This window comes from Microplitis demolitor, chromosome 8 (genome assembly GCF_026212275.2).
Source record: "Microplitis demolitor isolate Queensland-Clemson2020A chromosome 8, iyMicDemo2.1a, whole genome shotgun sequence".
NCBI lineage: Eukaryota > Metazoa > Arthropoda > Insecta > Hymenoptera > Braconidae > Microplitis > Microplitis demolitor.
This window is the reverse complement of record NC_068552.1, coordinates 17,044,375-17,181,462: the sequence shown is the minus strand read 5'-3', so window position 1 is coordinate 17,181,462 and position 137,088 is coordinate 17,044,375. Positions and strand designations below refer to the sequence as shown.

At 34.0% G+C, this 137,088-nt stretch overlaps 2 protein-coding genes across 2 annotated transcripts; both read right to left on the bottom strand.

Moving 5' to 3' along the window:
- Nucleotides 1-77,430: 77,430 nt before the first annotated feature.
- On the bottom strand, nt 77,431-86,510 carry LOC103578839 (uncharacterized). Its single transcript, XM_008560046.1, has 7 exons — nt 86,450-86,510; nt 79,615-79,922; nt 79,279-79,536; nt 78,922-79,116; nt 78,279-78,509; nt 78,178-78,216; nt 77,431-77,756 (listed from the first exon to the last, which is right to left on the bottom strand). The coding sequence occupies exons 1-7, from the start codon at nt 86,489-86,491 to the stop codon at nt 77,585-77,587; spliced, it is 1,245 nt and encodes a 414-aa protein (XP_008558268.1). The 5' UTR covers nt 86,492-86,510; the 3' UTR covers nt 77,431-77,584.
- A 6,575-nt stretch (nt 86,511-93,085) lies between these two features.
- On the bottom strand, nt 93,086-136,683 carry LOC103578840 (chondroitin sulfate N-acetylgalactosaminyltransferase 1). Its single transcript, XM_053741226.1, has 9 exons — nt 136,141-136,683; nt 122,346-122,403; nt 112,802-112,851; nt 109,562-109,710; nt 100,899-101,018; nt 98,024-98,885; nt 97,245-97,427; nt 96,981-97,128; nt 93,086-93,477 (listed from the first exon to the last, which is right to left on the bottom strand). The coding sequence occupies exons 3-9, from the start codon at nt 112,834-112,836 to the stop codon at nt 93,181-93,183; spliced, it is 1,794 nt and encodes a 597-aa protein (XP_053597201.1). The 5' UTR covers nt 112,837-112,851; nt 122,346-122,403; nt 136,141-136,683; the 3' UTR covers nt 93,086-93,180.
- Nucleotides 136,684-137,088: the final 405 nt, after the last annotated feature.

Genomic DNA, 137,088 nt, shown 5'->3' with positions numbered 1-137,088 from the left:
CCCTCAGTATTACCTCGATGGCATTCCTCTGGGATTGATATCCTTCGATGGGAATTCTCGGTGGCGGGCGTCCTCCCATCTGGCCGCTTTGTGATCAGAAGCGGATCGCAGGAAGGCTTCGACATGACGTTGGATCGTGCCTCCTCAATGCCGTCGAGGCATTGGGAGCAACTTAGGAATTTCATTGTTACGTCAAACTTTATACATTCAAACTATTGTTAAACTACTTATCATCACACCCCACACTAGCTTTTAAAATAACTCTCCGTTCTTCGAAATATTTAATTATTAACGTGGCTATTCTTCATTCTTGAAACAATATTAATTTTTAAATACTCGAAAGTGACACTCGAATTGACGTTACGTAACAAACTTCTTGGGGTTTCATTAGCTATTAATCGCGTCCTACATCGCTCGATCGATCCCAATTGACCTCATACCACCCAAGGAACTGCTTCTCCTTTAATCTCAATCCAAACTCGGTTTTGTTCACTCTACTATTGTCTTCTCAGTTTTATTATTAAAGTTACGAGACACTTGGCGCGTACTGCGTGGCGACCACTCGAGAACTAAGAGGTCCCGAAAAGGCTAAAGACCCGTTGCTCCCTCATAGAAGACGCATCGGAGAGCTTAAGTGGCCGAGGGTGCGGCTCCAGCTCGTCAGAGCCTTTGACTGCTATTACTTCCAAGTATATATGTTTATAAATAACGTCTTGCTGTCTTGCGTACGAAATAATCACTAGTGGGCGTGTACCTGTGCCCGTAAACCTGTGCGTCCTGTAGTACCGCTTCACTGGATCCCTATGTGTCTTTAATCCTTACTTTCCTCGTATAATTTTCTTCTACGTGTTTGATTGTCTACTTTATTACTAGGTATCGATGCATAACAATAAGACAAGACCACTTTGATATCATATACATCAATATCATCATCGGCATAGTTATAGTTATTGTTGTTGTTGTTGTTTAATAGTCGGCATAATTCCGGGAATCGAAATAACTGAACAGGATCAATTTATTTGCATAGAGCTTCTCAAGATTGCTAAACTTGTTGGCTGAGCGCAATGAAACAATGGCTTTGGAGGAGTAATTGATTACGGTGCGGTGACAGAAATTCGTATTAAGTAGTACATAACAACAGCCACAGTAGCACTAGGGACTAGAGAAGGGAGCAGAGTAAGAAGGAACAGCTTTGAGCTGAGACAGAAGCCAGAGCGGGGTTATTGGTTCACGTAAACTCCTCTTAAGAAAGTTCTCGAGGGTTGCTAGAGCAATATGGCTTGAGACGTTATGTTGTGTAGTGGGTATTGAGATAGAGAGGATGATGGGGGTTAGTAGATTGTCGAGAAAATGGTCAAGAGGATTGCGGGCATCTTCACCAAGTAATTTCATAATCTTCGACGTGATGGCAGTCAGCCCGAAGCTAACGGCGCGGACGACTCGTTAAACTGGACCTCCGTTGATTAATCGAGTGGGCTGTAACCACTGCTCAAAGTATAGTAAAGAAAAAAAGCTAAGTGGCGCAAAGGGAAAAAAATAAGCTAGAGAACTAATTCTTTGTGGACTTTTGGGTTTACAGATGTACGAGGGGTGGTTTCAGATAGATAGATAGATAGATATATAAGAGATTGCTTGGACGATTTTTCACGACGTCGTTGTGAATTTTACACAAACCACTTACCAGTTCCGTTTCGCTTTGTCTCGGACGTTACGATACGAGTTCCCGATGTTTTTGTTGTCGTAGTCGTTGTTTTTGTTGTTTCTGTAATGAAAAATAAAAGAAACAAGACTTTTACGAGTTTTGTTTTTAATTTAGGATTATCGGAATCCCTGTTTTTGCCTCACTTTTTAGTCATACTCTTTTATTTATCATACTTACTTTGTAATGTTTCGATCGATGTGTTTTCTTGTAGACTGCTTCTGTATATTCGTCTTTTTGGCGATTCTACTTGTTCCCTATTAAACAAAAATATACACATATATATTTACACCTTTTCAATAATCGTCCACTTATTGCTACATTCAAATCTACCTATTTAGTTCAAATTTCAGTCTGCTTTCCTGCATGAAAATACTATATATGATAAGTAAATATGGAAAAATATATGATCAATATGGGACCATATAAGTGGCCAAGAACGATATATATACTCTTATATATAGTATAGTAAGTTTTAATATAATTATATTAATTATATATGTAAGTTTATGAATTAATACATGTATTATGTATATTTATAATCATATACATAAAATTATAAGTTAGCACATATATGTATTACATATATTGATAATTATATATGTAAATTTCTAAGCTAGTACATATATATTCTGAACACAATGTTTGAATCTTATACCGGAGAGAGAAAGACAGAAAAGAATAGATTTTATTCATTCTTATATATATAGGGAGACTTATATGGTTCTATATATCGAAAAATATATAAAAATTTATAAAGTTGAATACATAGTACATATAATGATGAATTATATATGTATTCTTATTTGTTTCCATATATAAATAACATTTATGTTTGAATATATTGAAATTATGAGTTTTTAAATATATGAATAATATATTGAAGTTATACGGAAATATATGAAATCATATAAGAGAAAACATGTATAAAAATATAATAAAATCAGCCAAAATCTATATACAATTCTATGTAAGATTTCATGTATTGTCACATATATATATTTATATCTGTAACATATATTTTTTAATAAATGTTTACCATATATGATATTTTCATGCGGGTTTAAGGAAAATCAAAGTCACTACAATAGTTGATCAGAAAGCCTTTGTAATATGGGGCCCAAGTGCTCTGGATTCTGATTGGTCGCAAAAAGTAATAATAGAGACGTGAACCAATCAGACTTACGCAACAGCGACATCTACGTAACGCGGCGATCGAGGTTCAGTATCGTGGTAACCTCACTCTAAATCGGATGCGGACTGAAAAGACCGAATTCATCTCCGGAAATCAAGTAAGTAAATTCAATATATTGTAAATATTTCTGATGCGTGACGTAACAGAATATATCGATTTCGCTTCGACAAAAATAAATTAACAAAGGATCCAATATTTGTTATGAAATCGGCTCTACAGTCGGATTACGTCCACTTTATTGTAACAAATATTTAAATCATGAATACTGTACTCTGTTATTACGAATTAACATATTTTTTCGCGCTAATTAAACAACATTTCTATAAAATATTAAACTACAAAATTACATAACCTGATTACAAATATGTTTACGTTATTTATAACACAATTATGAATGTTTTCATAACATCCGTAACTCGATTACAAATATGTCTATATAATTCGTAACTTTATTATAAATTCAATTATGGTACAATATGTTAATTGAATATCCGGTCTACATTTAAATATGGTCAGAATAAATTTCGGTATTTATATTAATGATAAAACATATATATTTTAATAATTGTTTGAATATTTTTTAATCGCCCGAAGTATTTATAAAAATTAATATTAACATTTCGAGAGATTAAAGAGGATTTAATTCGCAGATTATTTATGTGAAATTTAAATTAAAAATTAATTCCGACGGAAATCTCGGGTAAAAATTATAAAAAATCTGTAAAAATGTAATTATGCTGAAGCATCTTAAATAATAAATTAAATTACCGTGGAGGTTTTGCCCAATAAAATGAAGTTAATTAATGAAAAGTACTTCCGTTCACGAAAGTACATAAGTAGCGTTAGAACAAAATGATAATTCGAGTGTAGTTGAGTACACGGTACATTAACGAGTGGCTATTTGTCATGGATTCCTGGAGATCCGATACACGGTTACGTCTGGGTGCACACATTTTTATTTTTTATTTTAACCCCCATACTGCTACGATTTACTACATATCCATTTATACACATATCAGTGTACCCACGTATATTTAAAACCAAACAATTGATCTGAGTTGGTAGGAAATATATATAAATATATAAACGTCGGCGCTCCCTCGCCACATGACCCTTTACCTCCCGAACGCTTTGCCTCCATCCGTTGCCCGTAATTCCTGTCCCAATCAGCACACAAAACTAAATCAAATATTTTTATCTCATTATATATAGCTACCACAGTCGAACTCTTTTAATAAACGTCGTTTTCATTATTTATCATATTAAATTTTCAGATTAAACATCCGTTCGAAACATTCTTCTTAATTTCATTTCTGATTGCAATTAATATAGTGTTACCACGACATATTTGCAAATATATTAATTATTACTCTTCTCCATATTTATATTTTTAAAAATAACTAATAATATTACGGTAGTAAATTTTAATTAAGAGAAATAAGTGAAATTTAAAATTAACTGAAAAATTTAAGGTTAAAAGAACCAACGAGATTTTTTTGAATTTTTAATAAATTTTTTCAGGTTGGAAAAATTTTCAAATGTAAGGACACTTCAAAATACTAAGGTAAAAAAAAAAGTCTGGAATTAAATGAGAGATTTTTAAACTTTCAGAAATATTTTAGAAAATTAAAAAATTCTTGTCTGAAATGCTATGGTGGCATAGTAAAGCCGGACCATGTTGCCCACCTTATGGACATCAAAGTAAACCCATGCAAAAATTACTATGGCCATAGTAACTTTTTCATGTGTTTACTGCAATTTCCGCCAGGTGGCCAACACACTGCAAAAAATCGTGTGATTACGAATTTTATTTAATTCCAAATTCACTCCGTCGTTCAAAGTTCTGTTAGACAAACTGATGTGTTAAGTTTACCGTAAACTCGGGCGGCAACATTCGATAAGTCGTTTATTGTTACGGCAGTTAGAGTGTGGAATCAATTACCGGAAAAGATTGTCACAATTATTGATTACAATGAACTTCGATTTAAATGTTACATGTTTTTTATAAATAAAGATTATCAAAGATTGTAATTATTGTACATTCAAGTTTTTGAGCTACAGCCATTTGTACTCAGCAAATTATAATACACTTCGCTTTCAGACAACGTAACTTATTATTGTCATTGTTATTATTATTTCAATTTATTCGTTATCGATATCATTATAGAAACTTATTTTTTTTTTTTTGCGCCTCTATATATATTTATCGTTTTGTATTCGTTGCAAGGCCCTTAGGGAGCTAAGGCTTCAGGGCCTAAAAATTATACTAAATAAATAAATAAGTTCCGGAGTTTTAAAAAAAATCACTCAGCATACGGAGTAAATGAGTTTCGTTTTTCAGCGGAGTGATGTTGGAGTTTTCTGGATTTTATTCAAACCCGCATTTACTCCGATTCACAGTAAGTATTAAAATAAACTTCCCTTTGAATTTCACTCCGAAGGGAATAAATAAATAAACAGTCATCCACTTTACATTTACTCCGCATTCACTCCAGGCTTAATCAACTTTCACCACAAATTTGTCACAGTCCATGCATGGTCCGGCTTTGCTATGACACTATAGCATTTCAAGCGAAAATAATTTCTCTATGAACTATTAATAAAAATAATAATAATAATGATTATCAGTGATAATAATAATAATAAATTTTGAAAATCAATCTTCTAAATGATATTGATAATTAGCAAACCGACAGTAAAAAAGTGTATCAGTGCACAAGTTTATCGATCGAAAGCAATCTCGCTAATGTTTCTGCCAATATCACTTAGCACACAAGTTGATGCCATCGGTGTATCATCTATTAACCAGAACTAGTGAATATAACGCACACGCGGATGCGCACCCATCGTTATTCAACCAGATATAATCTTTATGACTGGTTCAGAGATATCATATGTTATGTGCAGCGGATGCTTTTTTACTTCATCATTTTATTTACACTTTTTAGTTTATATTTTTCCTCTCACAGGTTTAATGTTTCAATGAGCATGCCCCTCACTATACATATATATCGACAGCTGACAGCTGGGTACGCGAATAACGAACCTAATATCAGATATGAGGGAAAAATAAATACATAATATAAACTCACTGGTTGAGTCCTAGATTCAGCTGATCGCCGACATTCCGCAAAAGCGTGTGAGCTTCCCCGTTAGTTAGCTCGGAGGTGTTTCTTCCGTTGATGCTGCTAATGAGGTCTCCTTCTCGGACTCCTTGTTGAGCAGCTTTCGAACCCGGATTTACCTGTAACACAAAACGACGTATACATATATATATATATACACATACTCTATGTCTTATTTTAAAGTAAACCTCAATTGTTACAGCAAACAATGGGAAATTTTCCAGTCTATTTCTACCAACTTCTCTTATCACTTTAAATTATTTATTTATTCTATATAAATGTAAACATTTCTTAAAATCACTCCATCAATGAATGAATAAATAAATAAATTATTTTACGGGTCAGAAATTTTTCAACTTCAAAGTCAACTACACTGAAAAAATCTACGGAGTGGATGACTGTTTATTTATTTAATGCCCTTCGGAGTCAAATTTACTCCGAAGAAAAATTTATTTCAACATCAAAACTTCGAATCGTAGTGGATGTGAATTTAAATAAAATCCGTAATCGCTTCAAATCCACTCAGTATTTTTTACAGCGTAGCATTATCGAATTGTCAATTAAACTTTTACTATCATCCAGCCGATAGCACAAGCCGTGATTGGACAAACATAACAGCGATGAGCTAATACATATAAATTTGTGTTTGATGTTCTCACCATAGTGCTACGCCTTCGTTGACTCGGTGAACAAAATTTCAGCATGTTTTTAAAGTAACTGTCAATATTTTTCTTAACTTAATTAAATTTATTCAAACTTGTTCACTGTCACCCGTCAACTTTATCGGTCTGGGCTAAAATAATTCGTAAATAAAATATAACCTGTAAAAATATAACAAGACAGTGAGTAAATCAATAAAGAAAATGAAACGAGCGAGCAGGTTGGCTACTAAATTATTAGTCCTCAGACTCAGACATTGTTTTGATTATTACAAGACACTCGGGTTTCATATCGACAGAATCGATCCTAGTGACATGTATACATATATCTGTATCTATATATATATATATATATATATATATATATATATATATATATATATATATATATATGTCACAGAGTTGAGAGTCGAGAGTACTCTGACTGGTTCACTAAATTAATTATACAGCCTTTAAGACGACCCAGATCGAGAGGTGGCGTGTCCAGAAGGGATTTATGTGGCGCTAAATCTTGTACGGGGGTTGTTACATTGAACTGTGCGTTGTAAACTTAATGGAGATTGATTCAAACAACTTCACGTGTTCTATACCCATTCTGTACTATTTTACTCCAACTGACCTGGCCGTCAAACCGAACTCTAAATTAACAATCTATGACAATGTGATCGTACAGGTGGAAAATTTTTATCGACCGGCTGTCAATAAACTATTAATTGCCCGGCAAATTCAATTATTTAACAGCTAATTAGTTTATTAATTCATTAATCGATAATTTGATGACCGATATGGATTTGAATGAGCACATAAATAATAATCACTATTACAAATTAAGCTAGGAAATAAATTATTTATGGGATTGAGGGGATTACGTGTGATGCTCGAGGTGATTAATAATTCAGTTAAATTATATCAATTAATGACAAAGGGTTTTTAAGCCCTACTAAAACATTATTACCAGAACATTTACGGTTATTGCTGCTTTTACCTCAAATTAGTCGGATGACATTAAGAAACGAGAACCGCGAAGAATTAAAAAATAATATAAACACTGTAAGTCAGAATGTCTGTTGATAATAAATGCGCTCGCGAATCGGAACAATGGAAGCACTGAGGGTTTAATGAAAAAATTGTTTTTGTTGAGAATGCAAAGGAAGCAGTGGGGGAGTAAAAATAAGAAGAAAACTTTAAATAGAAATAAAATTTAAAGGAAGTAAAATATAAATGAATGCAAAAATGAGATAGGAAGGTGCACGATGCTAGACAGTGTGTCGCTGAGGCTGGAGGGAGGAAACACCACACAGCTGGACTCGGTCTCTCGGATCGCACGAGACTGCGGTGGGGTGCATCTCCAGCACGGTTGCATCGGGACACTGGCGCCAGTGGGTGAGCAAGCGGGGGTGCCGTCCCGACACAACACGCAAGTCTTTTCTACTCGCGCGCAAACAGAGCTTCTATGTGTCTACCTTTTTTGGAGCTGGTTTCCTCTGTTTTTGCTTTTTGTTTTTTTATTATTTTCTCCAAGGAATTGTGACGACGGAAGACAAGCGTCGCCAGTGGCTCGAAAAATCGCCACAACGCTCTTTATTTACGGGTTATATTTTTTTGGGTCAGACGTGATATGTAAGAGTTGCTGCAAATAGGTCATGGATTTTATTTATTATTGTTTTTTTTCGTGAAAGAAGATAGAGATGGAAAGAGAGAGAGAAAGAGATTTTCTCGTTTTAATATTATTCAAGGTGAGTACGACAATGGGCATTCAATTGACACCCGGATGTGGGATTGCGGGACTAAAAGATGGAATGAAAAAATAACTATAGGCAGGTGGGGGCGAGGATAGAGATGCAGAAGAGATAAAATAGAATGGAATAGAGTGTAGAAGATTTTTCGGGTGATTTTCGGATGAAAATCACGTCGCGCGGAAGTGAACGGGCGAACGAATAGCGGTACGTGGTGTACAATGTACAGGTGGCACGTATGGTCTCGGGCTCTCTGGAATTGTAATAGCTCCGATGTCGTTCTGGGAGTTTAAAAAGGCTCCGCTGGTTGCCAGCCTGTCGTGCGACCAAACGAGTCACTAGTTCACTATTTTCACAAAACTGTCGTTACTCTCATTGGTTACTACGCTGAGTAGTTGCTCTGAACAGTACGCACCGTTCTGTCGGTAGGAAAACCTCCAAAGAGTCTCTCGCCAGATGGTGATCGTTCAGCGACGATAATTTTACTTCCGCTTGAAAACTCCCAAGAAGGCGGAATAAAAATTTGCATTTTCCATTTACCTTTTACCAATAAATTTTATTTATTTATATTTATATATATATATATTTTATTTCATATTCTTTCCCCTTGTGCTTTACCACTTTTTTACTTTACTTTTAAACATTTTCTTCTAACGTTTCTTTTAAGTTCATAAATGCCTTTTTTTTATCTCGCTCTTCGCTTGATTCTTTTTTCGCGCTCCTCTCTCTTTGGTCTCCTACTCCGCTTGTCCCGTGTAAAAGGGATTTAAAATGAATGATTTAATACGGGTATATTTGCAGAGTGAATAAATTCGCACAAGACCTCAAGTAGTATAAGTGGTAGTAGTAGCAGTCTTGGGGTTTTCCTGAAATTATTTTCACACGGTGTGTAGTCAGCAAAAATAAATGAGGCAATCATGATGAACAACTACTTTTACTCTTTTTTTATTTTTATTAAATTTTTTATCATCATTTTTGGTCCCATACCCGACTCCGTCAAACGTAAAACGTCTTAAGAATAAGTACATGTATATAGATAATAAGCTGGTAATATGAAATTGCCAAAGTAAGATCAAGACCAAGACCAAGACCAAGACTAAGACCAAGACTGAAAGTAAAAATAAGCAATACAGTGCTTGTACATACAAGATATAGAAAAGAAAAATCGTATATTTAGTGGGTGTATAATATATAATGCAGTAGCGTGAGAATTTAAAAGCAGCTCAGCGGATGACAGAAGATCGTAAACACTCGGCTTGGGCTGTCAGAGTTGTCATGTAAGAGTATAACAACTAGATAACAGGATAGTAAAAGGCACACACATAACGATTTGCCATCCCGAGATCTACCGGCGCTGCTTTATAGCATTGCCAGGTACTCTGAAGTTGAGAGAAAGGATGCTTGCAATGCATTATGCATCGCGCCTGAGGCATTCAAAGAGACTAGATCGAGCTCTTGTCGACGGGAGCCCAATTTTTCTGGTCCAGATCCGTGTTTTTGTGAGCATGAGAGTGCGAAACAGCCGTAGGAGAGTAGCATGTGGAGCCATTTTTCACCGGAATCCTGGCGCGCTGTATGACGGGTCTCCTCATGAGACCGGAACCTTTACAGCATCTTCTTTGGCTGGGAACGCGGAACGCTCTCACTTGGACAAAGTCGAGTAGCACATTCGTCATTCGCTGGCTTCTGTGTGCTGGTAGGTACCAAGTTTTGAATTTCTTGGAGCGTAAAACACGTCGGAGCGACCCAGCACTACCTTCACTTCTTCTTCCTCTCACTTCCTCTCCGCGGCGGCGGCACTCTGATGCTTCTATCCCCGCTTCTCGGCATCCTATTCAACACTCTCAACGATTACGTGACCGGAATGATTCTCAAGTACCGGGATTACGTTGGAGCGTAATACACACCTGGGAGCCACTGTGTCCGGAATCGGCGTGCGCTCGATCTTTATATTGACGCCTCTATACATAACTCGTTTTTTCGTTCCTTCGTTCATTCATTCATTCATTCATTCAATCAATTTTATGTCTTCTTAAATATACCCCGGGTTTATTACCCTATTAGTATTATTGAGACGAACGACCCTAATGCCTCAATTCAACTGAAGGAAGTTATAAAAAAAAAAACTAATTATTATTTTTTGTTACAGTTTGTGTTTTCGCTTCGTGAAACTATTTTTTAATATAAACTTTTTTCACCCTAGTCTTCCTGAAGTATCGCAATTATAATTGAAAATAAAAAAAAAAATCTACTTTTAATTTTAATTAGAAAATTTTTGAGTTATTAATTAGAAGGTAAGTAAATGAAGAATGTCTGTAATAAAATAATAATAATTAATAATATCACAGCAACAACAACAACAACAACAAACACCATAAATAATTTTTCTATAGTTTATTTAGAATAATAAGGGCCTTTGTGTTATATTATAAATGTATGAGGAAAAGAGGAGAATAAAAGGGTTTTGTTTAGTAGAATCGCAAAGATGATCGAAAGGCTCATTTTTAATTCAGCAAAGACCACAAACACCTGGGAACAACGGGCGTGAATTCGTCTGTCGTAGTGTGGAGAAAACACGCCGTGGCCGTTGTTGTTGTAGGAAAGAAAATAATAGAAAATAAAATAAGAGAAGAGAATAGACGAGACGAGACGTGGAGGTAAATAAAGAAAGAAGTAGGAGGAAAGAAGGCGAACGAAATGCAAGGGGCGATGGTGCGATTGTCGTGGAGACGGCCCGCGTCGTCGTAGTCCCGGAGAATGAGTAACGGAATAGTAGGCCGTGGGTGTTGCTGGCGGTTGCTGATGAGACTTGGAACTCTGGGGGTTGGTGAATGCCAGCTCGTGCCACGCGAAATGCATTATGCATTCGCGCACTTCCTTTTACCTAGGACCTCCTATACTTCTATTACAACAACTACTACTACTACTACTACTTCTTCTACTATTACTAGAATTATATGCTATGCACTCCAAGTCAGTTTTACTCTCTGGCACACCACTACCACCGCAGCCATCAACTACTTCTACTTCTACTACAACTACTGGCGCACTACCACTCGGCCCTTTAATTAGACGCGAATGAAAAGAGAGAAGAAGCAATTACCCATGCCTTGTGTACGATCTCAAACTCTACTCCAATTCTCTACTACTAAGACAATTTGTATGAGTTATCCTCCACGGAGCTAATTCATATCTCAAACTAATTAATTGTCGTGATGCGCTGTCCCAAAGAATAACACGCGGTTTTATTAGTTACTCGTTTTTCTTTTTCAGCCTTTCTTTTTCCTTTTTTTTCTTCTGGAACTTTATTTTTTACCTCCTTGGTAATTCTTTTTTGGTTTGCTCTAACCACGAGATAAGAACCAGAGTGCGCGGGTCTTGGTCTATAGTCTATGGTCTTTTATTAATGGCTCTTTTCGCGGTGGTTTAGTTACCCCGCGGCTAAGCTGAAATGAGCATGTCTGAAGTAACTCGTGGATGGATTCATTCGTTTTTCTTTAGCTGAAGGAAATTGAGGATCTTCTAAGTGTGAGAAATAGTCCAATCGCGAAATGTCGATTCCGTTTGGCAAATGGTCAGTTATATGGCAAGCTATTGCTCTCGGGGAAAGAGCTCTATATATATATATATGTATATATATATATATATATAAACATAAGTATATATATTGTGCTGTCCGTATGTATTTGGAAAAGTAAAAAGAGTAGAAACTTGCAGAGTGGTCAAGCCGTAAGTCCTAATCCGTTAATGGTTTCCGGCCACACTTTGAATCGGTATAAAATACCGTACATCAGGATAAACCGCTCTAGACATCATTTCAAAAAACTTTCGAGGGCTTTTACGTTAATTAAGTGCCACGCCGCCGCAATGCCCGATAACGAATGGTTTTATTTAAATTGATTCCTATAGAAAAATTGACTTCTATGCTAAACCTAATAAAGGCACTAACCAAACAATCGAATGTTAACTAATGATACCGTTACAAATCAATAGATTAATCACTATAATTGCTTCGAAAATAATAATTGTTTCACTGTTAATGAATTTATAACATAACAACACACTGTCAGCTGTTTCCGACTCTCTGGTGTCTACTGAAGAGACTCAATATCGTCGCGATTCAATTCCAGCCGCCAAACCGAAACCAGTTGCCAGAAACCCAATACTCACGCCCACCTATTTATCATCCAAGCAACGACAAATAACAAAATAACTGAAAAAAAAAAACATAAAATAATCATAAAACACAAAACAAAGTTTAAATGTCAGTGATAAATAGCGTTTATTTGTTTGAATCGCATAATCTGTTTTATTTATTTTTTGTTTTTGTTTTTGTTAGCTTTAACCGCAGGTTTTTTTATTTATAACTCAACTGATTCCCAACTCGTGCCCCCACCATTGCTACGATATCTCTCTGCATGCTTGAGGGAAGATATTGAATGCAGCCCCCGAGGGACATTATATTCTGTGCTGGGCAACTTTAACAGAAACACCAAAGTAACTCGTGCTTGCAGAGAAAGTTGCCCGAGAATTTCGGACGAAATGCTTGAGAGCCAGCCCCAGTCCCAGCCACGGTGCCAACGGAGGGGAATAAAGATGAGAAGCTGGAGAAGCTGAGAGAGAACTTAAGCTGGAAGAGGTGGAAATGAAAGAAAAAGATACTGAAAGGCCTCCAGTTGGCTCAAACTAAAGTTCACTTGCCTAGGCATTGAGAAAAGTATAAATTATTCCATTTTCACTAGCAGTCTGAGAGCTATTCGAATAATTTATCAAGTGCAAGCGAAAGAGATCGCGGAGGAAACAGAATCACGCGATAAGATTCACAAGCGGATAAAAACACAACAAACCCAACTACAAACACTTTAGTTTTTTTTATCTCGACTCGCGGGCGTTGTATTATTTTATTACACGAGCAGATACTGACAAAAGTAGATTACTTACTGAAAAATGTGTTCGGGCAGGATTTACTGAGCTTCAGAATTAATAAACAACACCGGGGACAATACAAGTGACAATACCGGGCCAGTATTTCAAATATTTTCATCACCAGTTCATACTGCATTTCTCGTTTATTTATTTTAGTTGTTGTTGTCAAAGACTGCCCATAAATTCGCATAGGACACTACTGTTGAGATGTCGAAAGTACGGGCTAGATATCTTCCAACTTTTCAAAGTATTATGTAGTAAATAGTAATAGTAGTAGTAGTAGTAGTAGTAGTAGTAGTAGTAGTAGTAGTAGTAGTAGCAGAGTATACTATTCTATAGACTGTACAACGCAATACATTTTCAGTGCTCTTGAATCCAAATAAATGTCCCCAGTAGGAAAAGCCGGCGTATCAATTTCTCTTGGTTTTCTGTTTTACTCCAGAGACTTGTCTTCTTTTCTATCCTGTGCGAGTGTTAGTGAAATAAAGTCCGTTGTTTCGTAACTAGAAAAAATATGTCACCATACCCGTGCGACTTAGATTTCAGATATATATGCTGGGTGCAATATCCACCGCGATGGGATTTCCGTATAAGATACTGCCGAGATATATAGATGTATATATTTATAGAAGAAAGATTTTCCTCGTGCTCTAATAGATGAGCTTGAACTAGCAGCACCGAGCGCAGAGATTTGACTTTGGAATGGTATAAAGTGTAGAGTTCGGGATAAATGTGTATATATAATATAGATAGACGAAGAGCTAAATCTAACACTGCGTTATTGCGGTAATGTTACTAAAATAAACGTCGCCCTCTCGCGGAAATTGCTCGCAGCCGAAGCGTGTCGGCATTTACTTACTCCAATACTCATCTCAAGACTCACTTGACGAAGATGATGATCAACACCGGGTACGAAATTAGGATCGACGTAGCGTATACGTATTTTATATATAAATAAACCTCTTAATTCGCGAGGCGGAATTTTTTTTTTCACACAAGAGCGAAAACATTTCTTTTTTTTTTTTGTCTTATCTCTAATAATAAAGTTTAAACTTTAGAGTTTGGACTTAATATCTCTCGTTTTTTGCCCACACGGCATTACTCGAATATTACTATCATTACTTATCTCGGTTGAACACAAGAAACCGTGGACTTTCCCTCCCGCTGGACATATTTTCTCATAGAAAATCATGAAAGTATTACAGAGGGAAAGACTCGAGTAGCGAACATTAATTCGTGTACGGTTGGGCGTAAAACTAAGTCCATAATTCCAAAGGCATTTCCACTCATGGCTCGTAAACATTTGCCGGCCGGGAATTACAAATGGTACATTCGCGTGGATCTATAACGCACTTGCACGTGCGGCATATCCACACACGGCCATTACATTACACTAAAATTAAAGTGTGTATAAGTGTGGATGTACATTCAGATGTTAGTTAGCATTCATGTGAATGAAAATGTTCTTGGGTGAACCCAAGACCCAACAAACTAATCACGCTTTTACTTCCCGAGGGCGAAATAACGTTACGACTGTTATTTCCACATTCAACACACCCCATACTCAACTAGCATATACATATATATATATATATATATATATATATATATATATATATACATATATACACTAGAATTCTGTACACCGACTGCACACTCTATCTTCTCCAGATATGCAATCGAGAAATCTATATCCGCGTATTCATACGGTCAGTGTACCCAACTATGCCGGCTATTTCCGACAACTATTTTGACGCTTGAATTTTTACTCATACTCATACACTAGCATACACACACAATATGCTATCTTTTATTTAACAGTCTTGATTCTTTTTGGTTGGTTTTCCAGGCGGTCATTGCCAGCCAGACAATTCTCTACGTGCTATACTCACCGATGGAATTCCTCTTCGGGGGTGAATCCGTTGAGAGCGCTATTTCGATGAGTGATGTCCTACTCCCGCAGTCGAGTCGTCCCCCTGCCATCACCATCCCCATCAACAGTCCACCCGTGAAAATTCCATCAAACTTTGTCGAGCTTTTTTTTATTCAACAGTCACCATACCAAACTCTCCAGAGACTCGCGCGCCAGAAATAGTCGCGGGACAAACGTGTTTTATAATTTTTTATATTTTCACTTTTTCACAATTGGAAAAAAAAAAATTACACGGAAATTGACGTAGTTATATAGTTTACAGCGAGAGAAAAATAAAATCGGTTGGAATATTCTAGCGACACATACGTTGAGCAGATTCAGAGCCGGTGGGAGATAGACTGGGAGCTCTAGCAGATTCTCGACTGCCACTGGCTATAATATACTTGAGACAATATTAGAATCGTCCGCCGGCCATCATCACCAACCAGTCACGTGTCTCATCTGTATATAAACATCTGAGTGATGTATTTTGTCTTCTCTTATCGAAATTGTGCCGCTAGATGTCTATGTCTACGTCTATGTTTGTCTATATAAAGCGTAATATCTTTCATTATTATTATTATTTTGCGCGAGCTTTTTGTCCAAATGGAATTCTTCTTTAAGAGCTGGCGCGGTGACTGACAATTGGATTGCTAATGGTGTCGCTCGATAAGATCTTGAGATGGTGATGGAGCTTTTACTCAGTTCCATATACTCAGCTATTGAATTATATATATATATATATTGAAAACTAAATAGCAATGGCGTGTTATGGGTCAAGAATCCATTACGTGACGCGGTAAGACTACTGCATCGCCTTCGGTGCTAACTACCAAAGCAAACCGATTCTCTGCACGTTCGCACCGTGATGGAATTTTGATCGTATCCTTAAGTCACGCGACTTGGCCTTGTCGAACAACCAGTCTAACGTGATGTACACACGTGACTGTAATTACTCATTATTTTTATTCTAATCTCTAATACACTTTTGCAACCATGTCCAATCGGTCCTTCATCCTGATCATCATCATCATCATCATCTTAATCCTTTCCTCAATTATAGAGCTCATTTAGCGACTCCCCAGTCAACTCGTTAATTAATTAGTTAATTCACCGTAACTAATTAAAGATCAATAGCCGAATTAAAAACAATGAAATTTTATGTAACAATGTTAAGTGTGTAGCAACGTGATAATAATTTATCAGTAGAAAATAAAAAGTTGATCGACATTGATAAATGAGCGGCGCATGATTTAAATAAATGGTTTTCTGTATAAAATGCCTGAATAATAATAATAAAATGAGTAGTACGCAATTGAGCCGGCGGATTGTAAATCATAACGTCTGTCCCCTTTACCGCAAAATCGACATTGAAACAGAGCGCTCGCAACCGTTGCACGTGTCACGTTTGTACCAAACAGTACGACAGATTATCGTGCAACGGTATTATTATTCGCCTTGACGTACGAGGCGAGAAATTGGGTGCAGCACGTACTGGACGCTGGGCGTGTCACAGTATGCATTAACCTTAATAATCTAATCTGACGAAAATAAGACTCGTGAGGTTAAATCTGATAAAATCATCTCATTATCCCGATAGCACGATATTATCCAATAACAATAAATAAACACACAGTATTAGTTATTGGTTATTAAATATTAAGTCTATTTAATCTAGATTATGGATCTCTAAAATGTTAAACAGAACTAGTTAAATAATATCCGTTAAATATCGCAATAGCTTATTAAGTCAAACGTGTAATTCGTGGAAAGTAGTTTAAAAGCTAAATTGCCGGCGCACAGAAGCTGCATCATCACCAGCAGTAGCAGAACGCCGGATAAAATTATAGCATTTTCCTGAGTGGATTTTTCTCATTGCACAGCAGCGCACTGCGGCCTCGGTTCTCCGGCTGACGGTGTACGGAAAAATATGTATTTTTATGGTTCAGAATACTTATTAGCTCTCCAGTTTCATTCCAGCTTCACCACCGCACCTATCGTCATTATCATCATCAGCAGAGCCCCAGCAACTCAAACCGTTCCTCGTTATTCGTTTAAAATTCTTACTGACAGCGTATATACTGCTGAGAGATATGACTGTGTGTTGTTGATTAGAATAGGAAACGAGCTCACGCCGGTAGCTATTTCTCTGCTGCTACTGTTACTGTTACTGGAACTACTGCTGCTGGTGCCCGTTGTTATTGTTGTTATAATTGTAATCTCGCGGGCGTACGCACTCCGTGGGTTGTTCGTGCGGTAGTTCGCGACTGGAATTAATTAGCGATGATTGCGACCCGCCTGGGCGACGTTAATTCAAACGGCAGTGTCCCGATATGCTTCCTACGCGTTCTCGTGCTCTGACAATGTACAACACACTGCTCACCGATCCTACTACTAATGTGCTCCACAATAATGAATTCATAGCGTCGAGTGTCGAGCGAGACAATAAAACATCGTGACAACACATTCAACATTATACGGCACTTTAATATACGCTATTTATTAAGCAAACTTGCTCTTTTTGCTTATATATACTTAGCTATTTGCTAGCTGTCATACAAAATGCAGCTGATTGTTTGGGGCAAATTGAATGTAATTTCGGCGATGATTAAAATTTGAGGAGTAGCTCAAAGGACGGCAATAAACGCGGGGCTGTCCATTAAATTTAAGAGATAATAGATAATGGATATTAAAGCGGGATTTCATGGAGCGCGTTGAGTCGCCGGATGGATTATATTAGTGGCAGTCCCTCTGTTGGATGTTGGAATTCGTGATTCGGACGTTCTGTTTTATAGTGAGCCACTTTATTTATCCATATGACTAGAGATAATGGACGAGTGTGACGCTCGTATACGCGACAAACATTTACCGTAGTAAATCAATGCCGGGGTCAGAGGGGCCGCGATTGTCACGAATACCCCGGGCGCATTTATGACCGAGTGCGCTGGACTGTGTGCTCTCTCTACTGGTGTTGGGTGTATGACTCGTGTTGTGTAGGCGATGGTAATTGAGGCGTCGCGTTCGCATGGATACCCTGGGCACAGATCTCATGACAGATTTCCCTGAATTCGAACCGTCAGATTGAGCGTTTCATGTCATGCGAAACCTGTGCGCCCATCAGATCACTGTAGTTTTTAAAATGAAATAAAACTAAAAATTATTAATGTCAATCACATGAAAAACTTTTTTATTTTTTTAATAAATCTATTGATGTATGTGGATGCAAACATCCTCCATGTGGATGCTAATTGACAAGTTTTGACTGCTGATTGATAAGTCTATTATCGATATTTTCCTCATGTTATAGTCCGGCAGGTATGGGTGTACATAGATGTGTTTGCATTTGGTCAGCTGTAAATAGATCAACAGCTTTAACGAGTAAAATTAATTAAACTGATGATATATCTGCATTAACTCATTGCCAGAGAACTCTGCCCGCAGAATCCCCGCGAGACACCTTTATGGTTATACAATTATAAATTACGATTCCACGGTGTTTTGCGTAAACACTGTATCACACTGCATTCAGTTATAAACACATATATATTTATATATTTGTATACACATCTATTGCAACCCCGTATACTCGGGCCAAAAATCGAATTAATATAACAACGTTATATGTAGAATTTAATATTAAAATACCATAATGCGGTATTAATAATAATAATAATAATAATAATAATAATAATAATAATAATAATAATAATAATAATAATAATAATAATAATGGAGATAGAATACGGTATATTTGAATGGATGGATCAGTTTGAATACTGAGTATATATATATTTAATAAAATTGACGTCTGATAAAACGTGAATCCAAGACCGGATATAACAAGCCGGAGGTTGCTAGAGAAAAAGAAGAAGCCGAGAGAGTAGAAATCGGCATATATATTTGCAGCAATCATGCAAGAATTCGCTTCTCTCCAGGATTATCGAGAATCTCTGCGTGATCGCAACTCGTTATAAGGAAATACGCTCTAGGTAATCAGCTCGGTGGGTGCGGATATGCTAAAAAAATAAAGCGCTCAGTAAATAATATAAAAATTTATATATCTCTTTCACAGAGCGATGGATTGAAATGATAAGCTGGCAGTAAAAAACATTAACTGATTTACTTGCAATACAAAGGTTCGTTCTGGGTAACGTATGTTTAACTATATAAATTACATTATAATAGACAAAGAGTTGAAAGGCCATTTGGACTATGATTCATGATAATGCTATTTGTATTCGGAGATCTTTCACCAGAGACGTGGACCGGTTGTGATGACGGTAGAGTAATATGTAATAATATCTGTCTGTCTATATATATATATATATATATATATAAATGTTAAGATGCTGGTAAATCCCATGAGTGGATTGCACGAGCAAGTATAATATAATATTATATAGTTTGTTGGGAAATCCGCGTGGCTACAAAAGCCCCTGGCGGGCAAAAGGATACTATTGGCCATAATCACAGTGGAATCGTGCAAGCCTCAGTAAAGTATCACGAGTGTGTGGATAACAAGTATTGAGTAGTATAGTGAGAATGTGTCTACTATACGTCTGAAGCATGCCTAAGGATTATCGAGTTCTCTCACGGTGAGAAAATCACCGAACCGTGTGGTGTCTATCGTCAGTGACTACGACTATCGTTACACTACAACTATGACTGGGACTAAACTAGATACTGGTTGCTGGTAGCTGTTACAGTGTACACATACTGTAATATAGCGTTTCGTATATAGAACAAGATATCCAGAGAGGATGCAAATGTACTGAGGGACAGTATTGGCCACCTGGTGAGAGGGAAACGGAAGTATTGAACGATGACATTTTGTATGTATGTACTAGGATGTGTGTTTGTGTATTTGTGTGTGTGTTTGTGTGTGGCTGAGTGCATGTGAGCGAAGGTTTATGCTATCGACGTACCTTCTTCCTGTAAGTACTGGGCAGACAGGCCCATTGCGCGTAACTCATGTGAACCATGTTTCACCAGCTAGTCTATGTGCCTCTACCGGTACTCCCAAATCCTCTTACGAGTTGTTGAATCTTTCATCCACATCCGTCGATATATTCTCCAGTGCTTTACTGCTGCTCGGCTTTATCGTTAAAATTTTCTATGTGGAAATTCACACGCGCTAATGCACTCATTAATTCATTCGATCCACTGTGCATGTACATTTACTTGTATAGGTATAGCTATATATACTACACAATGTGGAGTAATTAATGTTCACTCAAGCACTTTCGTTTCGTTTAATTTCTTTTTTTTTTATGAAAATCGACGTATTTACATTTTTTTATTATTTACAATAAATTGAAATATTTTTGAGTACAATAAATTTTATACGTTCTCGGAAAATATTTACGTAAAAATGTTGATTCGGAGGAAGATAAAACATGAATAAATTTATGTGAGTATTGTTGGAAAGAATGGACGGTTTGAATAGCCGATTTTTATTTGTTCAGTATTTATAAACTGTTTGTTAAATAGCTCGTTATGAAGCCCGTCGAACGACGATATATATATACTTTCACAAAAGATAACGTAATGAAATGGGATAGTTTGAATACCGAGCCAATACGACTGTCATTGACAACCGGAGTTATCTGACTGCAAGGAGTCGGCAAGTCTACGGCGAACGCTACCTCGGGTGTTGCCTATACTACTCTTACTCCTCAATGCGTGACGCACATTTACACTATGTGTACTTCCCACTTGCGACACCAAACACTTTTCACATTCTTCAAAGCATACACTCATCACCTGGCCAACTAAATTACCGTAATCTCTTGTTACGTATACTAAATTCATACTTTTATATTTTATTACCTCACATATAACATTTTTTACGAGTTATTTTTTTACGATAGACTGCATTCGGAATTTATTTAACTTGATTCCATTTCATCAGCAATTTAAAAAAAACAATATTGAATTTTGTCCAATACCTTTCTGTCAAAGGTGATCTTTTTTTTTTTTTTTTTTTTTTGTATTGGATAAAAACAAACCGTGAATTTACCGAATGAAAGTGATCCAGAGATCCAGAGTACGCGTCCGAGCGATTGCTACCACTAACCTGAGAAACGGTGCCGAGTTCTATGCAGTCCAAGATCCGAGACCTGTATGGAAACTTCAGGGCCGTAACCAAAACAAAACCGCGATAAAACAAAGTCAATAATTCCCGGCATCAAATACAAATTGAATTTTAAATAAAAAAAAAAAAAAAAATGAAATTAAATGAAGCAATGGATAAAAAAAAAACGCGATCAAAAATACATTTGCGCCCAGCAATGGGAGTACTTTTGCGTAATGGGCTTGATAGAAAAACGATATACATTTGATACTTCTGCGAGCCTTAAACGAACTTTCATGTTTCTCTGATAAGCTGATACTCTCTACACTATAAAACTCATTTTATTTCTCTTACTCCCTATCACTGCGGATAAGACCGATGAACCAATCCAACAGATTTTCCCACTAAGATAGAAGACAGAGCTTCTCATAGTTGAGATATATCATCAATAACTCAGCAAACTATTCCACCGATTTATCATCGTAATCTTATTTCTTAATTTATTTTATATAATATATAACATCCGCTAAAACTTAGTATTTAATCTTATTCTTGCCTTTTCACAACTCAGCAAAACTTTCCTCCATTTTAGCTGAACATTATACTAATTAAATCCACTTTAACGTGTATTATTAATAACGCTTAATGTCCGAACCCGTTAGTTTCTTTCTCCCCGAGGATTTAATTGTTGAAACAAAATATTATAAATTGCAACAACAAAACTTTAAAGTACTGGGCTCTGGAGTGAATAGTTCCCGTGCTGTCGCGGCGGTTGTCTATGTCCTCCAGTAGGTTAAACATAAATGTTTTTCTCTTTCTTTCTCCTTCTGATCCTCGATCCCTTCTTGAAAGAGAGTTCATGTCTGAACCGTCCACTTACACATTAAACTAAACCATTACTACATATATCTGAGTATTAGTATTAGTATGAGTATGAGTATTAGTTACGGGTGTTGTGTGATGATGCAGCAGCTTTATGCGGGCGTAAGTGATCTCGGGAGCAATAAAAGGGAGACCAACACACAAGAGCTACAGAATTGATGGAAGTAAAGAGGCTAAGTTAAGACCGTAACACTTGGTGATATGATATAGAGAGCTCATATGCAGGAATAGCTTGACCAGCTAGCTCTTGTCCTCTTGTCGCATGACTCATCGAGTACCCGACTCGGCGTATGACCAGTCAGCCGAATGAGCCCGCAGTAACTCGTTATTCTCTGCGCTGCCTTTGACCCTCTACGCTGTACCTATACTACTAAACGCTACACTGTTCTGCGGATATAGAGTCCATATATACATATATATGTACATGATACTTGCAGAAACTCTGACTCGTACGGTAGGCGTCGGTAGTCGACACGGAATGCAGACTACACGATTAGATGAATAGAACGGGTAGAAACACGAGTGGATATGAGGACGAATATAGTATACGGTGTGGATGCTAAGGCTGAGTTGAGTGAGTCGAGGATGGTCGTATAGAGGTAGAGGCTTAAACTCGCCACCGATGAATCTACATGTCGGTGAGCGTCGCTTAATATCCTACGGTCCATCAATTACGTCAATAATCCTTTGACGACTTGCTCATAAATCCCAAGTAAACATTTGTTGGCCTCGAATTCTATTGCTTTCCCTCTGGATATTATGTGTCCATGCTCACTCTAACCCGTTTATTGTTCCATATCCCATATTATCGTCGATTGTTTCGTGACCTTGTCGTTGTTGGGTATAGTTATATATTTGCATTATATTTGATACTATTCCGCTCTCCGATCTCCAAGACCGGGTCTCCTTTCCCTCCTGCGCTGCTCACTACTCCCTTTCGCTCGTTCGCGGTATAATACCTGTATTGTGTCGGAGATTATAGTTTATGCATATCGTCTTGCATTGATACGTCACGACAATACAGTAATTTTACAACCTCAAAAAAAAAAATAATGTGAAATAATTTAATTTCTTGGTGATAATTATGAGTTCTTATTTTTTTACGATTTTTGTGAAACTGAGAAGTAAAAGCTGAAAATTGTCAAGCCGTGGAAAAAGTCTTAATTGCTGAAACTTTTATTTTCCCAGTGAAATAAAATGTAAACGTTAAAATAGTAAAAATGAAAAATATTACAGTCTTTGAAAAAATACTTCACTCGTATGTTTTCATGCAGTGATAGAGATTTAAGCTTAGGATAAAAAAAAATTCCCGCTCATACTTTTCAATATTTTCACGAGTTCTTATTTTAAAATTATTTTCAGCTTGGCCGGTTTTTACGCTCGATCACCGAGAACTGAGAAGTTTTAAAAGAAACGCAATAACACTTTTACAATTTAAAATAGTATAATATTTATTTTGAATATTTAATTAAATATATTTTTTCTCAAAGTCCTGTAGCATTTTCATGGCGATCTTGTGGCTCGTCTAGCTCGTTACACGCGTCCACTTTGAAGTGCAGTAAAAAGAACCTTTATTAAATTCCGTCTGCGTTTGACCAGCTCTTTCATGGTCGCACCGCGTACGAGTTGGACTGCAGCCAGATGTACACCTCTGCCAGGAATATTAGTTGCAAGTAGCGTCATGACGGTTGTGGAGTTTTGCAACCTACTCCAACTCTAACACACATTTCGCCTTGTCCTCGCTGTCGTATCAACTCAATCATTAGCATTTAATACCTTGCCCAAAATATACTCAGTACCGTTGCAGACATACCCATGCCCTTGATACTTTACTTTCTATGTAAATAATGCATCACCTCCCATCTCAGCTCGACTCATCTTCCGTTCCTTTTATTATCACTATCATTATTTTTATTTTTCTCCGTCACTCTATCCTAACTCTTTTACTTTGTGCATTTTTTTTATGCCGAGATAAGTGCACTTTGGCCACGTAAACTGTATTTTGAAAGTCTAATTCTTCATCTCATGTCCATGGAAAAAATTTCAATATATTTGCATCGAGTGAAACGATTCTCTATTTAATTATGCACATTTTTTTGTTACATTACAATACTAAATGTATTTAGATTTATATTTTAAGCAAAGCTATGTGTCGTAAATAAATTTAACATTCGTAAATAATTGCATCTCAATGTAAAATAAACATCCGATAGTTGGATTTATATTTATTTGTATATATTATGTTATTTTTTTATTGAAAATTATTTTCTATAAAAGTAACTTGTGAGTAACCGCAGTTTTAATCGCGCACCGGGGACCTGCTGGCTATTGGAATTCCTCGGGGATTTATCTGCAAGCGACTCGGGAGCACATATGCGCGAATAGAGCGTGGCCGCCGGTTTACTCCACCGTCACACCGGCTCACGGGATTGATTCGTTCGGGGATCACGCGCATTCATTGTTCTCTCCCGTGTCCTGCGGAATATTGAGTACCCAGAGATAAAAAAAAGGCATCAACAACCCCAAGATACCCGTCCGTATGTACCCGAGCCTCTATCTACACACGACACAGTTATACATCCGCCGGAATTTTAATTCTGGCTTTTTGAATATAAAACCAACTAAAAATAAAATACGACAATTTGTGGGATTTTATCGCGATTGACTGGTCTGCCGTATGCACACTAATTGGCTTTACGTTTTCGCTTCTTTCCATCCAAATTAATTATTTTTTATTCCTCCTGTATGTCATATCCTTTATCCTTTATCCTATATCCCATATCTGGCTTTCAATAATCCCCTTTCCCCTCCTCACCCATTCTGAACTCTACATAAATCAAATATACTCAAAACTAAACTAAAATTACCATACGAACACAAATATTTTGCATTGCTCTAGAGTAACATGCTGGCAAGCACCAGTGAGTGGATGGGATTATTAAACCAAAGTGATCTTCATTATCCACACAATGTAATTGTCTATTCAGTGGCATTACGCATTTTCACGCACCATCGACTCTCGGGGTTCCAGTGTAATCGTGGCACGCGAATTGAGGTGTCCCAGTTCTACATACCGGGGCTAGAAGCAGTTGACTGGTCGCATGGAATTTTGGGTAGCCTGCGCCCACGTTCTGTCGTTGAAATTTCAATATGGAATTAAATGCCAACACACTCACCCACACATACTCTCCGGCATTAGATATACATTCAGTAACAGGAGCAAGAGCTGAAGTATAACTCGGAGCGGGAATCTGAACGTGTATCACGGTACATCGCTCGGCAAGTGCTTTGGGGATGAGTGTCGCATAATTAACAGCGTTAACCCTCCCGTCAACGTTATGGGTTATACATGATGAGGATGAGGAAGAGAGGTTATAAGAGGAGCTGCTGGTTATAGTCCTCGTTATAGCGGCAGTAGAACCCGGCATACCTATATGTGTATACGAAGAGAGGAGTAGCGTAGACGTCCCCGTGAAATTCTGCCAGATATAATTTGATGCCACCCAGGAGGATGAAAGTTTGACTTGGCTCCAGTACAGGAAGAAATGATGATGGTGTTGCTCGTGGGGTGAGAGCATCCAAGTCGCTTGGGCACACAATTTTTAGCTCATCAGATGCCTGGCTTCTTACGTGGATGACAGAATGAGCGAATGAAAGATGGATTAAAGTACCTTATCGTTGGTTCCCATAGAAACTTTCTCACTTGTTCTTTTTATTTTTCTTCTTACACCCTTTTTAGTCAACTTGTTTGCCCTCTTTTTTTTTTATTTCATTTGACAAAGTAGTTTCGGTTTTGTTTTTATAAGAGATCCTGGCTGCTGGGGTGAAATAAAACAGAAACAAAGCCGTCCGATCAAGAAAGATCGGTATCTAAATCGGAAGTCATGAGACTGGCGGATAATGACGCTTGACAACACTGAATTTCTGACCTCATCGAAGTCGCGATGAAAGAGAGCGAGAGAGAAAGATAGAAAAAGGGATAGTCAGTGCACATTATCTCTATGCCCCATTGTCTCATGATCACGTTCTCCGGACGTAATCCCCAGGATATTCGAGAGCTTTACCCGTGAGCGAAATACTCTTGTGCTCGAGTACTCGGCTACTCGGCCGCCAACGCCATCGCCGATCCTCGATGGGTATTCGACTGGAATTTACTGATATCGCGTGTGCGCTAACAGTTACGGAGTTTCGCTCTGGGACGTGAGATGGTAAATTGCTAATTTTGATAACTAAATACTTAGATATCTTATTATTATCAACAACATTATTATGTCCCTATATAACTAGAAAAAGGTCAAAATAAATCAATTTCTTTATTGGCCTCAGTCGAACTTTTTCAGCTCAAAAGAATAACTTGACTTTGACTTTTTGACTTACGTTTCGACGTTGTGATTAGCAAATTGTCTAACTCCATTTCAGAAAATCCTCCATTTGTGCGAAAAAAAAAAAAAATAAAAATTTTTTTTCATCTAAAAATCAATTCACTACCTTGTATATGTATAGTATTTTTGTCAAGGTTACTCAAATGATATTTTCTCTAACTGTTAGTATCTGAAAATTGCACAGAATTACCTACGAAAATTAATCGGTTAGACAATTTGCTAACTAGAACGTCGATTTGACTTAGTTATGAATTTTTAAATTTAAAAATTCAAGTCAACTGTCAAATCCAAGACAATGGGACTTTAATTTGACATTGTTGGCATAAATCGGGACTAAGTATCACAACTAAGTCAACCGCAAATGTGTTTCCATATCTTGAAATATGTTTTTCATTTATTAAAAAAAAAAAAAAAATTAAATTGCTTTATTTTCAATTTTCAAAATTAAAATAAATTTTTTTGACCTGGGTTATGTTCACTCAACTACAAGCAATCACTTAATTAGAAAAATTTTCGAAAATTTATTTCAAATGCTGGTTAGTTTAATAATCTCTACTCACGCTAATTTAAAATTTATTGCAATGTCTTGTGTATATTTTATATATATTTTATCTAGTAAAAATAAAACTTATCCTTATCCTTATCAGTGAAAAAAGAGATGGCAAATATCAGGGTCACGTACATATGATGCGGATTGTATAAATAGATACTCGAATAAAAAATAATTCTTAAGGGAAAAAATTTTAAAATTAAAATAAAATTTAACCCCGTAGGCGAGTCCTGAAATTTTCCGAGGTATTCGAGCTTAAAAAGTTACTAAAAAATTCCTCTCTATGAGAAATAGTGCAAATATATTTTGGAATAAATTTTAATTGGGAAATAATTAATTTATATTTTTTTAAACACTTTATAAATAGTAATTTTATTTTTATTTTTACGTGACGTGAAATCTAAATGTGATAAAATATAAATTTATTGAAATAAAAATAGTTTGTTGAGTTGTCAATTAAAGTAGTTTTTTTTGCTATTAAAAGCCCGACGGGTCAGTGAAAATAACCGAGTATTAAATGAAACTACAAATACATACATATATATATATATATATATATATATATATATATATATATATATATATATATGCATACAAACTATTTTATTTTATTTTGATCGTTAGTGTGCGAGAACAAGAGACTGAGTGATGGGATCGCTTTTGTTACGCGCAGTTCAGACCGATGAAAAATGACAGCTGACATAAAAGCCTTGTAAATTATCAGTAAAAAATTAATTCAATATTAAATTATTTTAATTAATAAATTTCAGTGTATGAAAAAAAAAATTTCTTTCAAATTTCAAGTAAAATATTAAATAATAATAAAAATATATAAAATGGGAATTAATAATCGCAGTGGAAGAAAAATATCACGACCGGCTCGGAATGTTAATCTTGTGATGAATGCAATGAGAAATCTGAGGGATGAAAACGGCAGTACTGTTGCTAATATTATGGAATATATTTCGGATACCGTTGAATACCCAGCCACAAAACGCCAAGTAATTATTACACAAAATATAAAATAAATTTTAAACTATTATTTAAATATTAATAAAAAAAAAAAAAAAAAATTAAATTAGGTAGTGGCGGCTCTGAAACGTGGGGTAGAATTTGGTATAATGGATCGTAAACGCGGTCGGTATTTTCTACCAGGAGAAAAACCTCGTATAAATTTATCACACGCCAATCACGATCACACTGGCGATAGCGAGGACGATAGCGACGGTGATGGTGACAGCAACCCTGGAGATGCCGGAGCTACCAGAAAATCCCAAGTGTTCGAAGATCGTGGACATCGTTTTAAATCCCGAAATACCGATAAAACAAAGCGAGAAAACATCAGCAGCAAATCCAAGGATTCTTCTCGTCGTAAAAGAAAACCCAGTAGAAAATCCACCGGACGTAGATCCGTCAAGCGAACAAGATTTGCACGGTCATTAAAGTCTTACGATCTATCCGATTACTACAAAAATCCGTCCTACCGTGCATCTGGGGTGTCTTCTATTGATTCAATGGAGTATTGGCAAGGCGAAGACTACAGACGCAGCTACATCAATTAGTCATTTTTCCATTACCCATTAAATCCTCTTCCCATCGCCGTTGCACACTACCACTGTTATTATTATCATTATTATTATTACCATTACCATTATTATATTTGAACTATCTTCATTATCATTCAACTGTTAAATTAATTGTTCAATAAAATATTATTACTGTCTCATAAAATGATTAGTCCATTGTAATAAGCGAAAAGCAATTAACCAGCAATTTGTCAAGATATTTTAAACGGCAACAAATGCCTGCTAGTTAAACTAAACTCAATATAACTTAAAAGTCATCAGCTAATGCAATGTAAGTCACTATTTCTCAGTCTCACTACTAGTATTAGTATGAGTGTGAGTATGAGTGTGAGTGTGAGTGTTTATGTTAGTCTTATTGGTTGTTTAAACGAGTACTCAGTAGCAACGGGTAAAATAAACGGCGTTTACTGTTTAGCGATCGATAATAGTTAGTTGGAAAAGGCAATTTACCATTTATCATCCGGTGTGTAGTGTAGTGTAGTGCACACCAGCAGCTCTCAAGAGACTCAAGAAACACACGAGAAAGTCGAGAGACAAGAATGCAATAGGAAATATCAAGGACCGTGAAGAACGAGTTCACGGGGACGTGACGACGACACCCGCACGCCTCATTGACACTCACATACATTCAGCAGCTATACATTTGTACACCTACAACTACCGCTATCACTGCTATCATTATTATTATTGTTATTGTTACATGTAGGTCATACAGAGTATCAGCAGTAACAGAAGGGAAATCTCGACTCACACTTGGGCCTTTACGCGAGCTTATGATGACGTTACAAAGCCCGCATGTCCTCTCGGTTTAATGAGCCTCCGCATTGGAGAATAATCGCCAGCGTAATCGGACCAGAGGCATCCTTTAAATTTTCATATTTATACCTCTGCCTTTACTTCCGCCTCTGCCTCTGCCTCTGTATGTGCATCTGCATCTGGTTGAAGCTTTAGCTCTGGTTTTAGTTTGATTTAATACTCACAATATATTACAGAGATAGAAGTAGTGAAGCGTAAAGTTAATTAAATAAATAATAAAAGTTAATTAATTCAGTAGTCAAAGGATAATGCCGGGAAAATAAAAAAAAAGCTGGCAAACAATTGAAAGGTAATCAAAGTCCGATTGTCTGGATGTAAAAGGGAACTAATAGCAGTGGAAGACTTTATTGAAGACTCAATGACATGGACATTCGGACGCGAGTTTCAGTTTATACACACTACAATCGATCGATTCATCCTGCATTCGAGTCTGGTACTGCCCCGAGCATTTACAACCTGGTCAATTGCTTCACTACACACCGAGTTCGCTATTAGCTGTTGCAGTATATGCATTCGTCGGCTAAAAAGTATCAAAAGACCACTCGTCCCAGACTCTTGGGCTAAAACATTTAAAAGTTTTAAGAAACAGCAAGTATGCAATCAGTTTGTAGACTCAGCAAATAAACTGGAGTTTGTTCAATTTTTATAAATTAACAGACCCGTTGCTTTAAACTTTTTGTTTTATAGAAATATTAATAATAAATTACTGCTTCACAGATTCTGAGAAAACTTTTTTAATTATAAAATTTCACAGTCTGTCAATTTATTAATTTATTAATTAATTTAAGCGCATAATAGTTGGGATATTTATTTATTAATATTTAAGTAACAAGTCGGTGAGATGGATTTTGAAATAAACGTCACACTTGATTGTTATTTATAAGCATCAAAAGTTGGCCAACGTTTACATTTTAAATAAATTTTCGCTCTGTCACTTTGGTTGTTTCCGCTGTGTGAGGTTTATTTTCGTATGCATCATACGCATTACGTGATGCATCGTCATCAACTAATATAAGTATTAACGACAGTAAGCGGATTGTGTAACAGCGATTTCGAGTTCAACAACATGCGCTTAAAACGAAACAAAAAAAAAAGTAAATGCACTAACAAAAAAGATAAAACGGAAAACATGTTTAAATGTTTAAATTCCTGACTCGTTATCCGTAGGGTGGATTTTTTAAAACGTCATAAATAACGTTAAAAAATGAAATGGAAAATAAACATAAAAAACGTGAAGATATGAACAGAGGTTAGAGTGCATTGTACCGAGAGTACTTTTTCCTACACCCGTTTCCACTGATGTATGTCCCCGCAATCTACATAACAAAGAACAAAAAAGGTAAACAAAGAAATGAAATAATAAGAATTTGTTGGTGAATTTTCTCCACACGCAGTTTAGAACAGTCATGTTTTAAACATTCTGTTAAAAAGTTAAGGCTTATCTCGAATTTCGTATCGATAGGGTTGGAAACGCTAGCACGAGAAAATGTTTTGCTGTGTAGAGTGGAGTGTTGATTGTAGAAGCAGGAGCAGAAGCCGATGCAGAGCTTGAGGTAAAGGTAAAGGTAAGAATAAAAAACACGCTTTAATTCAAATGCGACCTTTAGCTCGACAAACTGATCAAGTGATTAGCGACCTAGACCCAGCATTACAATGGATTATGTAACCAACCGTATCACGCCTCGTTGAGATCGTAAAAATGAATCGTTAAGATTTAAAAGCCGATAGAGGAGTGGATTATTGCTGGATCATTTAATTATACAGCTTCATTTAAACACTTGGCAGATTGTCAACAAAATTATGCTGTAATAATACTCTGATTAGACATAAATAATAATAATAATAATGATGGGGAAAGTAAATAAAATATTCCGTGAATAAATTAATTATATTTTTATTCCCGTGACATCGTAAATAAAAATCTCAAGGTGTCTAATCATCTATCGCGTAGCATAAATACGTGGCTTTATTACAATCTCACGCGATTATTAAAATATATTTTTTGTTAAGAAAAAATGTATTAGTGGTCATTTATAATGCTTGGTTCGCATGCAACTTTAACCACATGAGGAAATATGTTTTAACTCAACAGATTATGCGATAGGCCAGTTATCGACCTTTTTACTTTATATTCTTTTAACTTAATATTAACACCAAATTTGTAAGTCTAAACAAGAAAGTAATTATTTAAGTGTTTATTACTACAATGTGGAGCGGATGACTGTTAATCCCCGGAGTCAAATTTACTTCGAAGGGGAGTTTATTCTGATATTAAAACGACGAATTGGAGTAAATGACGATTTAAATAAAATCTAGATCACTCCGAAATCACTTCCCTGGAAAAAACCCCATATTCATTTCGTAGGCGGAGTGATTTTTTTTAAAAACATTTTCCAAAACTCCGAGAAGTAAATTTAGATTTGAATAAAATCCGCAATAACTTTTAATTTACTCCCGATTTTTTAGTGTAGTCCGTACACTGTAAAAAATAACCGGGGTAAGTCTAAGTGGTGTAGGTATTAAAGTCCTCGGTGTTAAATTTCATTACCGAAAGAGTCCCGGGTCACAATATCTAGCCTCATCGAACCCAAGTAAGCCTCAATCCAGCCTCACTCAGTAAAAATAGCATTTTGAGCCTCAAATGAATCAAATCTCAACTATGTAATTTAAATTCGATTCGTATTATTTGAAGCTCTTTGATCACCATTAGAGGCTTATTGAGGCTCTTTGAACGTTATTTGAGGCTCAAAATGCTTTTTTTACTCCGTGAGGTTGGATTGAGGATTACTTGGGTTCGATGAGGCCAGACATTGTGACCCGGGCGGTGTGAAAACAACGCTGCCGCCGATGTCTTATGATTTTCTAAAATAAATACTCTGAACCGACGTAGTTTACCCCGCTTTTACACTGATATAACTCCACCTTTACACCAATTTAACACCGCCAAATTACGCCGCCTACACCAGCGCTATTTCATTTTAACACCGCGCGGAGTTAAATCGAATCCATTTCCAACACCGCTCTCTTTACAGTGTACTAAAAATCCACTAAATTTTATCCCCCAATTATTATAAACAATATGCGCATGCGACTAAAATATGTATTGAAACTGCAAAGATGCCCACTTCGATCTCATCCTTTTAAGACCATTATTTCGAAATATTTTCCTTTTTTATGATGTTATTTTTCCATACTCCCTTTTTATACCCGATCGATTCCGTCCCATTTTCATCCCCAGTTTCCAAGATTTATCATTTGGAGGAAAGTCTTAAACACGTACGTGACTCTGCGTGATTTGAAATATCCGTTACACCAGTGTAGATATACGCCGTGTTCCATCTATGTAAATCTAGTCATGTCTTCTCCCTCTATTATATTGCTCTCCATACGATGTTTACATATTTGTACTTCCAGCAAATAAGTTCTAGTAGTTTGCCGGGTAATAATACCACGTTAAATAGTTACCAGTTATTTCTAGAACTACCAGCTACCAATTGCCAGTTTCAATGTCAATAGAATTTTCATTCATTTATATATAGATATATACATTAAATTGAATACATGTATATTTATTGGAAACATATATTTATTGATGTTCTCATCCTCTTTATGGTTTCTCCAGCTACACACACATCTCATCAACTCCAGTAAGCAGAATATGTATTTGCTGGATTCCGGTTGCGGGCGAGAGCACTACCGGGCACTACCATTGCACGAAGTAAATACCAGTTGAGAATACATTGCGTTTGCACAACAATTTGTCTATATTTATATTTATATTTGACTTGGCCAGTTTTAAATTTTATTAAATTTAAAAAGTAATATTTGCATTCATATATGCACACATTTTTTACCGATAGGATTTCATACAATTTTGACGGAGATAGAAAATGGACCACTCGTATTTCAATTAAATATTGAAAACGAGTCAAGGAAGTACGTGTCTGTTATTGTATTTTTATTTTGTTTACTCTTATAAAAAATAAAAAATAACAAAAGGGAGAAAAAAAAAAATTTGGTGGCCATCAAATACAGAAGCTGGGCAGTGCAGTCGATTCGACTTGTGTAAAATAATAGCTTCAGGTACAGTATCGATTTCTCAGCATTTTTAAATGTTCACTTTTCATTTATTATTTTATGTAGTATCAAATTCAATGGACTAAAAATTAAAAAAAAAAAATTTATCAAATATAAAGAATGATTAAAATTGAATATGTGAATCAATGGACAAGATCAATTTGAACGAAAAAAAATAAAAGCCTGTTTTACGATGCTAAACTGTTGAAAGAGTGATAAAATGTAAATTTTTTACGCTACCCATGAATGGAAATAATTGAAAATTGATTTCCCGACATCCTCGTTTATAGATTTTGGTATTCAAAAATGAATACACTCCGAAAACTATTATTGAGCAATAATATTCGGGTATGGCATAACGAAATTATTTTCAGCATAAATCTAAACTGAGAATCACTTTCAGTTTACAACAAATTCAACTTGCTACAATTCATTTACCGTAGTCTGAATCCAAACTAGTTCCCTCTCCCTCTGCATGAGCTATATAAATGTACCTTTAGAGTGCGATACCAGCACAGCCAAAGGGTAAGTGCATGTGCACTCACTAGGATTGTTGTCCATGCAATTGGAATTTTGCTACCATCGTTAACAAACTTCGGTGCTTTCAATTATTCCCAGTGAACTGAATAGAGCTGCACGCGTTCTGTTAGAGACTAAACCCCACACCCAATAATACTATACTATCCAATCACCGGTTTCATTATTTATTAATAACACCAGCACAAATTAAGACATTGTCAAACTTGTCTCAAATAACTAATTCATTAAACTCGGAAAACATTTACTGAATTATCGACTCTCCGACCAAGTTGTTTATAAAACCACTAAATATTCACCAACTCACCGGTTCAATTAATTTTACAATTTCGTAAACTTTTAACTGACGCGTATTTATTGAAATATTAAACAGTCAAAGCCATGAGTCAAAATGGAAATTTCCCAGGGTAAATTCAACTTTCCTTTTTTTTTTAAAATAACAATAGATTGTATTGGAGCGAGATTTAGTACAAAATATAATCGACATGGCATTTAGCAAAGCTAGGGATCAAAGGATACTGTGGATAAAGAAAAGTTTGAGGCTTTTCGGCTCGGTGATGTCACGGAAAATGAGACCGTCCGTCGGTCATTACTAACACTGAGAAAAATATCTTTCCCTGGAGACTAGGGACGATACAGTGGCAAGCATTCACGTGATAAATCGTGTGTGTTGCGTGAAAGCCCTCTTTGTACTCGGGTCTTTAGCTTGCGGCGATTGCGGAGTTGAGGATTCGCTTCGGAGTTCAGAGCTCTCTAAGTCATCTCTACATGTATAAACTATGGCTCTATATATTTATAGACATGTGGATGTGTGGATTTAGTTGCATATGGGCGTGTACATGCGGGTGTAACGTGTGTAGGGTGCAGGATGAACAGAAGCTGGGGTTGCTCGGTGAACTCGTCGAAAAAGCTGTGAGCTCGTGGGCAATAAATGGAGACACAGGTACGTGTAAAAAGAGAGAATGGAAAAAATAATAAAAATAATAACCTCAACAAAATGTCACTGAAACTCATCTAACCGAGCTCAGCGGTCTTTCATGATAGCGTGCAGATGTGTGATATAACTGTTTGTGTATAGAGCCTTCTGGCGCTGATAAAATTTCATCGTAGGCAATCATTTTTTTTTTTTTTTTTACTTTTTTAAACTTTTTTTAGTGAATAAAATATTTCAACACTTTTCATTTCTACGCTCTTTTTACGCTTATTATTTTTAACTGATTTTATATCGAGTTTTTGTAGCTGGACTTATGATGCTGCGAATACAAAGCTTTGGCGGGAGTTATGAAATACTTTTTATCTTCACTTATTGTCTATTAATTTTTTACTCTTACTTTTATATGTTTTAATTATTATATCACATACCTGTTTTTATATTTATTTTATTTATATTTATATTTATATTTGGTTTTCATGACGAAATAAAAGTTGGTTAAATTTAGCATGATAAAAAAAAATAATTAAAAATTTAATCTCACTTAATTAATTTTTCAGAGACTGGCATACAAATTAAACCATAGAAATAGAAATAGAGGACATAAATATCTTACGAAATATAAAATATAAAAATGAGGTTAATTGATGGTGATAAAATATTTATAAATTAATATAAAAAACAAGATATTTTGTTGCTGTGAAAATACCTTAGATTAAAATATCAAATTTACCAGCACTTGAGTTTTTTATGCATGAAAATAAAGCAAAACTTTTAAAAAATATGTAACTCCTTCTTTTAACATTGTTAATTTTTAAATTAATTCCTTTTTTAGTTTTTTTTTTTTTTTTTTTTTTTTTTTCAGAATTACTTTTATGTAATTACAGTTTTTAAGTCCGTGTAGATCTTGGCCATGTGTGTCACCGCACACTAACCGCTTACACATATTAATCACGTGAAGAGGATCTGTGGTCGTCTTTTTAAAAATTTATCTACCGATAAGATAAAACTAAATAAATTTAAACTCAATAAAAAATTATAATAATAATTATAATTATAAAATAAAAAGAAAAATATAAGCCTGTATCAATGACACGAATCATTCAATCATTCACAGATAACATAATTAAATGTCATTAAGTCCCGGATGATGTCACTCATTACGCAACAAGAAATAAAAATATCCATGAAAAAAAAATTATTTAAAAAAAAAAAAAAATTCGCTACTTTTATTTTATTGTCTATTTGTTATCCTTGTTCACGCCGATTTCCGGTGGTGGGTGCGTGGCTATTATCACTATTAAGATCAATTTGTCAGACAATTACTCTCAAGACAAAACAAGAAGCTGCTGGTTAATGAATGACATCAACTCAGAAAAAATCACCCAGCGGATTAAATAAAAATACTCAAACGACGTAATTAGCGAGTCGACTAGTTACGCCATCCGACCTTGAATGAATTAAAAAAAAAAACAAACATAAACATAATACACAGTAGTCTTTATTGAAAGACGTGCCGGCGCAAAAGTTGAGTCGACTGTTTAACTCGATTTAAGTTTTAATCTTTTCAGTTTAGTCTGGGCTAGGTCTCATCGGTGTGCTGCAGCATCAGGCTATCTTCTTTAAACGGCTCATTTCCATAACCGTTAGATACCACACACTGGGTATATAGAAGCATAGGCGTGCGTAATCTCCGTTGGAAAACGTCATCGTAACGATCCGGCGTTAGCATATCGCACGAGCCATATTCCAACTTGCATTACTGGGACATGCACACTAGTCTGGGGCCCTTGTCTGGCGCATATACAGAATTAGACCCTGCCTCCATATCACCTCCATCACGTACTTCACCTCTAACCTCTCCCATTCAGAGTAACACTCATCGATCATCGCGGTGATGGATCGTTCCGTATAATATCTATCCACGGGTAAAGTGTCGCCTCCGAAGGGATTTCGCGTCCGCGTGTTTCAATGATAATTAATCACCTATTCATTGATTATTGTCACGTATTAATTCCTCCTTATGAGTACATTTGTAACAAAACGTTCGCCTGCAATATGTCACCCATTGAAAGACAGTGAAAAAAATTTTAATTATAATTAATTAAATTAAAAGAAAAAAAAAACTGTTATTAAAAATGATATCTGGAAAAAAAATTAAAACATGTTTGCATGTAACATGAGTTTAAACTTACTCTGGATACCCGAAGAGGTTGATGCAGGTCACGGCCGCCGTGCATTCGAAAACCCCAGGGAGACCCGCCGACGAGGGTGACTTCTCTTGCGGTCATTTTTCTTGGCTCTTGTTCACTTACAGCCTTCACACACTTTTATTTATTATTATTATTATTATTATTTACTTACTATGACTTCATATATATGTATATTTGTTTTTAGTCGAACACGTTTTTTTTTATTTTCTTTTCTCTCTGTCCTAGAGCTTCCTTATATCTAAACACTTGTGAGAACTGTAAATATTATTATCGCGCGCACGTTTTGCCGGCATCTATTGAAAGCAGTATCAGTATTAGTGGTAGTATTTGTAGTAAAAGTTTAACACGCGAGTAAGTGTATTTACTATGTAAAAAACTAAACGTAGTGATGTGTAGAATCGTAGAGAAGAGCTCGAGGACCGCTCTCGGCCGCGGCTCGCGCAATACTAAACTCCGAATCCCCCGCCGCCCCCAGCCCCCCGGCGACGACGACGATCTTGTACGGCAACCACCGGCGACGCGAGCATCCACGTCGACGTCAACGCAATGTCCAAACAATTCTACAATTACAAGTACTTATGTCTCGTTATTTACCTCAAGACAATTATCCAATTGTGTTCTTTATACCCGTTTGTATTTATTTATTCATTTATAAATTTATTAATTATAATTTATTGTTATTGTATATGTCTATTGCAAGGACTTGTCATCACACTGCAGTCACTTTACCTTTTGCACTTATATTAATGTTTCTTCTCTGACCCGTTAATACGTGTGTAATCAGCTGGTCGATCACGTCCCTGTATTCCATCACTCAGACATTAGACACACTGTCATTTATAAATTTCATTTTGTCTGCTTCGTATCTCGTCACTAAGCCAGTGTCACTTTACACTGAAACAAATTTAATAATGCAAATATTAAGTAATGTTATATAATATTTTATTATTATTATTATTATTATTTTTGATGGTGGATCTACTTAGCGGGCAGACTTTTTTATATTTGTGATTAAAGGAATTACGGCTTTACTGATCTATTTAATTGACTGTAATACACGCAGAGAATTTATGAATAAAAATGTGCATCGGAAAAGTTTAGATATTTTCCACATGTCCTCAAGGGGAGGAGGGGGAAAAGTGGGCCCCTTGAAATTTTCTATACGTCAATAAATTCCAAAGAGACCACCAAAACTGTTCATTAAATATAATTTAATAAGAAAATTAAAGATAATAAAGTTACGTTTTAAAGTTATCGCAGCAGACTATTAAAAAGATTTTTTATAATAATAAAATACAATTGCTTTATAGTTATTTGCAATTATGGCATGTGTAAAGAAAAAAAAATATCAAATCCAAAATTTTTTGGAGGACCTACTTTGCCCCTAATTTTCGATTGGGTTTATTATAATTATTATTATTAAATACAATCCGTTATTCGTCAATAAAAAATGTAAATTGAAATTTCATAAAGATAAAATTAAATTACAAAATATGTTGTTTTAAAAGCTTGATATGAAATAAATGTTTTTAAATAAAAATGTTGATTATTGTTTACGTAAATAAATATTTTTTTTTTTAGTTTATTATTAATATCCCCCAATCAATTGTATCAACAGACGAATTATTATTGTGTCTAGTGTGAATCAATAAATTCAATCAGAGGCATCGACCCACGGCAAACGCCGTTATTATTATATATACCAACAAAAACACTGTAATATATAATATATATGACACAAATACGTACAAGAGAGAGGAGACTAGATCTGAATAAAAATTCAAGTAAGTGTTTCCTATCGATTTATCGCAAAAAGACCCTGAGTAAATAAAACCAATAATATTTTTTCGAGACAATATAATAAAAATAGGATATAAATATAAAAGTATTACACCAAGACGTGTCTATATATATATGTATGCATGTATGTGGCAAGTGAGTTTGTATATAATATCGTGATAGTGGTCAACGAAAAGTTGAGTCGAGCGAGAGCTTGAGGGAGCAGAAAATTTTATTGAAAATGCAAAGGAGCTTTGCGATGGCGGTAAAATAAATTAAAGCTTTGTCCCAGCAGCGATATAGCTGGGGGCTTACTGGTAGATTTTCCAGTAGTTGTCTGTGTTATACATTAGTGTATATTGTATAGAAGATAGCGTAAACGTTGCTCGTGTTACACTGATTGGTACTCCAACGACGTAATTACTCGTCCAACGCAGTACGAAGGGACATCAGCTACTCTACTCTGTATCTGACGCGATCCTCTACTCAGGCTGTTGTCGCTTTTCTGAGTTACTGAGTAGCATAGAATACCGGAGCTCAGCACAGTTGAGTGGAATGGCCGACATTCACCTCGATTAAACAACACAACGCTCGTTACATTTAACTCGATGCCTAGAGACGGATGTCATGAGATTTCAAAGCTGTCGGCTGTTGGATGTTTTGGTTCGCAATTCGTCATTTCAATTTTTAACTTCCCGCTAAAAAATTTGAAAATTTAAAAAAAAAAAGGTCCGATTTTCGGAAACCGAGTTTTCAACAGATATCTATGTTTTGAGATCCTAGGAAACTTTTCTGACTTTTTTCAAAATATCCGTGTATTTGACTTGACTTTTTTAGGTGGCATTTGAAGTGGGTCATTAATTCCAACAATTTGGGAGAAATTGAACAAAATTTTTTTTTTTCGGGTAACTTGTAATGAACTCGATGGGTTCATTCCTACATCTAATCAGCTTTAAAACTTTATAAGCCATGTTGAATGCTACCTCAACTATCAATATCGGTTCATTCGAAGTAATTGATGACAATTTTTTTAATGTTAGAAGGTGCGACATTACTATTTTTGAGCTTGAAAATTTGAAAAATGTATTAACAATAGTATCTTCGGGCTCTTGAGGTTTTCAGGTGGTTTTCAAAATTTTTCAATAGAGTAATTATTGATGAAAAATGATTGCACGGTAGATCGGAGAAATGGAAGCGATGAAATAAAAAGTAAATAAAGGAAAATATCAAAAAGCTCTGCACGTAAAAGACACTTAAGATAATAAAAGTCTTTTAATATATAAGAGTCTGTGTCTGTGGGTCAGCGAGGCGTCTTTAGCGGTAAGCCGATTGGTTTTGTCCAATAAAATATAGAGTAAACCTCGGCTATAAAAGATCTGCCGATATATAAACTCTTTTCTTCCTTTTTAAATTTTTGTTTCCTTTTTTGAGGCCAACGAGGTAAAGGAAGACACTACCGCACAGTTGCGGGTGTGGGTAAATTATTAACGGAAATTAAAACGCTCGGAGGCGAACTTCTGCCGTGATTTACGACTTGGATAATTCTGTCCTTACGATCTTGCCTTGTCGTTAATTTCGTTTCGATCGGCGAAATAAAAGCATTATCGTTTCAAAATAAAAATAATAATTATCATGATAATAATAATAATAAGAATGAAAACTGCGATAATTGGATAAAGCATCTGGAAATTCAGTTTATAATTAGTGCTTCCACTTGTGGTTGCAATTGTTTTACCGATTCATAATCGTGGTATGCGGTTTTATATATGATGCTTTTATATTTATAATTCAATGATAAATAGAGGAGACTGAGGCATAAAAAGATGCTCTATACATTTCAAAAAAAAATTTTTTAAATGCATCGTCGAAATTTTGCAAAATTCATTCCATGTATACTTGAAAATTTCGAGCGATACTAAGTATCTGCTGCACTTCAGAAATTTTCTGGAGAACATTATATATTTTGTACCTATCATGAATTTCAGAGTGATACAGTCCCCGGGTAAAATGAGCCATTTGAAATATTTAAGAAAATGGAAAAATGCCAGATTTTTCTAAAATAAATTGTATTTGCTCAATAAATTACCAGAATTAATTACTTGCTTAGAAATTCTGTCTTATCCCGATATCCTCTAATCTCCTTATCTGTCACCGTCTATTTTACGATGGATAAACCGGTTATTTGTTTTCACATTTTCGTTCCTGCATGCGCTGCGAAAAATCAAACAGGAATACTTTGAATAAAAACGATTATTTTGTTCCTTTAAAAACCGCCAGTAGGCAAATGCGATAGAGTTGGAATAGAGGAAGAGAGAATGTGATATCGCTCTAATTGCATTTCAAGTACTCATAAGCACGTGAGTGTGCAGTGAAACAAGGACGTGGCGATTAGCTGCGGAACTTTAATAATCAATTTATAACTTGCTGATAACTTTATTCTCTGTGGTAATTTTATTTTAAATTAACGACTTGTCTTTATTATTAACATGTATTTTATATTACTTTTTATTACATATGTCATTGGTTGTGTTCCGGTTTTAAAACAATGAATATTAAATGTCGTTTTTCTGATGTGTAGAGAATAATAAAAACACATTAGGTAAGCATATCATTGTTTACGAACATGAAATTTGCACGACCGAAAAGAGATACATGTCGTGTTATAATAATGAAAATAGCAATTCTTTAAAAATGAAACTGTTTTGTTATGGACGTATGCATCAACTAAAATTTCATATGTCAGATAAGAAATTTTAAAAATAACATGTCGTAATAAATGACACGAGATAATTTAAATTTACAAATTTAGCGCATATATTTTATTATAATTTAACTATTAATTATCATTATTATTATTGATATTTTATAATCACAAAAATAATGTTTTATTTATGATTAAATTTCCTGTTTTGCTTTATTTATCAAGGCCACGAAGAGCAAATACCGTTAATGTTTTTTTTTAACCGCCGGAGATGGTATCAACCTTCACTTTTATGTCTCAAGTCGAGTAATTATGTAATACCCGGTTTTTATTTAATGCAATAAATAATGTTTAAGTGTTTGAGAAGGAGTATTAAATACAATAAAATAAAAAACAGCGAAATCACATAAGCGCATTACACATTATATTAAATTTGTGGGCGAAGAGACGATCAGAAATGCTCCGAAATGGTTATTCACGCTCGGGTATGACAAATTCGACGTCTTCTCGCGTATCGCGTCTCGCGAAAATAGTGGGAGTGTGTTAGTAAGTAGTATAATGTAAGATATAAAGGAAACTAGATATCTTACCGGTTTCGCTGACACAGTGAACTTTAGTAGTGGGACGAGGACTGTTAGTCTTTCGTTCAGTCGACGGCTTTCCTACTTCTCCTATACTTACTTCGGATTCTACAACTATAGTCAAACTTTCAAACATATATAGGTGGTGATATATACATATATATGTCTGTATCAATATATGTATGTATGTATGTATGTATGGATTTATCGTAGATGTTGTTATTCCTATTCGTTAAACTGATACGATAGACGGTGAAGGTCTAGGCGAGTGTAGGCCGTGAATGTTTACTTTGTTCAACGACACACTAAGATCTTTAACAACTAAACCTATTGTATATTATTTCCTCTTGTTAAGTTGTAGTTTTATTTTTTTTTTTTTAAGTACATACTTGTAGACACTTAAAATTTTTTTCAAACACAAGGCTTCTATTCAAAAATATGTTAAATTATTTTTTTATGCTGAGTAAGAGTTCGAATTATGAAAATCAACTGATTTAAATTAAGTCGCTGGTTTGAATGGAATTTAGAGTCGACAGTTGAAAATTTATTTCAAGTCACTGGAAAATGTCATTAGTGCGATGCAAATTTTTTTTCAAGATCAAGGTTCAGATGATAATCCACCGTGAACTGCATTATGAACCCTGGAGACTGCAGCTCATGAAAGTAGAAACTTTATTTTTCAGTCTTTGAAAATGGTGATTTTTGAATGGACTATCTTCTGTGAAAGGAAGTTTCTTTTTTATTAAAAGTTGGAAACATCGAGCTTACCAGCGGCTGAAAACGTTAGAGCGCAAGCTCCCGGTATGGACGGGAATCGGTACAGATGTTATCAGAGGATAAACAAAAGACAAATTGATTTTTATAAATTTTTTTCTTTATTTATTTTTTAATAAAATACACGCGATGTTCACTCAATGTAAAATAGCTTGTCTATTCTAAAATCTTATCTATCATTAATCCTACGTCATAATTATAATTAATAATTAATTCACCGTGAAAAGTATGAATACTTAACTAAAAAAGGCACTTGCGGTGAGCTGATTTCCTTAAGATTATTTTTAAAATTTAAACATAAGCATTCTGTCGATTACAATTTTAAATTTTTTTCAGAGCTGGATGTATGAGGATCGAATTCATCAGTAATAACAAAGACAATAACAATAACAATAACAATAACAGTTTTCAATAATTAACGATTCTCATACATCCATTACAATTTTATACGCCGGAAAATTTTAATTATCAAATTTGTTATTTAATATGTTGTTTAATTAATCCAGGCTGGTTTTTAGTGGAATGAAATAATAATACATATTTTTTAGTGCCTGAGGTAACAAAGGTAACTGCAACTTAACAATTAACAGATATCTCAACAATAAACAGGGATTTCAATAACAAATTATCAACAAAACGGTTTCAAATTTAATAACCATTAATTATATAAAATAATAATAATAGCAATAATAATAAAACAAACGATAGCCGAGATAACAATAACAACATGATAAAACAATATTGATTTCCATCGTCTATTTTGAACAACAGACATATTTTGATGTTTATTTAATTAAATTTTTTTCCAATTTTCCAGTTTATTATTAATGTAATTATGTTTCTATTTACGTTATTGTAAAGTTTTATTATTTTTGACAGCTAAATTATTTCGTCGATCAATTATAAGTTTATAACTGCGTTTGAGTGTTAATTTATACCATGAATTCAGAGTGTACGAAAATTTGACAAATTTCAAATGGGATTTCGTATGAATTTAATTAATTTCAGCTACTCAACAACAAATGTAATTAAAACTTAATAAAACAAGTAAAATAGGGAAAATGGAAAAATATAACAGATAAGGAAAACGATAACGATAACAGATAATTCAACTTTAGATTAACAGTTAACGGTTAACAATTTCAACTTAACAGTAACAATATAACAGAAACAGGTTTTTTTTTTTTTCAACAAACAAATGGTAACGTAGACACGCTGGACAAAAGTCATGATTGAAAAAAAAACATGGAATAAAAACTTCAACCTCAAAAAAAATGTCATGGAATAGAAAATAATAGCAAACTTAAAAACTGACCGATCATGTCACGGATAACGAAAATCAAAAACTTAATTAATAATATATATTTTTTTTAATTCTTGAAAACGTAACGAATTTAACCGGCATTAATTTAAAATAAAACGGAATAACAGATCGTCCGCAATTGATGAAAAAAAAAAAAAAATAATATATAGTAATATCAATGAAAAACGCGGGAAAATAATTTGAATGTAATCAAAACAGACCAATGTCAACTTAATTGATTAAACGAACGAAAAAAATGTTAATCGAATAATAATTAAACACGAAACTTAATAGAACGTAAAAGGAAAATAATGATAATGATTAAAAAGAAAAAAATTAACAATTAAAAATAACAAGCGAAGTTCATTACTTTTCACGATCGAATTAAAAACTAAGAATGAAATAGATTATATAGGACACACGAATTTGAAGCGATTATATATATGTTTAAATAAACTGGCCTCTAGACCGATATACCGTACTAATGACATAAGGCTGGAAAACAGTGGATTATTTTGAACGTATGTTCAAAAATAAAACGCGAAAAAATTAAATATAAATCGAAACAAAATAAAAACACACGAAAAAAACGCACGAACACTTGAGTATATTTAGTCGCGATAATTATAATTATACTAACGCAAATATTTATTCATTTAAGCACACGAACACGAAAAACTAAAAGTCTAAATACACGCGTTTAATTAAACCGAAATTTATAAGACTAAATTTAAAACTTATCTAAGTTTGTTCACGTTGAAGTTTCGGTCCTCGAAAAATTTCAAGGTTTCGACTTCAAGTATCATAACTTTTTCACCGGGGTTTGTCCTCTTCGCGGCATCGCGTAAAATAATAATAATAATAATAATAATAATAAAATAAAAAAATAAAAAGGATTTATGAAACGTGACGCGAAAGATATAGAGTTGCATTTAACGGCATATAACTCGCTCGAATTGAAATTTCGAGTTTTTAAAATTGTTTACTGAAAAAATTTGTTTCACTGTCAATATTTAGGGAACGGATTTAGCTGCCCGCAGCATTTAATTCTCGACTTTTAATTTTTTTATCGAGTACGAAGTGATTAAAGAAATTTTGTTTGAGAACTCTGTTTATCTTTCGACGTCTCGTTTATTAACGCGGAGTAACGAAAAAATAAGACCAAGGAACAACACGCCATTTTACGAATGAACGGAGTAAACAACAAAAGTATGAAATAATAATAATAAAAAAAAATAAAAATAATAAATAAAACATAACAACAAATTAAAAATAAGTTAACGTGAATTATGGGAACGCACGAATTGTGAGATAGCACAAAATATCTCGTAAAAATGTGTTAAGTTTTTTTATCACATTTTCATAAGACGTGATGCGCATTCTGTAGATCTCGCAACTCGTGCGGGCATAAATCAATGATTTTCTGTTTACTAAACTAAATAACAATAACTTTATCTTTTCTTTTGTTGAAAAAAAAAAATAATAATAAAAAAAAAAACTTAAAATCTAAATAAACATTAAAAATTTATCAACAACCGGCATAATGTTACGATACTTCTTATTTACATATTATTTCTCAAACTTTAGTGACTCGGAATAAAATTTCCGAGCCACTCGTATTTTAAGATTTTAAATTCTGATGTTATGCTCTTTCGCCTTTTTTGTTTCCTTAGTTTTCTTTTTTTTTTTTTTTGATTTTTTATTTTGTATTTTTTTTTTGGATAAAAAAATAAAATTAAAACTTAAAAAAAAGGAACTCAAAATTAATAATAAAACAAAAATTAACCAAAAATAATAATAAAATAAAATAATAATAAATAATAATAACCGCTTTGATCACCGACGTCTAATTTCGTTTTAATGTAAATCCGGAAACGATCAAACTTATTTTGTAAATTTAATATGGAGAAAGTTTATCTAGATATTTATGTTACCAGATTATTGTAGAACGTAGATGTTGATTCCAGATGAAGTAATAAAGTAGCAAGACGATGCAATAGTGTAGTTCTTGTTGTACTTGCCGTTCGAATTGCCGTAGAATGTTTACTTTGTAAAATAATGTTTTACTTGTTTAGAATTTCAAAGTAAGGTGTCTTGATTAAAATAGTCTATTATAACTTGACTGTTAATTTTCTTCGACCATATTTCCGGTGTGATCACAGCTGTCTTCCGTTTGCGAGAGTGTAACGTCTCGCAAGAATGCCCAAAACAGATAATTCTTGATGGATGTCCATTATTTATTTTTTTCTTCAGAATTTAAAATTCCCTGATTCAATATAACAGTGGCACAACTTTTGGAGATGCAAGCTGTTGTTTTTCGGTAGCGGTATTGAAAGACGTTGGTTGGCTGACCAAATCTTGAACCCACGGATTTTTCTATTTTCCAAGAAAGTTGCCACCAAATGGATTGAATCTATTTTTGGAACCATCAGTTAAAAACCAAAGACTTCCTTCTATTGTTATTCGTTGTTCTTTGAAAACTGCATTTTCTGGTTGATATTTTTTTGTGCTCCCAAGAGAGGATGAAATTTCAGCAACCGTTAATTTGGATTGAACTGAAGATGACGGTGGCTTGGATCTGCTTCGCCGAAGTTGTCGAGTACCTAGAAAAGTGTGAGCGTTAGCTACAAAGCACTAATAATGAACAATAGGCGGTAACAACTGTATATGCCAGCATAAAACACAAAATATACTTTTTTACATAACAAGAAACAATTTATAATTTTCTTTTCTTTTTTATATTTTTTTTTCTTTCTTTTTTTTGGTGTTGATAAAATACAAAGGCTGAGTGATGATGAATGAGTAATAGAATTGTACGACTAATGTAAGCTGAAGACGACAAACGATTTGAGAAAAAGAGAGTCAATGAAAGCCGAGAAATACGAGTCGAGTAGAGGCGTACTATTATTGTGTGCCTGAATAAATAGCATTTGGTTTTCTTGCACGTACATTTATATGTATAATATACTTCTCAGATGCTTAAATTACTCGTGGGTCATTCGTATGTAATAACAGCGGATGCGTAATTGTGAACAAGAAGGGTGAGAGCACCGTGCATGAGCTGGAGTGCCGATAAAGCCGGGTCTTATGTTCCTTTGGGCTTGAATTACCGTGGGGTCAACGAAAGTTACTTGAACGTCGTGTACCAACCGTTTTATAAATACCTATAGGTATGAATGTGTGTGTAAGTGAAGGAGAAAAAAATATTTTTCCAAAGGGCCAGTGAAACGAAAGACTCCTGCGGTCCGATTCCAACGTCTTTTGTTGTGATTTCCAGTCCCCGAGGACTCGAGGGGCTAAAATCACCCTCGGGGGTTATTAACGCCGTTATTCGAGAGTCTGACTACTACTGTTATGAATTTCCGGTCTCTTTTTCTTGACGTATTTTTAATTTGGCTTATCCGTTTTCATTCTTTTGTGACGTCCAAGCAGGTTTTTTTTTTTTTTATTATTTTTTTAGCTAATGAACTATTTTTTACGTTTTATTTTATTCTTTCTATTTGGCTATTGAAATTTTATGTTCCCGTTTTTTTATCTAAGCTGGATTTAGTTTATTTCACTTCTTTTGTTGGAACTTTAATCGATTTTTTTGCAGACCAAAATATCATGTCAGATAGTATTACAAAAAATTTATTGTTTGATTTTAGATATGAATAGATGATTCATTTTTATTAACAAGTGATGGTATTATTAGTTTTTTTTTATTCAGATTGGAGAATTTTCATTAATTTTTTTCTGGTGGAAATGGAATATATAATTTTAGAACTGTCTAGATTTTGAATTTACGAGTAATATAATTTTTAATGAGATAAAATATAATTTTGAAGTAATCAAGATTTGGAATTTTTGGAAATGGAATTTCGCTATTTTGTTTTTTGGAGGGATTTTGAAATGAATTTTGTTTATTTGTGGGATGCGATGTAATGTAGTTAAAATTTTGATATTATTCGATTTTGAATTTTGATGTTTAAATTTTGAAACTGTATTTTGAGGCTGAATAAATAATTTTGTATATTTCGGATTTGAGAGTATGGTTTTGAATTTTATGATCAAGATTATGAAAAATTTAGATGTATCCAGATTCGTAATTTTGAGTTATTTAATTTTGGAAACTGCTTCGTTGAAGGGAATGAGATTATTTTTAATATTTACAGGCTTATGTTTCAAATAGAGAAATTTTGAAAAATTACTTTTTTGTTGAGTTCAAATTCTATCCATATTTTGCTTTGGAATTTTAGTAGATAAAATTTTGGAGCCTATCGTTTTTTGACATAGATTCAGTTTTATATCTGTGAAATTCCTATATGTTCTCGTCGATGAGTTAAATTTAGGACAGTAAAAAATAAAATTTAGAAATACTAGATTTGTAATTTTGCGATACATAATTCTTCAAACTGCTATTTTTTGAAATTGATCTGATTGAATTTAGCTTATTTTCAGATTCGAAATTTAAATATTTTTGAGGCCGCCATTCTTTGGGTTGAACGTGTTAAATTTTATTATTATTTAAAATTAGCATTTTGAGTAATCAAATTTTTAAAACTGTTATTTTTTCATTCTGTATTGTCGTGATAATCTTTTAGTTTATGTTCGTAATTTTCGTGGTTTTTTTGAAATCAGTTATTTTTAATTCATTTACTGTGATTTTTTTTTTTTCTGTCAAGACTTGTAATTTTACAAATAAAATTTGAATTATGATTATCTTCTTGTAAAGTAAATTGAATTTTCAAATTTTATGATTTGTAATTAAAGTTATTAATTAAGTAATTCAATTTTGAAAGTACGAGATGTAGAATTTTTATTAAAAAATACTCAGAAGGATGGTTAAAAAAAAAATAAAATTTAATGGTTATCCAGCTTTGAAGTTCCGATAAATAAAATTTTTGAAGCTGCTATTTGTATAATTTTTCGTGGTCTAATTTTACTGTCATTCAGGTTTGTAATTTTTTTTTCGTAACTTTCAATTTCGATTTTTGAAAAAAACGTAAACCACAACCGATAATTTATAAAATTTATAATTTTTGTGAGCAAATTTGAAAAACTGCTATTTCCATTTGAATTTTTTCTTCGAACAATTTTTTTGTATATCGGAAGGAAAATTTGAAAACTATTTTTGGTTGTGACAAAATGAAATTTTGTTATTATCCAGATCAGAAATTTTAATAATTCAAAAAATAATTTTTCTGCTCATTGAAATAAAATTTTGCTATTAATCAGACTTTCATATTTTGGTAACAGAAAATTTAAACCTGTTTTACGTATATTGTAAGTTAACAGCTGTCCATGTTTGTAATTTTCCAGATCAAAATGTTTTTTATTCAAACAAGAGTCCATTAATATTCCGATTTGGAATTTCGATACATGAAATTTTTAAACCTGTTATGTTTATATTTATACTGACTGTGATGGTACTGCTATCAAAGTTTGAAAATTTTGCAAATAAAATTTCAAGTGAAATATATTTTATTTATGTGAAATTTTAAGATTACTTGGATATTAAATTTTGATCATTATAATTTTGAAGCCCGTTATTTTGTTATCATATATAGAGTTCATTTACTGCTGTCCCAGTTTGTGATTTTGATATATAAAATTGGAATTCTATTATTTGAAATCAAAAAATAAATTTCTTGGTAATTTGAGAATCAAATAGTCGAAATAACTTTTTTATTCGAATGATATGAAAAATAATTTAATTGCAATCCAGATCTGTAATTTTGATGCGTATAATTTTGCAACTATTTGCTTTATTTGGAACATGTTATTAATTTTATTATTATCCAGATTTGTAATTTATGGTTTTAGTGGTAAAAACTATTTCAAAATTTCTCTTTTGTATTGAAATTTGATTTTATTTTTATCTAAATTAGTGATTTTTATAAGTAATTTTATTTCAGACAGCTATTTTTAAAATCACAGCTTAATTCTTTTCATATCCTGACTCGTGATTATATAAAATACAATTTGAAAGCTGTTATTTCTTGAGGAAATTGAATTTTTATTGTTATTATTGCAAATAAATTTCTAGCCAGATTGAAGAAATGAAAATTTTAAAAAACAAGAAATATTCGAACTGTGATATTAATTTATCATTCCAGCAAATAAAAATTTTATTTTGAAAAAAATCGTTTCAGAAAATGGATAAGTTGATTTTGAAAAAACAGTATTGCAGATTATTATTAATTGAGTTTGATAAACTGTTCCGGAAAATAAACAATTTAATGTTGAAAAGTCGTTTTAGAATTTGAATAGTATCGTTTGCAAAACCTGTTTTAGAAAAATAATAATTTGGTTTTGAAAAAACTGTTTTAGTAAAGAAATAAGTTAATTTTGAAAAGCTGTTTGAGATTTGAATATTTATTTGCAAGAACTTTTTTAGAAAAATAATAAGTTAGTTTTGAAAAATCTGTTTCGAAAAGTAAATAATTTAATTTTGAATATCTGTTTTCGAATTTCACTGTTTTTGTTTGTAAAAAATATTTTAGAAAAGTAATAATTTGGTTTTAAAAAATAATTAATTTAATTTTGAAAAACCGTTTCGGTATATAGATATTTTTGTTTGCTCAAACTGTTTTAGAAAAACAATAATTTGGTTTTGAAAAATCTGTTTCAGAAAATAAATAATTTAATTTCGAAAAACTGCTTTAAAATTTTAATATTTCAGTTTGCACCAAATTTTTTAGAAAAACAATAATCTGGTTTGAAAAAAACTGTTTTAGAAAATTAATAATTTAATTTCGAAAAACTGCTTTAGAATTTCAATATTTCTGTTTGTAACAAATGTTTCGGAAAAACAATAATCTGGTTTTGAAAAAACTGTTTCAGAAAATTAATAATTTAATTTCGAAAAACTGTTTTAGAATTTCAATATTTCAGTTTGCAACAAATTTTTTAGAAAAACAATAATCTGGTTTTGAAAAAACTGTTTTAGAAAATTAATAATTTAATTTCGAAAAACTGCTTTAGAATTTCAATATTTCTGTTTGTAACAAATGTTTCGGAAAAACAATAATCTGGTTTTGAAAAAACTGTTTCAGAAAATTAATAATTTAATTTCGAAAAACTGTTTTAGAATTTCAATATTTCAGTTTGCAACAAATTTTTTAGAAAAACAATAATCTGGTTTTGAAAAAACTGTTTTAGAAAATTAATAATTTAATTTCGAAAAACTGCTTTAGAATTTCAATATTTCTGTTTGTAACAAATGTTTCGGAAAAACAATAATCTGGTTTTGAAAAAACTGTTTCAGAAAACTAATAATTTAATTTCGAAAAACTGTTTTAGAATTTCAATATTTCGGTTTGCAACAAATGTTTTGGAAAAATAACAATTTAGTTTTGGAAAAACTATTTTACGAAAGTACATGATTTAATTTTGAAAAACTCTTTTGAAAAATGAAATTTTTGTATGCAAAAACTGTTTTTGAAAAATAATAATTTGATTTTGGAAAACTGTTTCAGGAAAATAATAATTTGGTTTTGAAAAAGTATTTTAGAAAAATCAGAATTTCCTTTTTAAAAGACTGTTTTAAAAATACATGATTTAATTTTGAAAAACTCCTTTGAGATTTGAATAGTTTTTTTTTACAACAGCTGTTTTAGAAAAATAACGATTTGGTTTTGAAAAAACTGTTTCAAAAATAAATAATTTAATTTTGAAAAACCGTTTCGGAATATAAATATTTTTGTTTGCTCAAACTGTTTTAGAAAAACAATAATTTGGTTTTGAAAAAATTGCTTCAGAAAATTGATAATTTTATTTTTAAAAACTGTTTTAGAATTTTAATATTTCTGTTTTAAAAAACTGTTTCAAAAAGTAAATAGTTTGATTTTGTAAAACTGTTTCAGAAAATGAATAATTTGATTTCAGAAACTGTTTCAGCAAGTAAACAATTTGATTTTGCAAAAACTGTTTCAAAAAGTGAATAATTTGATTTGAAAAAAAGTTTGATCATGTTCTATCATATTTCGTTTTTGTTTTGTTTTTAATATTTAAGAAATTTAAAGTTACTATTTTCGTTATGTCCGGGTGGATTTTTATAAATAAAAAAAATGTTATATCTGTAAATAAAATCTGGTTCACGGATTTAAAAATTTTGATCAATTTTTTATTCGTATTGGAAGTACTAAAAGATTGTCTGCTGTTAATTTTTAGCATGAATTGGTACTGGTAAGATCTGAAGAGTAGTCAAAGTGTGTGATGATATTATGTTCGGCTGAATTGATTTACAGGACACTGAATAAAGTATTGTTGGTCATGTGGCCGTATAACTGATGCGATTAGAACCAGATTCGGAACTTGTTGCTTTGTGTTTGTTTGGTCGACTGGTTTTATGTCAACGAAGGGTGCATATTATTGACACCGTGTTTTCATGGTAGTTGATATTTTTATATAGGAGGGAAGCAGTTTCCGGTTTCGGGGTAGTCAGTAGGAACCAAACGAGGCACTTGTCAGACACTATTGAAAAACTATCATTACCAAACGGAAACGGTATAATGAGGGGAGTCAACTTTCAAATTAGTCCGGTTTTCAAATTTAAATATCTCTCTCAATAATTTGCCATTTCTATTATTTTTTTTTTTTTAGCTATTTTTATGATTTGGTTGATCAAAAAATCAATAAAAAATTAATAAACGACCATTTTTGAATCACGGATTAGATCAATTTTGTGTATGCAAAATATAAAAATGAATTTTTGAATAGCCAAATTGAAATCTTTTAATTTGTGGAAAAAGTTCAAATGATCTGAAAAAATTTCTAACAGACAGATCAAAATCTAATAAAAAAAATTTCAAAACTTCAAAAACGTGCCTAGATTCTACGACTAAAAAAAACATTTAATTAGAAAAGATCCTGTGATATCTAAATATATAAATAAAAATAAAATTTCCAGTTTTTTTTTCTTTTATGTGAATTTGGATAATTAAAACCTTTATCGGATAATGCCCTTTTATTGTTAAATATTTTATGGTAAAAATTTAAAAAATTTAGTCAGGACCTTTTCTAATCTACACAGTTATTGTACGCATGCACACACAAATTGAGCGTATTTTTAAAAACAAACTAAATTATATAATGTGACTACTGGTGCCTTATTTTTTAGCATATGCTTCAGTGAATACAAACAATGAACATCAAAAAATAAAACATATTTTTTTTTTAAACAGTCAAGTTCATGTTAGTATTGTTAATTCTTCAATTAATAAACGGCAACCATTATTTTAGTTATTTTCACAACAGAGCTTTTAACTTTTAATAACAGAACAAATCACACTGATTTAATTGTTTTTTTTTTGCTCAATACTATTGAATTTTTTTATTTCGTCTTCGAAATTTGAATTTGGTGGTTTTAAAAAAATTCAGTATATTTTTTTAGCAATAATAGTACGATTTAACAATCAATAAATATAGACGAGCAGATAGCAAAATAATAAACTATTTACAAATAAAATAATTAAATTTCTGTTGTATATACAAATTTACAGATTTTCAATAAATAAACAATGAATTTGTTAGTGATACTATATGTAATAAAATTTTACAAGACATCTAACAAATTTAGTTTCCAAACAGCATGAAAAACAATTTTTAAAATTTCAAATTTATATACAGTATCAAAAAAATAATAACTTTCCAAACACTGCACACAAAATTCTATATAAAAAAGGATTTTAGTGCCTGGATAGAGTGGTCCGAATATTAAAAAAAAAAATAATAGATTCAAAAAACAATTTTGACAAAAAGTGCAATAAATCGGAACGCGTTGAATGCCAGCGATTTATAGCCTTCAATTAGTTGTACAATTAGAATTGAATTTTTTCTTGATGAACAAAAAATTATAGCCGTTTGCATTAATAAAAACATGACCGTCGAAATGTCCCCGTGCGATTTCAAACTCGATTTAAATAGTATTGAGCCACGCGAAATTTGCTCGATACCGTGCTTTCAAGTCGAAACAAAATGGTAATTTATCATGTACATAGATATATAGAAACATATAAAACGTAATACAGTATACCAGTGCATCGGAAATCAAAGTGGACTTTACATTTTTTTTTGTTTTTTTCATCTATGGCTAGAATGGAAGCTGCATATCCGAATATGCCCAATAAAAATATTTTTTTGAACATTATGGCAAAACCGATAGAATACTTGTTCACTTGTTTGATATTTTTGATTTTTACTGATATTATAGTCGCGAATCCGATATATTGCTGCACACCGAAATATTTAAGTGATTTTTGTCAATTTAAATAGTCTATCGAAGCACCAAAACCGTTTAAATTTAGAAAAGCCAAAAATACTCACGTTTTTTATCAGTAGCTCGATGATTGTGGTGTTGCTCTCTGCGATAAGGGCCGTGTCTGATCCAGATGTCATCATTGGTTGAAAAATCTCCATTTTGGTTGAAAGATGTCTAGTTTCGGATCTGCGGAAGTCCATCATTGGCTGGTAGATGTCCATTGTTAATTGATTGACGTCATCAGTAGTTGGAAGATGTCGATTATTGATTGATCGTTGTCCGTCGATGGTTCCAAGATGTAATCAGCAATTGGAAAATGGCAATCACTGGTTCCCAGATGTCTTGATGCCAAATAACTGATGCGCTCTTGATGACTGATGACGTGGTTGATAATCAGTGGATCCAAAGAGTTGTAAATCGAATCCAATGTATAGATGTTAAAATAATTTTAACCACGTGATGATGATGGTAAACAAACGTCCTCACCGGACCTGCCGGTGAGGCGTACCACGAGCACGATGTTAACTCGATGGTTGTCTGTTTGCTTCTGTGCCTTGATCAACGATATGCGGGCCTTTTATACGAACTGGGACTTGATTTGCCTAGCCCCCACTTCTGCTCGAGCCACCAGTTTAAAAGCAGGCCCTTACGTAGACCGAGGGGAGATCATGGGAAAATATCTCACACAAAGACGAGTGTATCGGAACTCGCCCCACAACTTTATTCAACCTTATACCTTTCGCCCTTCTTCTTCGTCAAAGACGGATAACGTATATGTGCAGCTAGCATAGCAGTGTGCCGTTAAAAAGAGGGTCCCAAAAGATATCTCATGGGGACAAGACAGTGCAATCATACGTTACCTGTTATGTATATGTGTCGCCGCCGTTGTGTAATGTTATTGTGCTTGGGATAAGCAGAAAGAACGTTACCATCCGATTCACTATTCAGGAGGGTTCTTACTTGTTTGTGTAAGCTTGAGAAATCCAGGTATACTGGTGCTCTGTGTATGGGAATCTCTACCAGGTGCAAGGCCAAAATCTCGCCCACTTCTTGCTTTGGTTAATAAATAATCTGTCTCAGCTCGACGCTGTTTACCATATGAATTTAGACCGATTTTTTTTATTTATTTAACAACCGACAATATTATTTTAGTATTAAAAAAAATTATAAATATTATTTATCATATAAAAATTATTTACTACCTTGAAATACTTTTATTGACTAGACTCTTAAAAGTAATTTTAAATGAAATTGGATAGTTTTTTTTTTCTTTTTTATAATAAAATTTATTTCTCTTTGGTGGTTAAATTAAATTTTTATTTTTCACTGTGAAAAAAATTTATGTATCATAAAAGTAAGGAAGAATGCTGGTTAAAAAAAAATTTAAAAGCTAAAGGAATTCCCAAGCCGAGCAACAAAAAAGAGGCGGTGACGAAGAAAATATCCGACAAGCCTATCATTTCTTTTATCGGATTTGAGGTAACGGTTTTCCGAGTGGGTTGTATGTCAGTGACTACCCTCCGCTTCGATGATTTATCGTCTTGAGAAAACCTGCGTCTTCTACACAGAACCTCATAAAAAAAATTAACCTGCTGAGAAATAAAAAGTTTAAATAGTAAACGTAGTAAATAATCGTAATAAAACTTTGGAAAAACATTTAAAAAAAAAAAGTTGGTTCTTCTTTATGTCAGGGGTTTTTCCAAACAAGTGTATCTCTGCCGCGATGTTATGATTTAGTTGCATTTGTTTCGAAACAAAATGTTATGTGGAAAAGTTTTCCGTATGTACATACTGAAAATGGTTTAGAAGTGTAAAAACAGGGGTAATTGAGTCAGTATATAATGTGATATTATGTACTAGTTGGTCGAGTTAAACGAAATCTCAACGGACTTTGGCTCGCCAGTTACTCCAGGGACCGTTATAAGAAAAGACAAGTTTTCTTCATAGTTATATGCCTGCATATATCAACTGCAATATATTTTACGGATGAATCAGTATGCAGAATAGAAATTGCATATTTACCAGTAGAATACGAGATCCTTTTTCATTTTCCTACCAACCAACTTCTTACACCTGGCGAGCTAGAATTATCTACAAAGATCTAATATATAAGACTGTTATTACGATAAATTTTCCAGTTCGCTGGAAAAAAATTTAATTGAAATAAAAAAAAAAGCAGATAAGTTTATTTTTATAAAAGCTGAATTATTTTTACGAGCTCTGAAGTGACGATGGCGTCACGTGGCGGTTAATCGAAATTGATTTTTCGATAAGACGACAATTGCTATGAATCACTTTATTGTTTGAAGGGTTCATAAGTCTTATTTTACCATGCGGGTGCTAGGGGAGATAATTATTTGATGACAGTTGTTAATATGCTGGCTTTCTTGCTTATAAACTTAATTGCTAAATAACCGTACAAAATTAGCGAAAGTGCGAGTCATTAATCTGCAGCATTAATTTTAATTAAGCAAAATTAAAATTAAATAGTCCATAGTTTTTTATTAACGGCACGAAGAATAGTCTTTAAAAAAATTACATGGTAAATTGTTGTAGAGTGAAAAAATTCTTTGTTCCATCAAGTTTTCATGGGTCGAGTCCAACTTTGGTTTCTTCAGTTACGCTAGGGTTCAACCTCCCCTAAAAAGTTTGAACTCGACCCTACCTACCGATCTTCCTAACTCCCTCCCTTCCTAAGCTAACCAAGTACACTCGTTGTCCTTAACTTACCCCATGCTCATACACACGTATCCCCAAGCCAACGAAAAGTATTCTCGATGTACGCCTTGCGGTATTTTTGGCTCGGTCTCTACATCTGCCCGCGTTCTCACGCTCTTCGCCTTCAACTTGGCACCGGGCCTGAGTATGTATAATCTTTACGTGGGTCCATCGGCATCCACATATTCACACACGTCAGTTTAAACCCGTACCCATACTCATACCTCTGCACACATTTAAAAACATGCATTACGAGAAATCAGAGCATTGTACTCACGAGTATCCCCTTGCACTCTGCTAACAATTTCTACTCCGAAATCAAACCATGATTTATTTATATTTGAAAAAAAAATTTTTTTTAAATTCGCGCCAATTTAAATAAAAAGTAACCAAAGAGACTAACGCCAAAGTAACGCGACAAGTGCCAAGTTTAAGTGTACAAAGTAAAGCGGTATATGATTATGCATGAACTTGCTAAATATTTCGTGCGATCAAAACAACTTTTCACTTCAGACAGTCAGGCTGTCTCAGAGAGTGCACCAGCGAGTATGAGGGTACTCTCGCCATCAGACATCTAAACTTTGTCCAAGTTTAGTATCCACTTAGTCAATCCGATTACGTCCGAGCCTTTTAACATAATAATTTAAAATGGAAACACTAATTATCATTTCCACGATGAATTATCATCAAAGTACCAAATCAATTTCCTTTTAGATTCAATTTGCCCTCAAACAATTTTCCTAAACTAAAATTTAATCCCATTGCATTATGATAAATTAATTAATAGCTTTTCAATTAACAGATCCGCAGAGGTATTAATAATTAAAAGGCTATTTATTATGTAGAGTAGACATGCGTGTAGAGTAACTGTACGTTGAGAACCTCTGAGCGGTCTTCAGTGTAGAAAATAGGTGTCCCATGTAACAAGTGCATCAACCCTCTTCACTTTATCCCTTCTCCTGTTCACCCCTCATTCTATTCACCGGCTCGGGTACAACAGTCCTTGACATCCAGGGAACAGGTACCTACATAACGGAGTTGAGTCCTCGTCTTCACTTCCTCTGTCTCCTTTTTAGTTCCATCACCCGCCTGTTCAAACGGTCAAACTCTTGTTAGCTAAGCACACTTTAAATATTCAATGGACATTTAAATTTTCTTATCATCCTTTCAAAGGATCGCTCCGGACACAAACTCTAAGAGAACCATCGAATTTTCTCTAGCAGCTTCGTCCGTCTTGAAAGACTTTAAAGTATTTATCAGCGATTTTAACCTCCGATAACACGAGATTCGTTTCAACCATCGACTTTAAATGACATTAAAAAATATTATACTGATTATTATCACGGATTTAAATAAAATATTAAATTTCTCACATTTTAAAAAAGCCGCTTTATTTGATCCCAGTTAAATGACACGCTTCATGGTTCAATTTACTACATAACTTTTTTTATTGTCACGTTCACATCCTTCTACACTCACCCTCGTATTACCCGCGTCGTTCCGCGTCGTTGTTTTCATTTCGTTACACAATCAACCCCCTATATCCTACGTGATTTCATAGTCCACATTCAACGGTGTTATTTTGACTCTATTATAATGTTTATCAATCTCTGAATAAATATATATGCATATACATATATATTAATGTAGAAATCTCAGTTCTCATAATATCAAGCCACTCGTAATATTAAATAAACCCTCTACTTTTACTGCTATCTCCACAAGTATCATATATATTCAGATATGATTTATAAAAAAAATTATATTCAAATTTTATCGCGGGAATATTAAAATTGTTAGTTTGCGGAGGGATATCCTCTCCTGCGGTCAATATTTATTTAAATTAATCCTTTATAACAAATAAACTCAATTAACAAGTTCATGAAAGTAATTATTGCAGAGGGGATCCATGATGAAATTTTATTAAACTTTTAATGAGAATATCAAAGAGTAGAATGCGTTATTTATTTATACCTGGACATTTAATTTTTATGATTTTTATTTTTAAGTGAAAATTATTTTTTTTTTTTTTTTTTTTTGGACTGATGAAACAGCTGATTAATTTTATGGGGGATGATGATGGTCGCGATACGGGCATGAGAATCTGAAGCTAAGTCAGAGCCGTTTAAATGGACACACAAACTCTTGCTGACAACATATGCCGCATACATGTGGGCACATTAAACTTTAGTTTAGTGGTCGCGTGGCTGATACGACAATGTGCTGACAAGTATCATACAATTTAAAGTGACTATTGTATGCGATCTCAAGACATAAAAGTGATACTCGATTGAGTACTTTATGAACGTGAGAATATATATGAGCACTTATTTACTTTATAGATCACCGAGTTTACTGGAGGTAAATTGACAATCCTGAGAAATACATTTTTTCAGAGAAAAAAAATTTATTTCTGCTGAAAAATCTTTTATTACAATGTATAGAAGGGTGTGGATAAGTCGGACACCTGGGACTAAATCTCCTGGCCTAATTTTTGAGTTGGAACAAAAATTCTTTCTCATAAAATCAGGAATTTTTCTCTGTTATTTATTTTTTTTTTTCCTTAAATGAGGAGGAGCTTCATTAACAAGGTAAAATTGTGATTTAAAACCATCAAATAAATATTAAACTTCATATTTATTTGAGTAAAACAGAAATTAATGAAAATATACGAATATATTTTTATAATCATTTATTTTAAATTTACATCAAAGGCTTCACAATCACGAGAGCTTACTGCCTTGTAAATTTATTTCATAATTTTCATGGTTAGCTATACAAAAAAAAAATTTACTACTTAGTAGTATATATATTTATTTATTAATGCTGTAAATTTGCAGTAATTAATTAATCAAAATCGACGTTTACCTCATAAACATGAGAATAAATAATTTAGATCAGCAGAGATGAAATTACCGTGACGTGCCTGTGGCAGTTTTCGACATTCCCATGTCCCACAAATTTACATCTCCAGCTATCATCGTGATATCATAGCAGTTACCTCTACTTCCACACCGCGAATTCTCATTCACGTATATTACCGTGTTTATTCAGCTCAAAAACCCCAGCTATTATACTGCGTTACTGAAATATACCTTTGTAATGACCGTGCTCTGAATTTTAAAAAAAATAGGACATTTTTTTTTGTTAATTAAATAAAAAATGTAAAATAGTTATTTTTAAAACCACATAGTCGCGTATGAACAGAAGATATTCTGGAAGCGTACAGCTGGAAGGGGATTTATGTTCACATCTAATTAGCAACGAGAAAATCACATTAACCGTCTGATGTTGAACAGCATTTATCACTCCGCCAGCATATTTCATTTTAGATACTCGCTCATGTTCGTTCATCTCCTATTCACATGCAGCCGTATACAGAAATAGGTATTTTAAATATATAATATTAAGGAATTAAAATAATTTCCTGTGAACCAAAAACAATCGCAGTCGATCCCGCAGTATTCGCGAGCATGAGGATTTGATGTATAGATAGATAGATATAGATATAGATTTATAAGTATGGATATGATGGGAAAGCGACACGGGTGGATACAGAAACGCTCACACATATCCGGATATCAAACTCATGGCTCGCTGAATAATTCATTGAATCCGGAACGCGTCCAATGCTTATTTACATAGCCAAGCTCATGCAACTATTTGAAATCGTCACGGGAGACTTGCGAGCTCACGGTCAATCCTCGTCGTACACCACCCCCTGGTTTATTATAATATACGCAACCGGAAACTTTATTCAAGTCTATATCGCAACCTCTTCCACTCCATTCGGTTATTGTCGGTAGTCGGTAAGCTTGCTACAATAATAATAATACCAGTAATATTCAAATCCCTTTACAATTGAACTCTTGTATTCTAATTGAAATACCTTTCAAAAAAGTTCTTTGTCAACTTACGCCCGAAATTTGTGCCTACTTCAAAGACGAGATAATATTTTATAAATATTCCGACGCTTCTCTGTCTATTCTAGACAGGAAATGCAGATATGAAAATTTAAGGGATCTCCAAATAGATCGTACTTACAAATGGTTTGTGGCGAGTTGACTATTAATATTTTATTGGAAATTCAAATCGAGTGATTTTAATTATTAGTATTAGTTAAAAATTAGCGGTGTGATGCAGAGTAAACCCAGAGTAAATGCACAGCAGATGACTGTCTATTTAATCCCCTTGGAGTAAAATTCACTTCGAAGGAAGTTCAAGTAGATATTAAAATTTTAGTTCAGAGTGAAATTCCCTCCTAAAAGTTTATTTTAATATTAAAACGAATCAGAGTGAATGCGGATTGAAATAAAATCTGTAATCACTCGGAATTTTTCACAGAGTAATAAAAAAATTCACAATTTTTTCACCCTCAGAAATATTAAAATGAAAAATTAATTCCATGTACGTAGAAGCCAACGTCATTCGGAGAACGACATTGAGATAACAGTAATGAGTGTAATATAATTTAGTACATGTATGGTTTCCGCCGAGTGCCGTATAGTGAATATTCGCGTCTATCAGTCAGAAACATGCTTCGAAATCCACACAAACAGACAATTTATCAAATCACTGAACAATAGAGACAGTTTAAATTAACCAAAAAAAAAAAAACAGAAAAGGTGTTAATTTATGTAAGTAATTATTTATCTGATTTATGATGATTTTGAGTCGAGGAACTGGGAAAATGTACACACTATTAGTATTAATGCTGTCGTGCATCATTTATCAAGTTTATCAGTTTGAAGTGAACCCGGAGGAATACTCAGTGTCTCGCAGTCTGAGGATTGACGCGAATCCTTCTGCATTATTTGGCTTTGTCACTCAAACCCACATACTGGAAAAGGTTTTATAAATTTATTCTATTATTCACTTTTAATATAGATTGCTTTTAGAGCGTAAAACATATTAATAACATCGATTCATGGTAAACTTGATTAGCATCACATTAAATTTTGATTGCATTATTATTACAATAGATTGATTACGTACCCGAAGCGTTAACTTATTGACTATCATGTCTCTATAGAATGATTGACGTTCATGATACAAAAATATGCAAATAAACATCAGCTCAGTATGACGACATACGCGCGATCTAAATTTATTCCATTAAATATACATTGAATATTTTCGTCCATTGAACGTTCTCTCGATTTGAATAAGTGCAGTTGCGGTCGAGTGAATTTGTTACATATAAATATACACACATACATAAAATATGTGGATATTTGTTTATATATTTAATCCCTTGTTTCTGATGGGAGATTAGAGTCGTTAAATGAGGCCACGTTCTCGTCAAAAAAAAGTTTTAAATAAATGACCATAGTTTTAAAGCTATTGAACCGCCTCTTTACATAAATATATATACATATATATATTTGGTGGCATTGTATGCGCCTATCTAAACTTTATTGCAGCAACGATGCCAATGATAACATTATTGCGTTATTTTATCGCGGTTGCGACATTCAATGTCGGCAATTAGTTACACGAGCTTTTGGGATTTCCGTGCTCAACTATATATACACTGACAAATTTACTCTATCATGCTACATCGATACACTGTTATTTTCGATACAAGTTTACCAACCAAAAAATTGACGTACGTTAAACAAATAAAAAAAATTTATATTTATATAAATAGAAATAAATAAACAGGTAAACAAACAGGGTAGTAAAGAAAAAAACAAATTGAATGGCTTTCGATGACAATAAAATTTTATTTCAAAATAAATAGACTCAAATTTTTATGTACTCATCAAAAACAAATCAGTGGAAATCACTATTTTGTATTGAATAGTCATTTATTGCTAAAAATGAACACTGCAAAAAATTTTTCGAGTGAACGAGAATTGAAATTTACTCCTAAGAGATTATTTTAGTATTAAAACTTTGAATCAGAGTGAATGCAGACTTATATACGATCTGGGTCACTCCGAAATAATTCTGCTGAAAAACTCCTTATTTCGGTATGCGGAGTATTTTTTTTTAAAACTCCAGAACGAGTGACGGAGTGAATTGGAATTTAAATAAAACCCGTAAATACTCCGAATTTTTTACAGTGTACCATTATTTGAATTTGTGATATATTTTTCACTACACCGTAGAAAATTGAGAGTAATGACAGATTTTACTTAAATCCGCATTCGATTCGGAGTTTCAATACTGTAATAACCTCCTCTTTGGAGTAAATTTAACTCCGAGGGGGTAAAATAACTCGGTATTTACTCCGGACAATCCGCGTTCACTCCGTAAATTTTTTAAAGTACACGGAAAAAAATGATGCTCAAAATTCTAATAGATTGTAGTTTATTATCGACTTAAAATTAGTATATTCGATACTAATATCAAAAAAGGATCATTATATATATTACAAAATAGCTATTATTTATATGAAAATTTGAAACACATAGAAGAGCAAAATTTGTAATTTCGTATACTAAAATTAATATGAACAAGAATCGATAAATTGGTATCTACAGCTATTACTATTCAAATAAACAGAAAAATTTAAAAAATGAGGAACCGAAAAATTAATAAACGTACATATTAATATATAAAGATCTAGTATACGAATTTTTCATTTTATCGTTTATCACTTATCCGATATACGTACATAATAAATTAATCTAATAACGAATAAATAGCATTTTATATTAATTATTAGTCAATGGGATAGAATTTATCAAATAACAGTTAAAAATTTTTGGTATTTTTATGAGCGAAAAATCAGTGTCTAGTATAATAATTTTTCATTTTATTATTTACCACTTACTCGATTTATGTATATTGTAAATTAATTTATAATAATGAGTAAATGATATTTTAAGTAATATCGAATTCATAAAATAAAAAATTAAGAGTACACGCAGCGAAACAATTAAAATAAAAATACTTGGTATTATTTATTATTCTCTCTGACTCTCTTTGTTTCATCAATAACAACTGGAATTTTATTATTATTTTCAAATTTTAGGAAAACACAAATGCTGTCGGTTATTTCGCGCATGGGAAGGCGAAACCTTTCATAAACTCGACTGCTCAACGATCAATCGTGTCAGTTGGATATGTATATATATGTACATGTATATCTATATCTGCGGATAATACGGGCTTGATTCACTCTTGGGTAAAATACGGGTAGATCATTATGGCTAGCGAGCCCTGTAGCCGGCGTGAAGCTTCGCATTTCCAATTATAGGTACGAGTGCTTCGCTTCAGATCACACCAGCATTGTTACTAGATCTCTCCTCATTCCGACTTGATCAATTCCCTATTTCTCTAATTGTCCAGCACGATTGTTCAAATATTAACGCTGCTGCACCATTATTTAATATTCTACATCCTCATTGTATTACACATTATAAAAATTTACTCGTTAAAATAAAAGTACATATTTATTTTCAGCTGCTGCCCTGGCTAACGAGACTCACGGACGCGGATGCCAGAAATGTTGGCGTTGGAAAATTTTACCGAGCATTTTCAAAAGCTGTGCTTGGTAATACGGGGTATCAAATTTATAAAAATATTTTTTTCTGATAATAATAAAAAAAAAAAAATAATAATGATATTTTTTTTTTAGGCGAAGAGAAAATTCATTTGATGATAACAGAATACAAAGTAGGAAAATATTTAGCTTTAGAGACTGAAGATCAATCTTATAGACAACGGATTGAAATACAAACGAAATGTTATCACGATCGAACAATTCTTTCGACTACGGTATACTCTCGTCGAACTTCACTACTCTTTCATGTAAGTTATATTATTTGAGCTGTTCTTTAACTTTTCCTTTTGCTTAAAACTTTTTTTATACTCCATTTTCCTTTATCTTTTTCTCTATTTTTATTATATATTTCTTTTTGTTCGTCCTCTGGTGCTGAGGAAAGAGAATCCCCGGGTGACGCAAGCGTAACAATGCTCCAGAGCCTGTTTGCCGAGCGTATGTAGACTAGGCTTTGCGCCCTACCTAAAGATTTGCTCGAGCGTACTAAAATTAAGGAACATTATGTAAGGCTTCAGACAGCAAGGACGCTCTTCTGCTCCTCACTCGAGAATCTTCCCGACCGTTATTCTTAAAAAAAAATAAGTAACGGATCATCCGAACAAGCAAACGGTCCTGTCCTATTCTCAGTGGCACGTGCCCTAAGTCGATCACCACAAAGCCGAATCTCAACCCTCGGTCATATATTTTTCTTGCTTGCTCAGTCCTGCCGGTTAACTAACTGTTACTTCACATAAAGAAAAGAGATCCATCTGCTTACTTTTTCGCGGGAATCTCTGATCTCCAAAGCCCATTTTTTAAATAAGCTAATAACTACATACACTGTAAAAAATTTCGGTGTAAAAATTAATCCGGAGAATTTTACACGGCTGTGTAGTGAGAAATAACGATATTGAATTCTCTCGGTGTAAATTTTACGGTGGAATCTATTTTTTTATACCATTCCATTTTATTTGTTATAATTTTGATTAACGAGCAACGAATGGTCACTTAACATCTTCAATTACTTAATCAGTAACTCTATTAATATTATTTAAATATTGAGTAATATTTTTGACATTTAATTATTTTTATGACTATTTTTTCTTAATGCAAAATTGAGATAAATTACACATTAACACGCTTGACGGTTTAAAAATTTTTATTTCACACCGCATAAATCTAACACGATCTTTAGTGTAATTTTCCTACCGAAATTTTGACACCGGGTTCAGAAAATTTATTTACAGTGTAGAAAAACATGGAAAGATTATTCTTATTTATCTTTATTTATCGTGATATGGGTCTAGATTCGAAAAATAAACTTTTCTCAGGACTTTTTTCGGTTTTCGTTACTAGAGGACATCATAATCAACGAAAAACGTTTATGTTGTGATAAGCTATTCCTAACAGGAGCAAAGTTACGGGCTACTCTTCATAGAAAATCATCTCCACCCATCACCACCCAATCCTAATATGGCTCTCAACTTGAAAAAAAAATATTTCTAGGACTTTTTATGGCTTTTCCTACTAGAGGACATCACAATGAACAAAAAACGTTTATGTTGTGATGGGTTATTCCCAACAAGAGCAAAGTTACGGACTACTCTTCATAGAAAATCATCTCCACCCATCACCACCCAATCCTAATATAGCTCTCAACTTGAAAAAAAAAATTTTTCTAGGACTTTTTATGGCTCTTCCTACTAGAGGACATCATAATCAACAAAAAACGTTCATGTTGTGATAAACTATTCCTAACAGGAGCAAAGTTACGGGCCAGTCTTCATAGAAAGACATGAATCTTGTCATCTTGATCCTCATTTATCTTCATATGGATCGAAATGGTGGTGATAAACCAAAATCTAGTGGCTGAAGGCGAATGAGAAAAATTTTATTTTTTCACCGTGAAATACTTTTAAAAAATATATTTTTTGATAAGTAAATAAAGATTTTTATGAAAATAAACAATTGAGTGAATATTGTGCGGTAATCCATGACCTGCGAACCGCACAAAGTATTTTTTTGTTAACAAAAATAGAATCGCTTTATAGCCAACAGCTGTTACCAGCACGATAACTGCTCGTGAAAGAAATCATTGTCGTTTGACACGTGTCACCACACCACTTTTAAACTTTTTCTTTCTCCTATCCCGTTACTGCGATTTTTTACCTAAAACTATTTCCAGAAACTAGAACTAAAACTAAAAAAAAATCTCACATGTTTTTTTCTCCTGTTGTAACAGAGTACCATCGGACAAGTACTCCAAAGCAAAGTGAAAAAGCATCTCGACAAATCGCTCCAGCACGTATCACAAATTTACAAGTCCCTGCAAAATGAATTACAAATCCTTCCATCACTCTCTTGTACAAATAAACCAAACTAAAATAAAATGAAAATTTTAAAATCAAATGCGCACTAAATATTTGTCGATGACCGTAATTATGCTTCAAATTAGTACCACATACCCAGCATATTGACAAAACCTTATAGGTACAATTTACAGCGGAAACGCAAAGTGAGTGCATACAGTCTAGAGCACATAGCTGAGGCACTTGCGTGTCTGCTGCTCATGACATTGATTGATGTTGCCATTTGGTTTAGTGCGAATGTTCGGCAATTATCCAGCATGTACCTGCTCCTACAGGCTTCCTGTTTCACCAAAACATGATAGAAAAAAAAAGTTTTGAAACATTTTGATGTTTTTATGAAACTGATGATTCAATAAAGCGTATCCGCTTATATATGTATATATACATATATTTTGGCTCGTTGATAATGTTCTCTATTGATTAAAACAAATACGAATGTTGTGCTGAACATTGGCTATCAACTGGGGAAATGATGTAGATGGAGTAAAACGATGGATAAATGAACAAAGCTTCACACAGAATACACGATTTGTGATTATGAATTATTAGTGATAATTGGAGCTGACTGCTGTTGATGTCCTAGTTCTGGTACTGGTACTGGTACTGGTACTGGTACTAGTGCTGGTACTGGTACTGGTAGCAGTGCTCGTGCTTTCTCTGTACGAATTCTGATGACCGGCATAGTAATCGCCATTAACGATCGAGTTTGTCGAGTCTACGAACAGAACAGAGCAGAGCAGAGAACAGTCGGCAAATAGCTCCAACTAATTTATGCGGGTAGTGTCCAGTGGACACTGCTATCACCACCAATGTTGTACTGCGGTGCATTCCGTGTCGACAATTCGGTCCTTGATATTAGATGAGATAATTAAAATTACCCGGTCTACAATATATATGTAGTTACATCGGTTATTAATTTTATTGCTAATGGTTTAATTATTTCCCTCTGACAATACGATAAAGGTGCAAGTGTCGTTGACACTAATTTATTTATTTCTCTATGGTAAATAATATTGATAAATATTTAAATTAACTGGTAATGAAAATGGTTGCTTTGAATATTCTTGACTTACATTCACGATTGAGATTGAGCGGAGAAGGTAAGAAGTTGACTATTGTATCGACAGGTGGAAGAATTTTGTCTTGTTATTTTTTAGGATGAAAAAATGTGTAGATTTGTAGGAGAGATTTCAAGAGAGAGTTGTCATAAATTTATAGGAATTATTGGCGAAGACAGAGTTGATCCACTTCTGGAGATGTAATTTATTAGGGTATTGTAGGTGAGACATATGGATGAGTCGTAATAAGCTCTGCGAATTGATGACTCTTGATCCATGAAAATTATACTTTACTGCGGGCAACTGCACCTGCGAAATAAGAAAATTTTAATAGTTTTCCTATTGCCACTTTAATTAAAGGGTTTAATGGAGTACGAAGTTAAGATAACGGAGGAATCGCTGGCTCACTCGGCTTATAACGTTTACGTATATATATATATGAAGATATAAAATGTATGAGTGTAGGTATATGTGGGATACGTAGACAGAAAGAGAGAGGAGATCCCACGTGTAGTTCGCTCGTTTAATTCACGAACGTCAGCACTCGTTTATTTTATAGCTAGTCAGCAGCTAAATTTCGTAGCTGCTGATCTGTCTCTCGTTAATATTCTCCAGTGCTTATTTTTTTTTAAATATGAGAAATCTATTCTCTAAATTTCACACTAAAATGTCTTAGGATAATTTTTTTTTTATAATAAATTTGTTATTTATTTATTTATTTATTTATTATTTATTAGGGGATGATTTTTAAATTACGCGCAGAGGGGAGCACGCATGCGCGTGGACTTAGCAAAGTAGGTCGAGGTTGTGATTCATATAGACAATAAGCTCTCGAACTCTCAGCTGGGAGTGTGGCGGCTCCTGTAATCCGGCTACTCGGAGGCTAGTTGTTGTGGAGGATCTGAGGTCGGGGGTCACTGTGGGTGCGGGATCCACGTTGACTGGGCGTCCGCACTAAGCTCGCCATCAATATGGGCACCCTGGAGGAGTCCGGGGTGGCCAGGTTAGCTAAGGAGAGGCGAACCGGGCCAGAGGGGAAACCCAGCAGCCAAAAGTCTCCGTGGCGGGCAGTAGTGGGATCGCGCCCGGGAGTGGGACCGCATCCGCAGCCTGGTCGATATGATTCGACCAATAACTTTTTGCTTTTTTTTTTTTATTTTTCCATAATCTGGGGATTTTTTTATTAATTTTAACACTAAATTCATAATTTTTAATTAATATTTAAATTTCCTTAATTTTAGATTTTTTATTTTATTTCTCGCGCTCGCAGCGCCGCCATCGCGCTGGTACTGAACTTAAGAAATTTTAAAAACTTGAATGGATTTTTTTAATAACATAAGGAATTGATTAAACGAAAGTACATAAGTAAGAATTTTTTTTCTTAAAAATTTGTAAAAAATTTTTTTTCTACGAACCGAGTAAAAAAAAAAATTGTTTATTAGTTTTAAATAAAACATTTACACTTATTATGACATGGACACGTATAACAGGTAAATAATTAAAAAAATAGAATTTTATTATTTAAAAAATAATTTTTTGCATAATAAATTTTAATTTGACGTTTGTGTGACGCATAAAAAAAGTGAAAAATTAAAAACAAAAAAAAAAAAAAATAACAATAAAAAGAGCATTAAAATAGAAATACCGACTGGAGTTGAATGCCGTCGATTAATAACAGAGCTGGCAGAAAGATGGCGGGGTGCGAATTGTCCATCGCACATTGATGGTTCATAAATCCGCGGTTTTCTTTTATGACGCAGTGTGCAGAGTATGAATACACATGGAGGAATGCAATTTGCGCTACAGCAAAAAAACCAATTGGCCCATCCAATGTGAATGAAACCTTGTTTTATTAACGCGATAAACGCCAGAAAAAATAGACGAGTGAAAACTCAATTCTGCAAACAAAAAATTCGTCAAATTGGACGACTGAAAAATAAGAATAAAAAAGTACATGTTCCATAAAACATTTTCAATCACACAAGCCATAGTATAAAACGAAAAAAGTAAATTGAAAACTCGTCAAAGCTCAAGATTTTCCGTGTCTCCATTGACAGCCACCGAAACAAGTCTCTCCCTATTTCTATTAAATCTACAAGTCTCGCAGCCTCAGCTTGCCTGTCATATGTCATCCATACTCATCTTATCTTCCAGAAATTACTTACTGCATTGCCGGAAAGAGCATGACCAGTCGCAAACTCAGTCACGGAAATTGCCCAAGTTATACTAAAGTAGAATCTGGTTCTGCTTCTCCCTCTGCTCCAGCTTCCTCAGCGTCAACTTCTGGCTGTAAACTCGGACTTTGATTGCTGTACCCCCCACCACGGCCTCAACACTACTTCTTGACAACTTATGTCAAGTTTAAATTCAACCAAATACTCCACCGAATATGTTAAGTTCTATTCCTCTTCTCAAACGATCGAAACTATTTTACATATCTACGAACTATTTCATTATTTACGGCAACCTCATCATCATCAAAAACTTGGCTGTCCCTCGACCCTAGGACCGCGTAATTATTTTAATCAACTATGCTTAACTCCATAAATATATTATTATTTATTTTTAATTAATTTTCACATCAGTGTCAATAATTCTCAATTACTTGTCTTTTGACATCGCAGCGATAATTAAAGTTGTTGTTTGAATTTAAATTACTCCCAGCAATCTACCGTCACTACGTGACTCGCTGAATATATAAATACTGCCTTCATTTAATAGCTTGTAAATTCACTTTTTTTTTTTTTTTAATAATTTATTTAATTTGTATTAATTATTTATACTTCACAGAACATTTACCAAAAAAACTAATTATAGTCTGATTTTATCAGTGGTATAAAATTAAATTTCATTAATAATTGCAAAGTGCATACTAATTACTCTTGCGTATTTTTAATTAGGTCTGTTTAGATTTAAATAAATTATTCCAGAGGAAAAAAAAATTTTTTTTACTCTTCATTAAATAACAATTGAAATTATAAAAAGCAAAAAAATCAAACCGAGATCATGCCAAATAAACATCAGCGTTTATTATTTTTTTGTCGAAAAATATTATATATGTTAATCTCATTTCACAATTCATACATTTTATTCCCAAATATATATATATATGTATGCATGCATAATTTAATTATATTCGAACCGGACAGTCGGACATATGAACCTGTTGCCTTTTATCGCGACCGCCCCCAGCATCCAAACCGGAAGAAAGTAATTGAGTAATTACTAAAAACTTATTAATGAAAATTTTCTCAATACAGTTTCGAAGCTGTAACGTGAATTTTTAAGTTCGGCAGCTCGGAGCGTCATGAACTCAGAGCCCAAGTTAGTTCGCAACCTTGGAGCTTTAGCAAGTAGAGAGTGTAGAGCCAGTAGATATCCATTGGAATATTAAGCTTAAAGTTGCCGTACAAGTAGTTGGTTTGAATTTATAGCAGCAACTCGACCGCACCCGTGTATAGCCAGGGTTTGCGGTCAAACTGTACGCAGGTGTCCGCTCGCGAGTTGCGCTCTATGGACCACCGGCTAACCAGCCGCAATGAATCATTAAAACGATCGTGCGGCTCGTGTTATGTACGTACCGCCCTAACACTACCCCATTCTATTCTGTCTTCTTCTCCCCATTCTCATTCTCCCCCACTTCCACCCCCTGCTGTCGCGGGCGCTCACATTCACGGCGAGCGCATATAAGAATCTTCGATTATAAATTGCTCGGGTTAAAAATACTTACCTGTAAATTACTTTTTTCGATTTAAATTTAATTAAAAACAATATTTATTGATAAGTGATTAACGAGACGTTACTTTAATAATTATTTATAATTTTAACGTATAAGAGAAGAAACAAATCAAGAGAACGACAGTCAAGACTTTTAGACGTAAGTGAGGACCAGGGGGATGAGGAAGATGAAGATGAAAATCGAGACAAGGAAGTACCTGAGTGTTCTCAGTGCGGTGATGTCACTTACGAGAAACACGAAATGTTGCCGTCGGCGGTGACGGCGAGCGATGAATTTAACGATCGCTGAGAATCCTACAATAAGAGCCTGATATTTGGGTGAGTGGCATGAGCCGTTCAAGATTATCGATAACATCGTTTTCTTGTTCGTGTTGAGAGACTAAGATGTTCCAGCAAGACTTAGACGAAGACAAAGACCCGGATGATGAGCACCCGCGATGAACGACGGCTTGTTAAATTCAACGGCGACGAGCGAGTGCTGATGGCACAAATAGATCGTCGATGTCTGACGCTACACACTACTTCCAGTATACTTTTTATCCTTGTCAAGAACAAATAACTTCATCTTTATCATTGCAATCCTGTATGATCCGATATAAGAAGAAAATTCGATGGATAAAAATAACAATTGCTAGGAAACTGACATACTTTCAACGATCGGATCTTATAATAGTCTCTTTATCATTTTGAATCCTGCTTTCAATCGAAACTTTTTCCTCGCGTGACCTACCAATTTATTCTCACAGCATAAATTTTTTTAGTTTTTTTATAAATAAATATTATTCCATTATCAAGAGCGTAAACTCCAGGCAATTTCGTTCCTTGAAGATGATCGTGACTCCCAGGAGCCAGAGCAGGGACGAGAACTCGTTTTGCTCCGTCGAAAACGTTTGCCATGTGCTTTGTGCCCCATGACTAGCCAGACATAATTCTTATAGCTCCCCGTGGAATCAACTCGGCTGCTCCTTCTGCTCCAAGTGGAGCCAACAGGAGTTGAGAATTTCATCATCCTGCTACAGATTCTCAGCCCGTTCTTGCGCCTCCATTATCTTGGATAACTTTTCGCCATTTTTCATTTTAATTGTTCAACTGGCAGAGTTTATGTATTACTTCAACATTTAATTACCAGCAAACTCAGAGATTCTACTGCGCATTTTTAATAATTAAATGAACACCATTTTTTTTTTCATCATTTTTTTTATTTGTATTTTTTTTTTTCTCTCAAGTATAGTTATAAGGAGGGAAGGAAAATTTCAAATGTCCCAAAAGACACAGGCGGTCACGACTCGTGTGTCGTCATAAAGAAAAAATAGAATAAGAGGAACTAAAATGGTAACGGAGACGGAGAATCAGAGGCGGAAGCAAAGGAGAGAATAGAACGAGTTTGAGCTTTTAGTGAGAAACCAAACGCAATATCTTCTACTCACCGTCAGTCTTATCTCGAAACCTCTCAAAAGTAGACGTTATTGCCTCTTAGGAAATAAAGTACGTAAAAAGAAGAGAACTCTTCTTTATCACCCATACGTTGTATTTTCGCTTTATTGTACGGCTTTCACTATACAATATAATTTTTATCAGCCAAAATAAATATACTGAAAATATTAATCAATAAATTCATATTCATAATTTATAATGTTGACAGGCGGGCAATATAGGATATTTTTTTTTTTTAATGATCCTTAATCTTCATTTATTACTTTTAAAATTATTTTTAGGTATCTTCGGCCATTTATTTCGTCGAGCTGCTCTAAGCTTTAATTTGGTGTGAATAATTAGAGCGCCTAAAGGCTTGGAAAGTAGAAAATTCACCAGAGATGAACAAGTGGATGACATCATTTATCTCGATGCAACCTGATCACGTCCAGGGAACTGGGGGTCGTTTCCAAGCCCACTTTGACGTCTCTTTATTTCCTGAGATGGTAGCAGTGTTTGGCCCAAGAGAGGTATGAACTCGTGGTGGCTGTGATTTGATACTACGCGCAATGAGGATTTTTTATTATACTTCCGGTTGACATCTACCTTAATCGATTATATTTGTCTATCCATAAATAGTCAGAATAGCTTTCTAGGACTTCAAAATGTCGACATCTGATGAAAGCTAAATTTTCGGAAATCGAACCGAAATCAATAATTTTCCTTTTTTGAAAATTTGCAATTTTTGTAGCGGGAAGTTAAAAATAATTTTTTCCTCAGGGTCTGCATTTTGTTCGCCTCTAAATCAATTATACTCACAACAATAAAAAAAAAAAAACTAAAATAAAATAATACCCATTGAAATGCTCATCAATAGTGGCTGAAATAATTAAATTAACATCAGACCGTTAAATCTGCATTACTCAATAGTTTTATTCATTCTCATTCCTTTAAATTTTCCAACCTCGTTTTCTTCATCTCCATTCTTACGACTCTCGTCCATTAACAATCTTCCTTACAATGTTACAATCCCATTTCTGCTCAATAGTCGAGGACACTAGACTGCAAGAAAATCCACAAAAAGAAATAACAAAATAATATAATACAAAAATAAACTAAAGATGACAACGGAAAGAGTTTAAAAAAAAAATTCCTCATGAGAATCGACACAAGAGAGCGAAGCTTCATATTTTCCGTCCAAGTTGCCCGATACGAGCAAGTTTCATTCCCACTCGTGTTATATACGTCTATAGTAGTTCTCAGCAGCGTGCCCGGATGAGCGAGTTTCACAAGTGAAATACGAAAAGCGTGGGTGAGTTGGTGTGCTACAAAAGCGGCTACAGCTTCAACTAGGGGATGTAGGTGTAGGTGTAGTCCGGGATAAAGGATGGAGGTAAAGCAGTCGCGTTCCCCCGAGGTCTCGGTTCTCGCCGCTACGTCGCAGGGCGACGATCTTATCGGCGACGAATGCGCCGACCATTCGTACAAAGAACAAACTATTCTCTCTCACGTTACTCCCACTGAAATTCTATTCGGTTTTCCGCAACTCTCTTGCTCGCTAAGTCTTATACGACTGCATCTCACAACTTATCTCTTTCCCATCACCTCTATATATATATAGAAATATAATAATACACTCTAACGTACATTGTATCCGTCTCCACACCAGTGCTATGTCATGAATGCCTTGAGACTTGTGATGTACTTTATGAAATAACATGTCTCCTTTGTTGTGCTTTCTTACGAGCTTTTGATTGCTCTTTATACTTAAAAACTTATTCAATATTACTCTTATATATTGAGCTTAACTGCCTCAGGCATTTAATATATTTATATCTGAGACGAAATTAATAAATGCGTTTAGTCAAAGTTATTTTCCTCATAATGTTGCATTAAAAAATCTCAATATCTATTGTTTACACTGTAAAAAAAAACGGGGTAATTCCAGGCGGTGTAGGTGTTAAAATTTTCGGTGTTAAATTTCAGCAGCGAAAGTAATGTTAAAATAATACCGCCGCTGGTGTAAATATTTTATATTTTTTTATTTATAATACCTTTTTTTTTCTTACGTCCATACGTGTAATTTTTGTACACCGATGTAACACCATTATTTTAACACCGGCTACAGTGGTGTTATTTCATTTAACACCGGTCTTTTCACAGTGTAACAATAAAGAAAACTAGTTAAGCTCGTAAATCTGTTGAATTTAAGCTGTCATAAAATTGGGAAAGAAAAAAAAATGTAAAATGTTCAGTGATGCAGATAATTTCGTAGGCAAAGTAAATCCTTAGCTTTACCCTATGAACGCAATCAAGGCGGCATAGAGAGCACCAAGAAAGGATGCTACCAAGCAAAGGAGGAGTTGCAGAGAGCAAGGGGCCGCGTAGCTTCTCAAGAATCGCGATTTAAATTGAGTTTCGGTTTGATTGAGCCGCTTTCTACGAAAATACCGTAAGCTTGTGCCTTGCAAGGCGTCTTCAACGCTTATTCTCTTCAACATTAGCATTTAGATCACCCAATTTCGGTTTACTACAAAGTTGTTTTACGATTGACTGTTGAGAATCCGAGAACTCAAGATGAATTTGCCTTACTGACGATTTTATTGTCTGTCCAAACTACTCTAGTACATTTACTTGACTCTTCGGCTTTGTTGATGGCTTAGTTTGTCTGGTGGTAACTTTTTTTATCCATTCATTAAATGCTAATGCGACAATGATAATTATTATTACAGCTTGTTCGGAGGTATTTATACAAATGAATGCATTAGCGCAGACTAAAATAATGTTTAGCTTTAGGAAAACAATTGGAGAAGTGATAAACGATGTTGGTAAATTCTCTGGCAAACGATACAATTCCTCGGAGATTAGATTGTAACTGGTATGTGCTGTGTGTGCCCATGAATTTACTTCACTTCATTCAAATCCAGGCTTCTGAAATGTCAGGATGATTTAACATTATAGTTTATGCTGTGTATCACATGCAGGCTTATGTGCTATTGAAATGATAAACTTCTACTCACTGAATTTCGTATAAAAGTATTAGTGCACAGACATCTATTGCTATCGATTAAAGCTAAAATAATTTTTTATATATGTCAGTAATACTCAGTTGTAAAAACACTGCGAAAAAATTTTAGGAGTGAATGCGGAGTGGATATGATCTTAAATAAAATCCAGATCACTTCGAATCTACTCCTGATTTTTTACAGGGTACTTTTTTTTAATTAATATAAATAGGAGCCAAATAAATAGCCTATTCTTAGTTACGTTTCTAAGGGGCTCTTCTAAGGGACTTATAAATATCACGAAATTTTTCATTATTCGTCACAAATTTAATATCTTTACCACAAATAGTTGTACTAATGTAATATATATATTTTCCATTAATAAATATTAAAAAAAAAATGACAAATAAATTAATTTATTTGGGACAAATATTTCTTTCTTTCAGTGAAAGGAGCCTCGGGGTAAACTTTTTGGTGAATAGTGAGAAGTCAGGCTGTGATGGAAGTGAATATTGGAGTGGGAGTAAAAGAGGGACTTAGAGCTGAGGGAGGCAGAAGTTTTCTCGTACGGATAAAATGAGAGAAAGGTTCACGCTAATTTTCACGATCCCGTTTAAGAGGCTCGCTGAGGAAAGAAAGGGGCTGAGTTGAAGCTTAGGTATAAAAGCCCGGACAGAAAAGCGAGTGGAAACAAAACTTGGAGTTTAATATTAAAGTGGTAAGTAGCGAGTCCGTGTAAATTTGTCGAGCGAGTTTGTCGCTTTTTCCTTACCCGTCACCATTAATAATTAAGAGTAACTTACAAATTATATTTAATGCAATTGTGGAATTGTCAATTTTACCACTAATTTTATAATTACCATTATTTCATTTTATTATTTTATTTTAATTAACTAAATACATTTGGTTTAAGTTTATAAACTAAAATTACAGGTATAAAATATTATTATTTTTCGATGTCTGATTTATACACTGATGATTTTGGTCCTTAAAAATTTAGAGTTAATCATTTAATTAAGTGAAGATAATTAGACTGGACTTGAATAATAAAAAAAAATGATGACGAGATCGTTAGTGTATTAATAGATGATTATAAATTAAACATGACCTCTTAATCCTTGTAGACTTTATTATCTTGCGCCTGGGGCGAGCTGGTTGGCTTGTCACGTTCAGTCGAGTCGGGTTTGGTCGAAGATTCAGCTCGATCGTACAGATAGCTTGTCCCCCTCAACCCGCCTGGCGGCACGGTGCTGTCGTAAAAATAATCTCTCGGTCGATAAGACCTGCAACATAGGGCGCTCGGCTAGTTAAAGCATCCTTCCGCTTCGTTAAAGTGTCATTCACCTCGCACCCGAAATTGCCTCGTCATTTCTTAAAATAGCTCGCAAAATAAAAAGCTAAAATACACGACAGGGACAAAGACTGAGAACAAAAAACTAAAATAAATAAAACTAAACTAAACTGAACTGGACTAATAAAACCGCACTAAAGAGTATCTAAAATCTGGTATAACATTTAATCCTTGAAATAAATATCTCAAGCCATTGAAATTTACCGGAGCATATTTATACGCTTGAGAAGATTTAGATAGTAAGCAACGTTACTCAATATAATTGGATCTCAATGGGATTACAAGTGATCTCTTGAAGCAAAATGAATATATTTATCGACATATAAAAGTAGATTTTTGCTATTAAAACTCACCCAGAATCACGATCTCTGTTCAAGTCTTTCCAATTATCCCTGCAATAAATATAAATCAGTATTTATCACAATAATTTGAGTTTAATCAAAAAGACATTTACCCGGAGTCACGATCTCGTCCGGTATATCTCCAGCTGTCTCTATGGCCCATATAATTCCAAGCACTCGCGTATCCCCTATCATATCCTGGTCCCCAAGCGCTAGATGAGTAGTATCCTCGAGAGTCTGGACCACCTCGTCCTGAAGTTTTGTCATACCAATCTTGTCGATCCTCGTATGGACGTCTTCGGTAGTTCTTTTCATAAGGATCCCAGTAATCGTTTTCGTATCCACTTTGAGAATTCAAAAAATAAAATAGTGAAATTTTTATTCGTTAATAACTATACTGTAAAAATCAGAGTGAATCCCGAGCGGATGACTGCGTATTTGTTCAAACTCCTTGGAGTAAGATTCACTTTGAAGGGGAGTTTAGTTTAGTATAAAAACTCCAAGTGACGAAGAGAATTTTGATTTAAATAAAATCTGTAATTACTCAGAATTTACTCCCAATTTTTTACAGTGCATAGATTTTATTTCAATTCGAATTTTCTTCGTTCTGAAGTTTTGAAAAAAATCACTCCATGTACGAAATAAGAAGTTTTTATTGTGAAGTAATTTCGGACTAATCTGGATGTTATTTAAATCTGCATTCACTCCAAGGACATTAAATAAATAAACTATTAAATTAATTATATAATGACATACCGATTAGGACTAATGCGATTATAACGATCGTACCGAACATAAGGATCGTCAGTAGGTCGCCTGTCGTAAGGGTCGTGCCGATAGCCATGGCGTTGATCCAAGTTGTCGTAGCCATTGCCGCGGTCGAAAAACCGATCGTAGTTGCGGTCATATCTCATGTCATGGAGCCGATCTCGTCCCATGAGCATGTCGTATCTAGAGCACACCCAATAGCTTCATTACATGTTCTATCGAACTATTATCATTGAACACACCGGCAAACAAGCGCGCTCGATCGGATCCAGAACAAAGAGTCCGGTTATTATTATTTTTTAATTTTAAAACCAGAGATAATAATAGATCTGTGGAGGCTCTTACCGGTCGTAATAGGGTATGGGTCGGGCGGGTTCATGTCTCACATAAGGTTCAGCTCGGTCGTAGTCATAAGGTGGCCCTCGAGCTCTATCATACTCATAACCAGGTCCTTTGCGCTCGTAATCGAATGCCTGAGCAGGCACTCGGGGTCTATCGTACTCATAACCCCGTTCACGATCGTAATACTCTTCATACCTATCCCTGTATCTTCGTGGCTCTGGATCATCATCATAGTAATCATGTCTCGTTCTAGATCTCCATCTGTAGATACATTTATAAATAATTATCCAACATTACATAACTTTGATTTTTTATTATTAATTTATATGTCTTAATTACCCTCGAGATGCGGGAAGTGGCTTATTAGGATCGCAAGTGATACAGCGTTGCTCGTAATAAGCGGCATCACGGTGTTCTGGTTCGCCTCTTACCCCAATGGCACCAGAAGAAACTGACGAACCATCAGAAGCATATCTGGCAGCGTGATAGTGCTCAGAGCGAGCTTGACGGTACAAATTACCGAGAGTTGTGGCCACCAGGGGACTTTGCGTCGACGATGAGGATGAGGACGAAGAGAAAGCTGACGAAGATGATTCCTCTGGCAGGGTGCATTTTATCGGAGCACTTATCAGCACCAGAGATAATAACTGTAAGCATTATCGCGAATGGTTGCTATTAAAAAGTTGTAGCTCGTAGCCATTCATAAAGCAATAAAAATTAGTTGCTATGTATAAAATAATAATGTATGACCATAGACATGGACTCTATAATAATAACGAGTATAGTATGGTAATTTTTCAGTTTATTTTTTTCTTATGGCTCAAGTTGATGCCAAAGGGTTATTGAACGTGTCGGCATGAACACGCAATCAACCCGCACGAGCAGTAGAATGGCTCAATGGCGATATACCTCCAGCACACCAGATAGCCTAGTATATATATATATATATATATATAAAGCTTTGCGTGAGATGCACAAAAGCGCAATTACGCCGTTAACGTGGGAAAGTTCAAAGCTTCCGGGTGATACTGAAGTGGTTGGTATTAAAAAGGTGCTGGGGACCACGATGGACACTACACTCTGCAATCACCCTCGGCTTACTCTAATGGAATTTTAATACTACACATTATTTTTTTACTTTAATACATACCATGTACGTGTAATTTTATTCAACATTCTCTATTTATTTGATTATATTTTCATCTTCTACGAGGACTATTAATTAAATAAATTTACCAAAAATAAATTCCCAAGGTATGGATAGCCAAAATTATTTTTACCCAATTTATTGTGCCGGAAATTACTCAAGAATTATTTTTCTTCAAGGCTACCCCATTCTGCCTAAGTAAAAGAAGAAATTTTTTAATGGCAGTGGAGAATAAAAAAAAATTCAGCCTGTCCTCCTCTTTACTAAATAAAAATTACGGTAATTAAATGTCAGTAGACATCCGTTTGCATGACTCCAAACAAAATAATAATATTACTACTATTACTGTTCACAAAGTTGACCTTTTAAGTCAGCGTTGCTCCTTTCGGGTGTTAAACTTTGAAAATGATTTACGAGCAAGAGATCTAGTCATCTCGGTCCTCCTATCAGACTAGTCACCATGTCATTAGCATTTTATAATTAAATACCTCTCACAGGCACCGGAAATTCGAGTCCCCAAAGGCGTTCACGTCTTATAAAACAAATTTCTAAACAGTAAATATGAATAAAATCAAATAAACCTCTAAGTGTACGTTCTGACCCATAAAATTAAATAGCTTCCACTCCATTGGTCTGCGAAAACGTTTACCAGCGTCAACAAATAGCAATAAAAAATAATAAAATAATACCGAGCCACAACAAAAAATTGTTTCAACATTTTTGTGCTGCTTCGTATTTATAAATATACCGCCTCACATATAAAACGAATTCTATATACATTTTAGGGACAAACGATCTCTCTTTTCAACCTTTCTATCTCCACTAACTTCTACCCGTCTACGTCTACGTCTACGTCTACGTCTACGTCTATTTCTACCCCGTTTCTTTGGTAGTTCAAGGGACGGCAAATTAATAAAACGTTTACGCTCCGTAGCCAACCGACAAAACTCAATTAACCTGACAAAAGTAACGTAAATTTGCATTTAAATCTTAAACATTCATACTATTAGTATGTGTTGCTTGCCGTTGTCTCGCTTTTTATTATTCTTGATAAAATTTCATGGTCTCTGTAAAAATAAACTAGTGTTATATTTAATTAACGCGTCGTATTATTTAAATATTTATTTTTAAAAACGTGAATTTATTTTTTCAGGCGAGTGATTAATTTGAATGAGTTTAAGGCCCAACGCACATTCCGTTGTCCGGTTTCAGCTTTTACTTTTATACAAATGTGTTTTATATGAATCGGATCGAACATAATAACATTGAAAGTGTGTAATAGTGGGGCTTTTGTGATGCTAAATTCCGCGGTAGATTAATGGGAGGACGGTAAAAAGCCTCACTGTCATTACTTTGTATTTATCTCCGTAAATCGATACCTCGTTTACTGTATTTTGTATTTAAAACTTTACAACGCGGATTTTAAAATCGAAGTCACTGTTTTGTAAATGTTTGTCTATTAATGATTTGTGATTAAAAAAAAAAATTGACTGTGTAGTTTTCGTTTATTCTCGTTTTTCAATCTCTTTATTCCTTATTTATAGAAAATCGATGACCTATATGCCGCCTGTCTGCAATACTGAGATTTTAATATAACTTTATGTCAATCTCCGGTAGCTTTGTAAAGATTACATTTTTTTTTTTTTATTTATTTTTTTATCAATGTCGAACAAAATTTGACGATTTCAATTTTTCAGTAAAAAAAAAAAATTCGACCCTAGTTTGGCTGCTGAATAAAATTAAAAGTTTTTCGATTAAATTGACCGGGTGATTAACAGTTAATGAGGAGCAATTGAAAGTTTATCAAAGAAAATTATTCATGCACAAAAACAATTAAGTCGTCAGCGAGAGCCGAACAATGAGCAAAGTACACACAAGTTATTTTTTTTTTTTATTTTTATAGCAAGAAAGTAAAATAAATTTAAAAATATTACAGGAAAAAAGTTGAATTCTAATAAATCCTGTGGAGCGAGAATTATTAAATGTAAAATAAAAGATATCAAATGTAAAAAATAACAAAAAGTAGATCCAGAAAAAAAAAAGTTAACAAGAGCATAAAAATTTTTACTGCTCGTGAAGCTCGAATAGAGAAAATAAATCACTGTAGCAAATGAGCCTGTAGAATAAGAGAGGAAGTAGTCGTAGCGTATTTTTTTTTTTACAAAGTTCATATGTATATACATGTACATATATATAATATATTTTTTGGGCATGGTTATTATTATTTAGTTTTATTACAGAGCCGGGTTTTGGTCGACTCGTGGCCGTAGTTCAAGGCACTCCATTAGCAGACAAAATCCCTGTATTTGCGCGGCAGGTGAAATAATAAGACCGGATATGATGTCATGCAAGTGTGAGTAGTCAGAGAAAGAAGCAAAGGTACGCGTGCGTACAATGAAATAGTTAATATATTGTAGTGAACACGCTATCGCTATTGCTTTTGCTTTGGTCCTGTTACTGGTGATGGTGATGGTGCTGGTGCTGGTACTAGAGCTCGACATCTAGCTACTGTACATCAACCGATAGTTGACCTGACCATTATTCTCACCACAATGTACTTCCTTTTATCAGAACACCACTAACACATTACGACACATACACACCTATATTATTATTATTTGTTACTAAAAACATTTCTAGCCTTTTTACGTACTTCATTTCCTAAATCCATTCTAACCAGGCTTCCTTTCCATTATTTTATTCTTTCATACGACACGATATTAAATAATATAAATAAAGTGTAGAGAAGGGAAAAACGCTAAATCATTTACTTTTTACTTATATTCATAAAAATATATCACTTATTTTTAACTGTTACAGTAGAAAATTTTTTTTTTTTTTTAAATTTTAAAAACTGGGCATTTTTGTATAAATCTAAGTTATAAAGATCATCTATAGTACAATTAATGAGATATTTCAATAATTTTTTTTTCCAACGTACCCGCGGGTAATAAGGCCTAAGTGACAGAAATGATATTTAAAATAATCGCTTCCGCTAAAGACTACTCAAGTAAAAGGGTCTTGCATAGAGATGTTACAAAAAATTTATAGAATCCTGATACCACGTTCCCTGTCTTCTATATTTCATCATCCGTCATATGATGTCATGGCGCAGAAGAAATTTTAAAAAACAATCTAGTCTTCTGACTCTAAAAAAGTATTGTTGCTAAATTTAAGTGATGATTTTTCTCTAATACCAATTTTATTAAGTATAGTTAAACTATTCCCGTTTGTTTAACCTGTAGGCCTTATTACCCTGCCATTTTTTGTTTTTTTATGGTAAAAATTACCATTACTTGATTACATTTCATGGCTAATGTATTGAAATAAAGATTAATGATACAATTCGATAATTAAATACAATATTTTCAATTCTATTAAAAATATCCCTTACACGGAGAAAAAATTATAGTAACTGTTCCTAGTACGTTTATGAAATATCATCCCATACCGTTATGGTAATGATTACTTGGGATTATGGGATATAGACCCATACTTTCTGGGGAAAGTTCCATAAGTATGGGAGCAATTCCTATCATTATGGTAACAGTTCCCATATCGCTTGTAAAAAAATCATGGTAATGATCACCATACTCATAGGAATAGTTCCCATAAGCAAATAGGAACCAATCCTATAACCACATTGTAACGGTTCCTATAATATTATGGTAACCATTCCCATAATATTATGGTAACGATTACCATAACATTATAGTAACCATTACCATAATTCCATAGGAACTATTCCGATACTATATGGAAATTACACCCATAATTATAGGAATGATTACCATAATATATATGGGTGCCGTTCCTATAATGAACATTTGAAAAAAACCGGTTACCATGCAGTATGGGAACCATTCCCATAATATATTGTAACTGTTACCATAATTTTCTCTCCGTGTAGCTAGGCCTTATTACCCACCGGCACCTTATTGTTTGCACCAACAAATCCTTTTTTTTCTCTGTGCCTTCTTATAAAATTTTTTTCAGTTAATTTAAAAAAAATATCAAAAATTTAAAAGATTCCATGTTGCCCACATCACCCCAACATTTTATTAAAAGAATAAAATTATATATTTTATACTTTAATCTCATCATTTATTTTTAGCTAATACAGTGTCGGCTCTGCTGTTTTACTTTTATTTTTAACCCATTATACGTCGTTATGTGCTTGTTAGCGGAATAAAAAACTTTAAAAAGGTTCGTTAGTTTACTAAGTATTTTTTTTTTTATTATTTTTTTTTTTGGTAAGCACTATACTTATATCCGCTAATGACAATATGATATACATTAAATATTTAAAAAATAAAAAAGATGGGGTAACTTTTAAAAAATACTTGAAACAAAATTTTAATGCAGCTTTAAATTAAAATGTTTGCGTTCCCTTCGCAGTGTGCACGTCAATAAAATATCATAAAGAGAACGTTTTAATTGCTGCATCACTATGGAAAACATTTGAGTACACGAGCGTAGTTATGATAATAAAAACAAAATAAAAAGATATATTTTGTATGAATATCCACCAGCGCGTGTACAAAGGACATAATATTTTTATATTTTTTCAGAATTCATTTGAACATAAAGAAGAATATATTCCATGCATCGCTGATCAGGTTCAACGAACAGTGTCAATAAACTTTTACATCCTTACGACTGAATTACCTGATTTAAAAGCTAAACTATCATCTGATGAAATTTTTCACATGAAAATGGAAAATTCAGATGTGAAAATTCTTAAAAATAAATAAAAGTCGAACGAGTGATTACCGATCGGAAAAACAGGTCAGATTGAAAGAGTCTGATTGCATGATTGTTACAAACTGTAAATGGTGTGAAATCGAAATAAAAAAAAAAAAAAAAAAAAAAAAAAAAAAAAAGTACAAATTGTAAAAATGCGAATGAATAAAAGCAGAGTAGTAAAATCTCGACGTGAGACTCGTTTTGCTTTTCTCATCCAGGTCGCGCCTCTTCTCTTCTCCTCTTTTATGCTCTCATTCAACGATCGATTAGTTTGCATTGCAACGCGATACGGGCACTACTAAAACGGTAATGGCACCCGACTCACAACTGCTCCAGCCACCCCGACTCCTGTCCCAACTACTGAATCTTCCCTCCGACTACTTCTTGCTGTAAATATCCAGTCTATTTTTTTTTTACTTATCTCTATAACTTTGAGCAGCTAAACTGCCTCGATTAACTCGCCGGCAAGGTAAATCCGAGTTACTAACAATTTATGCCAAATAAAAACTCGTAAACATAAATATTAAGAAAAATAAAAAAATTATAATTAAATTAATGACTTTGTATAAACTAATGTAATTGCGAGTATTATCAATTAAATGTTATTGATTGCGAGCAGTTAATCGACAGATAAGCACTACTCTGTAGCTGCAAATGCTTTGTTCGGCAACTGCTATTGACTTTCTGCCCTCCATTAATCTTACATTGAAGAATTACAACCGGATAATGGAAAAGTTCTTTACACTCCACGTCTCAACTTGTTAACGATATTAATCCTCAAAGAAAAAAAAAGAAAAAAATTTGCACTGCAACTTTTGTTAAAAAAAATTTACTCAACGCATTTTGTTTTATTTAAACTTTTTTGTAACGGATGAATAAAAAATTGAGGAAGGAAAAAAAAATAAAATTGAAATTAATCCAAAGCTGCCGGGGCTATGAACTAATCCGCGGATCAACGACGTAAGACAGCTTTACTTTTCTTTTCTCATACAGCTCATGTCATCTAGTGGTTTTTCTTTCGACCGAACTGTACTACCACACACATCTACACATATCCACATTTCTTACTTCTATTTCGTTATTTTTTACCATTTCTTTTCCCAGAGGTTTATAGAATTTATCGCGGACCCAATTAGACCGAGTGCCAGACACTGTCCGTTGGGTATCTGGTACCTCAGAGAAGTTATATATCTTGTTTGATTTAACTTTATCAATGTTATACCAATATTTTTTTTATATTTAATTAAAAGATATTTTTTAAGTAATAAAGTGCTGACTTACCAAGTAATTAAAAAAATTATTTTTTACAGCACTAAAGCCCATAATTGCACGTGTTCGCGTCCGCGACCTCCTACTGTTTGAGCGAGTTAAAACATACCGCAGGTTGTTTTATAGCCTCTGTTGACCTTGCTCGTGTGATCCCCTGCAAGAGCGACTCTGCTGCTGGTAACAATCCTTCCATTCAGACGCTACTGTTGTATACACAACAACAAGAACACTGTGTTTTTTTTTTGTTTGTACGGAGATATCGGGATCGCACATCGCCCTTTTCACGCGCCAACCCACCCGTAAAAACTCGTTTCGGTACTCCGATCACGACGGAAGAGACCTCGCACGTCACTTCCATCCCCCAAGAGTCCGTCAAGACGTCTGTTTGTTTTGCACTTATGTTATTACCCTCTGGGTAAAATAATTCAATGAGTCTCTATCGGGAAAAAGTAAAAAAAATTAATCAAATTTACTGTTGATAATAAATTTGAATATATTTAAATTTTTTTAAACAGCAAATGTTTACACAATAATTAGAGAAGGGGTTCGATGGCAATAGCAAAATGACTTGTCGAGTGCAACAAAGTTTGAAAACGGAAATGCGCAGAGCGGACACAAAACTGGCTGGTGGTTTTGTTGCTCAGCTCTCGCTCTCGGGTGGCAAAGGCTAAGCAGGTTCCAAATTAGAATGGGATATTGGCAGGAAGTAGAGTAGAGCAGAGAGGTAACAACTCCTGGGGATCACGTTGGGAATTCAGAATCGTAGGAGGGTGTCACGGTTGCCGCCTCCACTGGATGCTCCAACAAACTTGCGGCCTTACATCGAGCTGTGAGCCGTGAGAGTCTTCCACGTGTAAAGTTATATATTTTTGGTTTCGATTCTATTGTCAATTCATGACCCAAATTCATGAATATTCAATTCGAACACAATAACTTGACTATAAAAAAAAAAAAAGTTATAATTATTTTTTCTTATTTATTTATGAATAAAACGGAGATTTGATTTTTTTAAACGATTGTTATTTTTTAAAATTATCGATAATAATCAAGGAAAGTCATTAGTGAGCAAGCGTGACGTTGCGCCATTTTCTCTCGTATTTTTTTTTCTTTTATTTGAACGCATTAGAGGTCAGAGGAAGTGAAGAAAAACTTACTTCCTCCGCCGACTTGTTTTTTTTGTCGATATCGAATAACTATCGGCTCAAGATTACAACGATAGCTTAATATAAAATGAGAAATTGTTTTTTTTTTCTATTTCTAAATTAAAAGATGGTAGAAGAAATAGTGGTTAAATTATTGATATTGTTTAGTATCGTACAGATAATGTAAGAAGTGATAGCTCTGCTCAGCTCTCGTAGCCTTTTAAATTTATAACGCTCTTGAGAGCAAGAGACGATTGCCGTGAAATTTGTGCTGCTCGTACATATTCTATATATCTCCCAAAGGAACTTAAAGTTTTAACCTCTCAACGATGGTTTTTATCCTCGTAATGTTATCAAATGGAAAATAATATTCAATAATATAATTGGGTTCAATTATTTTTCCTTATACGGAACCTAGTCATGATCACAAAAATTTCTCTTTCCAAAGTCGGAAAAAGTTTAAAAAAGTAAAATCGATGTTTTATAAATTAATTGGAGACTACAGGTTTTGAATAGATAACGAGGTAAGAGAAATTGAATAAGACGACAGGTGAGGACAATGTTGCATGCATGCCGTTAACGATATTCTGGCGCACACAGAATAGCCAATCAGCACTTGCTGTAGTTTAAGTTATACAGTACACGGTACAAAGCACTAGCATCAGTTCAGCCAATACTGATTCAAAGGTCGTGAGGCCCGATTCAATAGAATAAAACCCCTAGTTATATCTAACTACCCGATAGCAGATAAGAGAGTGAGAGAGAGATGAGAGTGATGTGGTCACCGAACAATCTACCTCGGCAAAGTGATTGGCAAGCTACGAGCTAGACTTCCAAATGATTCTACCTATTCTGAATACACAATAAACTACCTTCCGCATACATCGATGTATAGTATAGTATATGTATTAGTATGCCCATGTACACATGTATATATTGTGAATAGATCCCATGGGAAGTTGGCTGCTCAGTTAGAAGGAAATTTAGATACTCGTAGAATACACAACCTCGTACTCACAACAACATGCTAGCATTGCACTTGGCGACGTTAATCAACCTAAATCGGCTTAATATATTACTGTGGTGGCCATTAATTTTACTAGCTCTAGTCAATCTAGTAACAACCGTTATTATGCCACCAATCATCGTGCAATTTGTGGATTTTATACAGTAACATCAATTACCTCGTCTTCTGATGATCGATTATAATTCTCATGTCATTTCACTTGACTAATGTCAATGTTTGTCTATTGATTGATCTGCCGCAAGCTTAAAGTGTAAAAAAATAAAAAATATGTGAGCCGTCAATCCGCCCTTGACCAGATGACAAAAGAGCGTTAAATTTTTTCAATGGTCGCTCTTTTACAGACTTATCCTAAGTCGAAAATCATGAAAAAATTTCACCAAAAGTTGTGATTTTTAAAATTTAAACCTTAGTGCAATTTTTGCTGCTGCATCAAGACACGTCCCTGTAGCAGCTACAGGACAGCTTTATTGTAAAGCTACAGAACTTGGCCCGTAGCTGCAACAGTTCTTTTATTTCCGTGGACGCTTCTATAAATCATTTGTATTTATTTATTATTGGCGGCAATCAATAAAATTTAAAACGGGTAATGAATTATTTTTCCGTCAAACCCAATGACAATAATCCTTTCAGTACTTTGATGTGATTGAAATCATCGGAGAGAAATATGTGCTATAGGGAAATAGTATACTATAGTCGATAAAACGGTTCGATCTGTAAATTTTAACAAACGATTTAATCAGTGCGGAAGTGATTGGTTTGTTCATAAGCAATGAGGTCCGTATTATTATTATGGATACTCAGTAAACATATTCGTAATGCGATACAACAAATCGTCACCGGTGAAATATCTCTATGCACAAATACGTACACACATGCAACATAAATAAATATATATAGATTTATAAAAGCATTTGGTTAATTTTATGAAATATTGTAACTGCGATATGTAAAAGCTTTTCCACTCGGTGAACTATATTTACAATTGGATATTTTACGAACGCGTCCGACTCTTTTAACTGATATTCACTCTCGCGTTCTGTCCTCTTTGCTTTTCTATTATCGTCTTTCTCTTTTCCATCTGCACTCTCTACATCCCTTGAACAAATGAGATTATCGTAGCATCAGAACCGCATATATGATTTTAATTGACCCAACGTACAAATCAAAACTTAATTTAATCTGCAAGTCTGCATCATCCATCTCCGAGCGAGATCTCGGTTAAATAATTAAAACCTAATTTCAAATTCCCTTTTAATTCAATTTAATTTTCAACCTCAGTTTTATATAATTAATAAATACTGAATAATAGTTTTTGTTTAGTGGTTTATTTATGCATCGCGATTCCCAAGATAGTTTCACACAAGTAATTAGTGTTAACTATTCAGGACATGTGGTATTCAATTGCTAATATTTCCTCGGTTGGAATATAATAAAACAATATGATAAACTATAATACCCAAAGAATAAGTATTTCGTCTTCATAACAAAAGACAGGATAGCGAAAAATTTCGTTACAGTGACAAATATTATAAGCTTATGGCAATAAATAAAATTGTGACGAAATTGAGCAGTCGATTGGTTATACGAAAACACATGATATTCGTATAATCTTAGAAAAATATATCAAAATATGAAATTATTAGGCGACAACCTAAGACGCGTTCCTGATGACCTGCTACGCAAAAAAAATTATGTTAGCACGAATGGAAAGTGATTGATTTTCAATGACGAGAACTGTTGCCGTTGACAATGGGGACCAAAAATTTGGTCAATGCTATAAATTTATTCTATTTTAACAAATTAATTTTTTTAGTTACAAGTGAGTTACAAGACTATCGTTATCATAAGGCATTGTCCGTTCTCCGTATATCGAGACAGAAGTTTGTTACCGTAAGTTCTCTTATCTTCTGGTCACAAAAAATTTTATTTTGTGTAGAGAATTAAACTCGAAATCAACCATTTCTATTAGTAACTTAGTAACAGCAAACGGAAATTTAATATTCATAATTTAATTTACGAGCAAATACGAGCTGAGTAATCGATTTATATTGACAAATTTGCATGAAGTGGTATTTGAAATTTGTCTATTCATTTTTTATCTAAATTACGGTTCTCAATAAAATTCAAATTTGGAATCAATTATTTTTTGAAAATTGTAAAATGAACTTTGTTTCAGTAGAGATTGAAAATAAATAAAAATTATCCCATAAAATAACTTTTTCTGTTTTGCTTCAATAATTCGCTTGTATGACTTTATTTTAGCGCTACATGCACCAGAAAAATCGGGATAGTCGCGTATGTAACAAAATATAAGTATGGAACAAAACTAAACGCACGGTAGTGGGAAGACTGAAATTCCTAGAAAAATTTTCCTACGTCCCCTAAAAAAAAAATAATAATTTAAGGCTTTTAGTTTTTACAAAATAGTCTTTGAAAAAAAAATTGCGTAATTCTGTGACCTGAATAATGTCGTGTGAGCAATATTTGAAGACTTTAAAAGTGGTTTCATAGAGAAGACGGCCAATGCCTTAAGGCTATGCTTTCTCATATATATGTACAGCACACGGGGTTAAGAGGACGCGATCCGGAAATTGTGACCACAAAGGGAAAAAAGAAAGCTGACTCATGGAAGCTGAATTCTGTGAAACTTAAAAGAAAATCTTATTCTACGAGCTACATGACATTCTGCAGACTCTGCATGACATCTACTCGTTCTGGCACCTGACTCTAGAATTAAAAATACATATATAAACCTTTCTTTGCTACCGCATCACATAAAACTCTGAAAGACATTATGAAAACTTAATTATCTAATTTTAATTATAAACTTTATTACAACCCTATTTATCTTTGATACTTATACTTGGAACATCACTTTCGAGTGACATAATTGCTCATACTTGGACATCTCAAACATAATCTTGAACTTTTCTTTTGAATTTTTTTCCAACATTCGTTATAACTACTTTTGAAAAAAAAAAAAAACTTTCTATCCAATGGCTTTACTTTGATCAGTTGATTCAGTTTTTTTTAACCTCGATATAAAATTATCAACTGCTAATTAAATTTTCAATTTTCATAAATTTTTCATTAAATTTAAAACGAGCTGCAAATTAAATAATTGTTATATTTTTATTTTCTCACTAGCTTATACTTACAAAAATTTAACGAGCCCATGGTCAATCTATAGAAAATACAAAGAAAATCTATAAAAATTCTGTAGAAAATTTATAGAAGATCGGGATTCACTGACTTATGCTGATTTTCCCATTTTTCATGTAAACTTTATAACTATCATCAAATTCCGTAATAATTTGTCGATTTTTTAAATGAACAAACCTTCAAAAATTATTCAGAGATTGACAAATGCCCAAAACTCCTGTAGCAGTAAATCAAATTACATTTTATTCTCTACATTTCATATAAACAAAAAAAAAAAAATAAAACTGGAAATAAAAATATCAGCTTTGCTGTCATAACTATTCAAGATAAAAAAAAGCCGAGATGAAAGCTGCTGGTTTACGTCCTCAAGTAGAGTTAGGACACGACGTTAAAAGCAAAACTCAAACTCAAAAAAGTAAACTTGTGTGTTAGTATGTAAGTTTGAAACTTTATATTTTTTCCCGTCAACAAACTCCGTCTCCGCTGTCCTTTCAAGCGTCTTCAATGATTTATCTGCGAGTTGAAACGATCTCCGAGACTTTTCGTGCCCAACGAGGATACAAAACTTGTAACCCATCAAATATCCGCTTTTCTCAGCTCTAATCCGACAGCTTTAATTACTTATGAAATCCTCAGCTAATTATGATTAATTCCCACAACATCTTGCGCTCGGTAAAATATGACAAGGGGTTATGAAAAATGTTATTTTTTATAGAGAAAAAAATTTTTTATTTCCAATTATTTTCAGCGTTCACAATTTTTATGTTTTATTTTAGTTTTTTTTCACACGTGAATTATCACGTGCACATACACATAAAAATCCCATAAATTATATTATGAAATTAAAATTCTGCGAAATTACTCCTGTGATATTTGTGCAATCTAATTGACATTGAGTGGATGAACGTTTATTCGCCTGTACAAATTCTGATTTATTCATTCATTTATTTATTTATTTATTTTATATATATATTTATATATTTATATTTATAATTATATTTATATAAATAACTTAATATTTAACAAATCACATTTTACAAATACATAACGACACTTATTTTATTTAAATAAATTCTAACAACAATAAATCTTAATCATGAATTTACAAAAAAAAAAAAATAAATAATTAGTAAGCTCAGTATTAAAAAAAAAATAAATTATCCGTAACAAGTAATAAAATTTTCTCAATAAATAAATTCTCCCAATACAAATATCGGACGGGAGAGAATCACATTATAAAAATTCATCATTAATTAATATATAAATTAATAAATCTTATCACTAATTAATAATTAATAATAAACTTCCACACAGATTAAAAATTTTAATCTCAAGAATCGATCAGTACATTTCAATACTTTCATTAAATTTATACACGATATTTACAGGAATTAAGACACCAATTGATCATATCAGGTCTGATTAGCCGGCTTATCTTGGCTGGGTAATTTATCTTTCACTTGTTCGTCCTTGGGCCGGGACCCGGGCAGCCTGACTTTGTCTTTTTTGGGCAGCGGTTGCGCAGGAACAACTTTTTTCTTCTTTTTCTTGGTCTGAGTCGCCTTGAGATTCATCGCCTGGCTCGCGATGTCGTCGCGAAACGCCAGGAAGCCCAATTGTGCGTGGGAGGCCTCGTTCAACGCCCGCGAGCGTATGCACGCGCGATATTGATCTGTCGATAATTTCTGTCCCGGACCACCTGAGCAAACCTGAAACGACACAATCAAATATTGACCATAAAAATCATATAATTAATTAATTAATTAATTAAATTTTAATTCATTTTATAGCGAACTGTTCTATAGAAACAATTGAATCTAATTATAATTGATTGGAGTTTTAAAAAATTTAATTAAACATTAATTACGATAATGACGTTGAATAATAAGTATGAATCGCCTTTCATACGAAAATATAGAGCAGAGAATATTAAACGAGTATATAACAAAAGGAATGTATGTTGTAGGGAAATAGAGATGAAGGAAGAAAGCTTGGTAGAATTCCCTGGCTGTGAAACTACAAGTTTAGTCCACTTGGATCCTTAATTGCCTGGGCTTAGAACGACACCGTGAGTGCTGTGATTTCGACCGTCGTTTGCGACAAGTGGAACCTTGACAGCCAACTCTGTTTAGTTGGCTCTATAGGACTCATACCCATTTACATTTTCATCATATGTATGTATATATATATATGTATCTGTATATATATATATATATATATATATGGTGTAATATGGAACCATTCTCTTAATTCCGAAGGCACGCTCACGTACCCAAACACCAACATCGGCTCGCTTTATTCATACTATAATATTTGTCTAGGTCTGATTGCCCGACCGGCATTCCCATGGTTAAATATTAAGTACTCTTTCTTACTATGAATTACTAAGTACAGAATATATTTAAAACGTCGCCGTTTCATATGTAGAATTTAAATACATAATTTAAGAGATTAATTTGAATGAATTTTTTAGTCGAATACGGTCGAGTTTTCATTAAGAGAATGGATTACCCGGTGATTAAAAAATAAATTAACAGCTTAATTTGAAAGTAAATTGAAAATATTTATTTTAATAAACTGGAACAATGAAAAACATTATGAAGATTTAAATTATCATGCGAGTAAAAAAGCTTTTGAGGTTAAAATATTTAATAAAAATGTCAGTTTAATTTTTTTTTGAGACGGATAAAGGAGTAGGTTGATAAAAGGGAGGGCAGGGTAGCGGGGACTAAGGTACCGGTGCAGCGATTGTGGTACTCAGTGCGAGGTCATTCATACAAGCCATCGAAATAATCGCGGCTCGCTCTATTGACTCGATGGAATTTCATATAAGCAAGTGGTATGCCGAGGGAAACTAGTGCATGGAAGAACGGACGAACGGAACTATTCGGGCAGCTCGAAAATTGCTCGAGCAACCGGGTTTCAAACGCGAGCATGTCCATGTGGAACTCGGACCCCTTTGTCGCCGCAATGTACACTAGTACACACACTCACCAGGTCCACTTGCGCACCTACACGTGCATCTACTAACAAAGCTAATCCAGTAGTCGTAGAACCGAGCTGAGTGCTCTGTCTGATCCATTAACTAACACCAGTGTCTAACAATGTGAAATCCAGCTATTCCGAAGCTCTGCCCTCAATATACACATCCCATTTTATCCTCCCAGCCCTAGACAAGTTTTAAGTCAATTATTTATTTTTACAACTTTACTTTTATCTTTTATTTAACTTTGTTTTCGTGTGTTTGTTATGTGAGACTATTGTAGATTTTTTTTAACTAAAATAAAATGCAGCCTCGACGATAAGTTTAATTATACGTAAATGACTTTGGAAGTTCTCGACCTCAGTTTCTCGCCTCACGCCTTTAAGCAACGAGCCGGGTCTAACGACCCCGTCGACACACCAGACGACGCCAGGTCTCTTATACATTCTATTCTCTTCCCTACATCCGATCCCCCGGCTTTTAATTCCGATCGATGCCTGGCTTATTAGCAACCAACTTTCGATAATCTCATTATCCGGGACCCATAGCACACCAGGTTATCTCCCGATGACTTAAGTAAACGAGATCCCCGGACACCTTCTACGATGAGTAGCTAACCGACTAAATTGTTATCACCAGATTTTGGTCATATTACTTACTCACCTTAATTTACTTCCTGTATTAAATTTTACATTTTTTAACTCAGCAAATAATTCACGATAAGTTTAAATTACAGAGGCAAAGAAATAAAATTAGACTTAAATTACTGGAGACGGGCACTGTAGAATATCTATCCGAGTAATTTATTATTTTTTTTTTTTTTGATCTTTTTAATTAATGTACATACTTTCATTTCATTAATATTGAATCAATTTATAATGAGTTTTATTTACTTTTGATAAAAAAAAAAAGTTTTTCGAGACAAGATAAATTTAATTTTATAAAATTAAAAATATGCACATGTAGAAAATCAAAAAAGCTATAAGTGCATTTTTTCGAAATATTTTTTTTTTTTTTAATTTATCATTTTTAGACAATTTTAAAAATTATTGGACGTAAGCTAATTTTAGTATCATGCATTTTTTTTAATTTTTTTGATGTCCCATTTTACCCTGAGTATTTGATTTGATTTCGAAATCTATAGCAATAATCAGCACCAAGTTTATTTCAAAATACGAATAATAAACTTATAGTAGGGGTTGTAATTATTAATTACGAAGAGCAATTGTTTATTAAAAACAGTAATTTTGAACAAAAAGTTTCATCATTTCTACCGCCTGCTGTGATTATTATCCATTTTTCAGCCCCTATTTTTTCCATACATAGAAAAGTCTTTTCATTGAAACTGTTTTCAGTATCGATAATTGCGATATTTATTCATGAATAGCTTCGTTAATCCATTGCGAAATATTTTTAATATTTTTTGTAGCATATTATCCGTGAGCATAAATATCCGTTCAATGATGACAAAATATAACTGCAACCCTCTGGTGCAAAAAATAAAAATCCATTCAAATATTAAGGCAGTAATTTAAAATAATAAAAACTAGAAAATGGCAGTAAAAAATAAAAAAGTGTCCAACAATAACGGCAGGAAGGGGATATTTAAAACCAATAAAAACTGATGGTTCATTCAAACATACTATTGTGGATGTGAAACTGTAAGTTTAAACCTAGGAAAGAATTCAACGAGCAAACTGTTTCAGTTGCAAAGCTCGGCTGACTTTACGAGAATTACTCTACTTTTTCCTCGGTTACGACTCGCCTGGGCTTTTACGGCAGAACGGGGATCCCATATTCTTTGGGAAACGGCGTCGAGACTGCGGAAATGTACTCACAACAATACAACCCACAAAACGATATATACCATTACTCGTTATTTCCTGCATATTGTCAACCGTATCAACTTGCCTAATGCCCACAGCCTCTGGTTACATTTTCCTATTTATTATTTTTATTTCTTTACTACGCCATCTAGTAACAGTAACAATTAGTACTGATGGGTAAATATAATCCCGAGTCAAAAAACACATTCCAGATTCCAGTTCGAGTCTCAAAATACTACGTGAGATATTTGAGGGGCAAATTGGACTTTGGGCATTGAGAACTGTGTGATAACTTATTTTTCGAGGGTTAGGAGAGCTTTGTTAGAATTTAAAACCAATGAAGAGTTTGCAAGAGCGGCAATATCATGTAATTTTCGACTCGTAAAAAAATTTATAAAAATACCTTTGGATGCCATATGTGGAAAATTCCAGGATCTGTTGCTCTGACAACTTTAATATTACTCCTGACGTATTTGCGATAGAGAGTTACGTCTTCGCCGCCCCATCCCACGATGTCTTCGTCAAATCCCCGAACTCGGAGAAAATCTGACCTGAACAAACAAACAAAGAGCACTTTGATAAAATTTTACGCAGTACAATAGTTTAAATAAATAAATAAATGTACGTTCATATATAGAGAAAATAAAGTTAGTTTGAATAAATATACCTGTACTGACAGGTCATGCCGTATCCAAAGTCTCGCCAGAAACCCGTGTCCCTGGATATCACGAGTTGATCTCTCTCGGGTGGTACCTCGCGGCCCTGGAGCGTGTAGACAACGTGAGGATTGTACAAACTGAAGACAATGGGATAATAGACCTTGCGCCCGGGGGCTGTATTCCACCGACACCTGCGACACACAGAGTTCACCCAATTTCACTCACTACACTTCTTGTTGTACCGACTACCTCGACCAACAAACGTAAATATAAATGCCCTTAACTTAAGTTTCTTGCTAACAAATATTCCTGTTTGCTATGTTAATTTATTGTTTTGATAAGCTTCTTCATTACTCTAGAGAATTCATTATCACAGAAGCGAGTCTTAATTATCATTCAAATTAAAAACTAATAGAAGTTTAATAAATGAATTAATAAAATAGCTAAAGGTAATGACTAATTAATATAATTAATTTTCTGACGTTTCTAGTGAGGTTTTAATTTATTTGCGATCAAAAGCTTGGCTATTACAAGACTGAAATTATAATGAAAACTACCTGGCATTAATGACTTGCTTTGGAATTGGTTAGTTAGAGTTCAGAGAAAATGATGAGCCAATTACAAGAGAGCTAATATTAGTACGGAGACTTTCTGGGTACTTATACTATCAAAGCTTCAGTCGGGTATTAATTTTACAGTAGAATGGTTGCGAGTTAGGAGGTAATAAAAAAATATTAATTCAATTCCAACTTATAAATTATAATGCAAGTAAAAGAGGAAACCATACCTATCAAGAAATCTTGCACTAAAAACAACATCGACATCACACATGAACAGTAAGACATCATTATCACCAGTCCAGGCTCTTTCGGCCCCAACTCTCAGTCCTTTGCCCCTCGAGAAAGTTTCATTCAAGGCAAGCAGCCGTAAATTCTGATTGGTGCCACCAGTGCCACGTGTCATCAGCACCCTCGACATAATGGACCTCGCCTCGGAGAGTCCCTCGGTGCCGAAATAGACGACTGTTAGGTGGACTCTGCGATCGTTTTTCAAGCCAATTTTCACAAACTTATCCATAAAGCTCTGAAAAGTACCAGTTCGCCCTGACAATGGAAGTATTATATGAATAAGCTCTTTCTCTCGGGCATTCTGTTGCCTCTGGAGAGATACAAAGTGAATCGGAGCATAAGGTCTCATCATAACGATCTTCGTGTACCCGGAATTCGTATTTGTTTGGGTTGAAACTTGAGAGCTTTTGTTGAGGGTTTTAGATCTAAAGTACATTTCATACTGGGTACCGGTCGTCGGTTCAACCCGATACAGACCCTCAAGAAAATCCTCTTGGGTATACTTGCTCGCAATAGAAGACACATTTTTATTGAGCGTATCTACTGCCTTGGCTAGCGCCTCCAGCAAGTCTTTTCTTTTAAACCCGATCGGCTTCTCCACGACGCGTTTCCCCAGTCCCAGGTCCACGGGGTATAGTCGTGAGTACGTAAAGTGACTGAAGGCTATCAGCTCGTACTCGTTATTCAGCGGTAGGCCTTGAGTTATTTCCGCGAATTCGACCTGACGCCTCGCTGCCAAACAGTCGCCGATTTCGGTTGAATTCAATCCCGCGAGAGTTTCTCCGTGTCCAGCTGGTCCCCCTGAAACCAGACAAATATCGGAAATATAGTATGAACTTTATTAAACACTTAAACTGTCAAATTTTATTATTTTATTGCCCAAGTTGACAACATACTCAATGTAATATAACATAACTATTTTATAGGGTCTTAAATCAAGGTTTGAAACCCGAAACAGTGTATAAAAGTTCGGAATTGAGTACTGTAAAAAAATAGTGAGTTGAGTGGTCGGATAATAGCGACTGCCGTTACGGAAGTTGCCCAAGAGTTGGAAAACTCCGGATTGACTGACAAGCTATAGCTACTAAAACAACTGTATTATCGAAGAAGATAAAAAGTCCCGGCTTTCAGAACCTTTTCACTTGGGGATAGAATAAAGTTGAATAAAACCAGAATCCAAAGACCTCTGAGTCTTCCTAAACCATCGCATTCTATAAATTTCTTCCGGATTATAGTTTTTGTCCCCACTATTGTACTTTTACGTTAAAATCTCAAAGCTCGTAAAAAGCATTATGACTTTAACTACAAAACTAGTCACGTTTTCCGTAAATTTACAGCTTTTCTATGCTGAAAAGTACTTGCTACTCAATATAGACTGCATCTGCAGTAAAGAAGCATTCTCACATCCCAGTTCCGTAACATATTATTATTATTATTATTATCGTTATTACAACAATACTTGGTCTTGCTCACAATCGCATGCTTAAAACCACTCGGACGAGAATCATCCGATTACAGTCATAACAAAATCCCCGTCATTTAATTGCACAAGATAAAACGACATTTATTCCTTGCTCCGTACATATAAAAAAGAATCGTCTTTAATTTTTTATTTCCTTGCTTGCATTGTGATTAAATTTTTTGTACCTTTACAAAATCCTGAAATTAAAACCGCCGTCTTACTTTATATAATTCGAGCACTTTGAATTATCGTCATTACCGTAACAATTACTATTGATGAATTACCTGGCTAATTAAATAAAATACCGTCGAGGAAATTGCGTACTTGGAATCGCTCAATAGGAAAATGTAATAAATTTATTACTAATAACTGAGAAATAGTATAATAAACGCTTTTCATGTGCACAGTAGAAGACATGCCGGATGATGAAAGGTACTTTATGGTTTTGAGAGCTATTGTTTTAGTACCTGGAATATATATATTAATGGATCATATATATGTATGTATATCTAAAGCAAAATTAATAATGCTATCATAAAATTTAAATCCTTTGATTCAATTTTAGTCTCATTAACTAATTAACTTAGTAATTCTACGGCATATAATAATAACAATATTAATAATTCAGTGTAAGAAAGCCGGGGTAAGTCCAGATGGTGTAGGTGTTAAACTTTAAAATAACACCGCCGCTGGTATCAATATTCTTTACCAGTGTTAAAAAAATTTCCCCGTATTGAAATATTTTTCGGTGTTAAATATATTTAAATTAATACTGAAGCAGTGTTTTCATTAATTAATTAAATTATTGGTGATTGAAGTGGTGGGTGTAAAATTGTCTAATTTAAAAACGTCAGTAAAATTCGTAAGTCTAGGCCGCGGAGGTTATTAATTTTTAATAAAAAGTTTCAAATGCAAATCAGAAAGCAAATATTATTATTTAATTTGCACATAATTCAAATTGATTAAATGGGTTTCTTATATACATGCTGTAAAATGTGAATTGATAATTGCATAAGATGACCAAAGTTCGCAGTCTTATCTACTAACACCTGCTATTGAAATCTGCGCAGGTTTATCTATGCCTGTGTACATATAGAGTGAAGGAGCTGGTGATGTACTCAGTCTCGTCGACACTGAGCTTTATAGCTAAGCCAATTCATATCAGCTTTAAACGTGTATTCAGTAACTAAAGCTCAGAGGACTGATGCTTCACTAATAGAACATGAGAACCAGACGTGTACTGTTTAACTATAAGATACTTAGACTTGAATTTTCAGTAACCTATCTCGTTTACTTTGGCTTCAAAGATGATAATTTATGATAATTTTTGATGATAAAAAAAAATACGAAACCTGTTAGCTGAAGTATCTGCAATTTGAGACTGCGAATTTCAGCTGTGAGTCTCTCGATTTCGAGTCTCGTTTCTTCTTCACGTTGGTTTGCCTCAAGTAAACTCGCGGGAGTTATTGGATCTGGAACATAGATAAAGAAAGTATGAGAGTAATGACGCATGGATATTTACTTTGTCGAACAAAAGTATTAAGTATAGATTCGAGCGTATTTTTCAATACAACAACGAATAAATATCGCTCGCGGGTCAGAAATAAAGTATTGGAAAAAATAGTTGAATATGTAAGTGAATATGGGGTTGAATATATATGAAAAGATAAGCGATGCAAAGGAACCTGTGGTAAAGTAAATTTGAGTTGAGGATCGTGCAGTTGGATAGAATGCCGCTCTCGGGTCTGACACTCAAGTGCCTGCGGCATTTTCTGAGCTCCAGCCTACTGCAAGAGTATGGAAGCTGAGGCTTTAGATGAGAGAAAAACTTTTCCCGCGAATTCATCTCGGAAGTTACCGGTAGCCTATTTATGAATTCAACTACACCCGTATCCTCGACAGTTATATTGACTCGGTTTATTTTTTCGTACTTGGATAGATTTTAGGTTTGAAATTCAAACGCTCCAACAATTTACGGCCACGAAACTTGAACTTCTGGCTATTTTATGGCTTCGAGAATCCTAATTTTGCATACAAGAATCCGAGGAGTTTGCAGACGATAAAAAAAAATACCAGACTTACAACAAAAAATGTAAACGGTTAAAAAAAAATAACTGACTCGAGTTTCATCAGCCCGACAACAACTGACTTATTTCTTCTTAAGTACTCCAAGTTACATCCCTCCGGAGTCTAGAGTATCCGTGTCTATAGTTTAAGCTGAGAAAAAAAAGTTAAAATAAGGAAAAGGAAAAGGAAAATAAAAAAAGGTGGGGCCGGGTTTACGACCTGTAAAGGATCGAGCACAGAAAGTACGATAAATCGAGCCGGTTTTTTCTCTACCTACACTTCTCTTCACCGAGTGTAAGTGAAATAAATGTCTTTGTTCCAAGTTTAATGGGCCACCGGCTAGAGTTACTTACTGCCGATATTCCTGTTCTTTTATTGTTAATTCTCTTACTTATACTCCATTATAATTTTATTTTTTCACTCGTAAGTTTATGTTAACTGATACATAAATTCGTTTCCTTCATAACCCCAAGAAAATTGACTGTCCAGATTTTTGTCACTTAAACCCTCCGCTGGATTTTAAATTTAATTTTCCTTCAGTTCATTTGATTACCAACCAACTAAATACAACAAAAAGTTTTTCTTTATATTTTACCAAGTAATTTATAACAAACAGAGAATATAAAGTAGATAAGTGTAAATATTAATGAACCCAGTTTTGTTATTCACGTGAAACAAGACGGAGCACCTGCTGTAAAAAGTATATAAGGAAACATTTTTTTTGCTACAAGTAGCTTTGTATTCAACGACCAGAAGTTGTTGGCCAGTAATTCAGACTTCTTCGAGTACGAGCCGAGGCGCAGGTTATATATCTCGATCTCATGGATTCTTGCCAGACATGCGCTTCTGTAAATTATTATCTTCCTTGTTTTATTAAACTATTTTTATTTTTTTTATCGCATAAAATTTCTAATTAATTTTTTTTGCTTAGATTCTATTCAAATTTTTCTATCACGATTATATTTTAAATGGGTGATCTGATCGCTTAGAGAATTTTATTAACAGCCACTTGTATACTCGATAGTAATCGATCCTTTGGCCCGCAGTGTAATTGGAAAACGCTTTGTAAGCGAGTGTAAATAAAACGGTGTGTAGGTGAAAATAGTAGCTTACAAATACAAATAAAGTTCTTCGATCTCCGTTACTCCCCGGGCAACATACAGAAGCGTGTATATAATGGAATTGCGTAAATATCTAGGTAAAGTAAAGCCAGCATAGTGGATCGGGCAGAGTCACGTGGATTGAGGGCATGTATGCACAACCCCGGTTGCTTCTCTGCTTCTCTCTCTGACCGACGCCAGTTACTTGGCTTCAATATGTACAAGCGTACGAATCGAGTTCGAATACTAGTTTCTCTGAGCCGGGGGTAGAAAGGGTTCAAATGCAAGTATGAGTGAGCGATAGCTGTGCGGCACGTAGAATCACACGTGAGATAGCCAGCGAGAGGGATCGAGAGTTGCATAGAGATGAGAGTACATCCATACTGTGCATAGACAGATGAAGATACTCGGGCTATTTCTGCTCCTGCTGCCCATGCTGACGCTGATGTTGGTGCTGATGCTGCTTCTGTTGAGATACGGCTGAAAAACTCGAGAAAATCTATTGATCGTGTTTATATTGTGTGGGTGGGTGGAAATCTCTATTTAATTTCAATATTTATAGAGGTAATATTCAGCTATGATATCTTGCTTTTTATTTATACTTTTCATTGAGTCTCGTATTAAATTGATATTTGTTTCCGTTGATTTATAAATTTGCATGAATGATTGCTAATTTTTTCTATTGGGTTTAATTACAAATATTCATCCCTGAGAAATTATTTTCTGTATCGATACTGTCAACTTATTAATATTTCGGAAGGAAAAAACAATTTTGTTGTAATTAAATTTCCTGATTGATTTATTTGTTTCCCATCAGGATAATAGATCCTGATCCATTGAGCGTTATAACTCCGTGGGTTCGCCGCGGGCCAATTCTGGGTTTTATTTTTCCGTTTCCTTGATCCATGGGAAAGACAAATAAAGTTACTGCGATAAAAATAGCAAAAGACTGGACAAAAACGCGAAAATAATTGGAAAGTTTGTTGTAACAAAGAAAAAAAAGCAGTATCTATATGATCAGATTAAACGAATCGAATCGAATGGTTCTTTAGTCCGACACCAGTTTCCGCAGAGAAATAGCCTTGGTAAGTTTTTCGTCTACTTCGACTACAGCCAGCTCACTATTTCAACGAAAACTACAACTACGACTCAGTGACCTATAGTAAGTAAAAGCTGGATAAAAATACAAGGGATGAAAATAGAAGAGTGGAATAAAGGATGGTATCAATAGATACGACGCAGCGACTGGAAAGCGATAACGTCTTTTAACGAAACTCGCAAAAGCATTGGATTCGATACGGTTTATCTTAGCTTGGAAGCCGTGGAATTCCGATGGCGATTTCGTTGGACCCCAAAACTTCTTACATTCATTCTTATTCAACTTATTTTTATCCCCAGCGCTTTCTTGTGCCCGATATCTCTCACAATCTTTCTTTACGAGCCCTTTCTCTTCCTCATTCTCATTTGCGTAATCCAATATACAGTCTAACTCTCGCACGAGAGATAAGAACGTAAGCTAGGTCAGAGACTTTCCTCTTCTCGAGCTTATACAGACATAAATTTTAAAAAGAAATACAACCTACTTTTTACTCATTTCTTTTTGGTTTCTTCCGTATACTCTGTGCTTGATTTTATTTTTTTTTTTTCGGATAGCTTCCACTTGTGACAAAAGGGCCAGCATTTTTCTCAGCAGACCGATAAAATCTCAGACATGGGAAAACTCACTTCACGGTCCGCATCATTCTCAGAGTAATTTTCATGGGTTCGCGTCACTGGGACCAGAATCCGATGCTTTCAACCGCGGAAATTCGTGTACTTGCTCGATGAGGGCAATCCCCAGAGATCTTATACTCCAGTGTAGTACGAGTTTACCCTTCTAATACTTGGTTCTGTAGAGCCAGTGGTTTTTGCTTATTCTGTTTCTTCAAATTGTCCTCACTACTATGGAAAATCCTGGTTGCTCATGCTCCGAACATCAAATTAAATTCTCATGGTTAAACTTGTCTTCTATTTTTAATTAGCTAGGAAATACTTCGTACACAAATAGATCTCAAGTCAATTCTTAAAAAATTGCAGAATAATTTTAAATCAAAATTTACAATTTTTTTATTTTTTATACTGCTCTGTAATTGAATAGCGAATTATATTTGTATTTATTCTAGTTAAATTATAATGGAAAGTATGGAAAAATTATTTTTAACATCCCGCTGAGAAAATTGTCAGTTAAAAAAAAATATGCAAGTTATTGTCTAATTTTTTCGCTCGAAAATAAAATTATTTTTTCTTTTAATTAATAAGGGCAGTTTATTTAGCGTGAGCCCTGTACATTTAATAATACACCTGAAGAAAGTAAAAACGTCAACCTAATTGCCGACGAGTGTATAGATTGAAACTCTGTGAACAATGTAAGTCACTGATTAAACTTTGATTGCGTCTTATGTAAGGTTCAATTGAGATCGTAATAACTCTTACTTGTTGCGCTTAATTGCAAACTCTATCAATTAATAATTTAATCTACTTTCGTGTCAATCAGTCGCCGACCAACGATAAAAAACTTTTTAATTACGGAAAAAAAGTTTGTTGATAAGATAAAAAGTAAATTTTCATGTATACGGTTGATAAAATTCAAGTGATAGTAAGAAGCAGCATAAAAGCGTGAAGTACATCTTTAAAAGTTCTTTTCACACGTTTCATCTCAGCAGTTAATTTTACAACGCGACATTCTGCTTTGCGTCTTATAATATTCACCCGCCATCTTTTCCTTTTGCTTATTTTTTTCTTAACATTATACTATACCCAAAATAAATAAAAATATACACCGAGATTCCATGAATGCGAATTTTCCATTTGCGTTCAACAAAATAAAAAAATATAAAATAATATCCGTGACTTGAATAATACATTCGCCTGATAGAAATATCATGTCTAATAATTTATTCCTCTTGAAAATATATTTTTTATATTTTGATTTTTTTTTACATCAAACGTGACGTGGTTTCCGTAATTATGTAACGAGATTTCAAATATCGAAAAAGTTTTCCGAAAAAAAAAAAAAAAATAAATAAGCATGAAAAGAAAACAAATAGGTAGTAATGTGCGATATTGAGTAACAGAACTCGAAGACGTAAGATGCGCGAAAGTTTTTCTAATTTCAAAGTTGGACAAGTTGAACGAAACAGATGCTTGGTCCGCAGCCACTTGGAATTCTTTCTTTCTATCACAATATAACGACAGTGGAGCGGCTGAAAAAAAAACTGAAAACGAAAGGAGCAAAAGTCGGTACTCTCGCCCCTACCCTGGACCTCAACAGAAGCAAAAAGCCCCGGGAATTTACAAGTTTAAACTTTTGTTAGTCTTGATAAAATACTAAATGACGGAATGAAAACTAGAAAAAAAGCAGAATATTGTGAATCAAAGTTGAAAGTAAATTAAAAAATTTTTAACTTTGATATTGAAGTTGGTTTTAAAAATAGAGTGGTCGGTGTGGCTGGGTATAGTGATTGAATTAAATGTAATAGTATTTAATGTGCGTACAAACGAACGTAGATACAGTGATTGAATTCAAGTTCGAGTACACTTTAAAACATGTATTTTCAGGTAGACAAGACCTCGATGGTTGCACCGACAGCGACAGTAATTTCGAGTGTGTTGGCAAAGCAAGGGGAACAGTAATAGGTGCTCTCTGTGTTCATCAAGGACCAGCACACATCGCAGCTTCCTGTCACTCGATCAAACATTTCAACGTCGCTACACTGTACCAGAGCTACGGGTGGCCTTCATTTCTAACTCTCTGTGCATTACATTGAGTGCTTTAGCTCGATGTTAACTCTCGGTACATATTTGCATCGGAGTTTAACTTTTATGGAGTACATAATATCAATTTCCAATCAGCCAGGTAACTACAAAGAGCCAGGGGCTATTTATAAAACCACCAATGTCTCGTCTGTGCCCTATATTGGGCCACCATCAGGCTGATCAAGTTAGTTTATGCTTAGTAATTTGTTAATTTACTTTTAGTTTAACGCGCAGGAGCTTAATTTGTGTGGGAGTGTTTGTAAAATAGCAGCACAATTCGATAAAGGGAAATGTCGTTAGGTCTGGACAGAAATGAATATTCAGATGGCGAATAGCGAATACCGAATAGCAACTTATATTATTCAGTAATACAAATGTACGCTCGGTTTTCAAGATAGATATATTGGCGCAGTGGATGTATGTACGGCTCGAAAGCTTGGGCGTCTACGGTTACGGTCTTGAAACTAGGGTGAGCGAACACACCACAATGTAATTATGTCATCGGTTCTCTCTACCCTATTCAACTCTTGATGCGATATATATATATATATATTCACTTCATATCGATATTCCCGCTCTTCGCCAGAATAATTAATTATATTAGCTTCGCAATTTATTATTTCATCAATAAAACCAACTAATTTTTTTTTAACCCCACAAAATTGTTTTTTTGTAAAAATTTAATTATAAAAATATGCATCCTCGGTGAAAAAAATTTGAGCGCATTGTAACCATCGGACTTTTTTCAAATGGAAAAATTTTTTCTGTGATCGAGTGTCAATGTAAATTCAGCTGCGCTTTGATCTAGTGAGTAATTTGACATTTATTTTTCGACTCATGTTTACATTCAAAAATTTTTAATAAATTATTTGATAAATTTCAATATAAAAAAATTTACGTAAAATTTAATTTCATTTCATTTTCAAAGGAGAAATATTTCCATTATTTTCACTAAATTTTTTTTCAAACCTTCAATACTAAAATGTTTGATAGATTATTTTTTAAAATAAATTTGAGATTGATATAAAATTTAATTATTCGTTGCATACTTTTTATAAAAACTCAATATTTTTTTATTTAAATACATCGATATGATCAAAGAGATTTTTTTTTATTCCTGTAGAGTCTCCTGACTAACTCTCTTGCCATATGCAGCCGCGAAATCAGAGTATCTGTGATTTTTAAAATTAAAACTCGCAATTAAATATTCAAACTCTTAAAAAAATAAAACCTGTGCGATTTAAATGAAATCAATATTCTAAAATTAATTTTTGACGAACTGAAATCGTTATAATTTAATTATCAAAATATAAAACGTCAATTTAAACGATTTAAATAAAAAAAAAAAAAAAAAAAAAAAAAAAAAAAAAAAATGAGTACCTTGCATTCTTTCATAAGAAAAATAACGTAATAATTGTGAGCATATTTATCTAAGTTGATTATGACCGCAAACGGTTTATTATTCTCCTAAATTACTTAGTATAAGTCATTAGGGGAACATTGAGAAAATTTATTCACGCGTTTAATTACTTTCTCGGTTTTTCCATCGGCCAAGTCGCCATTTAAATGAATTAATTAATTTTATTTTATTCCCAGTTTGCGAGAGTTTATACAACTGAACAAAAAAGTGTTAATTAAAGTTAAGAGAATCTAAACAAAAAACCCTATCTCTATACATTTATATTTTTATTATTTTCTTTAAAACTTTTTTATATTTTTTTACCAACGATAAACTTTTAATGATAAGCCGGGACTGAGTAAAACAATAAGCCAACTCAAGTACTGAAATTCCACACGATTATTAATTATTATTATTATCATTATATAAAGAGAATAGTACTCTATTTATGTTGATGTTAAACTAAAGACTTCAAAGGTAAATCAGTAAATCTCGTCGGCCTCATTTCCACCTCGGAAGCTCTCGACCTTTTTGCACAAATAAAATTAATCCTTTTTTCATTTCCTTCTATTTTTATACTCAATCATCTTTCTCATCCCACTCGATAATTCTCTTTAAGCCTCATTCTCATAAATAAATCTCTCATCCGAGATAATCCAAATAAAGCAATTTCAATTATTTTAACTATTTATATTACAGACTGTAATAAAAAAAATAATAAATCGATATTCTATCGGAAATTATCGTATGGTTGGAATATTATAACGTAAATTTCCTGGGGGTAAATTTAATTAATGGTAAACAGAATTTTTTACCGCCGATATATCAAAAGCAAACAAAATTGATAACGTTCATTATATTTGATCGTTATTAATTAATAACATTATATGTTGTGTATTAATTATTTAAATTAAGGGAGGGGAGATTGATGGAGGGAAAAATACCCCGGAACAACTATAACAAAAGTCTTATAATCTTGTTTCGGAGCTACTTAATGTCAGTGTTTGTATCCGGGTGTGTCGTCGTCGTGTCGTCGGGCACGCAATTTACGAGTTAACTCGGTTAAAGTAAAAGCCTTTTGCACATCACTACCGGGAACCCCAAAACATTTGTCCCACAACTTTGTGCACAAACAACTAAGTGCAAACATTATTTATTAAGTGAAAATTTATATAACATTATTTATTCGAGTGTATGAATACATATATATACATATATTAAGGAAATTAAGAAAATTGTGTGACAGCCTTTTTCCTCAATAAATTAATTTAAATTATTTGCGTTTCGTCGACTGTAAAATATTTGCAGGGTGAACGCAATTCAGAGTAAAATTCTAAAAAAAATTATCTATTCATTCTGTATACTGAGTGATTTTGTTTGTGAATCCGGAACTCTGTATTATTTGAAAAATTTTAATCTAAATTTATTTGTTTTGATTACGGTCATAAAATTAAACCGTTAAGTGACGTAAAAATATTTACAAAACTATAAAATAATATATTTGTTAACTTACTGTCCAATGAGTAAAATAATAATTAAAAAACAGCGAATAGAATAGTGAAATGGGTTAAATTGTTGTAGGCAGGCAGTCACTTTTCGACCACAGGTAGCTAGTAAATATATAATTTAATGTAATTAATGATAATGGACTCACCAGCAGTGTCAATGAGGTCAGTGTCCAAGTTATTGAAGCCACATCGATTGAGGAACAGCAGTGACAATAGAGATAGCGAGCATACGAGGACGAGAAGCCTCGACAACAGTCGAACTCCCAAAACGCGTAACATCGTGTCTCTGCGTCGCCTGTAATCACACGCGTTCCACTGTAACACGATTCAATTTGCCTCGTTGGCAAACTATATCATGCATTACTGTTACTACCACTATGCACACATTCACACACATTAATACACTACATACATACATACAGACATGCGAAAGAGCCAGTCCAATTCACTACTCTGTACCAAACTCATCCGCGGTAGGACCTATTACTTCTCGTACTACTGTGTACACACGAAATTTACTTTACTCCGTGTAATTTACCAGTAGATTATTGCTTCACCACCTATTACCTTGTTAAATAGAAAAAAAAAAAAATTCTATATAAAATACTGAATAAAAACGAAAAAAAAATGACTACGAATAGATAACGTTTTATGTCTCAAGGACATTTACATTTACACGACGAAATTAAAGTTGAAACATTAAATAATGAGAATAAATCCGAGGTCTGACAGGGAATAAAATAAAGAGGTCCAGGGAGTCTCGGTTCAAAGTTATGCCTCGGTGGTGCGGCAATGAAATATCGTTTCTTGCTATTCGCTTTTACCCTTTCTTTCTCTTTCTCATTCTCTTCTTTCTTTCTCGCTTCTTCACTCGAGAAAACCCTTTCTGCTATTTTTTGCTTGGGTTCAGTTGCGTTGCGCGGACAAGGAGGTTCCATTCTACAGAGCTAACAGAATCAGGAGCCGAAGTAAAGGCGCAAGTGGAAGTAAGAAGCAAAGGAAGAGGAAGAGGGAGCAGAACAGAAGCAAGAGTTTGGCCCACTGCCAGAAGTTAGCTGTCTAAATCAATCATTGCATTTCCCCTCGTCTTACTCCGGGATCACGTTTCTACCATCCAGTTTCTCTTGATCCTCTCGTACGGAGATCCCCCTTGATGAGCTTAACTCACAACTCCGAATCGACTAACGAATCCGTACCGCACGGTGAATCCAATAGACCTCGACCGGCTGCTACCCACCGTCGACGAGCCCCATGCACTCGAGTAGATAAGAATATCTTTGGTCAGACACGTAAATTCCATTTGTTTCTACATTTGTGTTTGTTTTTTTTTTTTCTGAATTCTACGCGAGTTTTACCGTAGTTTAATTTCAATTGCCGTGGGTTTTATTTTCTGTTTCGCGTTTCGAGTCGTGATAAAAAAAATTTTATAGCTATCCGGCTAAAAAGTTTATCCTGTTTAAAAAGTTTTTCATAATAATGAAAAGCTCTTTCTTGTTGGAAAACTTTGGCTGTGGCTAAATTAAATGCATCTACTTAGTTGTCATTATTAAATATTTTTATTTTATTCAGACAAACAATTTTTAGCAAAAATAAACAACAAAACTCCATTGACTTTTTTTTTTTTATTTTACTTGACGAAATTAAAATTATTTAAAACAAGATAAATAAAATGTTTATTAGACATTTTTGTTCTCAAGAGAATTTACAAGCCATTCCATCTTAATGCAACTTTATATCTGTATAGATAAAGTACGTGTCACGTCTGAGCTGAAGAAAAATTCGTCCGCATCGTTACTTTATATCCGGTGCACGTAGAAAACGCCGTGACACATTTTTAAAGCCACTGGTAAAGGTTCCCGGCAGTTGAGTACAGCGACGCCTTTTCATCTTCGTCTGTCCGTAGATTCGTATACTCGCACATACTCGTAAGTTTGCGCTCATGCGTACTCTCCTTGATCTAAAGGCTCACCACGTAGCATACGTTATTACGATAAAACTCCCACCAAGATCCAGCCCTTAAATTTTTTTATTATTCCATTTCCTCGGTCCAGATCGAGGCCAAATTTCCAATAACTCCATAAAAAATGTTATTACATTAGTAGGAATTTTTATCTGAGTTATTTGAATCGACATGAAATTTACGGTGGTTTTAATGGGCGAATAAGGATGAGGGAGTTCTGATGGGAATAGAGAAAGGGAACGCGATAATCACAGACGGTAATGTCGTTGGAAGGAAGCCCATTCTGTGGGCTTTTGCCATTCGTCACGTCTACTTCTCCAGAGAATAGAATAGAAGAGAAAGAGAGAGATAAAGATAAAGAGAAGATCCTTTTTAAAGAATGCGCAAACTCGTTCTTCATTAAGAAGACGTTACACTAATACAAAGAGCATGAAACCGAGCTCACGGAAACTCACACTCTTCTCAAGGGTCAGAAGTACCCAAAGTATATAACCATCAAACTGAGAGCACGTAAAGTCGGTCTCATAAATTTCAGAAACAGCTATTTAATACATCCAAACACGCACAACTTAAACTACTCTGTCAGGCGATCCAAGATAGTCACGGACAAATAAATCTTTGGCATGAAATCTTTGTTAAGTTAGGAACTCAAATATTACCGCTAAAATTCAAACGACTTTATTATTATTTATTTATTAATTAATTAATTATCTTTGCAATTAATATACTAAAGTTATGACTATGAGATATGGAAATTTTAATCATAAACTTCAACTCGAGTATAATTAAATTAGGCCGTATGGATATTTGTTTACTTTTAGTATAAATATTATTTAGAATGCGAGGGCACAGTTGATGCAATAAATGTTGGAGTGATTTTAATTAAATTTAAAACAACTCTTCGGGAGGTCATTTAACAGAGGACGGTATATTAAATTATGTTGTCGTTGTGTTTACAGAGCGTGAAGAACTTCCGGGACAAAATCACCTGGGCGATATAAATATAGATACTGAGATATAACTCTATATACATGTATATGTGAGTTATGGAGGTCGCACATGAGATCGCGGTCAACAAGAAACTTAGAGATGAGTGAAATGAGAGGGAGAATTATAAAGAGTCTGCTTTGTCGTGGTTTGTCCCGTGGGTTTTTCATACCAAGTAAATTCCATCCAGAAATTTTTTAAAAATATTCGAATGAACCAAGTAAATTATTAATATGAGTATTAATTTACATGCTGCTATTAATATTATATAATATCAGATCCCGGAAACTTAATATGACTTGAAATTAATGTCTATATTTATCTTGGCTTAAATCAAATGGCTTCAAAGCTGAGCTTTGGACTTTATCACACCAGAGGCTCTTATATATCCCGTATGTATAATTATGGAATAAAAAATATAAAATCTATAAGTACTCACTTCAAAGGCGATGAAGAGATCTGAATTCTGGTCATATGAATATTTTAAATCTGCAACAAACATAATAAATATCATTAAAAAAAAACGTCTTACATATAAATTAAATGATTTCTTGACGCAAAATAATTTTCGTTTTCAATTAATAATTCAAAAAATTTATCATGGCAAGTAAACATTTTGTTGGTACGATTATTTCTATAGAAGTGGACGATTAACATATTGCATTGTTGTACATAATCTGAGTGCACATAAAGCTAATCTAGACCCAGCAAGATTCATAATATTTGAGAAACTCGTGTTATCTCGTCACCATAAACTGACTATACATACTGGACGAGTCTCTCCGGATTTACGGAGGTCATAAACCATCATATTAGCAGACTAAAGCAGCACACGATCCGCGTGTACGTGCCAGCCCAGACGGTGCAACTAATTAGCTCTTACCCCGTGTAATAATTCAAGACAGAAGAGGGTTACGTCAACGCGTGACGAACCGAGAGCCCTCACAACACCAGTAATAAAAAAAATAATTTCTCCAGTTACTCTTAGTGCAGTGTCTGGGGGAGACGGGCAGTCGAATTATAATTTGAATGCTAAATGATAGGGCATATAAAGGCAATTGACTTAATCACGTGGATCCTCTTGAAACAAACGGCACACAAGTGCCCTCGTCTGCTGATCATCCTCGCATTATACATCTACATATACACGATGAAATACTAGAATGGATGATGAGGACGATGGGAAGCATACTGCGAATAAGCATCATGTCAAGTCAATTCTCAATATTCACCATCAGTTGGCCCCATCCTGGTTATCATCACTCCCGACCCTCATCTCGTCGGTCTACACCGGCTGGATTCCATCCATCCCAACTGATTGGTACCGGTTGGCTGGTGTTTCCTCGTTGCTGGAGGTTAGGTACACGCAATCAGCTCTCTGTTTGCTCAGGCTACAGCTTGTTATCCCATTTGTATGCGCGCAGGTGGACGAGAGCTTTGAGCATCGGACATCGGACATACGTCCCTCGTCTCATACAATAGAGCCTGTCTCATTAATTTGGATTTAACTGGTAATCAAAGTAATATTGCACTCGAATTCATCACTCTTCATCAGGGTTACGTAATATTTATACCTATAAATTACACATTACCTTCAAACCATATGTTTTCAAACAGCTGTAGATGTTTGCATTTATTTAACGGTTCCCGTGGGCTATAAAGCCGCGAGCGTTGATGTAAAATGTACGTAGATACTTTATATATGGATGGAAAAGGTGAGAAAAATAAATCCCGGGATGATATTATTTTAGTGACGTCAGTGAAATTTTTATGACACCGCAGTACGAGGTAATATCGGTCGGAAATTGGAAGTGGTAGATTGAAAAGAAGGTAGAGAAGCCGTAACATGTAATCAAGTTTGAATAAAGTACATATTCCATCGGAGATGGATATAAGAAAAAGCCAAAGAGAAAAGAATAAGAGGGATTGCCGGGCTGAGGGCTGAGGGCTGAGAGCGGAGAGTTGAGACAGGAAAAAGGAAAAATCACCCAGGAAATTGGCTCCTAATATAAATCAAGATGGGCATCCTCTTCCTTTACTGAGTCCTTATCACATCCCATGTGTCCCGCCCACTCTCCCTTCGTTCTTCTTACACTTACTCATTCCCTCGCTCACTCTGCACGTAGTGGTTCCGTGGTTGTTCGAGCTGAGGGTCCAGGGAACTCCCTACACTTACTCGACCTTCGTCATTACTCCCTCGTTCCTCGTCTCCATCAAATCGCAGGCTCATAGCCCAAGGACTTACCTCCTTCATCAACCACAGTAACTCATTTTCTGGTATTACCCAGCATTATTGTAATACTCTCCCCAATCCCGTTCGAATTAATTATTATTTAGGGCGTTTTTTTGAATTCCATTGATGCCATGCCTTCATATATTCAATTTATTTAACTAATTAAATATAAACACTCCAATATTTCATGATTCCGCAGCATCGGGCTCAATAGCTTTTGGCTTTGATGTCAATATTTGATATAAATTCCCGACTTACGGTCTACTAAATCCATAATTTTCCGTTGTAAAAATATGCCTGTGTCTATTTTATTTGGTGAAAAATAATTTAATACAAATAGTCTTATCATATATGTATCTGATACTTCTCGCATATTAAACTGGTTCACTCAATCCTTCATTCTTTCCAACGTAAATTTTAGTCAAATTTTTTATTGTCAATAACAATGGGGTAAATATTGCATGAATATTTATAATTAAAAAAAAAAAAGGTCGTACAATATTCATTTCAACTCTGTCATCAATTTCATTTGATTAAAAATATTGATCATCAAGGTACGTATCATCTGATCCGGTTTTTTTATTTAACAAAGACAAAACATGTTAACAAAATAAAATATTTTCTAAACAAGCGAGTGAAATATTTAAAAGAAGTCTTGTCATCGGGTGACTGTAACATTGCGTGAAGTTTCGATTTTATTTATAAAAAAAACCTCGGATTCACCGTCACAGAGCATTTTTAATCAACGCTACCGCGGAAAACGGTTTCGAGGACATTGACGTGCAGACTGTCGACGCAACTGATATTACAGTCGTAAAAGTTTCATGAATCAAGCCCCGCGGGAACAGCTCCAACGAGGTCGTATTTCCCTTACTCTTCGTTCTGCAAAACACTGTTGTGACATTTTATCCTGGTTTTTTTCACAAATTGGAAATTGAAAATTCAAAGGACTAAATTTTCATTCCTTTTCTCCCATTTAAACTCTCGCCTATTCAAATACTCGCATACATTTTTCGTCATTTATGTCACTACTTTCGCTGGCCTTTATTGTAAAACAAAAGCATTTACCTTTTTTTTCTTTTTTTTTTTTTCTGGCGAATAAATTTAACAGTCGACTGAGCGAATCAATACTTCTGATTGACAATAAATTCAAACGAAAATAGGATTAAATGAATAAAAGTTGTATAAAGCGGACAAAATAAAAAGTAGGCAATATGTCAAAATGGCTAAAACCATCGTCAAGTTACATTTTTAGTGACTAAATAAATTGGATTGACGGTTACGGCAATACTAAAAGCTTCGCATGCTTTATTCACTTCTCCGTACATCTATACGCCTATATATATTTAGTATAATATAATATAATATAATAGTACACCACACTATATATAAAAGTAAAGTGGGGTGGACTAAATGTAATATAGTGGTAAGAATACGCAGAAAACTTAGTAAATTGAAAATCTTGAAAGCTGAGACGAGCAGAAAGCTTTCTCCGCGTATTCACTCCACTTGCTATTTTATTAATATTTTTTCCGTAATGCAGCCTCACTTTAATATAAATGAAAAAAAACACTCATATTTAGATTTTTTACACATGAAAAATTATAAATTATTTAAAAAATATGAGGTTCATTTCTTCGGCACACGTTTATCCATGTGAATCATAAATTTCTTTTATACCCAGATACTATTTGTGTCGTTGGTGTTATTGGATATCTGAAAAAAGATCCGACGTCTCTATTTGAAATGAAATATGTATTTGCATTCTCGGAATAGCTAAAGCCCCTTTTCCTTGTACGAGATGAAACTTTATGTTGACCTCATTTTACAGTCAACTTACGTCGCTACTTAAGTTTCAGCCAGTATGGTATCTTGACGTATCTTACTACAATGAAGACTTTATTTAAATCTGCTATACATAACTTACTTACTAAAACTAAATTAACTATTTATCGAGTAACGCGAAGACTAGCTTTGCGATCGATAGCTATCTGGGCGCCACCCCATTGGTCGATCAATCGCCCGACAAACCTGCTGCACATTGTTCGGGGTATCTTAAATATTTATATGGAACAGGAAAAAAGGGGTAGGTGAAGGAAGGGTATCGTTACTTCAGTTTCCGAGCACTTAGCTCGCCGACGAGGGATATCGGGTAAAAATAGCTCTGCAGAAACGCAACACATTCGTCACTCCGCATAAAAGGATACTCACGGGCTTCCTTGCAGTCCACTGCTATATTTCATTGGATTCAATATCTGTGTATCTATATATATATATATATATACGAGTTTTTACCACAATTCTATTCTCACAAGTTACTCGTTTATTCACTCAGCTTCACCGTCTGTTTAAGTGTCTCCGTTTCTCAAACTAAAGCGGCTTTGTGAGCAGTGACGTAAGGACCCATATAGGATCTTATTCTTTCTCCCTTTGCCATCGGAGAACGTCTTAAGTAGGAAACGTGTCATATTTATAAAAAATGAAGCTATAAAATATCCTTGGTCAGTGGAATTTCAGAATATGAGAAAATATTTTTTTTTTCTTATCGTAATACTGTTGGTTCTAGAATTACTATTCAGATATGATAAGAATATGATCGAATTAAATTTTTGATAAGCTGCAGAGGACCAAAAATTCGATTAAATCTGTCATTTATTATAAGGTTCAATATACACTAACGCAAAAAATTAAAGGAACAGAAAAATTTTATAAATTTTTTAGTGATTTTTGGAAGGCTGTAACTTTGTGAAAAATAATCTATCGAGATTTAAAAAAAAAGCATTTTGTAGCTTAAAATCTCTAGTTTACGTGCATTTTTATTAAAATTTTTTAAAAGCTCCAGCTATTGTGCAAACATGAGAAATACTACAAAACAAAAAATTTCTAAATTTTTTTTTCCGAAGAGCCTAGCTTTTCAAAAATGAAATTAAACCTTATTCTTATCATTATCTACTAATATGTCGAATGCATTTTAATCATGAAACCAAAAGTACTGCCCTAAGAAATTGGGAATTAAAGAAAACAAGTTTACATTTGTTTTAGAATTTTCTTAAGAGAATTTGTATGCATTGTATATTTATTATTAAAAAATATATTTTCTTATTTGAATTCTGGTGAATATTGCTACTGCAGATACACCGTGTCATTTTCTCACCCTTTCATATATATTTTCCAAACATACATTTATAGGTAGAGATGGAAAGAGTGTGTGTGTCTGTGTCTGTGTGAGTACACTTGGTGACATGGAAGAAAAATTGTAAAAGAAAAATGGCAAGTGGAAAAAGTGGTAAAAAGAAACGGCTGCGAATACTAGAACCAGAGGAAGTAGGAGGCGAAAGAAGAGGCAAACATCTCGCGGGTACTCGTTGAGTGTTTGTATGTACACGTGACCTAACGTATGTGTACATATATACATACTTGAGGGTGGGTTGAAAAAAAAAGAAAGGAGAGTCGCATAAGAGGCGAACGGATATAGAAAGCTAACATCAGAAACGGGTTGTACCTTATGAACTTTGGGTTTTCTCTTTTAGCTGGTTTTCCCTCTGGAGCTGTTGTAATTTTTGGCCAAGTTCCAACCAGCTGTATTGCCTTTACCTCAAAACGACAGAGACAAAGGACGACATCAGAACTAATAGAGTGAGTAACTAAGTATTAAAAAAATGTAAATGTTGCAAACACTTTTTCCTTTTAAATCTCTTAATTTCAATCTCCCATAAAAGCTCAAATATTTTTGCTGTCTAAGTTTCCGCAGAGTTAAATGCATGTTTAACGTCAAGTATGCAAATGAAGGTTGTAACGCTGCCAAATATTTTTAATTGTTTCGTTTTCAGTAATAACGCAACTGAGGCTCAAGAGTTTGGCAAAAAAACTAAACCTGGCATCCATAATCCGTGAATCAGGATTAACCCTCTTGAGATGGAATCTCATTAGGTCAACTCAACTGTTATATAACAAAAGATAAGAGTCCAGAGAACTGTTGGGATTACATAAAATCCTCGAGTAATCCAAGAGGACTGACATTCCGCAGCAAAAGATACAGCCACTCTTTGTTATTCTATATTTCTCTTAAACATCTAACATTAATTTCGTATTTTGTTGTGTAACAAAACGTAAATTCAGCGACAAATTTTACAAATGACATAGTAACCAAAAAATCCAGGCACTCTAATAATGGCAACATTTTAAAATATTTTTCTCTTATTACATAAATATATAACGGAGGGAAATGCACGAGTGATAAACGGGAAATTTTTTGCCTCGATACCTGGACGTAATAAAGCATGACGCCGGGAGTTGAGAGCGATGTAGCCGAGCAAGCTTTGGGTTATGAATGCCGGTGAGAAATGAAGGTAACTTTGGATCGTTTTTCAAGATTTTCCAAGCTCACATTTCTTTCTATTCTGATGATCGAGACGGAGCACGAGCGGTCGCATGTCAGTAGTACCCCCTGACGCCTCCAGCTACCAAATGAAACTCTCTTCATCTTTCTTTGTTCCTTTCTTATATTATTACTCTTCTTACTCCCATTTTTCTTTCAATAGATATATGTATAAACTACTTTGCTCAGTACGGCAAAGCTTTCGCTTTTCAAACGAGCACTGATCGCTTCCGGAGGGTAGGGCCGGGTCGCGCCACGGGAACTCGCAATCGATTTTCCTGAAAAATGACTTGGAATATTACGAGAGCAATGGGAGAGAGCCAGCCGCGACGAGGCAAGCGTGAAAACTTGCTAAAGAAAAAGAATAATAATAAAGTAACAAAAAGAAAAATATATTTCAAATGTATATATATAAAGATGCAGGAGAGCCAACATAAAATCTTGAGGTTTTACTCGCTTCAATTCATCAAATGTTAAACCCAAAGCTCTTTTGCTTGCTCACTTTTAAAACTCGGACTTTGCCTCTCGAAGCTTTGAAATTTCGATTATTATTATCCATCTTATTTTTTATTCCGATTCACATCAAAGAGTCCACCGAAAAGATTAAGTTTATTCAAATATTTCAAACGATTTTCTTCTGCTCCAAGTGATATTTTATTTAAATAATGAGTGCACATGCTTTTATAAATTTACTATGACAATTCTCGTAGTCTCTTCTGCAAGATTTCACCACCACTTTGAGCCAACGTGCCGTCATGTAAATGAGCTACGAATTTATATATGTATATATGTATTTGATGTAAATGCTGTAGATAGACAAAGACCAAGACAATGACGATGATGACACACACATGTTTTTATGTATAAACATATATCCGGGCATATATAGCGTGACTCGTTATAAAGCCACATTTAAACGTACAACTTCCTGAAGCATTCAATGCAACATACCTTCCTTCCACCACCAACTAACTGCATTAATTCTATTTCCAATTACAAGTCACTTGTCTTCTGTCTCTCCCCCATCTTGTTTTACTTCAAACGTTAATTGACACAGTCTAATTGAAAATTGCTCCGAGCCCACCCTCAAAAAACAAACACACAAATTACTTACTCCACGTCAAGTCGGCCTTATTTAGTGGCAGTCCTGAATTAAAAGCATTGTAAAAAAATTTAAAACCCAGCACTGAAAAGAAAATGTTATCGATTTTATTCAGTATTTTATCGCATTAAAGTACAGGCGATCGGTTATTTTATGTTTAGCTTTTTATTTTGCACTCCCAGTGTATCGTGTCGTTTTCCCTGCCCACGATCGCAGTAGATTGATTTTCCCTTACGGCCAATAGTTTCTGATAAAAGAAAATGAAAAAATAATAAAACAAAATCATCTCTCTTTTCTTAGGGAAAATAAATAGAGAGAATTATTTATATTTTAGCTACATATATATCACGAGATTCATCTGCCTTCAATTCCATTACTTTTCATTTATTTATTATTTTTATATTTTTCCAGCAATGGGAATAAAATATTAATAATTCATGACATACTCTACACATCTCTTTCTGCTAGTATAATTCACGGCTTTTTAGATAAATACATACACGAGAAATATCTTTCCAGAAGATATTCTGCTCGCATTTATGTACTCTAGTGTACCTTAATACTTATCTACATATCGTCGTGTTTTATAGCAAAGTCTACACTTTACACTCTTCTCTTCAGTCTTCTCTATGCTCTAGACTAGCTTGTTTCATTTTCAATGGGCACAAAAAAAAATAAACTCAAACAAAAGAAATATGCCGTCAAAGTGAAGCCAATAGCTCACAAAAACACGCATGCCTTTGTATTCCGAGCTCCTGCTTCGTTATTTTTTAAATTCTTATTCTTTTTCCTTAGTAAGTAAGAAACAAAAAATTTTCATATTTATATATATTTTCTAGCTCTTTTTTGTAGTGCAGGTATAACGGGCCAATGATATTGTGACTCTAGTATTATATAGTTTTGATATCACGAGTGCTTTTACAGCGACTCAAGTGATTGCATGGGAATAAGCATTTTCATTTTCACGGCTCAACAAACTTTAAATCCTTTGACGTTATGCAACTACTGCTTTCAATGTATTACGTGTCAACGCAAATTCCATTGACTTTTCTATTTTCACCTCTTATTTACTATTTTCCAAGTACTTTTAACTTTGCGCTCTCAAAACGTTCAATTTTTTATTCAACACACATTTCATTTGAAATAAAATAATTAATACTGTAAAACTCTTTAATTAAAATTTTTCATTAAGCTTTAAAAAAAATAATTGAATAATGTCTCTTACTTTTTTTTTAATTAAAACTTTATTGAAAATTTCCCGAGCTCATTGAAATCGGATTTAGTTCACTACTCGATGAAAGTGAAAAATATTTAAAATAAATGAATTATTTCATTTTACGGCCATTAAAATGGGCTAAAAATTCATTAATTAACGGTGAATTAAATTAAGTTTGTTATAATATAATATTATAGGGCCCTTATGTGGTTTATTTTAACTATGACGTAACAACATTTAGACTAAAGCTTTCATCCAATTTTCCACCAGCTCCAAAGTTTTCGCCAAGACCTCACTTGCTTACCGCGGAATATAACAAGATTAAGATACTCCGGAGTGTTTTAAGTTTCAATAGTTAAAGGAATAATAATTTAATGCAGTCTAATGTTGCATTACTTGAAAATAATAATAATAATAATAATAATGTACTGTGAGATTATTTTATTCATAAGACATGTAGCCCCTAATGACTACACGAAAAAAAATAATCGGTAGCTGCTACCGATTATTTTTCGGTAGCCGCTACTGATTATTTTTTGGTAGCTGCTACCGATTATTTTTCGATAGCCGCTACCGATTATTTTTTTTCATGCATAAGACAATGTACAATAGAAAGTGTACAGTAATTTACATCGATTCCAGGTTATCAAATTATAAATTTTGAATAATAAGATAAAACGAGAAGAAAAAAAAAGAAAAATTTAAATAATAATAATGGAACGGGTAACGTAATTGCTTACGAAATTACAACTAAACGAACTACGTCATTGGCATCTTATTTTCTGTTCCTGATGTAATCAATAATTGTAACATAATATTTTAAAGTTTGCAAGAGTCGAAGCCGTGGTGATCGATAGAGGTAACGAGTTCCAAAATGCTGTACCCAAAATAAAAAATGACTTCTGATAAATTTTTGTTTAAATAATTGGCAATGTATCAGTTCTGTTGTTATTACGATGCGTAACAATGTTGTGCTTCAATTGAACGGATTCTTAATAATAATGATAATAAATTCGGTACTACAATAAGAATAAATATAACAATATAAAATTACCTCTATCGTAGTTGTCGCGGATCTTGAGATTTCATTGTCATCCTTTTGAATCGCATTTCTGAAATCACACAAATTAAAATTATTATGATTATTATTTACAGAAATTGTAATAGAATTATTATTATTATTATAATTGTATTGTTGGCAATGAATTCGTAATAGAGATAATTGTGAAGATTGAGTGAAATTTGAACAAAGAGACATATCCCATTGAAATCTTGATATCATTGCGCTTAAATCGGGATTATTAGCACACCAGGCGTTACCAGCACATCTACTGGTTCTAGTACTGCTGGTGCAAACAAGAGCGGTTATACTCATGGCTCTTTACTGCATATTGCCGCAGTTTCATATTTCAACGCCTGCCGCCGGAGGTGCTCCGGACTCTGCAGGGAAATCATTTCAGTTGGTTAAACGAGCAAGACTGCTGGCTGGTTACCTCCAATGTCTCCTCTATTTCTCTGATTTTACTCAAAATTAAAGCCTTCTAGCAGTGGAAAAAAAGATAAACTCAATTCTAATAGACCGCTTTACTCAAATTATTTTACAACCCAGCAGTTTGGCGCTAAATATTAAACCGCCGTAATTTAAATAATTTATGTGAAATTATTTACAACAGCTTTTAACATTTAAAATTAGTGAAAATTATTACTTGAAGGAAATTGTTCACGAGACTGTAAAATACGAGGGACAAATAGCGAATAAGACGAAGCATAAAAATAACTGATATTGAAAAAGACGAAGAAGATAGACGTCATAATAAATTCAAATGAAATTTTATTTTTATTTTATTTTTATTATTGTGGATTCATTTTTCTATCCGCTTTGAGATAATAGAGAAAAATAGAGGGTAAAAAGGTTTATAAGCCAATAGACTTTTCATTTTCACGTAGGCATAATCATAATAATATAATTCAATCGGAGCGGCAAAGCCGAAAAACTTATTTGCCTCAACAAAACCTGAGTGTAACGGCGTAAAAAAAATTCAATTGGAGTTTACCAATCTCATCATTGAGATAAACATAAAGAAAATCTGGTGAATATCTCGAAAATAGTATAATGAAAAAAAAATTTTATCCATATATTCAAATGGAAAATAAGTGAATACTCAATTCCTAGCGAAATAAATATAAAATGTGGATGGAGTTTATTGGGAATGATAAAGTGAAAATTAAACTCAATCGAAATAGTAAAAATAAATTGTAAAAAAACGTCAACACGATTTCACCAAATAGACATTGAATCGATCAACGTCGTCTGGGGTTTACAAATAACGAGTGTTCATTCCGTGCGGGACGTCTTTGCTGATAGATTTAAAACGAATCCACCGCATTATTCTTTCGTACTAGTAGCCAAAACCTTTACGAGCCATTTTCATCCCGTCATCCATAGTCTCTTCGCTATCCACTAGCTTCACTATCCTATCCTATCCTATCAATATCTACGAGGATGTCGCTTGACAGAGACTCGTCTGCTGCGACACATACATACATAGATATAGACACATCGTGAAACATGACGTTTTATTTTCCGTCTATTCATTCCGGCCACTACATCCAACATTTCATACGTTTTTCCTTACTCAGCAGATTGAATATATATATTTATACATACGATGATACCTGTACCTATCCCTCAGTACTTCTGATCATACTTGTCGGCCGAATGTAGATCCTAGATTTTTATTTACATTCGTATTCATTCGTCCAATGCAGTATTGAACTTTGCGATCGTCCCGAATCCGAGTTCTACATCCTGCGGTTCCTATATATTTATACTTCTTTACAACTTTCACCTGATTTCCACCGAAAACTTTTCTACACCCACTGAACCACATTTACCTCGTTCAGCAAAATTGCTCTCAATCTTTGAATTTAATTTTAAAACCCGCCCGATTAAATCAGAGTCGGCGAGTGAAAAAATACCAACGTGCATTTTATGGGAAATAAAAAAATATAATTTACACATTCAATGTTGTAAACTATTTGTGAAAAAAATATCCCAGTAATCTCTCGTATTTTTCTTTAATATTTTCTGTGATAGTGAGTAAAAATTGACATTGCATGTATATTTTTCATCAACATACGTTCTGCACATCGATTGTCAACGTGAACTTTTCTAGTACTGTCAACAAATATCAAAATACAAATTTAATATTCAGAGTAATGTTTGCCCAGCCGAAAAATAAATACTCGATGGGTAACAAATTTTGATTATTTTTCTGTTATACGGTTTTATTTGCTTCTCTTCATCATACACGTATGTATTTTTTGTTCTGTTTTGTTTTATTTTATTTTCGGACTATTTTTGTTTATAAACAAGATTGCTTTTATTTTCATAAGTGACGTATGGAGAATATCCGTTTGAGAAAGGATCGCCGTTTCCATCTCGTATTCACAATAGTTGCAGCTGCATTTGTACGTCGAACTATTACCGCAGAGACTTGTGAAATGCATATTCATTTTATTTCCCAGCCCCACCTCCAGCTACTTTCTTCGTCTTTTACATTAAACCCTCCTTTTTTCTCTTTCCCACAGACACCTTTCACATCCCAGTCGCCAAAGACAAACACACCGGAGCTTTCACGAGTGGCTACATTCGCATTGGTTCCTCTCTTATAAACTCTCTTCCGTTCCCTCTCCTTCTTTCTTTTATTTCCATTTTCTTTCTTGTTCGAGTCACTTTTTTTTCGCTTTTTCAGTTCTACTCTGAACAGCTTCCTTGTTCTTGTTCGCGAACAAGTTTTCACGTTGAGTAGCGCCCAAGAGTTCTACGGAAGCTCCAACTTTTCTCGACGGACCACTGTGGCGATCTGATGCCAGATGACTTTAGATTGTTCAACATTCTTCAGAGTTACATTCCGTCGGATATTACTAAATATTAAACCCCATCATCAATTAACTTTTTTAACTTTACATTTTTCTTTCTAGCTCTACTCGGTGTATTATATATTCTTTCATAATGAATATTTAATATCACTAAATTAAACCTATACAAGCTCCGTCTTAATCCCTCCTTTTTTTCAATAATTTATAATTAAACTTAAATGAAAAATTCCAGAGCTGTCGGTTCAAAGGCTTTAATTTTTCCCACAAGATATTTGCATTAAAATTTTTTTACTCATACGATTTAATAAAATATAAATTGCTCATCATCAGACTTAAAAGCCATTGATTAACAATCAAGCCAAGCAAGAGCCCAGCATTTATGCCGAGAGAGCCACTCTGTGGTCTTTGATCGTGACCAAGTAAATACAAAACTCACATAACATATCGCAGCTTTGTAATCATTTGCTGACGCATCGATGGTTCGCTCAATAAAACTATTAAAGACAATCTCGATTAGCCTGTATGCACATGCGCGGGCAAATAACTCGTTTAGAAAAATTCAAAGGAAAATAATTTTTTATCAGGTCAGCCTTCCAAGACTTTTGACGTAAAAATAAATAAAATCGCATATGTCAATCATTAAAAATGACCATAATGCTCATATATCGTTATATACATAAAACATACAGGAAAACAAATTTTCATTGTCTTTGATGTGGCGTACGTATGAGTTTTGCACAATAAATGCTTGGGGCTACCAGCGGGAAATAACTCTAACAAAATATAAATTTATCCATGCAGTTATAACTTTGAAATGTTCTAGAGGATTATAAAACTATACGGGTGGATGTTCAGCTACTGAAACTACTATATAATACACGAGTTGAAAAGCATATATATATATGAATACATATATATGTAGGCACCAGGTTGCTCTCTCATAATTGTGACTAACTTGGATAATACACGATGCGCTAGTATTCAGTATATACTTGGAGGCGGCAAACGTGCCTTGTTATATACCCGCAAACGTACCAAGTATTATTATGTCGACGAGGCTCATAGACTCGTACGCAAATATATGTACCACTTTCACATACACACATACTTATTCTGTATCCCAGCTCTTGCGTTATAAACCATGAAATTCTATGAAACCTATTGAGATTTAATACACCTTCAATCCACTATAAATTTATGGCGTATTCACCGCACGCTTACCATCCATCCGATACAATGAAAAACTCTATTATATATTCTCATTCGAAGCCATGAAAAATAATCCACTTGTGTTGGATATATTGTTATGGTAACAATCTGAAATTTTATTTTATATCGACATTATTTTATTAACGTATGCATGAATAATATATGCCCTCTATAACCGTTATTTCAGCGTCGATCAATTTATTGAATTAATTCGGAGACGAATCACGAAACTTGGCGGCAAAATATGCTTTTCATGGTGGATTTTTTCTAACGCAACTCTAGCTTCTGTATGAATGACTATAAAATTTTATCCAGGCGTTATGGAATACGTTTATATTTTTTCTCATAAATTTAATATCAAAACAAACATGTTGAAATAAAATCCGTTGCGAAATATTAACTTTTCATTTTTTTTATAGCCAAGAATGGTGAATTACTTATTTTCTGCAAATAAGTTTATCATCACGAAATTTTTTAAAAATTGCAACTGATAAAATATAATTTGAACCTGAAATAGTGTTTATACACTACTTTTCCGTGGTTTTCGCTGTTTCAGTTTTAGAGAGTAAGAATAATATCTAAGACTGTAAAAGATTAAAAAGATATTAAAATTTTAAAAGTCTAAAATAAACCAACATTAAGCGACTGTACAAAGAGGATTATAATTACTTATTAATCAATAAAATTTGTGGCAGAAAGATTACCAATCACTAGACAGCTAATTAAATATTCAGATACATGTGAAGTTTCTGAATTATTGAAACCCTCATCTCAATGCGAACCAGAATGAGGTCGACTTTAATCTCACTAGTCTGGTAAAAGACAAAATTTATAATAATAATTCGAAAGTTTCAAATTTTGATTAATGAATTTTAAACAGAAAAAAATGGTGTACTTCTCCCAAGAAATTTTTCGCATTATAAATTAAAAAAAAAACTTCTTAGGGCGAGAAATAATTTTTTTCTGTATAGAGCTTGGTGTGAAAAAAAAAAAGTTTCGATAAATGTCAATTATAATATCAATTAATTATTGTAAGAAAGTTTTCAGTGATGCGATACTAAGTAAAGCCTCTTAGGTCGCTTATTAGCTCACTCTCGAGACTTTGTCATCTTAGACATTCAGCCGCGTCCATTAACGCGATTGGCTGAAAGCCGGTGACGCCGAAATGTGGTAAAGATGTCAGAGCAGCATCTCTGACACCGACCAGAAGACAAGACTTGAGGGAAATTGTTGTTACTTCCGTGGCTTATCCTCGAGATCGATCGCCCAACACCTATATTCACTTTACCGCTGTGAACCTGAATGAGGATTTACTCTCCTATAAACCAAACACCGACGCATCCCCGAAAACGGCTAGACAATGTACCGGATAAAAAAATACCTCGAGGTAATAAATTTAATAATTTTATTTTATTGGAAAAATTCTATCTAAAGATTATTTTGTAACTTTTAAATTAATTTAAAGACTACAGACTATTTGATATGGGAAAAAAGTACTTTATGGGTGGAAATATAAATTTGTGGAGAACGACGTCAAATAAATGGCAGAGTTATAGGTACAGGTATTAATGAAAAAAAAGTCATAATAATAATAATGATAAAAAACGCATTGATAGTGAAAGGACCGGTAACGATACGGTCGTAGTGCCTTGATATTAATGGCAGTCATACAGCGGTTTTACCGAAAACTATTTCGGCCTCGATTTTCTACTCTACTGTCCATCTCTACTTTCCTATACATATATATGGATGTGTGTGTATATATGTATTTTTAAAGCACATAATTTCTTGATGGCTGAAAATCATATTTTCTAAATAGCAGCGCTGCAGGAAAGGCTCGAAAGTACAGGCTGCTCTTTCTCACGTTACAAGTTCGCCGCACTGCGGATTTAATTTTCAATAATTTATTAACGGAATCTCAAAATTTTCTCCAGACTCGTATTATGCAGGAACTCTCAAGTGTACATGAATTTATAATCACCGTGGATGCCGTATTCTGAAGTACAAAAAAAAATCTGATCTGTAATTAATAATGTATAATTTAATGCAAAGTTATGCAGTTTATACTTTTTCGGGGTTGAAACTGCTGACGCGCGGCGAGGATGAAACAGACGTATGATGAAAGTTATGTAGATAGTTGTGCAATAAAAGTAACAATATTCGAGTCACGATTAGCAGTTAAACTCGGACTCGAATGAAAAGTACAAGTTTAGCGCATCGATCAAAACTATACCTGGCGTATGCTGGAGAGTTTACTACTGATGGTGTGCATAGTTGTGCACACCGTGGTAACGGAGATGCATCCAGCTTTTATATATTCGTATAAATATGTACTTTTGCGCGCCGGGTGGCGGTGAGAGAGACAGAAATACTGAAGAGGAAGCCCATTATTCCTGGAGCGAAATTCCACGGCGAGAAATATTTCACTTGCGCCGCCGACAAAGGTCGTTTCGCTGAAAACGGCCATAGTAATTTCGACGCGAGCGTGCCATTCCCTAATATTTCTACCTCTTTTTTTTCACTTTACTCTCTCTTTACCATTATTATTCTTTATTTTATTTTTTTTAAAATCACCATACATCTATCTGCGGACTCTTTCTGCGAAGAGTGAGAAAAATTTATTTAATGGAAAAAAAAACCCAACAAAGTTTTATCGCAAAAGTGAACAGTAAATAAAAAAAAAATATAGCTTCTGCTCCCAAGTGTTTTTATTTCAACTGTGCGTACCACATTGTTACTCGTGTCAGAAAATGTTTGTCGAGTTGCCAAATAAAATTCCAGCATTCAGGTATTTGTCGCATTCCTCAAATAAAACTCTTTGAAAAGAATTTATAAAAAAAAATTTCAACAAAATTTACGTAGATATGAATTTACTGTTATCGAATACCACAAAAATTTTTAGGAAAGAAACGTTTATCCATCGAAATAGTGTATTTCCGTCAGAGTATCGCTGATTCAAACGCTGTACCAATTTTGGTCTGGTTCCGAGTTTTGAGCGCCGTACCAAGAAAAAAAGACCCAAGAGCTGAAGAGACCAGAGCTCGGATAATTGCAATAAAACCACATGCTGTTTCTAAAACCGTGGAAGCGGCAAAATTTCACAGCAGCTCACTAACTACTGCTTTGAAAAATGTTTTCTATTAAAAAAAATTTTTTACGTTATTTTCAGCTGAAAGCCCCACGAGATTTATAAAGCTTTCTTTGGAAAAACATTTTTATTCCCACACAATTTATCGCACAATGTGGATTGTGTGAATTCCTCTAAACGACTCGGTGTCAAACTAAATCCATAATCCACCTGAAATTATCGTTCCCATTCACATTTATTTTGTAACTGGAATGAAATTAAAATAAAAAATATAAAATCCTTTTAAAAACATCAGACTCGATAATTTAAGAATCGTAACAGCAAGTTAACGTACAAAACTCAAGGACCCGGGCTTATGGAGACTGAGAACTGTAAGCTCACCACGAGCTTAAGGGATTACAACCCTAAAAAACTCTTAAGTACTTTTGATCAATTCGACAATTTAACTATTTATACTTGAAAAACAACTCTAATTGGGCTCATTATTTTCATTCAATAAAGCCACTCGCTGAAAAAGTATTTTCAGCAAAAACTACTTGAGGTATTTGTACACAAATATGGACGTTTATATCATTCGTACGGTTAGGATTTGCGAAATGTTAAATTTTAGCCCTTTGAACACAGCAAGCAACCGCTTACAGCTACGCGGAGAATATCTAATCGGAAGCTCGTGAATCACGTAGTCGTGGTTACATTACGAAGCAGGCTTGCATCGTTTCGGTTCATTTAATCGGAGTTTCTGGATTAACCCTGCCGTTGGATAGGAGTGATGCGGATGGTTTGAGGGACGCTGTGGTTCGTCTCTGCTGTTACAATGTTCCCCGTACTAGCAGACCCTTCTATACCATGCCGTCGTTGTCGTACACTATCTCGACGTCGTTCAAACAACATGAAAATGTACAAACTTTATGCTCGTTAGATACGTAAACAGACTGGGAGCTTGTGTCCCAGTCATCCTTTTTTTTATTATTCTCAGCATACTGCCGGTGAAAACGGCGGTTGCTTTGCTTTTAAATCTCCAGCTTTATTTATTTTAATGACTTTGAATAAATCTTGCTGAGCGCATAATATCTACTTATGATAAGCTTTTGCTTATAATATTTTTTTTTTTAAATTTTCCACCGTTGGCTTTTTATAAATATATTAACGTGGTCTTTAGCAAGACAAAGAAAATAATAATAATAATAATAACATTGACAAGAGATGCGATCGATTGGTGTTAATGGAAACGTGAGCCTTTTTTACGTCACGTCATTATCGTCAATGAAATCACCATACATAGTCCTGCTGATCGTGATGATGCTGAATAATCAATCATACATCATTCTATTCACACGGGTTAGAGTTGATTGTTTCCGTGACAAATCACTCGTTATATCTGCGATCCGACTGCGTTAATACCAGCTCCCAGTTCCACTAATGATCGGGCATTTCATCACGTAGATTGTATATTATATATATCAGATCATCCACACAAATATTTCCATAGATTAAAATTCAGAATTTTACGTGACGCTATCAATATTTGTAAATTAAATAAAAAATAGAGAGAACTAGAGGGAGATAAACTGTCAAAAATTAGCGGAGTGAATGTGGATTGAAATAAAATCCGTAATCACTCCGAATTCAGTCTCAAATTTTTACAGTGCACTAGTTTTGGTTCGATTTCCGAACTCGGGATTTAAGCAGATTTAGTTTCTGACTATTTTTGAATGGACATAAATAAACTATTGATCTGCTAAATCTGTTTGGCATCAGAATTCAATTAAAATTAAAAAATAATTATTTAAACAAAATAAAACTTTTCATTATTCGATAAGAGATAACGATCAGAAATATATTTTACGAAAGCAATATTCCAATAGTAGTTTGTCAAATCTAAAACAATTAAATGGCGATAATAAATTTTGAGGGCAGGAATAGATCGGGAATCTTCAATTAAATTCGGTGGACGAATAGCTCCAATATCTTGATTCAAACGATTCACAAAAACTTTTTCTCTTTATCTTTCAGTTATCGCTCTTTCACTCTTTCACTGTTGTCTGGTCTACTGATGTACAATATAAGTGGAATTCCGATGTGAATCGTGGTCACGGTGCAATACTATACAGAGAGTAGTCGACCTTATTTTGTAGCACTTAATTTCCGGTTGTCGCACGACGTTCACCCAGCCCGTGCCCACGCTAGCTCTACTTCTACCCATTACACTTCTATTGGAAAACCTATAAAATCTCCGGGCTTTCATTATACTTTCATTTTTAAATTTGTTGTTAGCACAAAAAAAAAAAAAAAAAAAATTAAATAAAACGAAATGAAACTTTGTTTCAACAACCTTAATTTATTTATGTATTGTTCCATTTAATTCTCTTAATGGACAAACCTCTTAAGCTTTATTGTCAACATTTTAAGACGCCAAAATAAACTACTTCATCTAAAATAAATATTTTTTTAAATTATATAATTTATTTCTTAAACGATTTTATGTACGGAGAGAAATTTATGGCAACAATTACAATATACTATGGAAATGGTTCCCATACATATTATGGTAATAATTCCTAAAAATATGGGCATAATTCCTATAAGATATCAAAATAGTTCCTATGGAATGATGGTAATCTTTACCATGTCACTATAGTATTTGTCTTCTCAATCGCTACCATATATTATGGTAATAATTACCATAACGTATGGAAATGATTGCCATAATATAAAGTAATGGTTACCATAATATCATAGAAATAATTACCATAATGTTATGGTAATGATTACTATGCACGCTGAAAAAAATGCTAACTATCACCATCGTGTAAATAGGGAATGATTAGCATCTGTATGTGATAATCATTACCATGCTTTTATATCAACTATTCGTTTCTCGTATAGTAATAAATACTATTGTCGATAGTAATAGTTACCACCTAAATAGTAATATTTCTTATGTCTGAAAAATTCGATATGTTTTCTTCTCAGATAGTAAGGATTATCATCACGGATAAGAATAGCTACCATCTTCGATAGTAATATTTACCATCTAGATGAGAATGTTTGCCATCTCCAATAGGAAAAGTTGACATAAAAAAATGAGAATCATTAAAGTGTAAACATGGGAATAGTTACTTCGTTAAGATAGCAAGTATTACCACTTGTTTCTCAGCGGGTACTATTATGGTAATAGTTACCATAATATATAGGGTTTATTCCCATATGTACTTAGAAATCGTTACAATGTAGTTATAGGATTTACTCCATTTTGCTAATGGGAAAAATTCTTATGAGTATGGTAATTATTACCATGCAATATGCATAGAGCGGAATGTCAAGTATGCCTATGCAGCACAGTAATAATTACATTACTCTATAGTTTTTGTAAGCAGTCACATAGGAGTAATTATTACTGTGCTACATAGGCATATTTACTTGAGATTTCTCTCCGTGTGGGGACTGTTGCCATAATGGGAATTGTTCCCATATTCATGGAAGCTTTTCCAGAAAGTTCGGGTTCCCATAATTCCAAGTACACGGAAAAAAATTGTAGTTGCTACAACAGCAGCTTCAGATGAGGTTACTACAAGTTGGAGTAAAAAAATGCCGACTCCAGCTTGGAATAACCTCAACCAAACGTGTAGTAATATCAGTACTATGTATGTAGTACCCTTTACTACATATTGAAGTACCGCTACTACAATATTGTGGTTAGAGGAACCACAATTTTTTTCCGTGTAATTATTACCGTAACGGTATGGGGTGATATTTCATAAACATACTGGGTATGGTTACTATAAATTTCTCTCCGTATAATGAGTTAAAATATAAATAATCTTATGATTATAAAAAGCAATTTTAGGTGAATAAATTTAAACTTAAGTCTTACTGTAGTCTATTCAAAGTAATACAGTAGTTGAACGACTTCAACAACTCACGCAGACAATTCAAATACTCCTTACTCTACATCTGCCATTTCTCGCTCGCTTATCGCTTTCCGTTTGCAAATATCAATAGCTAACGCTCACAATGCCTGTCATTGACAAAAGAACATACACAAACACACTATACACTCTATTTAAATAAAAAAAAGTTAACAATAAATAATAAATAAAGAAAATGAAAAAAGCAAGCTGTGAAAATAATTAAAATACTTCATTTACGATAATTATTTTTGTAACTCAATAAATATCGTGAGTAAAGTCGTCTCTAAATTTTCTATATTACAGTATCCATTAACGCGATCAGAGAAAATTAAATCTACGAGCCAATACACGCCCGGTGGATGAATCGATTAAAATTTTTACTGGATAGAGTTAAAAGTCAATAAAGATATAATTTGTATGCATATAAAAAAAATTTAATTCCATTTTTTTTATAGTTTTAGGTAAAAAAAAATTTTGCTTTAAAAAACATAACCGATACTTGGTCGTATGGAATATAAAACTCTGGCATAGATTTTTTTACAGAAGCATGTGGTGGCTTCAAGACAAAAAGCGAATGCTTAGCGGCATCTTTTTTAGCCGACAGAGTTAAAGAAAATCCAAAGGTAATATACAAAGTAAAAAGACCTAGATAAAAAGATTACATTTTGAAATGTTGTGTTTCAAAAGAAACTACAAGTCTCTGTACATACATTAGTCTACCCAAGACATGTTTTACTTTTATAAATAATATTTACTATGGATTTCTCATTTTGTGACCACTCCTCTGTGTAAGTACACAACAACAAGTCTAATGTCATCTCATTACCGAGGTGCGGCCCACCATTTCAATCTCTTTTGCTGGGATCTTGACCTCATCCCCTTTCTTCCTCTTCTATTTTGCCTCTTTTATTTCCATCTCTGTCTTAGTCTCTTGCTCTCCGATGCTTCAGTTCTTTACTCTTAAGTTTTAACTCAACTGCTTGCATGAAGCGCACAGTGTAATATTAAAATTGATGGGAAGGCTCTGCGTGAGATCGCTAAGGGTGCTTCTGCACTGGGTAGCACACACCCTTGTAGCTTCTGTTGGCCTCTACTTTCTACTTCATCTTTTGCCTTCACTCGCGAAAAGAGAACACGAATAAGTAAAAGTACAAGTCCAAGTGGAAGTAGAAGCTACCAGCAGAAAAGAGCTCACGGCACTTCCGCTTTCTGCTTACCACGCGATTTTTACATTCCTACAAATGCCCTCACGCTATAGTATATATACATATATAAGTATAGATTAAGTACTTGTGTAGAGTAAAATAACCAGTGTACATTCACAGCAACATTTTCAGTTGTATCTTCACGCTCGACGAGACAAAACGAATCTCGCCGGCGGTTTCTGTTGTACACAACGCCTCCAGATGTTAGTGCTTGTATTGTTCGGTCTTTCACATATGATACAAGAACAAAGCAAATAAAAGTTATGTAACAAAGTACAAACAAAGGATAAATAAAAAAAAACTTAAAGACATTAAACAATTGTATTTTCTATTTTGACAAAGAAATAAATTTTTATTGTTAATTTTTTTCAAATTTACACCGTAAAAAATTTGCAAAGTGAACGCGGATTATATCTGGAGTGAATGCAGGGCAAAATTTACTCCGAAAGGGAAATTATTTCAATAGTAAAACTCCGGAATTACTCCGCTGAAAATACAGAGTGATCTTTTTTAAACTCCGAGTGACGGAGTGAGTTCAGATAAACGTAAAATTAGTCATCAGAATTAACTCCCGATTTTTTACAGTGTATTAACTTTGTAATTCATAAGTTTGTTATTTACACGAGAGAATAAGTTGTTAATCTTGATCAGATTTAGATTAACGATGCTCCTTTAAAATACTTTGCGAAATTATTAAGATTTATAGCTAAATTTTTTTCAGAGTATATTAAAAATAATAAGGGCTCGGAAAGTTTTCCGATATCGGATGATAAATTTCAATGAATATAAAGTTAAAATATGAAATAAAATTTGAGCGATGATAATAATAATAATAATGATTATATTAATTGGGTTGTTAACTAAACTAATCAAGCAAAGTGAGTGTTATTTAATCGAGTACCTGTCGGTCCTCGTTATGTATAAAAAAAAAAAAAAGTTTGTTAAAATAATAAAAAGGAAGAGCAACTGTATCTGGCATTCGCGAACACAATTCACTCGTGATTTATTGCGCTTTTTCACTCTGTCCTGATTAAAGAAGTTGTCCAACTTTTCTTATACTTTTCCAGGCAATCGTCTGCCGCCTGCGGCGCTTTTACCTCAGCTCAAACCCACCCAGTAGTTACAAGATCCGATTTTCGATCTTCTCAACGGCAACCAAGTCAATGGACTTAGCTTAAGCTTAAAGCTTAAATTTTCCAAGATTTCCCAGCCTCAACACGCCGTAAATACAAACTTTATTGTCATTATCTCATTTTAAGTCACCTCCATTATTAAATATATTGCGCCAACTCTTACTCTAATATCCGCAGATAAACAAAAAGCGCCAGCTAATTTACATCCTCATAAATCTCGATAGGAAATCTCTGTTAAATTTTATCTCGACGTATCCCATTGTTGGAATAATTTGAATAACTTTTAAGAAAAAGTAATAAGTAGAATAAAAACATTGAGCAGAGTTACATAAACATTAACAACATGTCATGCATATATATATATATATATATATATGTATATATATAATCAAAATGATTAATTATAATTATAATAAGTTACCTTGATAGACTGGTTATTACATAGATTGCGATCCATCTAAGCACGCACACATGCCCGGAATTTTCCTTCCGTTTTTCTCCCGCCTTATAATCCGACCGATGGCACGTTATCTCAAAGCCGTATCTCGCTCACTCGACGTGTTATCTTGGTGTGTTAATTTATCCAGCTATCGTATGTACAGAGCAGAATTGAGTAGACAAGAGTGTAATAGGCTAGACTAGACCCGACTCGACTGGGCTATAGGCTGCAGGCTCAAGTATAAGAGAGGAAAGCGGAGTACGGTAGAGTAGAGTAGACACTTTGACTTGTAACGCACACATGCATGCACGCAAACATAAACCGAGGTTGTGGTAGACGTTATACGTAGACGAGTAACCTAATAGCGGGAGTAATAAATTAGTGGCACAGTCCTTGGCCACGACACATGACACCGCATCCGCGGTACTGCTTTGCATCCTCTCATCCTCCCATCGCGATATCAGAACTCAAGACGCTTGCCTCCGGATATCACTGACTACCAGCACAACCACACGGTCAACTTACTGTCACGTGGTAACGATACACTCTGTATATGTATATCTATGTTTATAAATATATATATATATATATATATATATATATATATATAATAAAAAAAAAGAGTAAGATATTGAGTGCGGGTGATTGTTCGATTATTATCGCTCCAATAAACAATTTCACTCTCGATCCAATGCGTTCATTTTCACGTCAACGATATCAGCTTATCTTTTTTTAAATTTTCTCATACTCACATATTTATTGAATATATTATTTATTAAAATCTATTTTAATTGAACTCATGAATTATGTATTTTATTTTTTTATATATTTTTTTTCTAAAAATCACCTTCACACGCGTTCCAGATAATTTATATACGTTTACGCAATTAATGATTATTACTGTCATTAATGACGAGTGAATTAAACATA

Coding starts and splice junctions, on each gene's coding strand:
- LOC103578840 (XM_053741226.1), bottom strand. CDS start 112,836: ATGACCAGAATTCAGATCTCTTCATCGCCTTTGAA. Junction 109,711..112,801: donor ATCTCTTCATCGCCTTTGAA/GTGAGTACTTAT, acceptor GTGTGATTACAG/GCGACGCAGAGACACGATGT. Junction 93,478..96,980: donor TCCACATATGGCATCCAAAG/GTATTTTTATAA, acceptor GTGTCGTTTCAG/GTTTGCTCAGGTGGTCCGGG.
- LOC103578839 (XM_008560046.1), bottom strand. CDS start 86,491: ATGGGCTTTAGTGCTGTAAAAAATAATTTTTTTAATTACTTG. Junction 79,117..79,278: donor CCCATACCCTATTACGACCG/GTAAGAGCCTCC, acceptor GGTGTGCTCTAG/ATACGACATGCTCATGGGAC. Junction 77,757..78,177: donor AACAGAGATCGTGATTCTGG/GTGAGTTTTAAT, acceptor CCTATGTTGCAG/GTCTTATCGACCGAGAGATT.